A 142267-nucleotide genomic window follows, 5' to 3' on the forward strand; every position below is an offset into this window, starting at 1 on the left:
AATGTGACACACACACACACACACAGCCTCGCTTACTCTCTCTTATGTGCAGTATTACTGAGTGCCTTTGATCTGTGTATATTTTCACAATACAGATGTCCATATTTATATTCCTAGATTTTGTACTGTACATTCTTTAGAGTGTACATTTGAACATTTTATTTTTACATTGTCTGTGATATCATATTTTTATTCTATTTTTTTGTTCTGACTTTGTACTGTCCACTTTCTGCCGTGACCAAGCAAATTTCCCTTATCTTATCTTATCTTTGTGAAAGACAGATGAACATCGAGACTCACTTTAAATGTCTCTTTAGGATTTTCAGAAAAACATTTGTAAATTATTTTTTTCACTGTTTTCTAGTCACTTAAGTTTTGCTCTATGGTGTTTCAAATATTATGATATATTGATATATATGTGCATTTTTTTGCTAGTGTGATTTAATGGAGTCAACATTTCAGATCTTGATTTGCTTAAATAACTTGCTCATGTGTGCCATCTGTTTATCTATTTCTAGGGATTTTAATAATGTGCATTTATCTGTTAAAAACATTTTATTGATGGATATTTTTATATTATTTTAAATACACTAAAGCTTAACTTCAGTAGACTCAAGGCTGGTAAAAAGTACATTGTTCACTATAATTTCTCAAACTGCACACTTACAGTTCAGAGTAATCGCCATGACTTTTTTGGCAGTTGTTTTTTATTGTTCACAATTGTTTTATTGGTTACAATTATTTTAATACATTTTAGTTTTTATTTTATATTTTTACTAAAAACTTTTTGAATGGAAGCTTTGCATCTTTGAGCCACTAGCTTTGTAAAACTATCTCTGTGTTCTCTGCTCAGATTATTTTACAGTTTTTTATGAGAGAGAGCGACTGAGATCAGATTTGGGGAATTTGGAGGCCAAGTCAACACCTCAAAGTCAATATTGTGCTCCTCAAGCCATTACTGAAGTATTTTTGCTTTGTGGCAGGGCCCATTATCCTGCAGAAAGAGGCCACAGCTATCAGAGAATATGGTGTTGCACAGGTACCTGATGCACATGCACCTGGCCATCCATTTAACAGCAAATGACAGACCACCTTCTTCTAATACTTCTAATGCACAAACCATTTGTTTGTGCTTTTGGCAATGTGAGGGGTCCGCTTAGGGACCCTGACTAGTTGTTGCTATGCAGCCCCATACACAGCAAACTACAATGCACTGTTCCTCCTTTATGGAAAATCAGATAGCTAAATAGCTAAATTAAGCAAACAGGAAACAACAACAAAGTTCACAAGAGAAACCACACGTTGAAGTGTTAGCGCCTCCTTTTCTTGTTTGTTTCTTCTTTGTTGAACCAAATATAACCAAATACACTGATATGTTAAAGGACTGAATGTGTACGATAGTTTGGTCTTAATTTATGTGCAGATAATATTGTTTTATCCTTACATACTTGTTTTAACCTATAAATATCAGTTTTGTTTTTCAGAAATGGCTCTTTATCACCACATGAATGTTCTTACCTTTTACCTCTGTGAACAGCTTGTCACACCCAAGCATCAACATTCTGACTTCAGTTAGTCCTTCTGTTTCTGCAACAGAAAAAAAAGTTCTTTATTATTTATTTACATTTAATGCTTCGACACCCAGTAGAAAAACATCTCTTTGTGCTCCCTGCAGGTATCGCCTCGAGTCTGAACACTCACTATAAAATCTTGCTCTTAATTATTTTCAGAAAGAAATGAAAGCTGCTTATTAAGCTCAGCAAATAAGCTCAGCATATTTTATAGTTTGAACTGACTTTCATATACAGATGATGTCCAATCACTGCTGGTTTCTCACAAATAATTTTATGAGCTACTTTGCAGGATCTATCGAACTAACACATTGTGGCTGGAGCATATCAAACTTTTTGTCAGTCCTGTCTTTACATTAAAATGAATTTATGTATCTATAAGTCTGTTCCTTTTTGTAATTATCTGAAGATACAAAAAATTAAACGTAAAATTTAATTTGTCAAAAAATGCAGGACAATTAGATCCAGATGCAGTTTGCAGTGACAGATTGGAGGTTAACCCTTTAAGACCTACCACAGAACCAAGTCCGCCAGAGCTTATATTATATTTTTACATGCTGCAGTGCCATTTTTGGGAGCATTCAAGTTGCTATATATCAATACAACCATTATAGCCCAAATTTTAATAATATGTATGCATTAAGTGCATAGTAATTCCATACATTGCAAAAAAGTGCAATAAACTACAAAAAAAATTTAAAATCGTTTTTGTTTTTTTAACATATATTTCTAGTTAGAGAAATTTAAGAGGCTTATCCCTCAAAACTGTAAATACAAAAAAGTTACACAAAATAGTTTCCCACCACAGGAAATTTATTTTAAGTGTCTTCATAGTTTTATTTTTGAAATACACCAATTTTTATATACTGCAGGAAAACGAAAATAAATATTATAATGCAAATTTGCAAAAAACCAGCATATGCATCAAAATAAACTATTTCCAGCAGTGCAATATAAATCCTAAGCATCCCAGAAACGACACAGAAAGTCATAAAGTCAAACATAACTTTTAAAAACACCAGTATAGGCTCATAAGTTAAAAATTATTGCGCTAGCTTACGTGGTTGCAGAGCTACCGGGATTTAAAAATACTTACGCAAAACAGAGCGTGCCCGCTCCTACCGGCTTTAAAGGGTTAACCAAAAACGTGCTTTTATTGTGGATGACAATGTTCAGAACACAAACTTAACAAAATTCAAAAAAGCACTGGATAAAAAAAGACACCAACACAGTAACATGCAACAAACAAATGCAAAATTACACAAGGTAATGAGGGAAGTGGAAACAGGAGGGAAACAACACCGCTGAACACAATAAAGGTGAACAGACAGGAAATCAGACCTCAATCAGGATTTTGTTCTTAAGTATTTTTATTCATCTTTAGGCATGAAAAAAAAGAAAAGATTTTTGAACTTTATTTTTTAAAAAACTTTTCAAAAGTGTATTTTTTACATGTCCACTTAAATGGATAACAGCACCTTTGGAGTGGGTGGCAGGGTATGGAGTGACACATCAGTGTCCAATGTAGTGGTGTGTGCAAGTATAACATCAATACTGACACAAATACAAGAAAACAGCTTTTGAATAGCTGTTCACTGTAGTAACCACTATGCGTGAAAGGGGTTAAAGTAATAAGTAATAATCAATCATTCAGCAAGTTCAATTCAGACCTTGGAAGAGTGTCACACAAAAACGTTTGAGTTTGGAGTTTAACTAGAGACAAAATGTTTGATACTGTATTATATTAACCAAAAACATTTGAGCAGGCTGTGGCTGCATGCAGGAAAACAGCGTGAAGTCCGATATTTGAGAAAACAAACATTTGTCTTGTAGGTTTTCTCCATTTTTTCCCAGTTAAACTTAATCAGAACACTGAAACTATAAGTTGGCCATGATGTTTGCACAGTACTAAGTTATTTTACTGTAAACATTCTCTTCCTCTTATTTACGGTAAATCAGATAGTTGTGTCAAATGCTGCTGCATTAACAAAACAGGAAACATGACACACTGTGTATCAGAAAACAACATGGTTGACTGAGGTAACCACACGTTAAGTTATCACATAATCTTAAATAAGCACAGAAAGAGGTAGCCCCTCCCTTTCTTTTGTGTTTCATCTTTGTTGGACTAAATTTGATCAGATAGAGAGAAAATTTACTCATATGCCAAAACACTGATTGCAAAATAACTTCCTGTTAACTTTGAAAGGTTGGGAGTTCAGCTTGAATAACAACTTTGATTTCCTTTGTTTTCAGCATCACTGAGGTCATTTAAGACCTTGATGATGCTGACTTGCTGCACCCATCTGTTCCATCTCTGTCTGTCTGTTTGCTTTTTAAAAAATTCACTGATGTACATTTGTTTTTTAAAACAAATTTAATCGTATTATATAATATTTGTTTTATTAAATATCATAATATTTGAAACACCATAGAGAAGTAAACACACATAAATGCACAATTTTAGAGCTAGAGTTTAGAGTTTTTGTAGTAGTTTTTAGACACACACAAACACACACACTCACACACACAAACGTTACTTTTAACTGTTAGCTTTAATGTTGTGTTTATACTACGGTGCAAAGTCACCGACAGTTATTGTTTTATAGAAAGAATGCAGTACCATAAGTGAGTTCTGTTGTGCTGTTATTGACCCTTGAAGGACATTGAAGCACAAGCAAGTGTTATAATAAAGAGCTTCCCCTACCAGCTTGGAGTTGAACAGCAAGCTCCAACTCTGTAGAGCTTCTTTGCTAACATTCCTCTGCATGCCACTATATCTATCTATCTAAACAGATGAACTAGTAACTGTAAAAGTTGTTAACTTCAACTCTGGAAATGAATACACTATGAGACATTAAAAACACAACAATATTTTTGTATATATTTGATAAGATTTAATGGAGTATGGAAGACACACACATTGCAGGCATCAGAAGTTTTGAGTCTCACAGTTTGACTTCCTTTAACATCAGTAGTGTGCGTGTCTATTATTGACTGCTAGGAGTGCCTGGACCCTGTGTGGCCTTGAGGTCACCACTTTGTTGATCCTCTAAGGAATCTGATCCCACATGGCCGATACTGTATGTTGTTGCACATGGTGAATACTGGGTGGGTGATCATACTGGCCTATGTGCAAAACCAGAATGTCCTGAAGGTGCACAATAGTATTCATTTTAGGCGAGTAAGGAGGCTGGTCTAATGGCCCATTATTGTTTAGACAGTTGTAGGGCCATGGGAAGTTAACTAAAATACTGTTCCTGTGTATTTTCATATGTCTTATTTAATATTTGTTAGGTAAATTCTCACAGTATTTAAACCTTGTGTTCAGTGGTGAGCCATAAATCTACAACTACCTTCTCTTTTCTGCAGATTCTGTCAGTTCTTCTCAAATGTCACAAAGGAGGCACAATATTATATCTATATCATATCTGTACAACTATCTGAAAGATTTTTCAAACATTCTTGAACATTTGATTAAAATGTCTTCTTGGAAAAAAAAGTGCCAGTACTATGGGGAAGTTTGCTACTTGCAGAGAGTGCAAGGGAACATTCGGGAAATGTTCTGTGACTGTTTGCTGAGGGTTGACTGAATGTTCACTCAACCCCCATCAAAAAATAATAATAATAAATAAATAAATAAATAATAAAAATAATAAAATAAAATAAATAGTGGCATAGCTTATGTATCTATTAATTTCTCTTAGTAGTACACCCTTTTTTGTTTCAGCCTAACACAACAAAAGGAGGATGGCACCACCTAGTGGCGCTATTCTGCAACTGTAATTGACAAGGAGGCATACAACTACGTCTTCTGTGATGTTATGTCAAAAACTGCATGTTCAACTGTTTAATACGACTTTTTAAGGCAGAATGAGATGGTGGGTCACTGTGGTGTCCAGTCTGGCCTCAGTCCAACACAAGAGACAAGAAGAGAGCAATCTTTTCTTTTATATATTCTGTGATCATGACCTCCTGCCTTTCATATTGAAAGATTGGAAGTCAGTAGAAAAAATGGAAGTCAAATTGGAAAGATTGAAAGTCAGTCACCTCCTCTTCCTGTGTCTCCATTGCTCTTTCAGTGTCCTCTCCTTATTTGAGAAGGAAACGGCGCTTCCTCACCTCTACCAGAATCTGTGGCTCCATCTGTGGCCCATTCCGGAGCATCAGAATACTGCTCTGGGGTAAGTGACAACAACTTTTCTCCTTATTATCTCCCCAAGCTGGAGAAAATGAAAAGAAAGACTGTTGATGTTTCCCAGCCTGCTAACCCAGAAACTCAACTCTTAAGGTCATTACATTTGCCTTGCTTGAATCACTTACAAACACTGTTTATTATGTTCCCAAGCTCTCCACTTCTGAGGCTGTTGGAAGTGCTGCTAACCTGGTTCTGCCAGAGACTGAAACTATGTAATGGCCTACACAGAGACTTAGTTTGAGGTTCCAGCCAATCCCGGGCACTCTGAGGGCCGTGGACCAGTGCTGCCTCCTGCATCAACTGGGGGCTCAGCCGTGCCACCCCAGCCTCCTGTGTCAGCTTGTTTCCTGATGTCTGCTGAGTTCTCAACGCTGCCACCTGCTGTGGGCTCCACACTGCCAGCGTCTTTGTTCGAGCCTATGCCTGCTCTCTTGTGCTGAGAATCAGCCACCACCAGAGCCTGCTGTGTGCCCTGCGCAGCCCCACCCTGAGCCAGATTTTAGTGGGACCATATTTTTGGTCTTTTAGTAACAAACAGAATTGAAATCAATTAATCAGTGCACACTCTTGTACATGTGCATTCGAATGTGCACGTGAAAATGGTCGCATGTCACCCAATGCACACAATCACCATTCTGGTTCTTATCATCACTGCAGGTGTAACCTGAACTTTCCTTGACTAGGGAGGATGGGGTAAAAAACCTCTCAGTGGTAGCACGGTGCATTTAAACATGCCTAAATCATTTTCAGCACTTTCAAAATTTTTGTACATACATAAATCTGTATATCTGCTGTGTATATACACACATGAAAAAAATGGGCCCTTTAAATGGGCCCTTTAAAACTTGACTTTTTAATTCCTACAGTAAAACCCATCACCAATGCTGAGAAACTTTTTCATGTGTTAACTTCTAGGCTGGAAATTGTAATCCACTATTATCATGTTCTTCTAAAAGCTCACTGAAAAGCCTTCATTTGATCCAAAATGCTGCAGTGAGAGTACTGATGAAGTAGAAAAATGTGCTTTATTTTCCATATTAGCTTCATTTCTCTACAGACAGAGCACTCTGCCAGTAGTCCTTGGTTAAATCCAGAGTTGTGAAAAAAATAGCAGTGCGTAACTGGTCAATGAGCTTATTGGCCTGGGGAATGGGATAAGCATCAAATCTCATTTACCTTGCGGTAGTAGACATAGAAATGTATAGACCCATTTTTCTTGTCCTGCAGCTTTTAGAAGCATCCCTACTCCAACCAAGCTGAATCAAATTGTTGAATTAGCTCTTCGGAATGCCATCAAGTTTGGCAAAGGCCTGGTAACAAGCCATTCATTTGATTCAGGTGTATTGCAACAAGGATGCATCCAAAAGCTGCAGGACAGTAGCTCTCTTGAACTGGAGTTGGAGACCCCTGGTCTAGACCCTCTGTTGTATAGCCGCTGCTGACATTCTTGGGCCTGCAGCAAATTTTATTGTGACAACATCCCCAAAGTGTGTAGCTTTGCTCTCAGGTCCACAAGGTATTGAGTCTCATTTTTTGCTGAGCTTAGACCTTCCTCCCACGTTTCTTTAATTAGGTCCTACAACCCTTGTGGCTTCTGGCCAAACATTAACTCAAAGGGAGAAAATCCCATGGAGGCCTGGGGAACCTCCCGCATTGCAAACAACAGAGGGTCTAACCAGCCATCCCAATTGCGTTTGTCCTCGTGAATGAATTTATGAATCATGGACTTTAAATTCTGATTCAGCTGCTCCAACAGCCCATCCTCTGTGGTCTTCTGCCCGCTTTACCATGATATTCAGGCCAGATGGTGGCAGTGGACCCATTCCGGTGTCTGCCAGGAGCCCTTCCACTAGCACTGCCATATCCAGCAGACAAGCTTCTCACTCTGTGGGACCGGGCTGCAGCCACCTGGCCACTGTGTTGTGCAGCTGCCTGGTGTAGGCAAAGGGCAGATCCTCTGACCCCATCCAATCTCCCTGGAAATTGCAGCAGTGGTCCGCTGGGGAGAGCCCCAGCCGTCTTAAACACCGGCCCTTGCTGTTGCCGAGAGGTTGAAGGCCACCACCATGAAACCAACCAATTTACATTAACTCAACCAATTCTGCATAAAAGAGTGGTCAAATATCGAACCACAATTATGACAGAAGGCTGGTGATGTTGCTCTTTTAGCACATAATACATGAATAAGAAAATCAGACACAGAATAATTATTAAAATGTATTTCATTATAAACAGTGTATATAGTATTTTTTTCATTAAACATTTCTGGATGTCTTTAAATGTTTGCAGCATATCGTCTGCTCATACTGTTGTTCCTGATCTGAAATTTAACCACACAGAATCAAAGCCGGTTTCTCACAAATACTTCTTTGTGGTACTTTGCAGGAATTATCAAACCAATACATTGGGCCCATCCCCACACAGTCATCTCCATCGGGATCTTCTCCACTCAAATCATCTGCCTCTTGATCCTTCCAAAATGTCAACCTAAGGGATGAAGAACAAAAAGAGCAGTCACAGTAAAACGGGGTAACTTTGATTCTGATTGGATTTTTTATGACACTACTGCAGGTCACCAAAATTTGTCTCCTCTTTCCTGCTGTTTGTGTTTCTTTTATCTCTTCTGTTTCTGATTACCTCCTCACTGTCACCCAAATGTCGCTAATAGATTGTCTGATTGTTGGATATCTTAGTGTCTTTTCCTTACACTATAAAGCACCTTTAAGGTGACTGTTATTGTGAATATATACATATCTATCTATCTATCTATCTATCTGAAATGTAATGTATAATATAATGTAATTGGATTGAATCAAACCTTTCGTTCAGTGGTGAGCCGTCCACCCACAACCATTTGCCCTCTTCTGCTGAGCCTGTCAGGCCGATCCAGAAAAGGTCGTCGTATCCCGCCGTTTTTTGTTGAACATTTTTCCCCAAGAAACTCTAAATGGAAAAAAATGATTCAATTATTTTGTAAAACTTTCTGTTCTGGGATGACGAAACATGAGGGTGAGAACATGAACCTGCAGCAGTGTTTTATACCTGCTCCTCACTGCTGTCTATCTTAACCAGGCCTCCTCCTTTAGTGCTACATTCAGTTTTGCTCTGATCCCAGGATGATTTTCTTGTGGAGAAATAATAGCACTTTCCTCCGTGTTGCTCCCAGCCATCTTCACATTTGTAATATGGTTCAACTTTGAAGAAATTACATCAAAGACAGGCAGGTGGAAGAAATCATGTTTATGGTTGTAAGTATGAAAATATTTCCTGCTTAGGATGTTGTGAAAAAAAAAAACAATGAGCAAAGTTTAATAATACTAATATTTTGTGTTAGTGATTAAATTCCAGAGGTCACAAACAAACAAAGGTTTAGTACAATAAGCAGGAGTCTCATATTCTTACCCGTGACATCAGTTTTTACAGTTACCTGCTTCAGTTCAAGGTTTCTGAGCATTTCCCTGGTTTTCAAAAGCTCAAACACTTATAAAAAATACAAAAAAGAAAAAATGCAAATCAGTCAGTAACATTTTTGGTTTCATTTGCATTAAGTTTGCAGAGTCTATAGCCAAGGAGAAGATCTTTGTTACTAGAACTTCTCTTATGTCAGTAAATTTGTCCCAATTTTGATCACATTTGAGGAGGTTTTGGTAGCATGCAGGTAAAAAATATATCTATATAAACAGAGAGTAGAGTAACTTGGCTACTGAACTGAACGCACAGCACAACCATTTAAAAACTGTTTCATGAACTGTATAGTAAAATGATGATTTTAAATGCTTTATTTCTAATTAAATATAGTTGTTATATATATGGTATACTGAAAAGTCATATATTTAATTTGTTTAAAAATAAATGTCAGATATTCTTCTTCCACTGACGGCGACAGCACACTAAGACTCATAAAGAAGAATATCTGAGCTGCAATTTAATTATGATTTTTAATTTATAGGTTACAAATAAAAATAATCAATTACATATATTTAACATATGAATTTAAAAAAAAACCATTGTGTTAAAATGCATAGTTCCACCTCAGAGTAAAACACATTTATGAATCACTTTCCCATACATCCAATTTATTAATGATGTTATAACTCAAAATTATGTAATGTTATGGTTTTATTAACCTTAAATAAATAAATAATTAACTGTAATAAAGTGCACGTGTTGGTTAAGATAGAGTGCTAGAAGCAAGGACTTGATGCTAATTGTTATAGAAAAGCAGGTGATTGTATAGCTCACTGGACTTTAACAGCTAAATTACTGTTAAAATTTTTTTTCTTTTCAATTAAAATTCTGCAAAATTTGTCCTGAAGCCTGGATTTTAAAATAAAAGGATTTCATATGATGCAGATTAATTAAAAAGTCATAAGTCACAATTTTATTGTAAACATTCTCATTGTCAATCAATTTAGAGTAGATCAGACACTTATTTTAAGTAACGCTACATGAATAAAACTACAAACTCACAGAGATAAGTTACCACGAGAGCCGATACCAGGAGAACACAGACAACCAGCACGGCCACTCTGAGCTTTAACGCATTTTTTGATTTTGCATGTTGGGAGTGAAGAGCTTCACCTGATTCAGAGGAGACAGAAAGTGAACACACAAGTACATAAACATTTAATAAATAGTTCTAACTGTAGTGCAGTTGAGGAATGATGTAAAGATATGTGTTTGTGTTTGTCTTGTTTAAAATGATTTTTTTTTAAACAGGTGAGAATCAGAGCTGGATTAGACCAATGAGAAACATGACACAGTTTATATTACATAACAATATGGTTGACTTTCTTATTCTTTTTCTTCATAAATGAGGTTTTTATATTTTTCTATGATAAAACCCAGAATACAGGCTTAAGATATTTCACCTAAAAGAGTATTGTTTAATTTCAGAACACGTTGTTCTATGAAAACAGCATTGCTCATAAAAAGTGTAGATTTTCTCCTCCCTGTTGATTTCCCACCACATTAATGTTCTTACCTTCTATGTATTTCTGTGGACGGCTCATCATGCTGAAGCTCCAAGCTCCCGACTTCAGAGTTAGTCCAACTGTGTTTGAATCACAATAACAAAACAGCAAACTGGTGCTAATCATTTAATCAATTCCTTCAATATCTATAGAAAATTTAGCATCAAGATTCACCTCTGCAACCCTCACCTCAGGCTTTTCAAAAAGAAGTGAAGCACAACACCTTTCACACCTCTCTGTTAAAAAAAACTTCCTGGTGACTTTAAAGGATGGGGAGGAGAGCCTATCTACAGCGCAGCTCATCTATTATTAGATTCAAAGAGATACTAGAGCAGGAAGAAATATTAGTGCCAATGAAGCTTCTCAAACAGCAGTTAAAAAACCTGCTCAACAGTAATGAGCTGTACGAAAACTCATTTCAAACATGACAAATATGATCATTAACACATCAATAGTTGTGATTATTTACCTTAAACATTAAAATGTAACAAAGTGTTTCATCTGATCAATCTAGTTACATTGTATCAGTGTTATTCGTGCATCTTTATGGGAAATGTTTCTATAAAGACAGAAAAAAAACAAAGCAAAGCTGTTGGTCAGTCTTGACTAACTCTGTAAAATCACTGTTTGTTCCCATCAACTTTGAAACCTGTGATCTCATCATTAACCCCTGATGGTTTCATTTAATTTCACTTGAAAATATATATAAAGTGGAACAGGAGTTACTGTATGTTTAACAATAAGAGTACATTTTATGGCTGTTTTTGAAAACATGTTTCTGTCTTGCTTGCTAAACATTTAATTTATTTCTAACACAGTGCAGCTTTGTGCAGCTACAAGAATGTCAAATGTTTTTGTCAATTACAGTTTCTCTCACTGTTTTCTCACAGCAGTGTCTCACAACGCCGAATGCGAGAAACAGAGCCACAGGAAACAAGACATTTTGTAATAAGTGACCATAAAACCTGCTCAACAGTAATGAGCTGTACGAAAACTCATTTCAAGCATGACAAATATGATCATTAACACATCAGTAATTATGCTTTATGTTAATTATGTTTATTTACCTTAAACACTGAAATGTTTCATTTGATAAATCTGGTTAAATTGTATCAGTGGTATTCACCCATCTTTTATTTTTCTATAAAGAAATAAAAAAACTGAAAGACAAAGCAAAGCTGTTGGTCAGTCTTGACTAACTCTGTAAAATCACTGTTGGTTCTCATCAACTTTGTTACCTGTGATCTCATCATTAACCCCTGATGGTTTCATTTATTTTCACGTGAAAATATCACCTAATCTAACAGGTGGTTCCTCCTTTTTTTTCTTTCTTCTTTTTTGGATTAAATATTATCACATTCACTGCTATGTCGAAAAATTGAATGTGGCTTTAAGTTTTAGGTTCAGGTGTTGTTTTATTCCTGCATTAATTTAACACCACACTGATATTCATACCTTATGCGTAGCTCTGCGGACGGCTCATCATGCAGATGTGATATCATGAGAGTATTTATTCTGCAAATATTCATGTTTTAAGCTTTAAAAAATGGCAGAAAAACATCTTTTTGTGGTAGTTTTTGGATATTTCATGAAAGTCTAGTAGACAGTCTCTTTAAAAAAACATTTATTTAGTAAATAATTTAATAAATAAATGTTTTTACTGTTTTCTAATAAATTAACTTCCTGTTAAATGTAATAGGATGAGGATTTTTCAGTAACAGTTTTATTTTCTTTCATTTAAAACGATGAAACGAATTATTTTCAGTATCACTGAGCTCACCTAAGCTATGCTAGTCCCATATTTAGTTAGTCTGATTTCATACAGACGAGATCTCAAATGCTGGTTTGCTTAAATAACTTGCTCATCTGTGCTATCTGTGTATCTTTTTGGGGGAGTTTTGAATGTTTTATTAATATGTGTTTGTCCCTTATTTTTTTTTTTAAATAGATGTATGTTTTTCATTATTATTATTTTAGACACGCCACATCTTTAATTTCAATAGAGTCAGGGCAGGAAAAAATTATCACAGTGTTCACCATAATTTCTCAAACTGCACATCTACAGCTCACAGTTGTATCCATGACCTTTCTGGAAGTTTGCATACACAATTTACAAATATTGTTCACAATTATTTTATTTATTTTTATTAAACAATTTTGGAAGGAAGGTTTAAATGCACTACTCAGCTTATTTTACAATTTGAACTGACTTTTAGACACATACAGATTTATGATGTCCAATTACTGCTGGTTTACCACAAATACTTCCTTTTTGAGACTTTATAATTTTGCAAAAAGCATTTTTTTCAGACTGGGGGGGTTGAAGTGACTGCTCACATCTGAATGAAGCTCCCTCTTCTCCAGGTTCCTGTTGATTTATCACCACATTAATGTTCGTACCTTGTATGAAGCTCTGTGGATGGCTCATATTGCAGAAGCTTCAATATCCTGACTTCGAAGGTAATCCAGATGTTTCTGCACCACAAAACATTTATTCTGTAAACATTCATGTTTAAATTACACTTTGACAAACAGCAGAAAAAAATGTCTTTGCATTATTTAAGAGATTCCTCAAAAGTCTTCATCATCACTTCATTTTAAATAGCAGTCTTATTTTTTATTTTATTTAACATTTGCTGCCAAACTGCTATGACAGCTCAAGGCATGAGCTCCACTAGACCCCTGAAAATTTGCTGTGGTCACTGTCACCAAGATGGTAACAACAGCTAAATTGGGAGGCAGAGCCTCCATGCATTGGACTTAATGGTCCAGCACATCCAACAAATGGTTGATTAAATTGAGATCTGGGAATTCAGAGGCCACGTCCACCTCAAATTCATTTTTGTGCTTTTAAAATCTTTGCTGAACTATTTTGGCTTTATATCAGGGCACATTATCCTGTAGAAAGAAGTCATAGAAGTTTCATTAAAGAGTGTACATGGTCTGCAGCTGTACTTAGGTAGGTGGTATGTGTCACAGTAACACCCACATGGATGGTGGGAGCCACTGTGTCCCAGTAGATCAAAGCATCACACTGCCTCTGCTGGTTTGCATTCTTCCCATAGTGAATCCTGGTGCCACATGTTCCCCAGGTAAGTGATACACTTGATGTAAAAGGTTCATCATTCACCTTTTTCCAGTGCTCTGTGGTCCAGTTTTGAAGCTCACATACCCATTGTTGGTGCTTTAAGTCAGCGGTCCCCAACCCCCGGGCCTCGGACCGGTACCGGTCCGTGAGTCGTTTGGTACCGGGCCGCGAGAGTAGAGGCTCAGGTGTGAAATGTATGGTTTTCAGGGTTTTTATCGGTTTTCAGCGTTATTTTGTTATCGTTTTTATCGTTAACTCAGTTTTCCTTGGTCTTTTCACGTGTGTTATGAATAAATCTTCTTTTTTTTGGTACCGGTACTAGTTTTATTTTGTTGTATTTATCCGCGACACCTTAAAGGCCGGTCCGTGAAAATATTGTCGGGCATAAACTGGTCCCTGGCGCAAAAAAGGTTGGGGACCGCTGCTTTAAGTGGATAGCGATCAGCATGGGTACCCTGACTGGTCTGTGACTATCCAGATCCAAACAAAACAAACTGCAATGCACTCTGTATTCTGACACCTTACTATCGGAACCATCATGCAACCTACAAGAGCTGCAGTTTGGAGATGTAGTCATCTAGCCATCTTGCCCATTTTTCCTGCTTCTAAATGCATGTTGTCATGTGTCAGTTGACCACCTGTCTGGTCATAATATTATGCCTGATCAGTGCACATTCCCTTTAAACATGGACACAACATCCTTCAACATACCGCCCTTTGACGTATTTATCCTCGTGAGCCAAATGGTCGACTTACTCACACGAAACAAAAACTGAGTATCTTCCTTCCTCCTGGGCACACTGGTCTCTGCATAAAGGTCTCAACAGGAAAAACACAAACAACAAAAACCCTGATCCTCCCACACAGAACCTTAAGTTTTAAAACATGCATGACAGAATAGTTTCCCTGATTGCAAAAAACAAGAGAATATACCCTCATCCCATTCCGTACCAGTTCTAAAGCAGTAGGTATGCCACATTGTCTTAAGAGTTTGGTGGAAGTACTCTAGTGCCTCCTGGCTTTCTGGATGATATGCACTAAAGACTTGATGCTTCACAGCCAGGAGCTTCAGTATCTAATCAAATACTTCAGACATAAAGTCAGTACCTTGGTCTGTTTGAGTAATCTTGGGCAAACCAAAAGTGGGACCAAATGTTTACTATTATATATAGAAAGATTGTTACTGTAATCTATTGTTTTTTTTCTAGGAAACATGGAATGTGGGATGAATCTTCGTACAAGGAGACCACTTAAATGAACAGCTGCAGGATTGTCAATTATCCCAATGTCATTTGGGCCAATGAATCTTTGACCTAGTTTCATAGAAAGAAATTTCCAAACTTTCTGACCCAAACTATTCTGTGAGGCCGGAGACTTCAGCTGATCAGCCAAACTCCAATTCTTCTCAGATGTTTGGAGGCGCTCTGCTTTGGTTTGTCTACAAAAATGGCAGCAACGTCAGACATGATGCTGGATGGAGATACAGCCACTTCTCTTTCTATTGCAGGGGATAATGCTGGTTGATAACCCAGAAAGGCCTCAAAGGATGGTAGTCTGGTTGCGGATGAAGTGAATGTTTTGTGTGCATACTTTATCCATGGGAGCGGTGAACTTCAGGAAGCAGGATTAGTGGAAATAACGCAGCAGAAGTTTTTGATTGACCTTCTCAGTTTGACCCTTAGACTGTGAGTGAAATGCAAAAGCCAGACTGACTTTTCCTTCCAAAGCCCCAAGAAAAACCTTACTTGCAATATAAACTGGGGTCGAAGACTGGAGTCTATGTCTAAAGGAATATCATGGAGCTAGAAAACACGTTTATTCATTAGTAGCGCTGTAAGGACTAGTCGAGTAATTTGAATAATTCGATTATAAATATCTTTGCTTCGATGCTTCCTTTAAAGCACGGCAAATGTGTTAAACGATGTAAACACGAGTGCTTCATCCACATTTGCGACTAAAAACAGACGTGCAATGCAAACGTGTGAATAAAAAGTCTGACAACAACAAGCCCACACAGCCTGCACATTTAAACAAAAACACTGATAACACAACGATGATAAGTTATGGCAGTGACGATGACACTGGCACAGCTGAACGTGGAGCCGGAGTCTGTTTACACACCGTGAAGAGCAAAGAGGCGGACCCTTACCGAGACGCTGAGCTCAGGCTGAGTGAAAGAAAACGTGTTTTTAGCGTCCAAAACAGCAGCGCTGTTCCTGTAATCATCATTTAAATCTTTACTGAGAAAACCCGAGCGTGAGTCCTTCATCAAAGCGCCTGATCAACACACTCCGACGCGAAGAAAAGCGAACTTTGCAGCTGCTCCATCCACCGCCGTTTGTTTTATATAGAGAAAAATCTGCAGTAAGTCTCCCGAAGTTGTATTAAAATATGCAGGTGAACTGTTAACTGATACCAGACTGGTTAAATTATACAGCACGCTAAAGGCTGAGGCAGCCGTCCTATTTTACATGGAAGTGATACCTGCAGCAAACAGGGGTGAGTCTAAAGGGGGGCATGGGGTGTACTAAGCCATATTAACTTCAAGGGTTTTGTAACATGTTTTGAATTGAATGTGAAATAATAAATTAATATAAAATATTTTATTAATTAAATTGCATTAATATTTTAAAGTATAAAAATAAAAGCTTTTTTCACAAGCCAGTAAAAATGTAAATGGGCCATTAAAACTCTGAGCCGCTGACCTGAAGGCTGTTAAGTTGGACACTGAATTATTATTAATATTAATTAATGTCTGCACCATTATAACATCTTTTTTTTTTTTTTTTTTAGCAGCATAAAAACCTCCTATCAATATCAGAAAGCCTTCCAAGAAGACAGAGTTAGTTTAGGTTGCTTATGCATTTTATTTAATTTGACTTTGACTTTTGACTGTACTTTAGATTATTTATATATTTTTGCATTTCAGAAAATGTTTTCTCTAAAAAAAATTAATTTCAGTATGGCATGTACATACAATCGAAGGGTTTAGTTTTTGGGTTTTTTTGACAGATGTTGTATGCAGTTAAACTTTAAACACTGCAATTTCTAAAATGGAAACCAATGAGCAGTTAATTTTGAAAGACTTGTGTTTTTACCCTTTTGAATATTTATTATTGGCTCATTGGTATGACCATGGGCAGCTAGATATACAGTAGCTGTAACAGGCCTGCGACTGGTTTAGATTTGCTCTTACTTCTTGTGCAAACTAAGCATTCTGGATTGTGTTCCTTTATAACCTTGCCAATAGAGGATGAAAGAATGTGGCTTACCCCTGGATGGCAGGTAAAGTTGATGGTGTGGACCTAGTGGATAACTTGTGAGTGGACTGACGACAGGACATACAGTTGGTTTGTGAAGCTGATTCTGGAATCATGTTCATTCTGCTGAGCCTGTTGAATGACATCTTCATTTTCCCAGGTCAGCTCTACAGAAATACAGGAACCAGAGCGGTAAGTCATTGAATTTGCCAAAGAACAATTACAGTCTAGGTTGCCTGGAATTGAGATGTTGTAGGTGACTGAAGATATGACAAATTTGGATGATTCTTCGAAAGCTAGTTGAACTGCTAGCAGATCACTATGAGTAGAATGTTCACGAGTGTAGTTTACCTTCTTCTTACAATACAGTACTGTAAGAAGATTGCCCCCACCCCAGAGTCTGAAGCATTGACCTTTACAACAAACTATTAATGGGGGTGAAGGCTTGGGGTGAAGGTTTTCTCCTGAAAACCTTCTTGAAACAGAAGTGAAGGTGATATAGATCCTTGAAAAACAATCATAGTATTGTCAAGGAAAAACAAAAAACAACCACATTCAGGAAATTTCTGAAGACATCATTAAATAAGGCTTAGAATACTGCAGGCACATTTGTTAGACCAAAAGATATTACCAAGTACTCAAAGTCTCCTCGTGTTTATCAAAAACTTCTTTTCACTTCTTGTTCCTCTAGTGATCTGATTTAGTCAAATACACGGTCTAAGAGTTTTATCTTTCTACTCAACAAAAAAACAGCTATTGGTCATGGTCCTACTCAGGATCAGAGAAAGATTAGGTGACTCACATTCAGCAGGCCCAGAGACTGAGTTAGCAGGGCTGATTGTAAGCGGTTTGACTGGAAAAACAAACTTCAACTTATATGTGGGTTGTGTCCTTCTAGCCAGGGATTCTATAGATAATGAAATGAATGGGATTATTCTGATGTGTAATGGTAGCCAACTGTTGTCTGTTTAGGGCAAAGATTGAAAGATGAGTGGTTAATAGTTTGGTGGAGATTCCCAGTTGATGAGCTAGCTTTGTTCTACACCAGAGTCAGCAAAGACTTCAGAGAGAGTGCTCTGCTTAAAATAGATAGTTGCAGGCAGTGATCAGCGAAGAAATAACTTAGTTGGAACACCAACAAGTATCCCAACCTCTACTGCAGGCTGTTCTATTTTGGCTGCACTGGAAAGGTGTCCACAGTAAAGCAACACCTTAGCCTCAATCCATCTGTCTCTCTGCCAGGGATAGTTTTGCTCAGTTGAGCTACATCAACACATCTGGATCTTCTCCCAGGAAGACAGAAAGGAACAAGCAGGGTGACTGAAAAAGCAGTGGTCGTTGTTCAGGATTTACTTTTTGTTTTCTTTTCTCAGGCGCCTACCCTAAGATGACTGACAGCTTTAAATGCTAGGGAAAATAATGCAACTATAAAAGATGGTTCATCACAAGTAGCTGAGCCTGAGATCTCTGGATTGGGTGAGTTCTTTTAAAAAGAAAGTAAAAACTCATCTTTTTAAACTTTTGGCTGACTTTTTGTTTTGATGTTTTAGCATTTTTATTGTGAAGCATTTTGTAATATTTATTCTGAAAGCTCTATATGTAATTTACCTTTACTTTAATCAATGTTTCTTTAATCATAATAAGAGAAAACAAATGTTGTATAATTCTCAATCATGGTTACTTCAGGAAGCTGTGAACATGTGGGCTATACCATGTTGCATAGTTAATTTAACTCTCTATTAAAATAAAGTAAAAAAAAAGAGTAAATAACAAAGTTCTTTAAATCAGTCATTCAGCAAGGTCAATACAGAACGTAAAAATGTGTAACAAATTTTTTTGACAAGATACAGCAAGCATGGCATGGTAACAACAACTGTGTGTCATCAGAGTATGTACTGATAATCCAAGTTTAATTCAACTTTGCAGTATATGAGTCTCCTATCCTTACCTGTGACATTGCCTTATGTGATTTTCCACCATAATTCAAATTATTTGAGTGTTTCCTAAAACTACAACAACAAAAACAACAATAAGGCAGTCTGTTTATTTGTAAATGTTATCTTAATTAATAATAAAACAAAGCACACTAAAAGTGAGGGCTTGACATTAATTGACATTAATTGACATTGTTATAGTTATGTAATTTAAAAAAAAAACTTTATCTTTAGATGCCACAGTCACAGTTGAAACAGTCGCCCATAGTTTTTGTGTAAGCAGTATTCACAGTCATACTGAAAACATTCTCCTCCTCTAATTTATGGTAAATTAGATAGCTGTGAGAACTGTAGCTGCATTAACCAAACAGGAAACACAGCAAACTGTGTATCAGACAACAACGTGGTTGACGGAAAAAACCACACATGAAATTATCACAAAATCTAAGCGTCAACCCCCCACTGTTCTTGTTTGTTTCTTCTTTGTTGGACTAAGTATTACCAAATACACTCATATGTTAAAGCATTTAGTCTGGTCTAAAGTTTTGTTTTAACTTAGGTGTAGATAATATTGTTTTATCCTTGCATACCTGTTTCAATCTGCAAAAAGCAGTTTTGTTTTTCAGATTTGACTGCATCTCCCTCTTTATCACCACATGAATATTCTTACAGTCTATGTACCTCTGTGAACGCAGAGGCTTCAACATCCTGACCTCAGCTAGTCCTGCTGTTTTGCATCACAAACACACACATTTTATTCTTTATTATTTATTAGCATTTAATACTTTGGCAAACAGCAGAATTTTTTGGTATTATCTGCAAATATTTCTTCGGCTGTTGGTAGGCAGATAAGCCTTAAAACTGTCTCATTGCTTTTCTTAGAAGAAACACTTGTGACAGCTTCCTTTTTTACAGGTTTACATTAAAATAACTTTCTGTTAAATTTTAATGGATGGGGTTACACTCTATCATAACTTTATGTTTATGGTTTAAAAAAACCCCACATGTATATATCTGACCCCTCACCCCTGCAGGCAGTCTATCTGTCAAGCTCGGGTCCTCTACTAGAGGTCTGGGAGCTTGAGGGTCCTGCGCAGTATCTTAGCTGTTCCTAGGACTGCACCTCTGACAGAGATCTCGGATGTTGTTCCTGGGATCTGCTGGAGTCACTCGCCTAGCTTGGGAGACTTTTGAAAGGGAGCTTTAATTGTTTGTGACATTAGCTTTATAAAAGTAGCCTTACTGTATTCCCTACTCAACTTATTTTATATTTGACTTTCAGAAACATACAGATTTATGGGGTACTTTGCAGGATATATCAAGCTAACACTTTCTGACTGGAGGATATATTTCTAACATCTCCTCCACCCAATCATCTGGTTTATCGCCTCTCAAAAATGTAAAACTAAGAGATGAAAGATATCGTCACAACAAATCACTGTTCATGTTTGTACGACTTTACATTACATCCAAATGCAGTCTGCTGAAAAAGACTAGAGGTTAAAATTTTTTTGACTTTGTTGTGGCAGACAATGTTCAGAACTACAAAAAAAAAAATCAAAATCAAAAAAGAACTGGAGAAAAAAGAGAGGAACACAGTATGATGCAACACGACAGACAAATTGAGAATATAAAGTCACATGACGTAATGAAGGAATTAGAAACAGGAGGGAAGCTAAACACAGTTGAACACAACAAAGGTAAACAACAGTCAGGAAATAAAACTAAACACAATGCATGGGAGACCAATAAAAAAAGGAACTAAACAAAAACAATGAAGATCAGTGAACTTAACACAGGATAAAGAGATCAAATAAACTCTAATGCAAGTAGAAGCTGGAACTAAGACCTAAAGACTAAAAATACTAAAGAAAACACTTCAATATAAAGTAGTAGGTTCACTCTGTTAAAATACAGGATAAGCTCAATCATGGTGATGTCATCCTGAGGAAGAATAGGTTGTTTTTTGTTTTTGCATGACTTTTTCAATCTTTGACAGTAGAGTCATTTATCTTTTACAGTGTGCTTTTAATTTTTTATAGCTATGAGTGTTATTGCATGCTTTTATTGTGAATTTTGCTTTTAGTTTATGTTCCCCAGGACCCCCCCCCCCCCCCCACTACTAATTTTCACAATCAGGGTGAGCCTTTCAGCCACCAAAGACCAATAAGAGGGTCTGGCGGTAGGGATGGTCAGTCCTGGTAGCAGTCATGAAAACAGCAGTAATGGACAGAAAGAATCAACCATGATGATGATGATGATGACGACGACGACGACGATGTGGACACGGAGGAGACACAGGCAGATGTTATTGAGGGAGGTGAAGCAGAGGGACACCTTTGAGTGGAGCGTCTGGACGTGCCAGGAGATCGTTTTGGTTTCGGCTAGTGTTGCGAAAAGCTAACGGCTGCTGACAAGTGGCGAACAGTGGCAGGCAGAGTTCTGAGCTCTGTACCAACTACTGACTAAATCTCAATTGTCCGACCGACCCAGCCAGACAATTTTTATATTTTGTTCCTGTATATTAATTTTTATGCCCCCTGGCCATGGCTGTTTTTACTTGTTTTTATTGTAAATAAATTATTTTTTTTTAGCTTTCTTAAAAAGCGCCTCTATTGCTTCTTGGTTAAACACTGCTCTCCACTCAGTCACAAGGATCTTCCTTCTTATTGGGACTTTTCCTTCTACATGAAATTGAAATCAAGACAAATACAAAGGAATCGGTAACATTTTGGTGTCACTTCATCTTTTTAAAAAGACATTTCTATAAATTTGGAGTTTACCTGGGGATTTTTAGTACCGTTCTAGTTTCTGTTTTCATTCTGCCTGTAGTGCTAATTTTATTCACCAGTAACATTTGAAAAGGTTGTGGTTGCATTCAGGGAAACTGTATAGTATGTGTAGTATGATATTTGAAAAAATGCAATCAAAAAACTGTAATTTTCTGACAACATTTTGTGAATTCAGTCAGCTTTGACTGAATTTACTATATTTAACAAACGATTTGCTTCATTTAAAAAAAGTAAATCACTTTACCTTCAACATTTGTATCTTGAACTCCAGTAAGTTTAAGATACAAATGTCTAAACCTTTCACAAAAAACTATAACAAAAAAAGGCAATCTTTTAATTATAAATTAGGTCTTAAGTCCTCATAAAACAGAATCTACAAGGAGGGGTTGGGATTCATTCCCATGTAAACTCAGTTAATAGTAGATATATATTTATCTTTATGTAGATGCTGGACCATTTGTGCTATAGGTTGTCTTTTTTTAGTTAAAGTGTTGTTTTGCTCAACTGAATTAAAACAATGAAGCTGGCCTTGATGTTCATGCACACTGTATTTTACAATTTTATTGTAAACATTCACTTCCTCTTATTTACGGTAAACCAGATAGCTGTGGCAAATACAGCTGCATTAACCAAACAGGAAATGGCACACTGTGTATCAGACAATAACATGGCTGACTGAGGCAACCACAAGTTAAATTAGCCCCTCCTTTTCTTCTTTGTTCTTTGTTGGACTAAATGTTCAGACACTGAATTGGTTTTCAAGTTTTGTTTTAATTTATGCACAGATAATATTTTACCCCTGCATACCTGTTTTAATCTTCGAAAAGCACTTTTGTCCAGATTAGTGGTTGTTTGATGATCACTCGGATCTGACTGAAGCTCCTTCCTGTTGTTTTTTCACTGCATGAATGTTATTATCTTCTATGTAGTTCTGCAGACGGCTCCTCATACTGAAGCTTTGGCATCCTGACATCAGAATTGGTCGAAAGAAAGGCATTTGTCCTGTAAAATTTATTTTTTACTTGAGCTTTGTCAAACGGCAGAAAAAATCTCTTTGTCTTATTGCAGATAATTCCTTTGGTAGACAGCTGAGACTTAAGACTCTAAATATTTGTTCTGTTTCTGTAAATTAAACATGGAGTTATTTATACAAAACAACTTTCTGTTAAATTTAAAAGTTTTGTAATTTAAAGGATTGTGATTTGACTTGAACACTTTTAGCTTCCTTTCATTTAAAACTATAAAACCAATTACTTTCAGCATCATCAAGGTCACTAAAGAGCCACCCACCCCATTTGTGTCTGTGGAGTTTTTTCTTTTTTAAATAGATGTGGTTTCCATAGATTGACAATTTGATCATACTTTTTCCCACTGCACAAACTACATAATACATTTTGGCATTGAAATATTTCAAACACCAGAGAGAAAGTAACAGACTGAAACTGTTTTTCCAAATAAACATATAAAGAGACACCCATGATTTTTCAGGTAATACGTTTTGTAAATTCAAGATCAGAAAAACAAGAGATTTCACTGGTTATGTTGCTGTTTTAGCACAATTATATTTTATTTGTCAGATTCAGATTTCTGTAAGGGAGTTTCAAATGTAAATTTAGAAACACTACCTTTTAAAAATAGCATCATTTAAGCCCATGTGTCTCCTTGTAATTGTGTTCTAGGCTAAGGCTCAGCTGAAAGTGTACAGTCACTTCTGATTTGTCAAACTAAAGAAAAAAATTGTCAAGGACAACAGCAACATAGCTTGCTAACCTATTAATATCTTAGTAGTACACTCTTAGGCTCTCCAGCTTAACACAACAAAAAGGAAGAGGCCGCCACCTTGTGGCGCTTTTCTGCAATTACGCTTCAATTCACAAAGGAAGGAGGTGCTGAAAGGGGAGAACCTAGCTGGGGATAGAGAACCTAATGGGGCTTTTGAAAAAATTCTGAGATCTGTTCATTAAAGTTGGAAGTAAGTTAATGTTGCAGAAAGATTTATAAGGAAATCGGTGAAGGAAATGGGTGACTTCTGTTTAGGATCAGCTAATGCCTGATATGACCACAGGTTCCTTCATCACTATGTTTTTTTCCCCTTTTTTTCTTTCCTATGCATGGATATTCTATATGTAGCTTCTTTTGCATCATCTACTTGACTGTACAGGAGGGAAGTCAGTGATGAGTGGACCTGGAAAGCAGGATGGCAGCTTTCTGCCTTAAAGCAGTGCAGAGATTTTTATATGGTGCTGGTGTGAGCTGGAGGTAACCAGCCTGTGCCCTGTTGAGGATGGCTGGAAGATGGGGCTAGATGTTGAACTGACAAAATCTCAAGAGCTGAATACTGTCGGGACTTCTACAAAAAGCATGGAGTTTTTAAGTACATGAATGGATGGGGGGGCCTGGAAGTGGGGCTTTGGGCATGGGAAGAACCTGTTTTCTTAAATCCAGTTTTCGGTTCATCGTGATTTGTTTCTGTGAGCTGGAAACAGAATTATGAGGACAGGCGTTGGCAAAGCATCTGTCACCTGCCTGAAGGGACAAGGTAGTGAGACACCAAAGGAGTTCAGTAAGCTGACTGGGCTTACAGACTGGGCTTAGAGTAGTCCAGAAGGCTCTGTCGGAGTTGGTGAGGAGCTGTACAGTAGTGTCGCAGGAGGAGGCTGCTGATTTTCTTTAGTTGATTGTTTTGAGGAGCTGCAAGCGGAGGTGAAGTTGCTCTCCATGTGAACTGCATGCCTGGGATAATTTAGTCAGCTGCAGGATAAAGCCTTGTACATGGCCTGTGTGAAGGTGAGTATGGCGGGGTGTGGTTTGTAGCTCAGCTGCTGAGGAGGGGTGGAGCAGCGGGTTGTGGTTTTCAGAGTGTTGTGGAAATGCGCTGAGGGAATGGAGCCTGTTTGGAGATAGGCACCGAAAGGAGAAGGATGGGTGTAGTACCTTTCTTTAATATTTATACACAAAACATATTTAGTTTCAAAAGAGTGTGCAGCAGACTGAAGCTTTATTTTTTTCCACAACACATTTACCAGGAAACCAAGGAATTTCACTGGTGACATTGTGGTTTTAGCACATAATAATAAAATCTGGCACAAAATAATAATTCACATTCATTTCATTTTAAACAATCTATATATTTTTTTCTTTAAACATTTCTGAATGGAAGCTTCCATGATTTACTTTGCAGGAATTATCAAACCAATACATTGGCCCCATCTTCACACAGTCCTCTCCATTCCAATCATCTGGCTCAAGAAAGGACCAAGATGCCAACATATGGGATGAAAAACAGAAAGGACATTAATTGTAAAAGCTGAACTTTGATTCTGAGAAAGAACAAAAATATTTTCATAAATTGTTACATTTTTTTAAACACATATGCCACTACTGCATGTCATAAAATGTGTATCCTCTTTTCCATCGTTTGTGTTTTGTTATATCCAATATGAATATCCAAATGTCTTTTCCTTACATTATAATTCACATTTAAGGTGACATTTATGAGAAATGTAATATAATCTAATTGTACTGAATCAAACCTTTCATTCAGTGGTGAGCCGTCCACCCACAGCCATCTGCCCTCTTCTGCTGAGTCTGTCAGTCCGATCCAGAAATAGCTCCCATATTCAATTTTTGTCTTCAAGAAACTCTAAAAAGGAAAATTTGATCAAATTAGTTTGTAAAACTTTCAGTCCAGGGATGACGAAACATGAGGGTGAGAACATGAACCTGCAGCAGTGTTTTATACCTGCTCCTCTTTGCTGTCTATCTTAACCAGGTCTCCTCCTTTAGTCCTACATTCAGTTCTGCTCACATCCCAGGATGATTTTCTTGTGGAGAAGTAATAGCACTTTCCTCCATGTTGCTTCCAGCCATCTTCACATTTATAACATGAAACATCTTTGAAGAGATTGCATCAAAAACTTCGTTCAGGTGGAAGAAATCCCTGTTCATGCTTGTGTGATTTTGGAGTCTGTCCTACAGTTACATTCTAACGTTTAACGTATGTCTGTTTAATCACAGGATTTAAAACAAACCAAAACAGCAAGAAAAGCAACCACAACAAAAAAAAACATGACAAAGACAAAATATAAAACTTACTCTTAATTATCTCAGAAGTTTGTGGGGATGTAAGCTGTATCCGTTAGGGTTCTTAGCCCATTGACCCAGTGTTTTGTGTTTACTGTGTTTTGGTGTCTTGTTTATTCATTATGTTCTCTGTCCATTTTATATTTCCTAGTTTACACCCTTGAGTTTATTCAGTATTTCTTGTTTAGGTTGTCCTGGTTGTTATTTCAGTTGTTATTTATGTCTTTGTCTCGTCTATGTGTCCTTCCTTCAGCTTTCCCCCAGTTAGGTCAGTCTTCATGTTCGTCTAATTGCTCGTTTCCTGTCTCTGTGTGTCTGTCTGGTTTCTCTCGCCCTCTCTATCCTCCCTCTTTTTTTCAGTCTGCGTCTCAGTGTGTGTGTCGTACCTCCTGTTTTAGTTTGAAAGTCTCTTGTTCTGTGTGTACCATGTTCAGCTGTGCTTTCCTTGTCTCGTCAGTTGATTGTTTTCAGCCGTGTTCCCGGGTGTTTCCTCTCTGCCCTAAATCCCTCTAATGCATTTTTAGTAAACCCCTCCGTCTAGCATTGCATTATCCTTCATGTGCCGCTGTGTGTTCTGTCTGCTTGTCTAGTGTCAGTTCCTAACAGATTGGTTTCTGTATTGTTTTAGTTCAGCAATAAAGCTGCGTTTGACCTTAGCTTGCCTCCCCGAGTCTGCATTTTGTGTCTTCCATTCCTGCCTGTCTCACACAGCTTATGACAGAATCATGCTGTAAGATTGTGTTACGTTTTTCTTCATTTTTGCAAAATTTTCAGCATGATCATCTACTTTTGATTTGACAGCAACAGGATGCTCCTTTGATCCTGTTTCCTTAATCAGAGAATAAAAAACATGTCAAAGACAAAATATAAAACTTACTCATGTTTATTTCAGGAGGTTGTGGGCTTGTAGTTTGTATTGGGCTGCACGTTTGTGTTACTGTTATAAAAAAAGAGATAAAAAAATGTTTTTCATAGATTTTTCAGGCAGGAGGATGGTCCTTGTGTCATGCAGCTGTATATTTGTTTATGCAATTGTTTTCTGCAGATACAAATGTGTTCAAAATTCATAACGTGCTAATTTTTACTTCAGGCTCCGGGCATGTGGGCTGCACTGTACTACATGGTTTGATTTCAGGAGGTCTCTCTAAAAAACAAAAAACAAATTAAAAAACAGGCTTAAAAAGAATAATTATTCATCAGGATCAGTTATGAGAATGAACATAAATTAAATATTAAAATGTTGGAAAAAATGCTAAGCAACATTTAATAATATAAATGATAATGTGTGTTATGTGATTAAATTCCAGAAGTCAGAAACAAAAGTTTAGTACAAAATTACAGTGTAGTCTCATGTTCTTACCTGTGACATCAGCTTTTACAGTTTCCCGCTTCGTCTCAAGGTTTCTGAGCATGTCCCTGGTTTTCAAAAGCTCCAACACTTATTAAAGCAATAAAGATAAAATAAGAAAAAAATCAATCAGTAATATATTTGGTTTCACTTTATCTCTGTATCTGAATTAGATTTTCCAGAGTCTAAAGCCAATGAGAAGATTTTTGTTACCAGAACCTCTTGTTTCAGTTCATCTGTAGTGTTGATTTATTCACATTTGAGCAGGTTTTGGTAGGATGCAGGTAAAGAATATGTGCATATAACCAGAGAGCAAAGTAACTTCTTTAATCATAAAATCATTGGCTATTGACCTGAATGGGTAGTGCTACCACTTCTAAAGTTTTTATAATAAAACTGTATAGGTAAATGAAGCTTTTAAATATTAGATTTTTTAAATTGAATATAATTTGTATATATGCTAATATTAAAATTTAATAAAGTTAATGTTAAAAATACGACGCAAGCCAGGCATTCTTCTTCCACTGACGGCTAACTTAGCTTACAAATAAAATAACATAATAAATAACAATAAAATAATATTAATTACGGCAAAAATCATGTGCTAAAAACACATTCATAAGTGGTTGTGCTATCCATCCAATTAATGAATTTGGTCACAGCTTTTATTAACCTTAATAAATAAAATTTTTGATTTGATGCTGATTGTCATAGCAAAGCAGGTGATAGTACAGCTCACTGGCCTTTGTTAACAGCTGATTTTCTGTTACTAATTATTTCTCTTTTAATTAAAATGCTGGATAAATTTGTCCTGAAGCCTGAATTTTAAAATTTCATATGATGCAGATGAATTAAAAAGTCATAAGTTAAGTTTTTCCTTCACAATTTTATAATAAACATTTTGATTGCTAATTAATTTACGGTAGATCAGACACTTATTTAATTAAAGCTACATGAATAAAACTACAAACTCACAGAGATAAGTTACCACAAGAGCCGATACCAGGAGAACAAAGACAACCAGCACGGCCACTCTGAGCTTTAACGCAGTGTTTGATTTTGCATGTTGAGAGTGAAGAGCTTCACCTGATTTAGAGGAGACAGAAAGTGAACACACAAGTACATAAACATTTAATAAACAGTTCTAACTCTAGTGCATCTGAGGACAGATGTAAAGATATGTGTTTGTCTTGTTTAAAATGAAAGAAAAAAGTTAAAACAGGTAAGAATCACAGCTGGATTAGACCAACGAGAAACATGACAAAGTGTATATTACATAACAATAAGGCTGAATTCTTCAAATGACCTTTTTGATATATTTATATTTTAAAATTCTAAGTAAAAGATTAAGATATTTCAATTTCAGTACACGTTACGTTCTATTACAGTGTTGTTCACAAAAATGTATAAAAAGTTTTTCTCCTCCCTGTTGATTTACCACCACATTAATGTTCTTACCTTCTATGTATTTCTGTGGACGGCTCATCATGCTGAGGCTTCAGCTGACTTCAAAGTTAGTCCAACTGTGTCTTATTATTTTAATCAATTCCTTCAATATTTACTGAAAATTCTGCATCAAGATTCACCTCTGCGACCCTCACCTCAGGCTTTTCAAAGAAAAATGAAGCACAACACCTTTCACAGCTCTCTGTTAAAAACAAACAAACTTCCTGATGACTTTAAAGTATGGGGGGGGAGGGTCTATCTACAGTGCAGCTCATCTATTTCAAGACAAAATCAAAGAGATACTAGAGCAGAAAAAATATTACCGCCAGAGAAGCTTCTCAAACTGCAGTTTAAAAAAACCCCAAACCTGTTCAACACAAATGTTTGAAAACTCATTTCAAACATTTGCTTAGCTTACATGCATGACAAATTCTATTATTAACACATCAATAATTACCATCTTTTATGGAAAATGGGAAATGTTCCTATAAAAACAGAAAAAAAGACAAAACAAAGCTGTTGGTCAGTCCTAACTAACTCTCTACAATCAGTGTTGAGCACCTGTTGGCGCTTTTGCCTTCACTCTGCGGTCCATCTCATCCCAAATCATCTCAATTGGGTTTAGGTCAGGTGACTGTGGAGGCCAGACCATCGGGTGCAGCACTCCATCACCCTCCATTTTGGTCAAATAGCCCTTACATAGCTTGGACGTGTGTTTGGGGTCATTGTCCTGTTGAAAAACTAAATGATGGCCCAACTAAATGCAAACCAGGTGGGATTGCATGTTGCTGCAGGATGGTGTGGTACCCATGCTGGTTCAGTGTGCCTTCAGTTTTGAATTAATACCCAAAAGTGTCACCAGCAATGTACCCCCACACCATCACACCATGCATGTAAAGACCATCCGTTCATCCTTTCTGCGCTGCACAAAGACTTGGCGGGTGGAACCAAAGATCTCAAATTCTTACTCAGACCAAAGGACAGATTCCACTGGTCTAATGTCCATTCCTTGTGTTTCTTGACCCATACAAATCTATTTTATTTGTTGCTTTTCCTTAGTCATGGTTTCTTAGCAGCCTTTGACGGTAAAGGCCTGATTCATACCGTCTCCTCTAAACAGTTGAAGTAGAGCTATGTCTGCTACTGGAACTCTGTGTGGCATTTATCTGGGCTCTAATCTAAGGTGCTGTTAACTTGTGATTTATGAAGCTGGTGAATTGGACAAATTTATCCTCAGCAGCAGAGATGACTCTTGGTCTTCGTTTCCTGGGGCCGTCTTCATGTGAGATGGTTTCATTGTAGCACTTGATGGTTTTTGTGACTGCCCTTGGGGACACATTCAAAGTTTTAGCAATTTTCTGAACTAACTGACCTTCAGTTCATAAAGTAATGATGGACTGTTGTTTCTCTTTACATAGCTGATTGGTTCTTGCCATAATATAAATTCTAACAGTTGTCAAATAGGGCTGTCAGCTGACTTCTGCACAACACAACTGATAGTCCCAACCCCATTAAGAAGACAAGAAATTGCACAAATGAACCCTGACAAGGCACACCTGTGAAGTGAAACCATTTCAGGTGACAACATCATGAAGCTCATTGAGAGAAGGGCAAGGGTTTGCAGCGCAGTCAACAAAGCAAAGTCAACAAAGCACATTCACGAATCTGAAATTTGAAGCATATTTAGAGTTCTGTAGCAAAGAGAAAAGTTGATAATTTTGTATATCTTGCTTCATATATTTGATGTTTTTAGTATGTATCTACAATATAGAAAGTAGTAAAAATAAAGGAAAAAACATTAAATGAGAAGGCATGCCCAAACTTTTGACTGCTGGTGTAGTTTCAGTATCATCAAGGTCACTTAAGTTCTGCTGGTCCAGCAGTAGTTGGTCTGATTTAATGCAGGAATCATTTCAGATCTTGATTGGCTTAAGTAACTTGCTCATCTATGCGGTTTATCTATTTATAGGGTTTTTATTATTGTGCATTTGTGTCTTAAAAACATTTTATAGATTCAAACTTTTCATCATTTTAAACATACTACAGAATTAATTTCAAGAGGCTCAGAGCAGGTAAAAAAGTAACACATTGTTTATTATAATTTCTCAAACTGCACATCTACAGCTCAAAGCAATATCCATTCATTTTCTGCAGTTGTTTTTTTTTCTTGTTATTTTATTAAATTTTTAAATTAAACAGTTTTTGGATGGAAGCTTGATAGTTTGAGGTGTTAGCTGTCAGGGTGAGCTGTGTGGTAAGACCCAAAACACAGGACTCAGAGACGGAATAATTAGGGCAGCTTCATTGGCTGTGGAAAAAAAAAAACAAAAAAAAAAACAAAAAAACAAAAAAACCAAACCCCAAACAAAAAAACAACAAAAAAAAAAACAAAAAAAAAAAAACAAACAAACATTTTTTTTAAATTTATTTTATTTATTTTTTAAGTGACAGGTAATTTCAAATGGAATATTTCTATCAGCCCACACACACAAAATGTTTGTCACGCAGTGTGTTGCTAGCTAAAGGTCGAGTTGCTGTATTTCACAATGAGAAAACAAAGAGCCAACTTCACTCAGATATCAAGAAAGATAAGAAAGACAGGACAGGAGAGGAAGAAGAGAGGTTGGATTTAAAGTTAAGGATTGCTCAGTTGGGTTTGATAAAGTGCAGATTTAAAGCTTGTAAGTTCTCATGTGTTGAAATACATACACAGGTTAGTTTGCTGTACTGTGACGGATTTAAAGTAACGAACAGTGTGCGAGTTGTACAGTAGCTTGGGTTTCGTTTTCAGAGTTAATCTCTAGTATGCTTGAAGTAACCTAACATGGATTTTAGCTGTTGATGCTGAGATTTATTGACTGAATTTCATCTTCCCCAACTTTATACAGCCTAGAAAATAAGACAGCATAAATAGTGTACTGTCAGTGTAGAGGATTGAAATCAGCCAGGACAACTCATGACACATCTGCTTCCAATTTGTCGAATTCTGTTGTGTACATCCACAAAGCAGCAGCTAATCACAGCCTGTACACCAAGAAAATCTACTGGAGCTCTCAATAGAAATTGTGAATTGTGATTATTTTACTCACACTGAGCCATTACAACTAATTTTAGGGTTCCCCCACCTGCTGAGACTGTACACATTTTCCTGTTTAGAGGCAAACTCACCGTCTACAATGTAGGCAATAGAAAATAAATAGTGTTTATTTTCCTTCTTTTTCTTTAGATTCAAGCTGAGTATAATTAGAATAAATGAAGGTTAGACTAAAGTTTGCATTCCTATCTACTGATATTATTTTATCATTATGTTAATATAGCACCAGGTTCAGTTAGTTTGGACAAAATAGAAAAGTCCTCCAAAGAGCTAATTTTTACTTTGAGTACATTTTAGAGCTTGACTAAAGAAATTGTATCACTACTTCAACTTTTACTGGAGTATTTAACAGCAGTATTTGTACTTTTACTTAATTACAGAATGTCTATACTTTTGCCAACTTTGCTTTTGTTATACAAAAACTGTCACGGTTTGCCAGGGCAAGCCGTGGGGAATGTTGGAGAAAGGACCCAAACGCTGGACTTAGTGGAATAAGCAGTGGGTTTATTTACAGTGAGGTAAATGTACACCGCACACCAAACCCAGGGCGGGCGGCGGGGGGGTCCAGGACGGAGGGCCCCAAAACCTCTCTGCTAAACAGCCACCACAAAGCAACAAAAGAAAAACACAGTTCAACAGTCCAATCCCCCGGTCCAGTGGCAGCAAACACAGTTCCGGCGGCCGACCCGCAGGACGGCAAAACAAGCGGGACCTGCTGTGGGTCAGGCAGTGGCGGCAAAACAGTTCAGGTGGCCTACCTCTAACCCCTTGATGGAAACGCAGCAGCTCCGGCGGGCGGCCACGGGTCCGGTGGCGGCGCTGCTTCTCCGGCGGCCTGCCCCGGGTCCGACGGCGACGGCGCTGCCCCTCCGGCGGCCTGCCCCGGGTCCGACGGCGACGGCGCTGCTCCGGTGAGCAACAGCGAAGTGTGGCACATGGCCTATGACGTGCTGGTCGCTGACGTGGGCGTCCCTCCGGCTCGCTTACCTTCGGCTGAGCGGGTCCCTCCGGCTCACTGAGGTCTTCTGCTGGCAGCACGGGCTCCTCCCGGTCCCTCCGGTTCGTTGAACTCCTCAACCGGTGGCTCGTTGAACTCCTCAACCGGTGGCTCGTTGAACTCCTCAACCGGTGGCTCGTTGAACTCCTCAACCGGTGGCTCGTTGAACTCCTCAACCGGTGGCTCGTTGAACTCCTCAACCGGTGGCTCGTTGAACTCCTCAACCGGTGGCTCGTTGAACTCCTCAACCGGTGGCTCGCTGAGCTCCGGCCCCGGCTCGCTGAGCTCCGGCCCCGGCTCGCTGAGCTCCGGCCCCGGCTCGCTGAGCTCCGGCCCATGCTCGCTGAGCTCCGGCCCATGCTCGCTGAGCCGCTCCTCGGCGCGAGCTCCTCCGGCCCCTGCTCGCTGAGCCGCTCCTCGGCGCGAGCTCCTCCGGCCCCTGCTCGCTGAGCCGCTCCTCGGCCGGTGGCGCGAGCTCCTCCGGCCCCTGCTCGCTGAGCCGCTCCTCGGCCGGTGGCGCGAGCTCCTCCGGCCCCTGCTCGCTGAGCCGCTCCTCGGCCGGTGGCGCGAGCTCCTCCGGCCCCTGCTCGCTGAGCCGCTCCTCGGCCGGTGGCGCGAGCTCCTCCGGCCCCTGCTCGCTGAGCCGCTCCTCGGCCGGCGGCGCGAGCTCCTCCGGCCCCCGCTCGCCGAGCTGGGCAGGTCCGGGTGGCGACATAGCAGCCGGTGAAAAAGTTGGCAGAATGGTGGCTGCAGGCAGATGAGACGACGGCGGTGCTACAGCTGCAGATGGTGAAGCAGCGAGTGGTGTGGAGACCTCTGACCGAGGTGATGTTACCTGCGCTGTCGGCTCGTCCACTGCAGACACAAACACAGATGGTGAGGGAAATGGAAAATTGTCCGTACTACTCACCACAGCCGGCTCTTGAGATGTCCGTGGATCAGGCTGCGGTGAGGAACGCCGGCGGCGCGAACGTCGTTTCGTGTAGATGTCGGGGCCGGCGTCTCAGGCTGTGAAACCACCAGCTGTCCGGGCCGGTGAGCAGCCTGAGGAGGAGAGTGGAGGTGGAGGGTGGAAAGCAGGAAGTCCATGACGATTGGATTGAGATCGTCAACCAGCCAGGGAAATTTAAAAAGAGTCTCCTGCAGCCGCCTCTCCACGGCACGACGCAAACCTTCCGCGGGCTTCTCCCACCATAACTCACAGAGTCTGTAAACCCTGTCCATAATCTCCCTCCTGAGCCTCTCCTCAGAGACCGCTGGGTCCATGTCTGGCAGGATCGTTCTGTCACGGTTTGCCAGGGCAAGCCGTGGGGAATGTTGGAGAAAGGACCCAAACGCTGGACTTAGTGGAATAAGCAGTGGGTTTATTTACAGTGAGGTAAATGTACACCACACAATAAATCTCCAAAGTGCTCCCTCGACTCCCGTGACGTGTCTTCTCCTAAGTGCTGGTATTTCGTGCTCTCTGCCCCTGTGCCTTCGCACACCCCGTGTGTCTTGCAGTCCTGTGTTCCGCTGTCCTCCTGAGGAAAAACACAGACACAGCCGTTATGGCACCAACTCCAGCAGGCATACACTGAACAGCACTTTAAACACTGACATGGAGTCTAACTCAACGATCCTGCGCCGGAGGAAGCTCCATCGCTCTGTTAAGTAGCTCCCCCGACGAGCCTGATCAGAAGCAGGTGTGTGGGAACCTAGGCGTGACCAGCAGCTGGCAGGGCCACACCCCTCAGGCCTGCAGGTGGCTGTCCTTCATCCTCCAGCCACACACACGTACACACACCAGCATGGAACACGAGAGCACAGTGCAGCAGACATACATCCAATAATAATAATAATAATAATAATAATAATAAAGGTCCACACTGTTCACGGACCCCGAGTCCCCGGAACCGGATCCGTGACAAAAACAACAAAAACTTTATTTCTGGTTGCTGTATGTAGTCTTGTAGATTGTCTTCACATTTTGAAAGATTTTTCATTTGTTACAGTTCAAACAGTCAGCCATAGTTGTTGTGTATAGTATTTTTAGTCTTACTGTAAACATTCCCCTCCTCCTTTAAATTGTGGTAAGTCAGATAGCTGTGGAAACCATAGCTGCATTAACCAAACAGGAAACAACAACAAAGTTCACGGAAGAAACCACACGTTGAAGTGTTACACAGCCCCTTTTGCTTGTTTGTTTCTTCTTTGTTGAACTAAATATCAAATATATCAAATACACTGATATGTTAAAGGACTGAATGTGTAATATAGTTTGGTCTTAATTTATGTGCAGATTAGGGATGGTATTGATAAGATTTTCACGATTCCGATTCCATTTTCGATTCTGTTTAACGATTCGATTCTTTATCGATTCTCTTATCGATTCTTTTTAAAAAAGGAGAACACTAAGTTCGATTAGCTTAGAACTTTGTTTTATATCTTCTCTTTGAACAAGATAGAAATTTAGGAGTAACATGGCCTTACAAACCCAACAGTGAGATCTTAAGAGATCCACAGCCTACGGCTCTTCAATGGGGTGTCACAGGGTCCCCAGGAAAAAAAAAATGTAAATGTAAAATAATAAAATAAATATTCTTCTGTAGCAATAACAAAGTATAACATAAATTATTCAGTAGCAATTACACAAGAATATTCAGTAATGTCCCTGCCTACAATTAAACACATTCACTTACCGAAAATCATCTGCTGTGGCAAATGGGTTCAAGCCTTTGAACACAAACTTAGTCACTGCTCGGTGACATTCGTCTATCCTGGCCTGAAAGGAGACGCTACCGGTAGACTGCAGCGAGAACTGCCAGCATCTGAGCCAGACTCTGTCTGTCTCATCACGGTCACCTAAATGCACAGTAATGGCAGGTTTTGTAAAAAGGCAGATCGCGCTAACATAATATGCACTGTTAGTTGATTATTTACCTGCCGCATTAATGGGAGAGGACGTGCAAACGTTACCGCTGCTGCTGGGTTGAGATTCACGAGTCCAGAGCGGAATTAAAAACACGACATTCATTTAAGGTCATCACGTGTTTTGTGAGCAAATGCTTTTGCATATTCGTAGTGTTTCCTCCGTTAAATGAAATATCTACTTTGCAAGTATTGCAAGTTGCCCTGTTGTCATCCATTCTCGTAAAGTATGACCAAACTTTTGAGCGTTTAAGCCGCTTAGGCGCCGTATTTCCTGCCAGGTAAATGACGTTCCACAACGTGGTGACGTCATTCGGGGCGACTGGAATCGATAAGGGAATCGTTTGCAAAAATGGCAAACAATTCCAAGGAATTGAAACAGTGGGAACCGGTTCTCAACAAGAACCGGTTTTCGATACCCATCCCTAGTGCAGATAGTATTGTTTTATCTTTGCATACTTGTTTTAACCTATAAAAATCAGTTTTGTTTTTCAGATTTGACCTTTATCAGCACATGAAATGTTCTTACCCTCTGTATAGCTCTGTGAACAGCTTTTCACACCTTGGCATCAACATCCTGACCTCAGATATTCCGGTGAACAGAAATGTGAACAGAAACAAGGGGCTTGTCCGGAATGGCTTCACCTATGACACATGAAAAACATTGTGAATCTTCATGTTTTTAGGAAGGTTCAGACGAACAGTCACTGGATTAATGACAGACCGTACGTCAAACGGCCTAATGAACGGAGGGGCTAGTTTCTTTGATTCAATTCGTAGAGGTACGTACTTGTATAAGAGCCGGACTTTCTGGCCAACTTGATAGGTGTCAGCTGGAACAAGCTGACGATTTGCTAGAAGTTTATTCTGTCCAGCTGACCTGAATAGAGTGCTCCGTGTGGTTCTACAAAAACTGTGACAGTGGCGCATGTTATGCTGCATGAAAGATACTGCTAGTATCCCTTCAGTGATGGACAGTGCAGGGGTAGGTTCCCCTAGGAAAGCCTCAAATGAAGAGACTCCAGTGGCTGCAGATGTCATTAAATTGTGAGTGTACTCCACCCATGCCAACTGGGAAACCCACGTGGACTGGTTTGACGAGGCCACACACCAAAGAACCGCCTACAGCTCCTGGTTGGCCCTCTCTGCTTGGCTGTTGGTCTGCAGATGAAACCCAGAAGACAAGTTGACTTGGCTCACTATTTCCATACAGAACTCCTTCCACACACACGAGATGTTAACTGGGACCCTGATTTGACATAATATCTTGAGGAATGCTGTGTAATCGAAAAACAAGGTCTCTTAACAGTGTAGCAGTCTCAAGAGTGGTGGGCAACCTGGGTAAGGCAACAAAGTGGTTGTTTTAGAAAAACAATGATGGTTAGAATAGTGGTGTTACCTGATGGAGGTAAGCCAGTAACGAAATCCAAAGCTGTGAGACCTTGGCCTCTTGGGCGTAGGAAGAGGTAGAAGGCCAGCGGGACGGCGTCTTGTACTAGAGATGGCAACCAAAATAGATGTTTCGAAAATAGACGTTTCCCGGGTGACAGACGAATCTGTCTGTGTGCACCCAGCGGATGACTAAAAACACGAGGAAGCAGGGGTTGTTGGGTATTGTGGTGTGTTTCATGTGTGGCTGGCAGCTTGTGAGCTGCAACCGCAGTAAATAAAGTGGCTCAAAACAACACTCTCTGGACTCGCCGTGTGTCTATCACACCACAGTGGTGCCGAAACCCAGGAGGTGGCACGGCGGGTCCTTACCAGAGTCAGGGAAGGGAGGAGCTGCCCCAGATGCTGGCTGAAATGGCGGCCACCCAGCGGAAGCAGGTGGCGGGGGCGCCGCCGGCGGAAAGAGCTGCGGGACAGGACTAGGCTGAGCGCCACCTGGGGCGAAATGCGGAGCTGGCGATGCAGCTCCAGGCTTGGTCGACACCGCTGTCGCCAACCCCAGGTTGTTGGGGATTGTGGTGTGTTGCATGTGCGGCTGGCAGCTTGTGAGCTACAGTTGTGGTAAATAAAATGGTTCAAAACAACACTCTCTGGACCCGCTGTGTCTCTGTCACACCACATTGGGCTTCTCCTTTTCTGAAGCCTCATGATGTGGGTGGAACTGGTGTGAAAGAGCTTCTGGCTTTGTGATCCAAGATCCAGATCTGTTGGTGATAGTTAAGTTGAATCTGGTGAAACAGGGCCCACCTGACTTGATGGGCATTCGGGCGCTTGGCAGCTTGTGGGCAAGTCAGGTTCTCATGATCCATCCAGATGAGCATGGGGTGTTCATTTCCCTCCAACCAATGCCTCCACTCTTCTAGAACCAACTTGACATGATCGCCCACATCATAGTTTTGCTCTGACCAAGAGAGATGTCGAGAGATAAAAGCACATGGATACAATTTGCCTTTGGTGCATTCTGAGAGGACAGCCTTCACGCCAGAATCAGAGGTGTCCACTTCCACCACAAATGGTTTGCTGAGGTCTTGCTGGACCAGGATGGTGGAGGAGAAAAGCTGCTTGAGTTGATTAAAAGTGTCTGGGGCTCAGGCCACTCCACCACGGCCCTAATCTTGGCCGGGTCTGCCCGGAGCTGACCCTGCTCCACAATGAAGCCCAGGAAAGAAAGTGTTTGCATGTGGAAATCACACTTCTCACCTTTGACAAATAGGCAATTTTCCAGAAGGTGCTGTAAGACGAGACGGATGTGGTTCACATGGTGGGAGTGAGTCTTGGAAAAGATGAGAATGTCATCCAGATAGACAAAAACAAAATGGTTAAAGTCCCTCAGAACATCATTCACCAGAGCTTGGAAAACAGCTGGTGCATTGGTCAAACCAAATGGCATGACAAGATACTCGAAGTGACCTAGGTGAGTGTTGAAGGCAGTCTTCCATTCATCACCTTTTAGGATTCTGACCAAGTGGTGGAGGTCCAGTTTAGTGAAACTGGGGGCTCTAACATCCCGATGTTGTTATTGTTTAAACAGTTGTAGGGCCATGGGAAGTTAACTAAAATACTGTTCTTGTATATTTTTAATATGTCTTATTTAATATTTATTAGGTAAATTTTCACAGTATTTGAACCTTGTGCTTAGTGGTGAGCCATCAATCTACAACTATCTGCCCCTTTCTGCGGATTCTGTCAGTTCTTCTCAAAGGAGTCAAAATGTTATTTCTCACAGGAACATTATCTGAAAAAGATTTTTCAAACATTGTTGAACATTTGATTAAAATCCCAAAAGGTTGATTCTGTTCATCTGGATGTAATTTTCATTGCAAGAATTTGATTAATATGTTTTCTTGGAAAATGAAATGCCAGTGTTATGGGTATGTTTGCTAGGAGAGTGCTAGGTGACATTCAGGGAATGTTCTGTGACTGTTTGCTGAATGTTCAATCCAACCCCTACCTGCAAAAAAAAGTAGTGGCATAGCTTGTTTGTCTATTAATCTCTCTTAGTAGTACACCCATATGTGCTCCAGCGTAACACAACAAAAAGGAGGACAGCACCACCTTGTGGCACTATTTGGCAACTGTAATTCACAAGCAGGCACTACGTCTTCTGTGATGCTATGTCAAAAACTGTATGTTCAACTGTTTAATACCACTTTTTAGGGCAGAATGAGATGGTGGGTCCAGTGGTGTCCAGTCTGGCCTCAGTCCAACACAAGAGAGAAGGAGAAAGCACATTATTTTAATATCAGGGATCTCAAACTCCATTTCTTGAGGGCCGGTGTCCTGCAACTTTTCTTTGTGTCCCTGTTGACACTCCCAGCAGGACACGCACCACTGGCAGACATCTGTTCAAATGCCCGGGCAATAAAATCAAAGCATTATTTGCTCCTGTCACAGTACTAGGTCTGTGACCCAGTATTTCTGTTTCATTCTTTGTGATTATATTATTTGATGATTGTTGATTCATGGTTTTGGTTCTCTTGTTTTCTGTGTGTGTTATATTCTTGGTACCTTGGATTTAGGTTTCTGTTACTTTGCCTTCCCCATATCCCATGTCTAGTTACTCTTGTCTCCATGTTCCTTCTGCCTCCCAACTCACTCGTGTCTTTTGTCACTCCTGTCACTGTGCCACCGTGTTCTCTTTGTTCAGTGTCAAGTCTGTGTCTCTGTCTTATACTTCCTGTTTTACTTTGATGATCCATTGTCTCATGTCAGTGTTGCTAGTTTTTCTTCCCCTTGGTGTTGTCATGTTTGATTACTCCCGGCTGTCCTCTCCTCCTGTGTCTCATTCCCTTGTTATCCCTCAGTGTATTTAAGCCCTGTGTTTTCCTTGCTCTTTGTCGTGTTGTACCCTCATTTTGCTGTGTGTTTTTCTTCCGTGTTTCTTAGTTTCTGGTTCTTGAGTCCAGTTTTGTTCCTAGTTTCATTTTCAGATTTTGGTTTGTTTTTGTTAAGTGTATTTTGTAAAAAGTTTGTTCAGCATTACAGCTGCTGTTTTTAGTTTTCATTCTGTGTCTGTGACTCCTGCAATTGGGTCCTATCCTGCCTGCCATGCAGCACACCATGACAGCTCCAGTCTTTATTTTTGTGAAATATTTGGACTGAACCCTTCAGACCACTCTCTTTTTTGTCCCTTCAGTCTATTACAGTTTGTAAAGCTTTTTAAAAAACAGACTATTTTTCAATATTTTTAATCATCTTATTGTAATCAGTAAATTAAAGCCCCATTTTTAATATTTATTGCTGTAACAGACCTGGAGCTTTGAGCATTTCTCTCAGTGGCCTGTTGTTGACAGCAATGTGCTGTCCAACGTGTACCACACTATTGTAGTTTTGTTTAAATCAGGTGATTTTAGAGACCATGTGATGAGTTTTATGTTTCAGCTCTTCATCACTAGGTTTCTTTTTTTGCTTGTTGATGGCTACCAAAATTATCTGGTTGAGGTGCAACTTGCTAAGGAACATTTAACCGAATATTAGTGGAGATGTGTGTGTATATTTGAGTCTGAATGCATGCTTTGATGTAGATTAGAGAAAATCCACCCAGTTCTTCGTTTTAAAGTCATTAAAGATGGATGCTGTACAATCGTTCCATGTTGGAAATAGAACAGTTTGAAGAAATAATTAAAAGCACCCAAATTAACACGATATTCATGCCAGTCATGAGTGTATGTAAACATGACCACAAATTCTAAAAACAAGTCTTGGCACGGTGAGCTGTTGTCTATCTTCAGTCTTTTCAAAAATAAATAATTGTGAGAACTTCATGTTTCAAAGTTTTGGAAAAATGCTGAAGGATGAATAGGAGATTTTTTTTTTCTGCTGCATGCTTTAACATTTGTTTTATTGTAACTGGATTCACATAAAACTACTTATTCTGAGTAACACTGAAGTCTCTTTATGTAGTTTAATTTAATTTTCTTACAGGCAGAATTTTCAGATATTGACCTGCAGCACCATCTGCCTCATCAGTGTTTGTTTTGACTTCAGGCTCATTTGTCTTTAGATGTAGTACTTTTCTTTAATATAGATACACAAAACATATTTAATTTCAAAAGACTGTGCAGCAGACAGTTCAATAACACATTATCCAGGAAATTATTTCTGTAAAAAAACAATTTCCCTGGTCGCATTACACTTTTAGCACATAATACATGAATAAGAAAATCAAGCACAAAATAATCATTCACATTTATTTCATTATAAACAGTGTCTATATTTTTTTCCTTTAAACATTTCTGAATGGAAGCTTTAAATGTTTGCAGCATTAGCTTTGGAAAAATTGTCCCTAATGTGTCCTTTACTTCCACTGTTTTTCTTTTTTATGCTGAACTGAATTTTAGACACACACAGCCACAGCTGCTTTCTCACAAATACTTCTAATAGTTAATTTGCAGGAAATATCATACCAAAGCATTATCCCCACTTGCACCATTGTCACACAGTCCTCTCCATCAGGATCTTCATTGGGCATATTATTTGGCTCAGTAAAGTACCAAAATGTCAACCTATGGAATGAAGAACAGAAAGGACATTAACTGTAAAAGTTAAAGTTGAACTTTGATTTTGAAAATGGACAATTTTTTTTTTTGCCACGGCTGCATGTCATAAAATCAGTTTCCTTTTTTCCATATGTATGTATATATATATATATATATATATATATATATATATATATATATATATGTATATATATATATGTATGTATGTGTATATATATATATATATATATATATATATATATATATATATATATATATATATATATATGTATGTATGTGTATATATATATATATATATATATATGTATGTATGTGTATATATATATAAATAAACACACATATATGTGTATGTGTGTGTGTGTGTGTGTGTGTACTGAATCAAACCTTTCATTTAGTGGGGAGCCATCCACCCACAACCATCTGCCCTCTTCTGCTAAGTCTGTCAGTCCGATCCAGAAAGGGATTTTTTGTTGAACATTTTTCCCCAAGAAATTCTAAACAGGAACATTTGATTAAATTATTTTGGGAATCTTTCACTTCTGTGATGATGAAACATCAGGGTGAGAACATGAACCTGCAGAAATGTCTTATACCTGCTCTTCTTTGCTGTCTATCTTAACCAGGTCTCCTCCTTTAGTTTTACATACAGTTCTGCTCTCATTCCAGGAGGATGAATTGGTGGAGAAGTAATAGCAATTTCCTCCATGTTCCTTCCAGTCATCCTCACATTTATAACATGGTTCATCTTTGAAGAGATTACGTCAAACACTTTAGTCAGGTGGAAGAAATCACTGTTGACGACTGACCTGCAGTTACAATCTAACGTACTGTTTGTGTCAGTCCATCAATGTTTCTTTAATCAGAGGATAAAAAATATATCAAAGAAAAAATATAAAACTTACTCATAGTTATATCAGGAAGTTGTGGGGTTGTAGTCGGTATTGTGCTGTAAGATTGTTTTACTGTTATAGAGAAGAGATGAAGTTTTTTTTTAAATATTTGCAAAATTTTCAGCACGATCATCTATTTTTTGATTTGGCAGCAACAGGATGCTCCTTTGATCCTGTTTCCTTAATCAGAGGATAAAAAACACATCAAAGACAAAATATAAAACTTACTCATGTTTATTTCAGGAGGTTGTGGGCTTGTAGTTTGTATTGGGCTGCACGGTTGTGTTACTGTTATAAAAAAAGAGATAAAAAAATGATTTTCATCGATTTTTCAGGCAGGAGGATGGTCCTTGTGTCATACAGCTGTATATTTGTTTATTCAATTGTTTTCTGCAGATACAAATGTGTTCAAAATTCATAACGTACTAATTTTTACTCCAGGCTCCGGGCATGTGGGCTGCACTGTACTACATGGTTTGATTTCAGGTATCTCTACAAAAAACCAAAAAACAAATTAAAAAACAGGCTTAAAAAGAATAATTATTCATCAGGATCAGTTATGAGAATCACCATAACTTAAATATTAAAATGTTGGAAAAAAATGCTAAGCAACATTTAATAATATTAATAATAATGTGTGTTATGTGATTAAATTCCAGAGGTCAGAAACAGAAGTTTAGTACAAAATTACAGTGTAGTCTCATGTTCTTACCTGTGACAGCTTTTACAGTTTCCTGCTTCATTTCAAGGTTTCTGAGCATGTCCCTGGTTTTCAAAAGCTCCAACACTTATTAAAACAAGAAAAATAAGAAAAGACAAAAATCTATCAGTAATATTTTCGGTTTCACTTTATCTCTTTATCTACATTTGATTTTGCAGATTTCACAGCCAATGAGACAGTTGTTGTTACCAGAACCTCTTATTTCAGTTCACCTGTAGTGCTGATTTATTCACATTTGAGCAGGCTTTGGTAGCATGCAGGTAAAGAATATGTGCATATAACCAGAGAGCAAAGTAACTTTTTTAATCTTAAAATCTTTGGCTACTTTAATATTTAATTTTTAATTGAATATAATTTTTTATATATATGCTAGCCTTAACATTTAATAAAGTTAATGTGTTAAAAATAAGAAGCTAGCTAGGTATTCTTCTTTCATCGATGGCTACAAGATTCATGAAGAAGAATGTCTGAGTCACAGTTTAATTATGATTTTTAACTTAGCGTACAAATAAAAATAATAACATATTAATTACGACAAAAATCATGAGCTAAAAAGCATAGTTCCCCCACAGAGTAAAACACATTCATAAGTGGTTGTGTTATCCATCCAATTTATGGTTTAGGTCACAACTCAAAAGTTTTTCCTTCACAATTTTATAGTAAACATTCTGATTGTTAATAAATTTATGGTAAATCAGACACTTATTTAATTAAAGCTACATGAATTAAATTACAAACTCACAGAGATAAGTTACCACAAGAGCCGATACCAGGAGAACACAGACAACCAGCACGGCCACTCTGAGCTTTAACGCATTGTTTGGTTTTGCATGTTGGGAGTCAAGAGCTTCACCTGATTTAGAGGAGACAGAAAGTGAACACACAAGTACATAAACATTTAATAAACAGTTCTAACTCTAGTGCATCTGAGGACAGATGCAAAGATATTACACTGCTTAATGTCATTTCAGTGTTTGTCTAGTACAAAAGTTTAAAATAGGTGAGAACCACAGCTGGATTAGACCAACGGGAAACATGAAACACTGCATATTACAGAACAACATGGTTGCCTTTGTTATTTTTTCTTCATAAATGAGGTTTTTCATATTTTTGTATGATAAAACCCAGAAAACAGGCTTAAGATATTTTACCCAAAAGAGTATTGTTTAATTTCAGAACACGTTACGTTGTATGAAAACAGCGTTGTTCACAAAAAGTGTGTATTTTCTCCTCCCTGTTGATTTACCACCACACTAGGTCCCACTAGGAGCTCAGTCTGAGTGGAGTTTTTTTCTCCTCCTCTTACCTCATGTTATGTACTTTCGTTGTTGTTTTTTTTTCCTATCAGCCTACTTTTCTGACATGTCTCCCCAATGTGATGTTTGTGTAAAGTTGGTCAGAAAGTTCCTTTGTAAGTGCGCACGTGCCATTAGCGTGCTGCCTGCTGTAACCCTAATTTCCTTCGGGATTAATAAAGTATTCTGATTCTGATTCTGATTAATGTTCTTACCTTCTATGTATTTCTGTGGACGGCTGATCATGCTGAGGCTTCAAGCTCCTGACTTCAGAGTTAGTCCAACTGTGTCTGAATCACAATAAAAAAACAACAAACCAATTATTTTAATCAATTCCTTCAATATTTACTGAAAATTTAGCATCAAGCTTCACCTCTGCGACCCTCACCTCAGGCTTTTCAAAGAGAAGTGAAGCACAACACCTTTCACAGCTGTCTGTTAAAAAAAACAAACTTCCTGATGACTTTAAAGGATGGGGAGGAGGGTCTATCTACAGCACAGCTCATCTATTTCAAGACAAATTCAAAGAGATACTAGAGCACAACAAATTATTTCAGCGACAAAGCTTTTCAAACATCAGTTAAAAAACCTGCTCAACACTAATGAGCTGTACGAAAACTCGTTTCAGTTCGTTAAGCTACAAGTATGACAAATATTATCATTAAAACTTCAATATTTGTGTTTATTTAACTTAAACACAACAATAAAATATAACAAGTGGAACAGAAGACCAGTTACTGTATATTTAACAATAAGAATAAATGTTATGTTAGGAACTTTTATGCCTTTCTGGCTTAGATTGTTGGATATTAGTGTAATATAACATGCTAAACATTTTCTTGTGCATGAATCAAGTTGTGTTTTGATTTTTGTCAGAAACTTTGAATTTTAGTTTTTCACAATAAACTTTCAAATGTTGATGAAAAGACATTTCTGTCCTGCTTGTTTACTATTTACTACTTTACTACTTCACAGTGTAGCTTTATGCAGCTACAATGACATTAAATGTGTTTGTCAATTATTAAGATTTCTCTCACTGCACTTTATCTACACTCCACATTTCAATAACAATTTAATTTGTCTTTCATTTAAAATTATAAAATTAATTATTTTCAGTATCATCATGGTCAGCTAAGCTCTGGTGGTCCATTTTTAGTTAATATGATTTAAAACAACAAAAATATGATTTAGTAATAATGGCAGTTTATTCTAAGTTTTGTTCCCAACTTTCTTTGAAAAAGTAATAAATGTTTTGAGAGAAAAAAAAAAAACGTAATAAGAAAAGCTGGGTAATAATGGATGTGTGCCATCATATCAAATTGCACTGATGGTCCAAGTTTAATCCAGTTTTATAGTATAGTATAGGAGTATCCCATTCTTACCCGTGATATTGCAGTTTTACAAACTTCAAGGTTTGTGACTTTTTCTGTGGTTTTTTTGAGCTCAAACAACTGTTTAAGAAATTTAATGCAAATCTATAGCATTTTAGATTCACTAAACTTGATAAAAATACATCAGATTAAAAATTAGCAATTCAGCCTAATTCTTTAGTACCTTTCTAGCATCTGTTTTAATTCTGCTTCTACAACTCACTAGTTGTATAGAGGAAATTTAATCATAAAACCATCCATTCTCTTCTGACAACAATTTAGCTTTGGGGGCTGCATAGGCACAAAACATTTTGTGAATTAAATTTAGTAACATATAATCAACAAACAAAAGTGTTTGTTGTATTAAGAAAATCCCTTCTTCAAATCTCTGGAGTATCATTTAAATCATTTATAAATCATTTAAAGAGGTGGGGAAAACATTTAAACATTACAGAAGATGCGTTTCTGAAAGTCCTGCAACTAAGTTTAAGGTTATATATATCCTCCACGGGAGGACTTCTTCAGTGCCATGTTGCTACACAGAACAGAACAGCTACCTGAAGTCTGCTCCTACAGATTTGATTATCTTGTTAATAGTGTTACATCCTCACTATGCACATCTTTGGATACTGTGGCTCCTCTGAAAATGAGAGCCTGAAATCCAGAAGTACTTGACTTCCTGATATAACTCTCAAACATGCAACTTAAAGCAGATAACTTGTAAACTAGAAAGGAAATGGCATCTCACTAATGTAAAAGATCTTCATTTAGCCTGGAAATTTTGTTTGCTGCCCTATTAAAAAACCACAGCACTGTAGTCAGACTGACAAAGAGTCAGAGCTTTGTTTTGCCAAGCATTCTTTTAACCTTCATTAGTAATGACTTCATAAATTTCTTCATAAATAAAAATAAAAATTTCATTACAGCCATCTCACAGACATATCATTATATACAACTACTTTAGACTCCTTCTCTCTGATTGATCTTTCTGAGTTAATTTCAGTAATCCCTTTAGATTTTGTCTTTTAGGGCCCATTCATACAAGACTGCTCAAAAATGTACTTCCATTAATTAAAGCTTCAAACAGAGATATGATCTATCTATCTCTGTTAATGACCTATGTACCACAGTTGCAGTAATTAAACCTTTCATTTAAAAGCAGTTACTAAACCCAGCTATCTTAGCTAATTATAGACCAAGCCCCACCCTTCCTTTTATTTCAGAAGTTCTTGAAAGAGTATTTGTAAAAAAAAAAAAAAAGGTAACCGATCTTCTACAGAAGAATGCTTTGTTTGAAGAGACCATAGTGCAGTGTTTGAGACGATAATATTTTATTACAGCGATTATAAAATGCCATAGGTACCAACGGTACGGCACTGTAGTAGTTTCAATCAAATCTATCTAATATCCTCTAAGTTAGTCATGTACATGGGAAGTCTTCTTTACACACAAAGGTTAATAATGGAGCTCCACAGGGTTCTGTGCTACGACCACTTCTGTTTACATTATACTTGCTTCCCTCAGGCAGTATCATTCAAATGAATAGCATACATTTTTATTGTTATGCAGATGATTCCCAACTTTATCTATCCATGAAGCCAGATAACACACACCAATTACTTAAACTGCAGGAATGTCTTAACAACATAGAGGCCTAGATGATTTCTAATTTCCTGCTTCTAAATTCATATAAAAATGAGGTTAATCTGGAATGTATTACCTTGGCCTCCAGTAACACTGTGATGACTCCTTCAATGTGCATATTAAACAAATATTTAGGATTGCTTTCTGGCACTTGCACAATATTTTTTTTTTTTTTAAATTTGTAGCATCCTGTCTCAGAGTGAAACTGAAAAACTACTTCATGCATTTATTACTCATAAGATTGACTATTGTAATTCAGTATTATCAGGCTGTCCTAAAACCTCCCTGAAAAGCCTTCAGTTGATCCAAAATGCTGCAGCAAGAATACAGGCAAGGGCTAGAAATAGAGAGCATATTTCTCCTATACTGGCTTCTCTTCATTGGCTCCCCGTTAAATCCAGATTCAAATTTAAAGATTTTCTCCTAACATACAATGTCTCCAATGGTCAGGCCACTCCTATTTTTTTTTTTTAAAGTACATTGTACCATACCAACCCAATAGAAAACTTCACTCTCAGACTGCTGGCTTACTTGTGGTTCCTAGGGTTTTTAAAAGTAGAATGGAAGGCAGATCCCTCAGCGTTCAAGCCTCTTATATGTAGAACCAGCTCCCAGTTTGGGAGACAGACACCCTCTCAGGGGTTAGGCTTAGACAGATTAGACTAAAATCTTTTCTTTTTGATAAAGCTTGCAGATAAGGCTGGATCAGGTGACCTTGAACCCTCCCATAGTTTTGCTGCTATAACCCTAGACTGCTGGGGGCTTTCAATGATTCACAGTGTTTCTTCTTCACTCACCTCTTTTCAGTCTTTGTTTATACACCACTCTGCACTAAATTATTAGTTATTATTAATTCATGGCCCTCTTCCACAGTGTGTCTTTGCATTATTGTAGGCTCCTTACCCTATTATATAAAGTTCCTTCAGGTATATAGATAAACAATTAATAAATAAGATTTATAACATATTATAAACATTAAAAAATACAAATGAATTGACTTGAATAGAACAATAGGACAATATCGTAACTACTGATAAACAAAGAACCCTAGAAGCAGGGGCTTGACATAGGTTGCCATGCCAATTCATGTGGCCTGTGTCTTAGATCTTTTTAAAAACCTTTATCTTAATTTAGATTCTGGATGCATTGTTCTTGTAGGTTATCTTCACTTTTGGAGCTGAAGTTTTTTTTATTTGTCACAGCTGAATTAAAACACATTGAAGTCATTTTTCCTCCTTCAATTGATCGTAAATTAGATAGCTCTGAGCTGCATTAACCAAACAGGAAACATGGCACAATGTGTATCAGACAACATGGTTCATTGTGGTAACCTCACAGTTATCACATCATCTAAGGGTAAGCCCCTCCTTTTCTTGTTTGTTTCTTCTTTATGGGTTTAATGTTACCAAATACACTGTTATAGTAAAACTCTAAATGTGGTCTCAAGTTTTGTTTTAATTTATGTGTTGAAAATATTGGTTTGTTCCTACATACATTTTTAATCTCCAAAAAGCAGTTTTCACCAGACTGGAGGTTTGGGTGATCACTCAGATCTGACTGAAGCAGATATTAAGAATATTGTGTCGGTCGGCTGCCAAAACAACTGTGACACATCAAGGCATGAACTCCACTAAAAACCTAAAGGTGTGCTGTGGTATCTGTCACCATGATGTTAGCAACAGCTTGTAAATTGGGAGGAAGAGCCTCCATGAATTGGAATTAATGGTCCAGGACATTCCACAAATGCTCGATTGGATTGAGATTTGGAGAATTTGGAGGGCAAGTCCGCCTCAAACCCATTTTTGTGCTTTTAAAACCACTGCTGAACTATTTTTGCTTTGTATCAAGGAGCATTATCCTGTGGAAAGGAGTCACAGCCATCAGGGAATACAACTTTCATTAAAGGGTGTACATGATCTGCAGCAGTGCTTAGGTAGGTGGTTTGTGTCACAGTAACATCCACATGGATGGCGGGAGCCACGGTGTCCCAGTAGAGCATTGCCCAAAGCATCATGGTGCCTCTGCTGGCTTGCATTATCCCCATTGTGAATCCTGGTGTCAGGTGTTCCCCTAGGTAAGCGATGCACATGGACCTGGTCATCCACTTGATGTTTCCCAGTGCTCTGTGGTCCAGTTTTGATGCTCACTGTCATGGTCTGGGTGAGTGGCTGTGTTTTTCCACAGAGCATGTTTCAAGCTGTCTTTGTGATTTACCCTACTAATCTTGTTTTCTTTTGCCACAGTTCCTGGACTCACTTTGACTTAAGCTTGAAGCTTAAGCTTATCTCTTGGACTCAGGATACCTTACCCCCATCTTGGATATCACTCTGTGCCCTCCTACCACCTCACACCATCAGGAACCTCCAAATCTCAGGTAAGCCATTCCACACCGTTCAGCTCACTCTGGATTCACGTCAACCATCCCTCATCGCTTACTGCATCCACCTGCAAGTAAGAAAAGTTATACAATATGCTCACCATCTAAGTTAACAGAACTCACTTACGTGACAAACCACTAACACTTCCCCAACATCTCTCTCCCCCTCTTTTGCAGTGACTTTGAGCACCACCCGAACCACAACCTGCACCCCAGATTCCCCTTTAGCTCCCGGTTCATGTCCACCACTCAGTCTGATATCCACCATAGCTCACAGCTCATGTTTGGTATTCTTAGCATTAAATCATTGTATGTAAATAAAGCATTGTTGTCATATTTAAATCAGTGCCTCCAACTGTATCTACGCTTGGGTTCACTCCCTCAGCCTGGCCACCCCGCTCTACCATTCACATGCCCATTGGTGGCACTTTAAGCAGTGGATAGGGATTAACACGGGTACCCTGACTGGTCTGCAGCTATGCAGACCCATATACAACAAACCTTGCAATCAGAACCAGCATGCATTTTTGGCAGCTTGTTTATTGGATCACCCACATGGGCCAGCTTTCCCTCCCCATGTACATTGGTGAACCCATTGGTGAACATTGACTACCCATGACACAGTTCCTGGTTCACCTTGGACCACTTATTATAAATAATAACCACTACAGACTGGGGACACTCCTCAAGAGGTGGAGATGGTCTGACCCAGTTGTCTAGCCAAAACTTAGACTTTGTCAAACTTACTCAAATGCTTATGGTTGCCTATTTGTCTTGCTTCCTGCTTCTGTTGTTCAATTTCTGTCTAATATATCCCACCCTGTCTTTCTAGCAAGGGATATGCTCAGATAAGTGGTTAATGGTTTGGTGGAGAGTCACAGTTGCTGATCTAGCTTTGTACTACACCAGAGTCAACAAGAAGCTCTTTTTGAAGGAGATAGTTGTAGGCAACAATAAGCAGGGCTTGACACTGATTGACATTATTAGTTATATTTGTCTTGTAGGCTGTCTTAACCGTTTGAGTTAAAGTTTTGCATTTGTCACAGTTGTGAGCCATACCTTTGGGTACACAATAATTTTACAGCCTTACTGTAAACATTCTCCTCCTCCTTTAATTTATGGTAAATTAGATAGCTGTGGGAACCGTAGCTACATCAACCAAACAGGAAACGGAGCACACTGTGTATCAGACAACAACATGGTCATTTAACCGCACGTTAAATGATCGCATAGTCTAAGAGTTAACCCCTCCCTTTTCTTGTTTGTTTCTTCTTTGTATTTGGTATTATTTGGTAAATATTACCAAATACACTAAAAGGTTAAAAGATTCAATGTGGTCTAAGTTGTGTTTTAACTTGGCTGCAGATAATATTGGTTCTGCAAAACTTTTGTTATTCAGATTTGACAGCATCTCCCTCTTTTTCACCACACAAATGTTTGTAATGTCTGTGTAGCTCTGTGAACCGCTCATCATGCATAAGCTTCAACATCCTGACCTCAGTTAGTCCCGCTATTGCTGCATCACAAAAACACTTTCTTCAAAAATTCTTTATTATTTATTAACATCTAATGCTTTGACAATCAGCAGAAAAACATCTCCTCTTACTATCTTACTATATATATATATATATATATATATATATATATATATATATATATATATATATATATATATATATATATATTCACCAAAAAATCATCTGTCAGTCCGTATGTTTTTGTAATTATCACAGGATATAAACATTTTAGGTGGAAGCTGGAACTAAGAACTAAAGTCTGAAAATACTAAATAAACACTTTAATATAAATTGAACTAATAGGCTCACTCTCTGTTCAAATAAAGGATAAACAAAATATGTATTTTGTTAATCCTTTATTCAGTAAGATGAATTCAGAACTTGGAAATGTGACACACAAAACAGAATAAACAAGTGCGAATAATAATAATTGTTATGTGTCACCAGATTCAATTACGCCGATGGTCCAAGTTTAATCCAATTGTGCAACATAACATTTCCCAGTCTTACTGGTGAGAATGCTATTTACAATTTTGCATCTCACTTCAATCTTTTTATCTGTTTCTGTGATTTTCATAAGCTCAACCATGTGAAATTGAAATCCAGACAAATTAGTAACTTTTAGTAACTGTTTATAAATTTGGAGTTTACCCAGGGACAATTTTTTTGTACTTTTTTAGTTTCTATTTTCATTCTGCCTGTAGTGCTAATGTTATTCACCAATAACATTTGCGCAGGTTGTGTTTGCATTCAGGAAAATGGTACAACGTATAATATTTGAAAAAACGGCATCTTAAAACCTCTGACATTTTGTGAATTCAGTCAGTTTTGATTGAATTCACTATATCCAACAAACGATTTGCTTTATAAAAAAAAAAAGTACATAATTTTATCTTCAGCATTTTCAGACATGTGTACCATCAACTCCAGTAAATTGAAAATATAAAACTATAATAATAACAACAGGGCAAACCTTTAATTATAAATTAGGTCTTAACTAATGAGACTAACAACACTACAAGGAGGGGCTTGGCAAATATTGCCATGTAAACTCAGATAATAGTAGATATATATTTTTTATCTTAATTTAGATGCTGGATACATCTGTCTTGTAGCTTGTTTTTTTTCTCTCTTTGAAATTAAAGTTGTGCCAACTGAATTAAAACAACGAAGTCATAAGCTGGCCATGATGATAGTGCACACAGTATTTCACAACTTTTCCGTGAACATTCACTTCCTGTTATTCATGGTAAATCAGATAGCTGTGACAAACACAGCTGCATGAACCAAACAGGAAACAGAGCACACTGTGTACCAGACAACAACATGGGTGACTGAGGAAACCACAAGTTAAATTATCACATAATCTAAGAATTAGCCCCTCCTTTCCTTGTTTGTTTTTTCTTTGCTGTACTAAATGTTCAGATACACTGAACGCGATCTCAAGTTTTGTTTTAATTTGTGTGCGGATAATATTTTATCCCTGCATACCAGCAAAAAGCAATAACCTGCAGCATTGTCCAGATTAGTGGTTGTTTGATGATCAGTCCATTTTGACAAAAGTGCCGTCTTCTTCAGCTGTCAGTTGATTTTTCACCACATGAATTTTATTACCTCCTGTGTAGCTCATCTTGGATGGCTCATCATGCCAGGCTTTGGCATCCTGATATCAGAACTGGACAAAAACCTTTATTCTGTAGAATTCATGTTTAACTCAAGCTTTGACAAATCATAGAAACAAAACACTTTGTATTATTGCAGATAATTCTTTTGGTAGACAGATGAGACTGACTTTAAATATTTGTCAGTTATAATATAAGGTTCTTTATTTAAAATAGCTTCTGTTAAATGTTAAACATGAAGATTTGACTTGAAGAACACTTTTAGTTTCCTTTCATTTGAAACTGTGAAACTATAACTATAACTATAACATCATCAAGGTCATTGAAGATATGCTGGTCGACTTTTAGTCCAGAGCCAAATTTGGAAAAATCAACTTTCTGCACTTCTCTGTTCCATTTCTGTGTTTTTTGTCATTTTGAAATGTTAAGTGAACACTTGCACCTTAAAACACATATTTTATAGATGTATTTTCCATGGATTGTGCAGTAGGAAAAAAAGTATAAGATTCAAGATCCTTTATTTGTCACATGCGTAGTTATACAAGTACAACATGCAGTGAAATGTGTCCAATAAAAGGCCACGGGTTGGACTCGAACCAGCCACTCTCAGCTATGCGCCATACGATTGCATGCTCATTCATCTGAGCAAAACTTGCTCTCAGTTTGAGAAATTTCTCAAACTATATAATAAAATATTTGAACTGCCAACTGTGGTAGAATCAAATATAAATAGTAGACAGCAGAAATAAATAGCAATAATAAGAGACACACACATTAGAGAATGAGTTGCAAAGGGCTCATGAGTAAAGACTTGGTCTGAATAGAGTCCGCGTGTGAGTGGTCTGGGTTATGAGGGTCACAGACTTGCTCCTGTAACCCTTATCTCATCCTTTACTCAAACCATGGCTCAGATTAGTGAGGGTGGTGGGCAGGGTGGTGTATGGGAAAACAGTGTTTATTGACAGTCTGAATGGCACAGGGGAAGAAGCTGTTTGTGAGTCTGGAGGTGTAGGACCTGATTGACCTGAGGCACTGACCACAGGGCAGCGGGTCAAACAGGGGGTGGGCAGATTGCAAGGAGTCACCTGTGATGGGCCTGGTTTTCCTGTGACAGAAGGATCTGGTGATGGCGGTGCTAATTACCCTCAGCGCAGCCTTCCTGTTCTCAGTAGTGGCCCCTGAGTACCAAACACCCAGGCAGTAGGAGAGCATGCGCTCCACTGAGGAGCAGTTGAAGGCTAGCAGCTTCTGGTCCTGGTTATTCTTCTTCAGGACATGAAGGAATCCAGCCGCTGCTGAGCCTTCTTTAAGCAACTGGCTATATGGCCTTTAACAAGAGGTGAAATTGCTCAATTTTGAATGGAATTTTTCAAATAAACTATTGATCTACAGTTGATCAGTTACACGTTTTTACGTTTTTACAACTTCTCCATCCACCCATCTGCCTGTTCGTCCATCTGTCCGTCCGTCTGCCCGTCCAGTGGAACACGGAAGCTTTCTCAGGCTAGCCAACAGATATAATCTCCCCAGTGTGTCCTGGGTCTAACCACTGGCCTCCTCCAGGTAGGACATGCCCAGAATACCTCACCCAAGGGGTGTCCTGATCAGATGCCTGAAACACCTCAACTGTCTCCTTTTAACGAGAAGGAGTAGCGGCTCTATTCTGAGCCCACCTCGAATGGCTGATCTCCTCACCCTGTCTGTGAGGGAGAGGCCAGCCACCCTTCAGAGAAAGCTAATTTCTGCTGCTTATATCCACAATCTCATTCTTTCAGTCACTATCCAGAACTCGTGACTGTAGGTCAGCAGTGTCAGTGTCAGCATCACAGCAGCTGTGACCACTCCCACTCCAAACTTCCCTCATTTGTGAAGAAGATCCCAAGAAACTCCTCCACATGGGGCAGTAACTTCTTCATGACCCAGAGTGGGTGCTCCACCCTTTTTTAGCTGAGGGCCACTCCTTCAGACCTACATGGCCAGACAACCCAGAATCCTGGAGCACCCTCGACAGGATACCTTGAGGCATGCGGTTGAATGTCTTTTTCAATCCCACAAACTGTATTTTGTGGACTTGAACAAGGCATTGAACCCTGTTTGGCAAACTCTCACCCATGCTTTGCGACCTGGAAGAAAACCCCATTGTTCCTCTTAGATTTGAGGTTCAACTAATGAACAAACTCTTTCCAGTACCTGTGAGTAGACATCCTCGGGAGGCTCAGGAGTGTGATCCCCTAAAGATGGAGCACACCTCTTCTTAAAGATGGGAACTAATACCCCAATTTGCCAGTCCAGTGGCACCACCCCAGATCTTTATGCGATATTGCAGAAGCATGTCAACCAAGACTGCTCTACAACATCTAGATCACAGGTGTCGAACTTCAGGCCTCGAGGGCCGGTGTCCTGCAGGTTATTTGGATGTGTCATTGAGCCAATGCAGCTGATTTAAATGGCTAAATTACCTCCTCATCATGTCTTAAAGTTCTCCAGAATCCTGGCAATGAACTAATCATTTGATTCAGGTGTATTGAAACAGGGTGATATCTAAAACCTGCAGGACACCGGACCTCAAGGCCTGGAGTTGGACACCCCTGATCTAGATCATTTCAGGAACTCAGGGACTGTAGCTCATCCCCTCCATGGGGCCTTCCACAAAGGAGTTAGGTGGGGAAGTCAAAACTTCCCCACCTGCAGTATACACTGTGTGAGTAGAGCACTACTTTCCCCTCCTGAGTTGACTGAGTAATATTGAAGTCTGTTTATGTAGTTTAAGTTTCTTACAGGTGAAAGTTTCAGATGTCGACATGCAGCACATAATATTTATTCACATTTATTTTATTATACACAATACAGAATTTATTTTTTTTTCATTGAGCATTTCTGAAAGGCAGCTTTAAATGTTTGTGGTATTAGCTTTACATACTCTTCTCAAGTTGTTTAAAAAAAATACATGCTGACCTGAATTTTAGACACACACAAATACAGGGAGTGCAGAATTATTAGGCAAATGAGTATTTTGTCCACATCATCCTCTTCATGCATGTTGTCTTACTCCAAGCTGTATAGGCTCGAAAGCCTACTACCAATTAAGCATATTAGGTGATGTGCATCTCTGTAATGAGAAGGGGTGTGGTCTAATGACATCAACACCCTATATCAGGTGTGCATAATTATTAGGCAACGTCCTTTCCTTTGGCAAAATGGGTCAAAAGAAGGACTTGACAGGCTCAGAAAAGTCAAAAATAGTGAGATATCTTGCAGAGGGATGCAGCAGTCTCAAAATTGCAAAGCTTCTGAAGCGTGATCATCGAACAATCAAGCGTTTCATTCAAAATAGTCAACAGGGTCGCAAGAAGCGTGTGGAAAAACCAATTTGCCACCAGTTTGGCCATATTTCAGAGCTGCAACATCACTGGAGTGCCCAAAAGCACAAGGTATGCAATACTCAGAGACATGGCCAAGGTAAGAAAGGCTGAAAGACAACCACCACTGAACAAGACACACAAGCTGAAACGTCAAGACTGGGCCAAGAAATATCTCAAGACTGGTTTTTCTAAGGTTTTATGGACTGATGAAATGAGAGTGAGTCTTGATGGGCCAGATGGATGGGCCCGTGGCTGGATTGGTAAAGGGCAGAGAGCTCCAGTCCGACTCAGACGCCAGCAAGGTGGAGGTGGAGTACTGGTTTGGGCTGGTATCATCAAAGATGAGCTTGTGGGGCCTTTTCGGGTTGAGGATGGAGTCAAGCTCAACTCCCAGTCCTACTGCCAGTTTCTGGAAGACACCTTCTTCAAGCAGTGGTACAGGAAGAAGTCTGCATCCTTCAAGAAAAACGTGATTTTCATGCAGGACAATGCTCCATCACACGCGTCCAAGTACTCCACAGCGTGGCTGGCAAGAAAGGGTATAAAAGAAGAAAAACTAATGACATGGCCACCTTGTTCACCTGATCTGAACCCCATTGAGAACCTGTGGTCCATCATCAAATGTGAGATTTACAAGGAGGGAAAACAGTACACCTCTCTGAACAGTGTCTGGGAGGCTGTGGTTGCTGCTGCACGCAATGTTGATGGTGAACAGATCAAAACACTGACAGAATCCATGGATGGCAGGCTTTTGAGTGTCCTTGCAAAGAAAGGTGGCTATATTGGTCGCTGATTTGTTTTTGTTTTGTTTTTGAATGTCAGAAATGTATATTTGTGAATGTGGAGATGTTATATTGGTTTTACTGGTAAAAATAAATAATTGAAATGGGTATATATTTGTTTTTTGTTAAGTTGCCTAATAATTATGCACAGTAATAGTCACCTGCACACACAGATATCCCCCTAAAATAGCTAAAACTAAAAACAAACTAAAAACTACTTCCAAAAACATTCAGCTTTGATATTAATGAGTTTTTTGGGTTCATTGAGAACATGGTTGTTGTTCAATAATAAAATTATTCCTCAAAAATACAACTTGCCTAATAATTCTGCACTCCCTGTATATGGTGTCCAACCACTGCTGATTTCTCACAAATACTTCTACGAGATCTTTTGCAGGAATTATCATACCAATACACTGGCCCCATCCTACCACAGTCCTCTCCATCAGGATCGTTCCCTTTCCAATCATCTGGCTTAAAAACCCTCCAAAATGTCAAACTAAAGGATGAAAAACAGTCCGATCCAGAAAGGGATGTCATGTATCTCCATTTTTTGTTGAACATTTTTCCTCAAGAAATTCTAAACAGGAACATTTGATTAAATTATTTTGGGAATCTTTCAGTCCTGTGATATTGAAACATCAGGATGAGAACATGAACCTGCAGAAATGTTTTATACCTGCTCTTCTTCGCTGTCTATTTTAACCAGGTCTCCTCCTTTAGTTTTACATACAGTTCTGCTCTCATTCCAGGAGGATGAATTGGTGGAGAAGTAATAGCAATTTCCTCCATGTTCCTTCCAGTCATCCTCGCATTTATAACATGGTTCATCTTTGAAGAGATTACAGGAAGATATTTCTTCAGGTGGAACAAATCATGTTTATGTTTGTGTGATTTGGAGGCAGAAGGAGGTGCCTCTGTCCTGCAGTTACAGTTTATCTTATCATTTCTTTCAGTCCATCAACTTTATTTCAATCACAGGATAAAAAACATGTCAAAGACAAAATCTAAAACTTACTCATGTTTACTTCAGGAGGTTGTGAGGTTGTGGTTGTAGGCTTTATTGTGCTGCAAGGTTGTGTTACTGTTATGAAAAAGAAATTTAAAAAAGTTTACTCAATAAATTTTTCATCATAATCGTCTCTTTTTTTATTCTGGGGTAGCAGGATGCTCTTTTGATCCTGTATATGTTTTTATTCCATCTCTTTCTGCAGGTACAAGTCATGGCGAAAAGTTAATAACTTACTTATTTTAATTTCAGGCTGCAATGGACATGTGGGCATCACTGTATTGCATGGTTTGATTTCAGGCAATCTCTCTGAAAAAAATAAAACAAAAACAAAACAAACAAAAAAACAGAATAGAAAATGAATGTTGGGAAAGTAAAGTAAAAGTTTAGGAGAAATATCGTGTTATGTGATTGAATTCCTGAGGTCATAAACAAAATTGAAAGTCCACAATTACAGTGTAGGAGTCTCATTTTCTTACCTGTGACATGAATTTTAACAGTTTCCCGCTCCAATTCAATTTTTCTGAGCATTTCCTTGGTTTTCAAAAGCTCAAACACTTAAATAAGAAAAAAAAATGTAACTCAGTCAGTACTGTTTTTGGCTTCACTTAATCTCTGTAAAGAATATCTGCCTTTGATTTTCCAGAGTCAATAGCCAAGGAGAAGGTCTTGTTACTAGAACTGCTATTATTTCAGCAAACTTGTAGTCACGATTTTGTTCACATATGAGCAGGCTTTGGTAGCATGCAGGTAAACAATATACCCATATAAACAGAGAGTAGAGTAACTTGGCTGATTTTGGTTCAGCTTAAAACCTTCTGTTTTTATTGATGTGTTTATTTTTTTCTTGGACATCACTGATATGTGACAAAGAAGTTGTGAATTCCTTCAGATTTGGTGCGAGTGTGATAAAGAATTACATTCATGAGGTACTAAAACCGGTAATAAATTTCTGACATATTTTGATTATGTCATAACCTATTATAGATATGTTATAACACAATTTTCATTTTTTTTAAGTTATGAATTAATATTTCATTAACTGAATGCAGTATGAATCAAGTATTTTATTATATAACTGTATGGTAAAATGTTTTAAATGTTATATAATTAGTATGTTTATGCTAATATTAAAAATTAATATATTTAATATGTTAAAAATAAATGGCAAGTCAGACATTTAGTCAGACAACTTTCACTGATGGCTAGTGTGTTACCTGAGACTCATGAAGAAGAATGTCTGAGTTGAAGTCAATTACAAATAAAAATAACAACTTAAATATATTAACATAAATTACTATAAAAATAATTTAATGTAAAGTAAAACATTATGACTGACTATTTCTGACAGGTTTTAATAACTTTAATAAATACAAATTTGACTGTATATGTTGCTCCTGTAGCGCTACAGAAGCAACGACTTGATGCTTATTGTCAGAGGAAATTAGGTGATAGTATAGCTCACTGGACATTATTAACAGCTAAATTACTGTTAAAAATGTTTTTATTTTAATTAAAATACAGGACAAATGTGTCCTGAAGCCTTTTAGAATTTTAAAATAAAAGTATTATGTAGATTAATTAAAAAGTCATAAATCACAATTTTATTGTAAAGATCCTGATTCTCATGTAAATTTATGATAAACCAGACACATGAAAAGCTACATAATGCTACATGAATAGAACTACAAACTCACAGAGATAAGTTACCACGAGAGCCGATACCAGGAGAACACAGACAACCAGCACGGCCACTCTGAGCTTTAACGCATTGCTTGATTTTGCATGTTGAGAGTCAGGAGCTTGACCTGATTTAGAGGAGACAGAAAGTGAACACACGAGTACATAAACATTTAATAAATAGTTCTAACTCAATGCAACGGGAATCTTGACACACTGTATATTAGACATCAACACACTTTCTTATTTTTTTCATAAATTGATAAAACCCTGAACACAGGCTTAAGATATTTTAGCTACATTGGGATCATTTTCCACTACATATCACATTGTATGAAAACAGCATTGTTCATAAAAAGTGTAGATTTTTCTTCTCCCTGTTGATTTACCACCACATTAATGTTCTTACCTTCTTTGTATTTCTGTGAACGGCTCATCATGCTGAGGCTTCAAACTCCTGACTTCAGAGTTAGTCCAACTGTGTCTGAATCACAAAAACAAAACAGCAAACTGGAGCTAATATGGAATCAGTTCCTTCTATATTTAAAAGAAAGATTAGTATCAAGATTCACCTCCGCGACCCTCACTTCAGGTTTTTCAAGTGAACCACAGCACCTTTCAAAGCGTTGGGTTACTTAACGTAATCCCTGGTTCTTTGATAACAGAGTGAGGTGTTTCACTATGGGAATCGCCTCGGCGTGACCAACTACGGAAGCTCCAATGACACCACGTCTGTCTATGACAGACCTGTCGAGCCGTGCTCAGGGCTCCGCCCCCTCATACTAACACGGCCGACCAGCTCCTCCTAACTCATTCCAAGCAGATTTCTTTCTGTGCCTAAGCAAGGAGGGAAGTGTTGGTGAAACACCTCACTCTGTTATCAAAGAACCAGGGATTACGTTAAGTAACCCAACGTTCTTTTTCTAACTTCGCTCGGTGTTTCACTATGGGAGATATGGCCCACTCCCGGATTGCGCCAGCTCCCGAAGCTACTCTCCAGTGCTACTCCAGGATCTCAGGTCAAACCTGAGGCACCAGAATCCAGCACCGTCTGAGCCAGGGATGACTGTGCAACATCCAGCCGATAAAACCGGACAAACGTGTGCGGCGTAGCCCAGCTTGCTGCCGCACAAATATCCTGGACTGATACACCTCTGAACAAAGCCCAGGATGTGGCCACACCCCTAGTGGAGTGTGCTCGGAGTCCCGGGGGGGCCTGCAAGCCCTTACAGCTATAAGCCAGAGCTAAGGCCTCTACAATCCAATGAGCTAGCCTCTGGCGTGATACGGGCCTGCCCTTGTGAGGGGAGGCCCAGGAAACTAACAGCTGATCTGACTTCCTGAATCCAGCTGTTCTGTCAACATAAGTCCCCAAGGCCTGGACAGGGCACAAAGTGTTCAGCCTCTGCTCCCTCTCTGAAGAGAATGGAGGGGGGTGAAAAGCTAGGAGCTCTACTGTAGAGCACCTGTATGATGTTTCCAACACTTTAGGGACAAAGGCTGGGTTAGGCCTCAGGAGTGCTTTAGTGAGTCCCGGGGCCAGCTGTAGACAAGAGGGGTGAATAGACAGAGCCTGTAATTCACTAACTCGCTTGGCTGTGGTTAGAGCCAACAGCAGAGTGGTTTTAAGAGAGAGAAACTTCAACCCCACTGCCCCAATAGGCTCAAAGGGGTGGTGGGAGAGGGTGTCTAAAACGACTGACAGATCCTATAAAGGGACCAGTGGTCTAGAAACTGGGAGCATTCGACGCGCCCCTCTCATGAAGCGACCTACAAGGGGGTGCTGCCCGGCAGGTTTATCACCAAACCCCACGTGGCAGGCTGAAATAGCTGCTAAATAGACCTTTATAGTGGAAAAAGCTTTCCTTTTGTCCAGCAAGTCTTGAAGAAAACACAACAGCTCCACCACTGAACACTGAAAAGGGATAATCTGCTTTTCATGGCACCACTCTTCAAAAACACGCCATTTACTGCTGTAAATGGAACGAGTGGAGGAGGCTCTGGCATTCTGAATGGTTTCAATAACCTTCGGAGGCATGCCTGCTGCCTTCAAATTCCACCTTTCACGGGCCAGGCCCAGAGAGCAACCTGGTCTGGATGGGGATGGTATATCTCCCCCCGCGCCTGAGACAGAAGGTCCCTGCGGATGGGGAGTGGCCATGGCTCGTCCACCAGAAGCTGGATGATTTCTGCTATCCAGTGTTTGGATGGCCACCGTGGAGCTATTAAAATCAGAGACAGCCCCTGATCCCTCACTCTGATCAGTGTTGGGGAAATCAGGCTGAGGGGAGGGAAAGCATACAGCAGAGTTTTTGGCCATGGATGGGCCAGCGCATCCACGCCCAGTGCCGCGTGTGCGTCTGACAGGGAGAAAAACAGGGGGCACTGTGTGTTTTCTCGCGAGGCGAAGAGATCTACGGCAGCCCGGCCGTATCTCTGCCAAATCTGCTCCACCACCTGTGGGTGAAGCCTCCATTCTCCGAACAGTGGATTTCCTCTGGACAGGAGGTCCGCCCCCCTGTTCAGAATTCCTGGCACGTGAGTTGCCCGAAGGGAGAGGAGCCGAGTGCTGCTCCACATAATTATTTCCCTGGCTAACCTGTGTAGCTGCTGGGAACGGGTGCCGCCCTGGCGGTTGATATAAGCAACTACAGTGGAGTTGTCTGTTTTCACTAAAACATGTTGACCCCAGAGATATGGCAGAAAATGCCGTAAGGCTAGGAGCACCGCGCGGAGCTCCAGCACATTTATGTGATTCAGAGCGAGTCTCTGTGACCAAACGCCATTCACTGCTCTGCCCATCATAGTTGCACCCCAACCTGACAGGGATGCATCTGTGGTCAGCGTCACCCTGGATGATACTGCCCCGAGCGGTACCCCCGCCGCGAGAGCTGTCAGGCTCCTCCAAGGCCGGAGAGCCGCGATACACGGCTGCGTTATTTTTACACCCCGACTGAGATGTCGCCGAGGGCACAGCTGCAGAGAAGCGACCCACCGCTGAAAATCTCTCATCATAAGCAGCCCCAAGTGTACCACCGATATCACCGAGGCCATGAGGCCGAGGAGGCGGAGACAGAGTCGGAACCGCACGACTTTCCCCAGCTGAAAACGGGAAAGACAGTGAGTGAAGGATGCGATCCTCCGCTCTGAAAGTGCGATACGATAAGAGATGGAGTCTATTCTGAGCCCCAGATACTCTGTAAACTGTGCGGGTTCCAAGTGGCTCTTTTCCAGGTTGATTGTGAACCCAAGCTCCGTGAGGTGATTCACTACCACCTCGGAGTCTTTGATCGCCTGCTCGCACGATCGTGAGCATATTAGATAATCGTCTATGTAAGAGAATATTCTGATGCCGCTGTTCCTTAACGGAGACAGCGCTGCCTCCACACATTTGCTGAACACCCTTGGAGCCAAGGATAGCCCGAATGGGATAGTTTGAAACTCGTACGCTACGCTCTGATAAGCGAACCTGAGATATTTCCTGTGTGGAGGATAAATGGCGATGTGAAAATATGCGTCTGATAGGTCGATTGTAACAAACCAATCGCCTGTGTGAATTGAGTGACAAAGCGTCTTGTGTGTGAGCATTCTGAACGTGTATTTTCTCAAATGCTTGTTTAACACACGCAGATCCAGAATAGGACGGAGCGACGTTCCGTCCTTTTTCGGGATGAGGAAATAACGGGAGTAAAAGCCCTGCTGAGCTTCTTCGCTCGGAACCGCTCCGATTGCCTGTTTGTGTAACAGGGAGGATATTTCCTCCTCCAGCACATTCGCTGAATCGCGACTGGCCACAGAAGCTAACACCCCGCCGAATCTCGGTGGTTTTGCAGCAAACTGTAGTCTGTAACCATGGGAAATGGTTGACAAGACCCAGGGATGAACTGCGCATGCGCGCCACCGCTCCAGCCGCACTGCGAGCGGGCCTCTGAAGAAGCGGTAGCGTGACGTCACCCCTTTCTCCCGGAAGGAGTTGGGGCTCTCCCCCTCGGGAAGAGCGTGAGCTCCCCCCGCTGGGAACAAAGACAAATTGCAGTGATTTTCTTTTGTTTTTATTTTGAAACTGGGGGGACATTCCGCCCTTGGCAAACTGCCTGCCTGCAGAAATGCACGTTTTATTTCTTTTGTTACCCCCAAACCACAGTGAAGTGTCTGATGACTCTGGGCAGTGCTTGGTGACACAGACAGAGTGCTTAGAAGTGTTTGGTGACACTGCGCCATTTGTCCACAAGTCTGTCCTCCCTGAACTGGAGGAGGAGACTGAGAGGGTGCTCCTGGTGAACTGGAAACTTCCGGAGACCCTGAACTTTGGAGTGATTTGGTTACCCCTTCTAACACCTTCCTTCTCTTTGGGGAAGAAAAGAGGGGTGACACAGAATGCTGCAGGTGTGCTAGGCTGACCGCTTCTTTTTCCCCTCTCCGGGGTGTGACGGCTTGTTCTTTGCAGCAACTGCTGCAAAGGAATGCTTGCCCCAAGGTCTTCGGTTCTCTACCTTGGCCTGGTGGGCACCCTGCTGGCCTTCTGCTCCTCTCTGCATTCTGACCCCACTCTGTCTCCCTCTCACAGCTGCTGCTGTTGCTGCAAAGCCAGCTCTTGGCACCTGCTGGGGCTGAGAGTTAGGTTTTCTGGGTAAGCAGAGGTTGAATGCTTCACCCTCCTGCTTTCTGCGGGTGCTTGTTTCTCTCATTCTCTCCAGGGCTGGGCCAAAGAGACCCTTGGTTGGGTCATAGGCTGCATCCATGACCTCAGCCTTCTGAGCATCACCTAGGCCTGACAGGTTTAGCCACAAGGCTCTCTCACCCGAGACTGCAAGGCCCATAACGCGACCACACCCTTGGACTGCTCCCCTGGAGGAGCGAAGAATGAGATCATTAACCACGCAGATTTCATCCCAGAGGGCTGGGTTCGGGGAACCCGAGTCAAGCTGACGGCCCATGTCTTCCAGAATTTCTGCCTGATATGCTGATAGCAGTGTGACTGCATTAAGCGAGCATACTGACTGTGCAGCATATTTGTACGTCCTTTGATAAATAGATGCCGTGAGGCGATCTATCTTGTTGGGCAAAGAAATGCTAGAAGAAGCTGAGATTGCCCTGCGGTTAGGGTGAAGGTGATACGCCACTGAAGGCTCCACTGCTGGGGGTTCGGTCAGCCCCAGTTCACCCATCCCCTGGATCTCAAGCTTAGAGCAGCCCTTGGTCGGAAGCTTGCTTTTAAAAGGGCTTGACCAATAGCGACTCATTTCTTTCATGCAGGCTGGGACTGCTGGCAGAAGCTGCTTTGATGCGGCAAGGCTGGTGGGAGCCTCTTGCCGTCATACAGGTCGCGTTCTGCCCCTTCGGCATCCTGGGCGGCTGGCCATGGGATGCCTAGCTTGGCAGCAGCCCGTTTGCAGACCTCGTACAAATTGCTGTCCACCAGGGGTGCAACTTCAGCCCCACTCGGTGGCCTGGACTGCTGGGGAGGAAAGGTAGAGTCATCCTCCTGTTCCTCATCCATGTCCTCCAGGTCGAGGAGGTCGGAGTCGGCATTGCCCTCCGCGTCCTCGCCACCCGGCTCGCCCACGTTTTGATCGAGGAGGTCCTCGAACGATGGGGGCATGAGCGGGGACTCTTCTTCCATCATGTCCGCCCAGCTTGTGGAGGCTCGCGGATGACAGATATCGCTCGTAGCAGTAGCAGCCGACAGGCAGGGGTCCTGACTGTTCGTTACTGCTACTCTCAGCCTCCTTTCCAGGACTTTCTCTGGCATCCAAGCACAGTGTGGGCATCCCTGAGGGTCCGCCAGTGAAGCCTGAGCATGCTTGGCACCCATACAGACGATGCACATTGGAAGAGGGTCCCTGCCCGAGATGGTGGCACCGCATGATGCGGGGCACGGGCGGGATGCAGCCTCTTTAGCCTTCGGCTCCGACCTTTTGGCGGGAGTAGGAGCCGTAGACATGGTTAGCGGAAAGGGGTGAGACTAGGCTACACCAGGCTCGTCTCGACACGTTAGCCCGTAAGTAGCTAGGACTAGCAGCGGGTGTTAAATCCGATCTAGTCGCGGCGGGAGTCAGCTCGTCATGACACGTTAGCTGCACTCCGCTAGCCAATATCGTTAGCAACTTAATGCTAACCGAACCCTAGGTCGACCAACAAGCTAATGCTAGTGAGACGCTAATGTGGTTCGTGGCCTGCTAACAAGTTAATGCTAGCCGGACACTGAACGAACAGCTCGCCGTAACGCGTTAGCCCGAGTCACACAACGTCGGCTACCTCGCTAACTAAAACCAGGAACCGCTGGGACAGCTCGCCTGACGCGGTTGTTGTTCCACAGTGCAACTCTAAGTACACTTCTTTCGAAGGACTTACTCAGCACGATCCAAACTGGAACCGGAAAAACTGCGTTCGGCGACGTACTCCTACACGGGACGCCTGAGAACTGTTAAGCAGCTAATCAAGTTAGCCTGGATGCGCTGAGGGAGCTCAAAGTAGTTTCTCACGGGAAGAAAGCGAGAATGAGTTAGGAGGAGCTGGTCGGCCGTGTTAGTATGAGGGGGCGGAGCCCTGAGCACGGCTCGACAGGTCTGTCATAGACAGACGTGGTGTCATTGGAGCTTCCGTAGTTGGTCACGCCGAGGCGATTCCCATAGTGAAACACAGAGCGAAGTTAGAAAAAGAACTCTCTGTAAAAAAAGCAACTTCCTGATAGGTAGGGAGGAGGGTCTTTCTACTGCTTACTTCAACTATTTTGAAACAAATAAATAATACGTCTTTGTACATTTATTAATACAGCAAGTTTGATAATAATACAGTAATTATTTTTAGTTTCTATGCCTGACGTTACATTAGTGTATTATGACATGCTAAAGGTTTTCTCTTGCGTGAGTCAAGTTTTATTTTGCTGCACAGACTTGTAATTTTAGTTTTTTACAATAAACTACCAAATATTTTTTAAAACATGTTTCACTCTTGCTTGTTTAACACTATACAAACATTTCAGTAAGGACAGATCATTCAAAGGAATAAACATGATTCATTGATGAACAAAATATAGATAAATGTTTGGCGGTTTGCCCATCTCAGCCGAATGGAACCCCAGCTGTGAAAGGGATTAGAGCAGGACCCGAGCCTATACGCTGATGGTGATGATGAAGGTGGCTTGAGAGATGAGAGGTGGAGATGGGGAGGAGGTGGGTCGCACAAAAGCATCTGCAAAGGAGAAAGACAGATGCGCATTGAGATATAAAGTACGTGGCATGAGTGCTGATTGGCCTGGAAAAGGCCGGGAGAAGGTGATTGGACTAGACCAGTGATGACACAAACAGCTTGACAGTGTGGCAAAGTGGAAGTGATAAAGCTTATATTTAGCTGGCATAATCAAACTTTATCAAAATTTATTTTATTGCATTCGTGTTGACTTGGTAAAGTAAAACTGTGAATACATTTGCTTTAAAGGGTATTTTACAAGCTGCAGAATAAACTTTTGTTTGTATCTTTTCACATTGGATTTTGATTTCTTTAACTGATTTGATTCTGATTCAGTTTTGACTCAGACAGTCAGAAAATATTATAATTTTGATCATTTATGAGTACATATCCATATTTTTATATAAAAACAAAGCTGACACTTGTGAGACTTCATCAGAGGTGTGAGCATCACAGCAGACACCTTTGTGTCAACGTAACTGAGGAGAAAACAGAAAAACATGAAGGAGATTTTCCTGGCCTGTTTTTTTTATAGCAGATAAAATGTTACTTAAAAATATTCTGCAGTTGTTAAAAAATGGAAGAAAACCATGAAACAACACATGAACATTACCTGATGCTTCTGAGAGCAAATTTACAGAGGTTTTGTTGGAGACCCAGCTAAGTGTTTTGCAATTTGGTATAGTTTGTAAAAGTTTTCTTCATACTGAACAGCAGAAATTAGGCTTTCTTGTCAGAGGTCATTTTTGAAAAAAAACAACAACCCCAAAACAGTGGCCTACAGCGCTGTAAACAATGGTAGACTGGTGCGCAATAAGCAAGCAAATAATTCAGAAAACAGAGATTTGAGATGGGAAACTGTTCTTGAAGTACACTGAGAGAGAGAGGGAGAGAGAGGGAGAGAGAGAGAGAGAGAGAGAGAGAGGGAGAGAGAGAGCTGTGCAGGAAGTGGCATTTTATTGTGGTGAAAACAATAAAATCACAAAACAGCCAAAGTAGGAAGTGTAGTTTTCATCCTCTTTTGCTGCTGGTTCAGTGAATTATGGTTGGAGAGTGACGAAACCTACAGCTTCAGAATCTGTGAGATGTCGGATTCCAACACCCAACAGCATGTATATGTACATGTCGTCGGGTGAACGGAGGGATGTGTTTGTGTCTGTGTTCACATCTTTGTGGAGAATCTGTTTACTTGCTCTCATTTGCTGTTTTAGCTGTTTGGTGGTTGTTGAAATGGATTTGTGAGCTTTAACCTGAGATTCTAGGGTTTGTGGCAAAATACATTTATATTTAAAAATCGATTCAGGATTTAATGAATCAATATCACGTTATTTAAGCTAAAATTGATTTTAATCGGAAAATTAATTTTTAAAACCCACCCTTAGGCACAACCCCTAGGGTTGTTGAGAATGACTTCCAGACAGATGGAAAAACCGATGGTGACTAACCAACCGGACAAAGAACACGACCACAGTGATAGATGTAGCTATACCAAGTGATAGCAACATCAGGTAAAAGGAGCACAAGAGCTCAAGAAGTACCAAGGGCTGAGAGAAGAGCTTGAACTGTGTTTCTCTGTCCAGAAGAGCACAGTCCTAGGAGTTTCTCCCAGGCCTCTGGTAGAGGACCTGAGCTTGAAGGATAAAAGACCGCCTGCAGGGTGAGAGGGGATTTAAAAAAAATTAAAGCTGTAAACAGCGATGGGAGGGCCCCTGCACTACCAGACGCGCTTAGGTTGTTCTGTGCTGTGGTCGACTTGACTTGCAGCTTGGGTGTGCTGTGGGTCAGCAGAGTGAACACCTCTTATGCCCACTAGGTGGCGATGGAGAACACCCACTAACTGTGTGCCCTGATTTATATCATGCCTCAAACCACCAACTGAGCCAATTTTACACAGGTATCTGTACTGCTACCTAAGTAAAGAATGCCTGGTCTTTTGCCACCTCTGCATTTGCCAATGTTATGGGAATGTTCCCGACTAGCGGAGAGTGCAAAGGAACATTAGCAACATAGCTTGCTAACCCATTAATCTCTTTTAGTAGTACAGCCTTATGCTCCAGCTTAACACAACAAAAAGGAAGGGGGCACCATCTTGTGGCACTATTATGCAATTGTGCTTTAATTCACAAAGAGGCAGACAATTTCTTCTTCTATGGCATTATGTCGAAAACAGCACGTTAAACAGTTTAATCCCACTTTTTGGAGAAAGTAATAGTGGGTCAATGTAGTGTCCAGTCTGGCCTCAGTCTAACATAAAAAGAAGAAGAGAGCAAACTTTTCTTTTATGCAGACTGTGATCATGACCTCTTGTCAATTATATTGAAAGAGTTGAAGCCAGTGAAATAATAAACACAAATATGTTGCTAAACTAATGTATTTTAGTAAACATGTCATTAAATGTCCCTTCTCTGAACAGCAGCGTATACACCCACAGTAAATGAACAATGATGAGCCTGATTCCCTGAATGTGTACTTGATTTTGTTAGATGTTATGAGAGTGTTTTTCTTACTTACTAAATTATTCTGTCATCGTCCACTTTAGTTATCTTCTGTGGGCTTTCAGGTCCTTTGGTGTTGCTGAAATGACAAGTTCATTCAACTTATCAGGCATGCTTTAGCTGCTCCTTGTGTACCTTGCTTCCCCCGAGTACTAATATCATCTCTCCTTGTTTTCCCAGTGTGGATCCCTCCTTTGGCCACAAGAAGTGGATCCCTGTTCATCATTACCTCACCTGCTGCTGCAAGAGCTAGTTGCTTTTCTTGAGGTGGCAGTGGCTCAGGAGGTAGAGTAGCTCATCTACTAATCAGAAGGCTGGTGGGTTGATCCCTGTCTACAAGGCAATTATATTTGAGCAAGATACTAATTCCAGTGCATCCATCAGAGTGTGAATGTTAGAAAGTACTTACATAGAAACAGTATGAAAAAGCCTGTGCCTCCCCTAGTCCTGAAAATCACAATTTGTTCTCATTGCTGTTACCTTTAATCATTTTGTTAAATTACAACAACTTTAGAAACTAATCATGGTCAACATATAATGCATAGACATCTAATGTGAATAGCAGAAGCATCAAGTGAAGACTTATTTCTTTTTTGTGGATTATTTTTTAAGTATATATGTTTTTCCCCTTATTTTTAACAGGCTTTAGGTGCATAAATGTAAACAGTCATTGTGCAGCATAAAAGAGGAACTTAGTGGCCAAAATACAATTGTTCACTATCTATGGAGCATGACTTAGCTTTTTCTTAACTTTTCAAAATGTATCAGTGTTTGTGAACAATGACCTGTATCTACCTTTAGCATTGTTGGTGCCTTTCCAGATGTACACACAAACGCCCAAAGGATGTGGGGTTCATGTTTTCCAAAAATAACTTTAGATTTCAGTTTGTCTGATTATAGAACAGTTTTCCACTTTGCCTCAGTCAACTTTAAATGGGCTTTAACCCAAAGAAGATGGTGGTGTTTCTGGTTTCTGGGTTATGGTGCCATCATCATGGCATCATCTCTACATGACAGAGCTTTGACCTGCATTTGTGGATAGCACAGTTAGCTGTTTTTGCATACAGTGATTTCTGGAATTGTTCCGGAGCTTATGCATGGATTTCATTGCAGAGTCATGCCTGTTTTAAAATTGGTGTCGCATGAGGGTCGGAAGATCACAGGCATTCAATATTGACTTTCAGGTTTCTCCCTTGTGGAAAGAGTTTGCTCAAGATTGTCTGAATCTTTTGATTTATGTACTGTAGATATGATATTAAAAATCTTCTCAATTTTTCACTGAGGAACTCTGAAATTGTTCAATTTGTAGACGGGTCATTAATGTGACATGGCAATTTCACTGTCTTACCAGATAAAATGAAGCTAAATGGTAAATGGCCTGTATTTATATAGCGCTTTACTAGTCCCTAAGGACCCCAAAGCGCTTTACACATCCAGTCATCCACCCATTGGTGATGGAAAGCTACATTGTAGCTACAGCCACCCTGGGGTGCCACCGGGCCCTCTGACCGCCACCAGTAGGCAACGGGTGAAGTGTCTTGCCCAAGGACACAACGACCGAGACTGTCCAAGCCGGGGCTCGAACCGGCAACCTTACAAATTATAAGGCGAACTCCCAACTCTTGAGCCACGATCACCCACTTTCACTTTCCCACACTGTCAAGCTCATTGCTCACATCACAGGTCTAGTCCAATCATCTTTCTGCCTGCCTTCTTCAGGCCAATCAGCCTCCACTTGGCATGCTTTAAATCTCACTGCTCATCTGTCACTCTCCTTTGCAGTCGCCTCCATGCAACCCACCTCCTACTCTCTCATGTTACTCAGGCTCCATCCAAACCTCCATCTTCATCGCCATCACTAGCGTCTAGACTGTGGAAAGTACTTTCCTAATTCTTATCACCACTGGGATTCAATTTTGCTGTCATGGCCCATCTGAATCTAATCACCAAATAGCTTAATTAATTTCTGTATATCAATAAATCACGTTCAGTTGCTTCCAATGATCTCTGCTTATTGAAATGTTAGTTAATATTGTCCTCATTTAAAATGCCGCAAATGGTTCAAAATTTATGTTTTACATGGACGTGTTAAAAAAATACTTTATTTTTTAAAAACTGTGTGCCAAATACTTGGCCCTGTGTGAAAAATTCAGCCTTTGTCTCGTCAGTTCATTTTGTCCAGTCTCTTATTGTCAACTTGTGAACTCTGACTTTAACTGAGACCAGACAGGCCAGGATTTCTTTAGATGTTGTTCTGGCTTCTTTTGTGAGCTCCTGCATGAGTCGTTAATGTCTTCTTGGAGTAATTTTGGTAAGTTGGCCCCTAATAGAAAGATTCCCCACTGCTTTCTTCATTTGTGTATGATGACTCTCACTTTGGTTCACTGGAGTCCCAAAGCCTAAGAAATGGCTTTGTAACCATTTCCAGACTGATAGATGTCAATGACTGATTCAACAGGTCTGAGAGCAATCAGTAACCACATTATTTTCAAATATTGAAAACACATTGACAAGAAGTCAACAGACTGGAGGTGTTTATTTCCATCAAGCACAATCGTTTTTTCTGGATCAGTGTCATTCAAACTTTTCCAGGAAATAGTTTTTGCAAAAGCTTAAAAAAATAGAAAAAACAAAATAAATGGTTGGAAACTGTTTCACAGAAAGCACGAGAACAGCGGGTCATAATAATAATGTAAATGAAGACAAAAGATATAAGACACAAAATATTATTCAAGTATATATCTGGCATGTAACTGGTGACCTGTTGAGGGCCCTCCCCCTCCGTCTACCCCCACCAAAATTTAATTGATTAAGCAGGTAAAGCAATTAGAAGGATAGGTTTTCCATGTTATATTATTCAACACTTCTCTTTAAGTTTGTCCTTGTAGTTTCTTTTAAGAGTTTGTGACATCAGAGTTGAAAAGTGTCATTTCACTATCTTTACCCTGTACTTAGATTGTTTTGTACGCTGAACTTGATGTAAACCGAATACAAACTGTCCAGTTAAGTTATTTCTTTGAGGTATAGTGCACCATTTATCAAACCAACACTTCAGGCCAGGAGCGCCACCTTTTACCTCCGTCCTGTCACAGACTTCTCCATCAGGATTTTCCTCATACCAGTTGCTGGTATGAGGAACCAGTTGTCTGGTTCTTTGTTGTTCCAGTAAATCACCCTAAGAAATAAAAACAAACAAACAATAATTGCTTCAGTAAAAACTGGTATTTTTAATTCTGGGAATAAAAAACTATTTTAATAACAGTGAAACTTATTTATCAGTGATGAGCTGTTCACCCATAACCATGCACCCTCTTTTGTAGTTAAGTGTTCTTTTCTAAACACTAATATAGACTTAAATCTCACCTCAGCTGGTACAATCAAACTTTTATTATGCACAAGTATTGGTTAGCATTGCTGCCTCACAGCAATTTCAATTCCACCATTAGTACTTTACAGCACTAATGTACAGTACTTTACAATTTCACAGATAGTGACAGAAGTTCATGTTGCAGATAGAGACCATTGTGCATTAATGCATTCATCAGAACAAATGAAAAACCCATAGTGGTAGTATATCACTTTTATCCAGATCAGTAGATGTTTAAAGTGTGGAGACTGATTCATGCTGTTTTTATAATATACTGCAGGGGTGCAGGGGAAGGTAGGACTGAGTCCCCAGGAGGGGCAATTACAAGCCTTGAATGAAAAGGTGTTTTTGTTTTTTTGCATTTTTGTTTTAAATTTCTTGTAATATGTGTCATAATTGAGACAAATGATGCAAAATGGTTATGCCCACCCTGCACTTGGACTCACAGTCACCTACACATAATAACTGCATTAGCAACTTTCTGTCAAAAGAAATGTGCGCAGACACAATGAACAGGTTAAGAATGATTTAGCTATAAGCAGAATCAGTGACACAATCAAAATAACTCAGCACAGCTTAACACCATCAAATCCTTTAATTTCAAAAAGAGCCAGAGAGAGTGAAGCAGCAGCAGGTCTGTCTCCAAATGATGTGACTCAAACTGAGATCATGTAGCAGCAACCAAACGTTCTTCCAAGCGATCCCTCATTCAACTGTAAGCTTATCAACACTAACACCAAATGACATTAAGCTTTATTGTATGTTGGTCCAGTGGTTCTTAACGGGTGTGCCATGAGGTAAGCAAGACATTTTGAGGAAGTAGGTGTTCTTCAGGGAGATGAAACAGCATTTTAAAATGCCACAATGACAGTGGCTGTTAAATAAAAAAAGAAAAATGTAGGGAGTCACATATATTGTCTATAACAATTTGTGTTGCTAGTTTTAATTAAATGTGAGCTGCAAGCCAATACTCTTGCCATGTTTTCATGTCTTGTGTGTGTGTGAATTGTCTTGTGTATTGACTTTCATGTATCTTTCATGTCAGATGTGATTTTGTATTTCATGAGCGTGAAATCGTCTCTTCACAGACTTCCTGTGGCTGCAATAAAGTGCTGAAGTCAGAAGATGGCCAGTGCATTTGTGAGCTGACAGCACATATAAATTCTGTTTCTTTGGTAATTTAAAGCAGATCAGAAATGTTATTGATTTTAAATAAAGTTTATGAATCAAAGTGTTTAAACTCACAGAAGTAGAACGTCAAAAAGACAGCAGTTGCCAGGAGAACACAGACAACCACCACCGCCCCTATTTTTGTGGTGACCATTGACCCTCTGTTTACTTGTTCATGTTGAGGTTCAAAAACTTCGTCTGTTGAATATTTAGAGGAGACAAAAGGTGGAATAATTAAATAACACAAAATGTGTATCTGTGTACAGGTAAAAGGACACTGTAATATTTATTAGTAATGATCCAGTATTTATGAGTTATAGCAGTTACAGGTTGCAGGACCACAGCTGCAAAGACCAGCAGGAAACACTGACATGCTAAATAAGGGATAACCACATGTTGAATACATCACAAGCCCCAATTGTTCCTCTTTTTATCATTTTCTAAGCTACTTTAAACTTATAATTAAATGTCTGTCTTGGCATTTTCCCCTATCAATAAAGCTTAACAAAGTCTGAATGCTTATATTTTGCAAATGTGCAGAGTAAATATCATCATCTAGACTTGCAGCATCATCTATAGACTTGCAGCATGATGATAGATTTTAAGATATGTGCAGATGATCCTGTTTTTATTCCAGAATAAACATATTATGTTCAAATAGCTTTTATACAGAACAAAAGAAAAGTCGTCTTTACCTTCCCCCACATTGCCACTGTCTGAATGGCTCATCGTTTCAGGCTTAAAGATCCTGAGTTCAGCGTTTGTCCAGCTGTCTCTGAATAATAAAAGTACTTTAATAAAGATTTATGTTTTACTGAAGCTTTTGACAAAAACAGAAAAACACAAGTACTTGGCGATATTTCTCCTGAAGCTATGTTTGCTCTTCTCTTTAGGCTGTTCAAAAGAAACACTGTACCTCATTTTCATGTTTCACAACTTTTTCATGAATCATGATAACAGGGAGGAGACTTTCACCATAGTCTACTTCCTCATATTTGAATAACACTTTTCACAAAATCCATTTTTATACATTTCATGGAAACTACCACAAGGACCACAGCCCTGCAGGCGCTGCAATCTTCTCCAGAGTTTGACTGCAGGACTCACAACCTTCATCTCTTTTCCCCTTCCTCACACAGTCTTTCCAGTTGTTCAGCACCAAGAGCTCAGACAAAAAACTGACATCACCAGGAATTAGGCATAGAGAGCTACTAAATGCAAAATATAACCTCACAGTGGATAAGGAACAAAAAGAAAAAGTAACCTTCAAAATAAAACAGGAAAAACTCAGAAGACAAAAACCATATAATCATTTTCCAGAGAGGACTCTCTTTTAACTTGTGGATTTTACATTTTAATTAACTATACATGCATGCATGGTTGATAACCCACTATCTTCTTCAGGTCATCTTCTACCTTTACTGGTCTTGTGGTCTCAGCGAAAGCTCAAGAGAGACAGAGTATTCTGAACTCTTGTCTTTCCTCTTTCACTACCAGCTGTCAATCTCACTCACACTGCATCCTGTAGTCATGAAGTCATGTTACGTCCCTCTGCAGCCTCTAATCTGCTCAGTGTGTTCAGCTGGTGCTAATTGGCCACACCTAGTCAGGTGTGGATAAAAGCATACCTGAGGCAAGCTTCCCAGGGAGCTCACTTGTCTTTGCGCCAACCTGCTATTCCATTTTAAGATAAAACCGCTTCTCACCCATACTCTGGTATTCATCTCCTTTTTTATGTTGCGGCTTTTGAGCCGGGTCGTAACATAAGTGGAGGCTCGTCCGGGATATTTGGACATTTTAGTGGAGATTGAATATCAGTTTTTTGTATTGCTTTTAAGTGGGTGAGTGAAGGTGTTCACTGTGATTGAGTAACGTCCCTTTAGTCAGTGTGTTTCAGCTGGGTGGCTGTGCTGCCCTTCCAGCGAAGCACTCGTTTGTTGTTTTGCTTTGTTGTTTTAATTTGTTGTGTTTGGTGGCTATCCTGGGTGGGGGTACGCTTCAGAGTTTGGTAGGAGACTATATCTCTGGTCTGCTGCCTGCTCTCGAGTTCGCGTTTAAAGTTGCCTCGAGCCTGGTACACCACTGAAGACTAGGGTAGGTAAAGTTAGGGTTTTGTTGTTTTTAGTGTTTTAGGCTGGGAGTTGCACATAGTAAATCAGTGGCACCAAAATTGGTAGGAGGTTTGAGACCATTCATGATTATGGTCTTGTGGCTGAGATATCCACACCAAACTCACTTATAAATGTCTATATTGACCTTGCTTTGTGCACTGGCAGCAGTCATGTTGGAACAGGAAGGGCCAGCCACAAACTCTTCCCACAAAGAGCATTAAATTGTACAAAATATCTTGGTATGCTGAAGCGTTAAGAGTTCCTTTCACTAGAACTAAGGGCCCTGGCCCAGCTCCTGAAAAAACAATCCCATTAATGTACAAACTGTAGCTGCTGCCTCTGTCCTCTAGATGGAGCTTTAATAACTGAATCAAGACCATCTGCTGGATTAAAATAGGAGGCTTGAGGCAGAGATAAGGTGCAGACTAACCAGGCTTTTATTCACTAAGATTAACAGAAAGCAAAACATAAGAAAAACAAAAACAATACAGCACAGAGATGTAGCAGGACAGTTATCCAAAGTGTAAGTCAACATCTGAGTGTCTCAAAAATAAAATACCATGTAAGTTGCTTTGGCACTTTGCTAATGTGGCTGAATTAAAAGAACTCTGCAGAGAAGAATAGATCAAAGTTCCTCCAGTGATGATAAAATATAATTTGAATACACGATAAGGGGTAATCTGATTACTTGTGTAATCTGATTTGCCTACTTCCCGCCACTGTTAGGCTCTACTCTGCTATGCAGCTCCATTTGAATAGTTTATTGCTCAAACTCAGTACTTCAATAAATCATGTTCAATTCCTTAAAATGGTCTCTCTTTATTGGAATGTCTCCTGTTCTCATTTTGTCATTTTTTTGTGTTATTATAAATGTGGATTGGGTAATGGTAACTGTGTAGGAAATTGCACTGTTGCATGATGCATGCAACCAGAATAAAGTAGTTTGTAAAAATGACCCCGGAGTGTGCAATGGCAAGTTTGGTGTAAACCGCAGAAATGGTCAGGTCCATCTATAAGGGCACGGAGTGTTTCATGTATGTAAATAAGTCATCCTCTTTATTTCATTACCGTGTTCAGATTGTTAAAATATTATTTTCTGTAACTGTCACAAAATAATGGGTGCCCCAGTCTCCAGTTAAATGTAGTACTGGAAGAATGGTTATTCCTCCGTTCTACCACAAGAGGGAGTATGCCCTGAAATAAGCAGTCTACAAGGGCTAGACAAAGTGGGCCACTCATTGTAAAGTAGTGGGCCTAGCAAAAGTTAAGAGACTGGTTACAAAACGTGTAATACAGTATTATGTATGGTAATCCTCATTATGTTTGTAATCATTTTTTAATCTTGATTTCATTTATTCCACTGTAAGATGTATTTGTTAAGTTTGAAACATTTCAGTCCTGTGACGATGGACTGTGTCCGTATATTTGCAGATTGTACACCAAAGGCTGACGCATTAAGCCACAAAGGTTTTATTTAAGTGTGCAACACTTCTCCTCCCCTTCTATGGTAGACAGCTGAGGGGTGCAGACTAATAACTGGCTGTTAGTGGTGGAAAACTTAGATAAGGCAGATATTTGGCAGATATTTGACCATAATACACAGTGGCCAGTTTTGTGAAAAACCAACACAGCATATCAGCACAAAGACCTCATACCAGCTGTCATTCCAGTAGTGGATGGTTAGTGATTTGAACTTGTTTTCCAGCCATAGGACCTCGGCACCTTGCAGTCATTGTTTAAACCATGAACTTCTCTGTACACCAAAGTATTCAAGAGTCAAATGTAACGCAGAGAGAACAATGATCCCAGGCACAGCAGCAAATCTGCAAAACAATTCTGAAAAGGAAAATAGTCAACATGTTGCAATGGCCCAGCCAAACTCCACACTTCAGCTTGTGGTACTGTGGTGTGAGATTAGTGAGCGGAGTGAGACTGATCGTCATACTGCTGCTTCTACTACTGCTAATATACTACTAATAATGAGGTTATTGCTTCTAAAGGTGATAATCTTTGCTGCTAATCTGCTAATCTGGAACAGTATAGTTTGACATATTCAAGTCATCAGGACTTTTTTACTTCCAGTGTTGTTTTGTTATTTTCTGAATGAGTGTGAATCCCAGGCCCACATCACAGGTGTAGGTGTAAACAAAGGGAAGGTCTAATTGTAGGTGTCCTAGAATGGGTGAAAAGAGCAGATCAGTCTGGAGATCTTCAAAAGTAATCTTACACTCTGATGTTAGCTTAAATTTGGCCGCATGTTTATGTTTTAGTGGATTCAGCAGTTTGGAAAGTTGGGAGAAATTTGTGACAAGCTAGTGGCACAGGCAGTGTGGTAAATTTTGCCAAAATAAAGTAATTGAAATTTACTCAGTAGATATTCATCATGATAAAAGAGGATCTTTGTAAACCAGTTCGACCAGGAACTCGGACATTACATACAAATGGAAGATACTTCCAGGGATGAACAGCTGGGCTGATGTTTGGTGAAGATGTTTGGGATCGAACCGAAAAAAAGACAGAATTAATAAATGTCAATTGCTGAGAAGCTGCCACGACCACTTGGGACAGCTTGACCTAATAGCACGGCGTTTCTTTTTGTTAATGTTAATTATGATAATGTAAGAATACAAACCTGTAAGTAATGTTTTATATTGCAGTCATTTCTCTCATCTTAGAAATAATAGCACTTTCCTCCATGTTGCTTCCACCTTTTTTTTAAAGTTGATAACATTTTTGAGACACAAATTTAATTTAGTTTATTTTGAACTCAAAGATGAAATTCATGTCAATGTCGGTTTCCCTAATACTTAATCAATGAAAGTTAATTTGAGGCTTTACAGAGAAAAGATAAGTGAAGCTTTGCATCCCTCATCTAAAAGATACAACTGCAGTTAGCTATAAGTTATCAGGAATTTGACTTTCAAAATTTTAAATGCTGACATTTTTTGCTACTTGATACATGAATAGTATAAGTGCCAAGTTTTACATTGATAGTAAACATTTATCTGCTCTGGGTTTCATGGTCTGGAAACATTTACCACAAATGTGTAATGGAAACATTTTGTTATCTGATCATGTGACGTGAGAAAAAGTCAGTCCCTTCACTGCTGCTTTTAGTTTAGATAAAACTTTATTAATCTCTCGGGTGGGTTACTCCAGGAAATTCAGTTCAGTTCACTTTTCGCCTCATTATTAACACTTGACTGATTCTATTCTTTCTTTAAATTTCACCAAGTATTCTTAAAACACTGAAGGTGGCCTCAAGTTTGCTGGTACTTAAATAAAACTTCCTAGTCTCACTGACAAAAAAATAAAATAAAATAGTACAGAAAGCAAATTCATAGAATCAGTGGCTAATCCTCGTACATGTCTTAGGATTGTGGAGGAAGAGAAAATGCAAATTTCACAGTGAAAGGCCCAGGAAGGTTTGAGCCCAGAATGTTGTTGATGTGAGGCAACAGTGCTAAACACTGCACCACCATGCCAACTAAGTTTCATGCAGGTAAAATATTTTACTCCAGGATACATGTTTTTCTTCTATTCTGGGAAGTTTTGTTCAGACTGGTGGTTGTTTGATGATCAACCCTCACGTCTCACTGAAGCTCTGTTTTTCTTCACCTTCGTATTGATGAATTTAAAGGACTGAGAGTTCCTCGTGCTTAAATAGTTAAATTTTCCTTAAATTCAGATCAATGAAACATTTGTATTCTGTCATTTTAGGATATAGATAAGTTGTTGGTCAATAAGCTGATATCTTTTAGACATCTGGTATATTTAGCTTAGATTTAGAGCAGGGATCGTTTACTGAGAAAAGTATGACAGTGTTCACTGAAACCACACAGTAAATCATCTTCATATGCACTGTTCTTGTGTGGAAACGTGTGAGAGTAACATCAACAAGATGAAAGTATTTATTACTCAAAAATACAGTACAACTAATATATCTTATATGAGTTAGTTATATTATATTTATAAAACATAAAGCTTGGATAAATGGTAACCAAACTCTTCCATTAAACTGAAGTTTTTGTATTTTTTTATAAATTTCTTAACAAAAAAATGAGGCAAATTTTTCATTTCCACAGCAGCAACGCCACCGTACACCACAACAATACTGTTAATAAAAACAAATCACCAAAATATGTTTTTCAGATTTATTCAAGTATATTTTATTTTTTACTAAAAGCAAATCTAGAAGGGATATACAGTTTAGATATTAACTTTGTAAACAAATCGCAACTCCAACGTCTGTATTTTTACTGACACTCTTTTATAGACTGACTGAACTTTAGACAGTTGCACATTTACAATGTTCAGTTACTGTTTGTTTCTCACAAATACTTCTTTGACGCATTTTGCAGGACAAAAGCTTAGTTCCACCTTTTGCCTCCAGCCTTAAACAGCTTTGCTCATCAGGATTTGCCCCTTTTGTCCCATTCTTTAAGTCTTGATCTTTGTTTTTCCAAAAGGTCAAACTAAGAAACAAAACAAAACAGAAGATGTTCAGTAAAAAATGGTGACTTTCATTCTGGAAATGAATACAAATATTTTCACAATAATTGAACCTTGTGTTCAGCGGTGATCCGTCCCTCCAAACCCATGTGTTGTTTTTAGCTAAGTGTATCAGTTCGATCCAGAACTTATCATCAGAGTTATTGGTTCCTTTTAGTTTACTCTCCAGGAAATCCTGAAAGAATTTGTATTCAAATTATTCTGAGATGTTTCTGTTATGAGATGATGAAACAGCAGGATGTGATAAAATACATGAGAACATGAATCTGCAGCAGTGTTTTATACCTGCTCCTCCTTGCTGTTTATCTTAACCAGATCTCCTTTTTTAGCTCCACATTCATCTCTGCTCTCGTTCCGGGAGGTTTTAGCGATGGAGAAATAATAGCACTTTCCTTTATGTTGCTTCCAGCCATCTTCACATTTACAACCCGTCTGATCTTTGAAGAGATTACAACAACAACTTCAGACAGGTGGAGAAAGTCATTGTTCATGTTTTCTCCTCTTTCTGTCACTCCAACAGTCAATGTTTCTTTAAGCATCATCAGAGGATAAAAGTAATAAAACAAATATAAAAATATAAATATAAAAAATATAAAAAATACTTGAAAATTTAGTTTTTGCATCAGGACATTGTGAACATGTAGGCTGCACCGTGCTCCGTGGTTTTGGTTCTATTTTGGGAAAAAAAGGGATTGGACTGTCATCCGTCTGATTTAAACTCGTCTTCGTGTGGTTTGGGAGCAGCAGGAGGCTTCTTCTGTCCTCCGTTTATATTCTAACTTCCTCTTTCTGTCAGTCCATCAATGTTTATTTAATCATCATCAGAGAGTACAAATATGTCAAAGACAAAATTCAAAACTTACTTTTCATTTCAGGAGACTGTGGACATGTACACTATACTGTATTGTATAGCATCTTAGCACAATTTTTTTTAAATGAATCTCTTGTTCATCAAGAATGTCTCTGTTTTTCAAATACTGAACAGAAATAAACAAGTCTTATACTACAGCTAAAACAGGGTTTGAATATTCATGTAATATCAGCTGTTGTGAACGTTGTAAATGAGAGTTTAGATGTCTGAAAAAATCCACCTTCGATCCAGCATTGCAGCTTTGGAGTTTCACATGCTTACCTTTCTGCTTGTTTCTTCCCTCTCTGTGATGTCCTTGCTTGAATGCTGATTTAAAAAAGTGTAAGACAAAAAACAAAGAAATCAGTCAACAGCAAACTAAAAGACATGTAGATTTTTGAATTCCTTAAATTAAAAAAAGTATTTTATGACATGAGCCCTAAAAAGTTAAAACAAGTAAACACATCCACTTGAGAAATGTTAAACAGAAAGATTATTACTTTGCCCTCATTTTATTTTTTTTTAGAACACTATCCTTGTAAATATTATGAAAGAAAATTAAAATTGTAGCGCTCACAGGTAATACACAGAGCAATGACAGCAGCAGCCAGGAGAGCGATGATAACCAGCAGGACCGCTCTCTCTGAGAGCAGCTTCGAATTTCTGCTCAGCTCTGCTTGTTGAGGAAGCTCTGAAGAGTTAGCAAAGACAGAGGTGTCACAGATGTGAGAGATAAACGTATACAGACTGCTGTCACAACAACGTGAGTTTAGAATATACAAGGTGTGATCAAGAATTTCTGACTCAGAAGAGTCACAAATAAGATGCTTCTTACAGCTGGCAGGTACCAGCTCATGGGGCAGTTTAGAAAATAGAACACAATAACCCAAGTAATTTTATGTAGCTGATATTAGATATAAAGACTGTAGTCCTTCATGGGGACTTTCATTAGAGCTGCAGTTTAGTGGTTCTCTAAGTACCACCCAGGAAGACATGAAATAACTTTAGCTGAGAACTCCTCAACCAAACAAACTCAAACACAACGCTTCACTTCCTGTGGTTTCCAGCATTACTTCTACTTAAACATCAGATTAAGAGTTATCGAGAAATGTTAAGAACATGTTTTTATTTTTAAGTAAAAAATACAAATAGATTTATCTGATGGCTGTTTGCTTCCTGATCGATACTGAGTGCTGTTCAAAGTTCATCCTCCTGTTAAATAAAACCTCGTCTCTACCTACCAGGCACATCTGTCGTGGAAGGCTGAGTCCTTGAAATATTGACTTGAGAGAAAGTGGGATTAGCCTCTGGAGAAGCTCTTTCTACAACACAAAACATGAAACCAGACTCTTAGTTAGTTAGAAATTCTTGTCTGTTGATAAATTTTAAAAATTCCCTACAATGTTGTACTTAAAAAACAAAATAAAACAAGAAAACCACAAGAAACTGCTATTTTGAGTTTTTTTTTCTGAGAAATCTTATTACTTATTAGAAAGATGAATATACAGACTCACCATTGGTCTCCCTCTTCGCTTTTATAAACCTCACATTAGAGTAAAGCACTTCTTCTTCAGGCATTTTAATGCTTTGTGCTACCATCAGTGAGACTGAAAGAGAAGTTACACAACACGCAGACAACATGAAAAACAACTTCCTGTAAAACGGAAGAAAGGGGAGGGCTTTATAAACAACAACTCCACAATATCTGACTTTTTTAATCTCATGTCATTTTCAAAAGAAATGTTTCACATCCATTTTTGGTGTGGATAAAATAAATAAATAATAAATATATAAAAAAGAAGAGGTCACTGAGATGACCAGACAGAATAACTGTTCGTAAGCACAAAGAAGTTGTAAAATATCTTATATAGATAGTTGCAAATATCTATTTTTTTTTTAGCAGCATAGTGCTTTTTTCCAATTACTTTTTTAAAAGTCAGGTCAAGGCTCCAAAAGCCCAAAGGCGATATAAGGGTGGCGGCTCACAACAGTTTTTGTTTGCTACATGGATCATTTTAGTTCAGCTGGGTGTCTTTCCTTTTGTTATATTTATTTAAGAGTTCAAAATGTGTTCATTACATAAATAAAATGTAATTTTCTCTGTAGCACTTCATGGATTTCATAAGCAACACACCTTAGTTGCTCTGTGGATTCTTTTAAAAAGCAGTTAAAAACTTTTCTGTTCAAACAAATCTTTTGTTGATCTACGTATTTTATATTCTTTACATTATGCACATTTGATCTTTTACGTTGTGTATAATGTCTATTGATTGTATTGTTTATTTTAATATTTGTGTACAGCGCTTTGTGACTGCCTGTCTGTGAAAAGCGCTTAATAAATAAACTTTACTTACTTACTTTAGTTGTTCACACAAAGCATAAAGATAAAAAAAAACCAATATATACAGTGTTATCTTCATTCTAGATTTCAAAAAGTATTTGCGGCTCCCAGTGTTTTCTTTTGCGTGGAAACCGGGTCCAAGTGGCTCTTTGGGTACTGTGTTGTCTTCAGCTGAGTATATCAGTCCGATCCAGAACATATCATCATTCATGATTTCTTTCAGCTTACTCTCCAGGAATTTCTGAAGGAATTTGTATTAAAATTATTCTGAGGTGTTTCTGTTATGTGATAATGAAACAGAAAAATGTTATCAAATATGTGAGAACATGAACATGCAGCAGTGTTTTATACCTGCTCCTTCATGCTGTCTATCTTAACCAGATACCCTTTTTTTTAGCTCTACATTCATCTCTACTCTCGTTCCAGGAGGTTTTACTGATGGAAGCATAATAGCACTTTCTTCCATGTTTCTTCCAGCCATCTTCACATTTATAGGATTGCTTATCTTTGAGGAGATTACAACAAAGACTTCAGTCAGGTGGAAGAAATCACTGTAAATATGTGTGTGCTTTGAAGGCAGCAGGGGGCTCCCTCTGTCCAGCAGTTACATTCCAACTTAACGTTTCAGCGTTTCTTTAATCATCATCATCATCATCATAGGGTTTAAAAGTGTCAAACACAATCACACCTTTCTTAATTTTACTTCAAGAGGATCCCAGAACACATTTTAAAAAAATTTTTATAAAATCATTTGTCAAGGGTTGGTTATTACCGTAGCATCGGTTTTGTGTGCTCAGTTTGAATTATAAAGGTCATAAATATTTGAAGCTTTAAAAAGTGTACTGGCCTTAGATACTCACCTCTGAACCTTTTGTTTTGACTTCCAGGTTTTTGATAGTCTGGACTGATGTTAAAAAAAAGAAAAAGTAGAAAACAATGAAAACTATTTCTTTATTTCATTTTTATCACCTACTTATTTATTTTGAAAAATACAAACACATACTCACTGGTAACACCAAGACCAATAACAGCAGCTGCCAGGAGAACACAGAGAACCAGCAGGGCTACTCTCTCTGAGGTGATCTTTGACCCTTTAGAAGACACTGCTTGTTGAGAATTCTCTAAAGAGGTGAAAGAAGCCGAGATGAAAGATATCTGTAAAAATGTGGGGAGTTTTTGAATGCAACATCCTGTTTACAGATTTTAGTTGTGTTTGGTTTAATTAAATTGCTGTGTTTAAACTAAACATGTTCACCTAAAAACAAATCTGATGAAATCAAGATAAAAAATCAGTTTATCAGTTATGGAAGTTACTTAGATATAAGGGTTTACAGCAATGGTCCGAGTGCCTCAAGACAGCAGTCTTGGACCATTCCTGTACACCGTTTTTAGAACTGTTGAGCTACTGATTTACTTGGAATCCCTGGATGTGTTGCTGGATGGTGTCTCATCTGGGTTCCACATTGCTGATCTGATCTATCAGATTTATGGTCATTCATAGATCATATGGAGCTTCATGGTTTAGTGGTTTACATATTTGCCTAGCATGCGAAAGATCTATTGTTCAGGGCAGAGAAGATAAGATAAGATAACCTTTATTAGTCCCACACGTGGGAAATTTGTTTTGTCACAGCAGAAAGTGGACAGTGCAAAGTTATATAGCAAAAATTTGAATACAATAAGAAGAATATACTGTACACAACTGTACAGAATAGAATAGAATAAAATAAAATACTATATACAGTAGAATAAAATATACAATAGGATAAAAATAGAGTATAAATGCTATATACAACTGAGTAAAAATACTCCGTGGGTGCCGCAGCCTGCCACTGAAGAAGCTGCTCAGCTCAAACATACAGTGTGCTGGGAGCATCTATCACCTCTGGCAGAACCTTAACAGCACTCTCAGGGAGGCTGAAGTTACCAGAGATGGGCAGTAAAATGCTAAAAGTAACGCATTACTGTAATCCATTTAAATTTTCAAGTAAAGTAAGGGATTACTATTGCAAAAAAAGTAATTAGATTGGTGTTACTTTACCGTAAGCATGCTGAATCTTTGATTTTATTTATTTTTTGCTGTGTTTTACTTGCATCTATTTGAAAGTGCGAGCGTAAACACAAAAGATTATTTTATTTTTGTGGTGGGGCGGGGTCTGCGGTGCCGTGCAGGGAGGGCGGACGCACCTGCACGGCATCCTTAATTACGCCCGCCTAGTTAAAACACGGGGACTCAGGGGTTGGGGGTGTTGTGGTGTGACAAATACTGAATAAAATGGCTCAAACGTATGATCCCTGGACCCGCCGTGTCTCATTCACATCACAATTTTATATGCTGGAATATGCAGAAATTTGGTTTAAATGTTAAACAAATTTCTTCAAGTCAAAGACTGTTGTACATAATTTAATGTTTGCTTGATGTAATGTATATAAAGTTAAAAGATTAAAACTAATAAACTTTTCATTTTATTCAATTTTAAATGATTGCTTATGCATAAAAAATAGATCCGGGCTGAAAGGTTTATTTCTTTATTACGTATTCAGGTTGTTTATCATGTTTTCATAACTAAGTAACTGAACAGCTCCTTCAGTGGCAGGCTGCAGCACCCATCAGAGATTCCCCAGGTCTTTCCTTCCTACTGCTGTCAGACTCCACAACAAAGACTTCACAGCTGAGCAAACACACACATCCACACATGTGCAATAACACTCAGTGTAATTTTTTTTCTGTCAACGTAGTATTTTATTCTGTTGTACATAGTTTTTTATTCTATTGCATATGGTATCTTATTCTTATTATCTTATCCCACTCCACTGGTTTTGCTCTGTCACGTGTTCTCACCAGCCCATCATGTTCTCTGTATTTTTTTCTTAGTTATGTCCATGTTAGTTATGTCCCATCTCCTGTTTCTATTTCCCTGATGTTATGTCAAGCCAGTGTGTCTTAGGTCTGTGCCTCTCTGCTTCCTGTTTTATTTTGATAGTCTTGTGTTCCATGTTTAATGTGTTTAGTTTGAAGTAGTTAGTTTTCCCAGTTTAGTTCTAGTTAATTTCCGCTTAAGTTTCTTTTCTGCTTTTGATGTGTCACGCAACTATAAAGGTGACCTAAGAACTGCTCACAAATATGATTTCAGCATAACACTGTACTTCCTTTCATTGCCAACACTTCCCACACATACTTCTGTGACTCCTGAATTAACATGAAGTGACAACCCTTCAGAGGTACATCTTAAAAAAAACATAATTTTCAGTAAAAAAATGCCACTGCCTACAAAATGCTTCTTGATACATTGTTTTTTTCCCCCAACACCACAGAAAAGTGTGGAAAAAAAGGATGTGTATAAAAAGCACTACAAATAGTTTCCAAATCCAGACCAATCTTGTGATTTGCCTCATGACTGACACTGACTGGTGGAGTTTTTGCCTGCTTTTCCTTTTACCTACCAGGCTCTGTTGTGGATGGCTGAGTCTTTGAAATCTTGACTTCTGAGTAAGTGTCAGCTGAAACATGTAAGACAAAACATTAAACATTAAATGTCTCCTCACTGCTAATAATCCATTCAAATCACACTCAAACATCATTAAACAGAAATTACTCTGTTGAGATTTTTCTTCAAAATCATTTATACCACTCATAGATAAATAGACTGACCGATGGACTCCCTCCTCACTTTAAACTTTACAGCAGAGTACAGTACTTCAGCTTCAGGCATGGTTACCGTCAGTGAGTCTGAAAGAGATGTTTCACAAGATGCAGAAAACATGAAAACAAACTTTTGTTAAACAGAAGAATGGGAAGGACTTTATAGGCCACTGTGTCATGGCTGTGGTGGCCTCTAGAGCTGCTGGCCCTCTTGTTTTCTCTTTTCTACTTGCACTATAACATAGCTGTAAGAAAAACCGAGCAATGATTATTTGTGGCAAAGAAGTTAATTACATTCACATCACCCTTTTAAACTGTAAATACAATTTTTTTTTATGGATTAAATACACTTACTGGTAGGGCTGCCAGCTGTCCTGTTTTAGCCGGGACATCCCATGTAATGAGCAAAACTGGTTCGTCCTTTATTCTACCTTAAATGTCATGTATATTAACCTTTACCTGCAATGTCACATACAGTGCATATTTACACTATGCCCAGCTGGTTGTGCATTGCACTTCTGACACGCCAGAGAGCCCTTTATTTATCCGTTAAAAATTTTGCAACCCTACTTATTGACCACTTCAATAGGTACACCAGCTGAACTGCTCGTTAATCCAGATATCTAATCAATGAAGCAAATGGCAGCAACTCAATACATTCAGCCTTGAAGACTTGGTCAAGAAGACCTGCTAAAGTTCAAACCAAGACTGTGAATGTAAAAGAAAGGTGATTAAAGTGACTTTGAACCTGGCATGGTTGTTGGTGCCATACAGACTGGTCTTTTCAAAGGTTTACAGAGAATGATCCCAATAAGTGAAAATGTCCAGTGAGCCCTCTGGGTAAAAATACCTTTTTTTAAAGCTACAGGCAAGACGTTAATGGCTAGAATGCAAGTAACTAGTCTTTGCAACCAAGGTAAATGGTAAATGGCCTGTATTTATACAGCGCTTTACTAGTCCCTAAGGACACCAAAGCGCTTTACATATCCAGTCATCCACCCATTCACACACACATTCACACACTGGTGATGGCAAGCTACATTGCCACATAGCCACAGCCACCCTGGGGCGCACTGACAGAGGCGAGGCTGCCGGACACTGGCGCCACCGGGCCCTCTGACCACCACCAGTAGGCAACGGGTGAAGTGTCTTGCCCAAGGACACAACAACCGAGACTGTCCAAGCCGGGGCTCGAACCGGCAACCTTCCAATTACAAGGCGAACTCCCAACTCTTGAGCCACGGCGATCGTGGCTCAAGATATGCAGAAGAGCATCTGTGAATGTCAAAACGTAAACCAGATGGGCTACAACAGGTAACAACGTGAAAGCATAGCTCAGTCCTCTGTTTTTTGTCAGGTATGGCTATGTGGCAGGCAAAGCAGGACCCAAATGCAGGACTCTGAGTCAATGGGGAATAGACTGAGGAAGGCACTTTATTGCTGCAGCTTGAAAGCTAAAAAAACAAAAACTCACACGAGGCGGAAACTTGAACTGAGAGACTAGGAAACAAGAAACTAATGGATAACTCAAGAAAACATCACATGAGAGGACTGCAAGCAGAGGAAGACAGAAGACTTAAATACACACAAGACAACAAAGGTGGTAAACAGGAGGGAACATAGCTGTTTCTTGTTCAATAGCTTCTCTCATTCTCCTGCTCAAATTCATGTTCATGTGCCTCGTGTCATAGTTATCATAGTTGTCATAGTTGAGTCATAGTTCCTCAGTCTCGTCTCAGTTGTCATAGTTATTTAGTTTTCCCAGTTTAAGTTTTCAGTTAGTTCTCGCCCCTGTTTGTCTTTGTTTGAGTTTTGTGTTCATGTTTACCAGCCAAAATAAACAGCTCACTTTTGTTTAAACCCTGTTTCGCCTCCCTTCGTGACTGCAATTGGGTCCACTTTTTCACATCCTCGCACAGTCACCTCCCGCTGACTGTGACAGAACGATGACACTTTTATCAAGGCTAAAAGTGTTGTACTTGTGTGTGGGGGATATTTGAGTTTACTTTACTTGAGTTTTATTGCCCTGTCCATCCCTTTATGACCACAGTGTAACCATCTTTTGATACACAGCTGCTCAAATGATCTCAAACTAGTTTGTTGAACATGACAGTGAGCATCTAAAGGCTCACAATCATCACATCTTTAATCAGAGCTACAGAAACATGTAAGAAAGAAAGCACACCCTCTTTCCATCCTAAGGTTTTACATACCAGGACATAATAATAATAATTAAAAAAAATCTGGTCCTTACCAGGTTGTAAAATTATTTAAATACAAACAACCTAAAGTATGAAAGCTGTGTGTAAAAAAAAAAATCCCCTTAACAAACAAATACATTTGGTGAGGTATCCCTTTAAGTATGGTGATAACACGCTGTGGTTTACTTGAGCACATAAACCCAGAGAACAACAGCAACAGGAAACATAACACTTTGCACTTTGGTTAACATGTCAGACCTTGGTTAGTCATAACTTTAAAAAGCACAGCTCAAGAGCACAAACCAGAAAAAAATAAGACATCTGATCTCACATGGACAAGAGCTGCACTGTATTTGAGCTCCAAGGTGTTTTGCTGCTGTTTGCCACAAGTATCTGCATGACAACCACCATAAGAGCTGGTCACGTTCTCTTAATACTCAGGAAAGGTCCTTCAGTGCTTCATTTATTACCTCCTAACCATCCTTGATGAGAGGAAATGTCCTCTCAAACCACTGATGACAGAAAGATCAACACAACTGATGATTGACTCAGATCACATAAATGTTAATTGATGTGTTTTCCATATAATGCCAGAACCTGCTGATTGTTTTGAATTTACAACAACAGAAAAATCCACAAATGAACTCATGGCCAAAATGCTTCTCTGGTGAAATTTGTTTCATTTGAAATGGTTATCTTGTGTGAAGAACATAGATTTAAAAATGTAAAAAAATAAAATAAAAAGCTCCATAAAGTAAGATTTGGATTTGTGTTAAAATTATCGGAGTGAGTATAAGGTTCATGAAAATTCAGTTTACAAAGTTTTGTCCTTATTTTAAAGTTGCTTTATTGCATTTATTAATCTGTTTTAGCTCAATCCTAATCGAAGGCTCCTTCCTGCCCATAAAGACTAAAACTCACAATGACCTTTTTTATGTACAGATTCAAATTGGGCTTTAATTTCTGTCTACTTTCTGTTTTGTTGCATCTACAACCAAGACCAACTGAGTGTCACCAGTTGACCTAAAAAGTGTGTTTTTGGACTGAAAGGAGAAGCTGGAGTACCCAGAGGAAACACAAAATGTTGTTCTGTGGACAGCACAATGTGTCAACTTAGTCCAACCGAAGCATAAAAACATTTGTTTTGTGACTATTCAAATTTTACTCAAGGTTTGACAACAGTGTAAGAACTGTTTGTAGTGCTTAGATTTGGTACAAAGATACTAGCACTAAATATAATATTTTCCTCTTCCCATCTTCTCAAAATAAATACTCTATGTCATCTTCATGTTTCACACCATCATGTTAGAAAAAAACTTTTCCTGTTAGATTTAAAAATGGAGAAGAGACTTTATCTACAGCCCACTTTATGTTTAATGAAATGTTTTTCTTTCCTTGTATTTTTCTTAATAACAGATAAACCAAATCATTACTTTCTTCAGTTTTAACCTGGAGTTACAGATAATATTTTGATGCATTTTATTTATTTTATCCTTCATTTCCTTTTGATGGAGGCATTAATTTCTGTAAAGGCGGATGTGAATAAGTTGCTAAATGAGCTGTGGTTTTCTTAAATGCAAATGTCCACTGAAACTTGTCAAACCACACAACGACTAAACCTCTCCTACATATCCTGCCTGTATAAAAAGCACACACATGTAAGTTAACTACCAGATGTCTTATAATGAGTACTCAGCTATAACTGAAGCTCCCCTTTTCTTTACCTTTCTGTTGATTTACCTCCACATTAATGCTTTTACTGTCTACGTAGCTCAGTGTTCTTATGTAGTGGATCTCAAAGTGTCTCAGTGTAGAAGAGTGTTGAAAAAGGTGGTAGGTAAGCGGACTCGGCAGACATTTCAGGTTCCCAGAAATGAGCAATTTATTTACAGTTACCTCCATTATACATAAAACTTAACCAAAACTCCCCAAAATGAACAAAAATCACCACACCCATAGACTCAGTAAAACAGCTCACCTGTCCTTCATTATCTGAATCAAGCTTAGACTGATTATATATGGGCCTGTCAATTTACCTTCAGTTAGTCTAGCCAGTACTACTAGCTTGAGCTGAGAGAGCTAAAACTCAACAAATAGCTGAGAATCACATAAAGCTCACTACTCTCCTGATTAACACAAGTTTTCCCCTTCTGTGTGTTTACAGAAGATATAATGCAGATGCAACTGCTGCAATGGTCCCTTAGAATTGGAAAGGATGCATTAAATTTGACAAATTAAAAGTATCTATTTCTCAAATAGATACAAATTTACAATAGTTAAAGGATCATACTTACCAGTTGTCCGTTTAGAGAATATTGAAACAATTTCTCTCAGTTATCTCAAGAACTGTTTTTTTCACAATTCGCCAGTTTTGGGGATTGAATTGCAACAATTTTTCTTGACACGCAAACAAAGAAGCTCTGGAGAAGTTTTTTTTTTTTTAGGTTTGATTTCATTGCTACATAGTCCAAAAATAGAAATCAAGAGTCAAAACTCTGTTTTTTTTTTTCATCTGTTGATTCATTTTAGATGAAAAGAATCAGCTTTCTGGGATTTCCTTTTCTGAATGATTGAGTATGCATCAAGACATCTTAAATTGATTCAGTGGCTGAAATTCTGTAGTACAATAGCGGTTTCCTGTGAGGTAAATGGTGACCAATTTGAAAATTAAAATGGCTAATGGGATTTTTAAAATTAATGCCTCCAGAGGGACAAACATACAATGTTTGGTGCTTTTACTCAGAGCATTCAAAATGTTTTCAGTTATCAATAATACTGCTCAGTACTGCTCAGGAAAGAGCATCACTCCAGAGGGTCATCAACACAGCACGGATCCTCCGTGCTGTGTTGATGACCCTCTGGCTGTACTGCTCTTCTCTCCCTAGAGGAGCTGTACAGGTCCTGCTGCCACAGAAAAGCCTGCAGCATCCTGAAAGACACATCCCACCCCACATATCAACTGTTCCAGCTGTTACCCTCAGGAAGGCAGTACAGGATCATTAAAGCCAAAACAAAAAGACTAAGAAACAGCACATACGCCAGGGCTGTTGCATTAATAAGTACACTTGGGGGATAAATCACTGCAAAAACACAACCTTCAACTGTGCAATATTCTTCTTCTTCTTCTTTTAACTGTGTGATATTTCTAAAGAACTGTGCAATATTCTAAGGACTAAATCACTGTGCAAAACCGTATTCTTACCTGTTTGTATTCTCACTTGTTCATTCTTATATACAGTCCTGTAAATACTATATTTATTTTATTTATGTATTTATTTAATTTATTGTACATACATACATCTTTCGCTTAAAAGTGCCCTCTTTTTCACTTGTACTGAACGGGTTTGCATACAATTTTCATTGTTCGAAAGCACAATGACAATAAAGATTCTGATGTATATTTTGCAACATGAGCAGTCCCATTCTGCTGCTGTCTGCCTTTATGGAGTCATTATTTCAAGTAAACACCGCATGCCTTTTTTTATTTTATTTTTTTTTTACATCCAGTAAGCAAACATTCTTCTACATTATTAAACTGTATCATTAGAACATTGTTTGTTTTTTTTAAATGAAACATTTTATAAATGCTACAAAGTTACAAAGGGAAACATAACTGTAACTAATGATTTTATCTTTATTTATTAAATACCAGTCTAATAAATGTAAAATGTGGTGACATTTTTGCAGCAGCTATAACATATAACAATAAGATACATTTATAAAAAATCACAAAATTTTGTCTTCAATTTTATTTTTAAAAATCCAACCACTTTGAAGGTTATCCAGTTATTTCTGGTTTCTCACAAATACTTCTGTGAGTCACGTTGCAGGAAGCATCAAACCAACTGTTCAGATCAGAGATTTCATCTTTTACCCCCATTCTTCCACAGTCCTCTCCATCAGGATAATTCCCTTTCCAATCGTCTGGCTCGTCGTAGCCCCAATAAGTCAAACTAAAAAAAGAACAGAAAGAGGTGTTCAAGTGAAAACTGTTGATGCTGTAAATGAACAAAAATATTCCCAATAATCAAACCTTTTGTCCAGTGTTGATCCATCCACCCACAACCATCTACCCTCTTCTGCTGAGTCTGTCAGTCCAAACCAGAACTTATCCTGAGGATAATTCATTATGTCTTTCAGTCTTTGATCCAGGAATTTCTGAATAGGAAATTTTGATAAAAATTACCTTACAAGACTTCTAAAGATGTGATAAAATAGACAAAAGAACATAAACCTGCAACAGCTTCTTATACCTGCTCCTCCCTGCTGTCTATCTTAACCAGGTCTCCTCCTTTAGCTCTACATCCACCTCTGCTCACAGTCCAGGATGATTTATTGACAGAGAAATAATAGCACTTTCCTCCATGGTGCTCCCAGCCTTCTTCACACTTAGAACATGGCTCATCTTTGAAGATGTTAGAGCACAAAATTTCAGTCTCGTGGAAGAAAGAACTGTGCATGTTTGTGTGATTTAGATGTGACAGGAAATGCTGTCTGTTCTTTGATTACAATCGAACTACTTCAGTCATCAGTCCAAGGCTGCTTACAGGTATGAACAGGGGTTGGCCTAGCGAACCCACTCAGGTCATTTTACCCACCCAGTCAAATATATTTAGAAAAATCTGTAATTAAAAAAAAATGAAAACAAAATGTGATCAGCAGAAAAAAGAATCAGACAGAAAAAATAAATACTGTTTCTAAGATGTAGTTTGGTGTGCCTGCTTTCAAAGTTTTCCACCACCCACTCTCTTTACATGAACAGATGAAAGCTAAGGTGAGATCGGAAAAAAGAGACCACCAATCTGAAATGTGCAGAGGTACTAAACTCAGAACACACAGGAACAAGTGAATGCGACACACACACACACACACACACACACACACACACACACACACACACACACACACACACACACACACACACACACACACACACACACACAGCCCTACTGCTTGTGAAACACTGAAAAAAAACCTGCTTGACTGAAACTGTTACCACATTCATTCCAGCAGTATTTGAACTTCTTTTCAAAGAAGTAACAGACTGTGCAGAGAGCCTTCATCTTTGTGTCTTAACTGTGCTTCTGATAAAAAAAAAAGAAGCTTAGAGCACTTCATACACCATGCCTCATTCACCCATTCATATCAGCACATTTTTCTACACCTAAGTGCATTCTATCTAACATCCACATACTGGGGTTCAGCATCTTGAGTGATACCTTTGGTGTGTAGAATTGAGAAGCCAGTGATCAAACCACCAACGTTAGCATTAGCAGATAACCTGCGTTACTTTCTGAGCGACAGACACCCCAATCATACAACTGCTATATATGGATCCCAATAACTCAGTAAATGATTGTAGAAAATAAATATTATATTTTTATAATATTATAAATATTAGTTGGTGAAGTTTTTATTTACTATATGTTTACTATATGTTTTTTGTTGGGGATTGTGTTAAAACAATCATCTCAGAAATGTAAGCATCAAAACAGGGACTCAGACCAACAACCTACTTGTCAGGATAACACATCTATAACCTATTCAGCCTAAAGCAGGGTAAATCCAGGACTGCATCAGAGGATACACACACGTCAAAACAAAATCCATAGCTTACTTATCTTTACTTCAGGTTGGGAACATGGCTTTGATTCTGTTAGGAAAAAGAAATGCTTTTATCAATTTTTCAACAGGGTCATCTGTTTTTTATTTGTTTTTGTTTTTTTCAAAACCACAGAAGTTATAAACATCTTCATGATGGTTAAAAATGTTCTGTAAGCAAAGCTGGATTAACATCCAGCTGAGCTGTTATCAGAGTACCCGTCTCTCTGCTTACCTGTTAGATTTTTCACACGTTCACACTCCTTTTTGAGACCTTGCAGATTTTTTAGCATTTCCTTTGTTCTCATGTATTCAAAAGCTGATTAAAGGAAATCAAAAGTTCATGTTAGTTGACTTTTCTGCTAAGAAAAAGCAAAACACATCAGCTGGAGTAAAACAGCTCAACCAGACACTAAACACTGACACTTAAAAAAAGAAATCACAGAAGTTCCTGATTTTGTCCCTCGCTGCAGGTATAAAATGTAACTGATTTTTATCTGAACAGATAAAGCTATGCACTGAGAGTTTATGTGCAAATTGCTGTATTCACACCATTACTATAAGTATTCTCCTCGTCATTAACTCTACGGTCATTCTGTTGAAGTAAAACAAAACTCACAGAGACAATAAATCACAATGAAAGCAACTGCCAGGAGGGAACCGAGAACCAGCAGGGCAACTTTCTCTGTTATGACCTTTGACCCTCTTTTTGATTTTGCATGTTGAGAGTCGGGATCTTCACCTGATGAAGATTTACAGGAAACACAGACGTGCAGAACAAAATAATAACCAAATGCTATGCCAGCTTTTTGTAAATCACTTTAAAACAACCACAATGGATCAAAGTGCTGTACAAAAGAATAATTATATAAAAACACAACTGTGAAACATGATGCCACCAGACTCCAAACAGCTCCTCTGACATCACATCAACAGTTTTACACAAAGTTTCTGCAAAGTTTCTAATGTGGTTTAAAAGTTGCTTAAACAATCTTTCTTACAAGGAAAGGAAAACCACAGTTCCGTAAACAACAATGTGCTCATCACTGACACATCACACATCCTGTCCCCCTCCTTAAGCGCCTTGTAATCATTTGATGTCTTTAACTGTGTGTTTATCTTCTATTTCTGGCAATACTTCACTTTAAAGTGTCAGTTTACCCTGAAAATAAGTACAGGCTACATATTTTTCCTTCAGCCTGTAGTAATATGTATACAAGGTATGAATTTATATTTTGTAAATTTATTATTTGTATGAATGACCAGATCCTAGTATTTATAGAAACGTAATTAATGGTTGTCATACATTGTAATACAGTTAGGTGCATATACCAAACCTCTAGTGCAGAGAACCACAGCTACATTAGACCAACAGGAAATATGACTCTCTTTCTTTCTTTCATAAACCTTCATGAAGCTTTATTTCTGTCTGTTTCTCAGTTGCATGTTAATGTATTAAAACATACGTAGCCTCCAGTTTGGCTTCAATATGAAAGGACCACTCAGATCTGATTAGCCGATTTACCACCACATTTAATGTTCTTACCTTCTATGTAGCTCTGTGGACGGCTCGTCATGCTGAGATCCTGACTTCAGACTTAGTCACTATCTCTGAATCACAACAGCCTGGTTTTATTTCTCCTGTATCTTTATTCCTGATTCAGTTTGCAGAGTCCGAACGTCAAATAACCTTGTGAACATCAAGACACACACTAAAGCTCCTCTGCCCCTCACTGGTTTGGCCTTTCAGGAAAAAAAGAAAAAGAAAAGAACTGCAACTCTTACATCACTTCCTGCTGAAATGTGGAGATGATTTCTCATTTTATTCTGATTAACAATTAATTTCTTTTGACTTGAAATGAGGTCATAGATGATGTTTTCCTCTGTTTTCATTTAGTTAAAGATTGGTTTTATTTTCATAGATGTGGACATGTAGGGAGTTATTTTTGTACCTCTATTCTGAGCACATTTTTTTTTTTAAAAAAAGGAAAAAGAATTTTTGCATACAAGTCTATGATTGGTTGGTCTTGCGGTACACTCATAATGGCGCACAGAGAGTTGAGCGTACAGGGTGCAGAGATGTTGAGAGCAGGAGCGACGCACTGAGAGCAGGTCCGCAAATGGCTGTCAGCACACAGAGCAGAGATCTGAGCAAGAGCAAATGCCAACAACTGAGTGAGAGGGCTGTTATTGTCTGTGTATAATAGCAAACACTGAAATACATTTCTTGCATGCTTCAATGAATTTTCTTCGCTCAAAACAATTTTCTCCTCAAAATTTATGTGTGCTTAGAATAGAGGCACAAAAATAACACCATAGTATGGGACTTGGAGTCCCAGACAGGGAAACTGGCCAAGCTACAAGACACAGTTCTGTGCTGATTTGTTAATCAGTAAAGGCTGGATGCAAACATTGCAAAGTCCTGGACTGCATCAATATTAATTAAATTTTGTAAGTAAACCACAAGTATGCTGACGTTTTCACACACACATAAAGCAATACTATCATTAGCATCATTCCAGCTTTTGATCAGCACCATGGACAGCAACCACAGTCAAACATTGGAGGAAGAGAGCTTATATTTATTTCAGTTCATGCTTTAATCACCATCTTTAGATTTAAGATTGCTATAGTGACATAAAGACAACTGTAATGTCTATAAGCATGCAACAAAATAGAGAAGTCCGTTAAACACAGGCTTTCACAGACTAGATGGTAGTGATGTGTGATACCACTGATTTCCTTTCCGATCCGATACCAAGTAAAATTCAGGGTGGTATTGACAATACTGATCCGATACAGATACTCTGTACGAAAACTTAATGTTTCATTGTATTTCATAATACAATATGTAATAATTATATAATAATATAGCTTCATAATGGTTACAGGACATCAGACTACTTGTTCTTATTGCTTAATAATGCAGAATAATCATATAGAAATAAAAAAGCTGAAGTTGTGCGCTATTTGAACACGTTGCCTGCCTGCAGCACTAAAGGACTCCGCGAGAGACGTCTGTCTCGCCCCAGCAGCACCTGTTCCTCTCCTCTCCTCCTCTTCAGTTCACCTCAACATAAGCTCATCATATTCTGTGATATGATTTACTCTGAGGTGTTTGACGAAGTTAGTGGTGTTGCCACCACACCTCACTGTCTTGCCACATGTATCACAAAACGCGTCTTGGCTGTTTGTGGAGGTAAAATACGTCCACACATGACTCAGTTTACGCTCAGCCATTGTTGTGAGTGCGCACGCCAAGGGGCTGCGACACATTTATACAGCCGCATTTCGCATATGACTATGAAAGGCGTAAGAGGAAGTAGTTCCTTCCAATTTAGACAATCCGAATGATATCGTTTCTTTCCACTGTGTTCCTGTTAATGATAAACTACAAATTTACCCCAAAGTACTGAAATATCGATATTTTAATATGAGAATTGATTCTAGAACATAAATTACTGGAATCGGAAGAATCGATATTTCAGTTTCGATCCGCACACCACTACTGGATGGGTCACTGTAGCAAACAAGTACAGTCATTTATAGAATTCCTAATTGAGCAATCATTTCCAAAGGAGCAGCTGCTGGATGAACTGCACCTACATATTACAATAGGAGTGCAAATTTTCAAAATATAACAATATTTCATTGCTACATAAAAACATAAACTACTGTCCTGGTGGTTTCCTCACTCTGCTTTGTCATATTTTCTTTGGTTGTGAAACATAACTTATGATGTAAAAGACATAAATGGAAAACAAATCATTGCACAATGGACATTTTGCACAAATGACGGGGAGGATAATCAGGAAGTACAAGTTATATATTTCCCAGCATGCCTGTCCACCATCAAAACTTTCCAGAAAAAGGATTCATTCAGTGCCCAAGTGTGTGTGATATTTTAACATGTGGATGTCACATTTTCTGTTGGTCTGACAGTTTTCCCGGTTTGCAGTGTGAGTAATAAAAAAGTTCACATGCTGTAAACTATGAGAAATTAAAACTTTGTTACAGCTGCGGGAGGAATCCCATACAGGCACAAAGAGAAGATGCAATCCCCCAAGACACCAAACACGGTTGAAAACAGAACCATCATTCTGTGAGATGACAGTGCTAACCACAACCATGATGTTTAATGAGTCATATCCAGATCAGTTTGTTTTATATCACAAGCTATGTTCTGTAAGTAGCATGCTTGTTCAGTAAGTAATGGGTGGTGGTTTGTCTGATGACCACTCAGATCTGAGTGAATCTCTCTCCTCTTCTTCACTTTCCTGCTGATTTATTGCCACATTCATTTTTACCTCATATGCTTGCCTTCTATCTGTGGAAGACTCATCATACTGAGACGTCAACACCCGACTTCAAAGTTTGTCCAATTGGCTCTGTAAACATTTATATTTTACTGATGAATGCAACATTTTCAGGAAACACAGATGTGGACATGCTGCCCTCCTCTGGTTGAGTTTATGTTTGGCCTGTGTGCACAGTTCATATTTATGTGATCTGAAGGCAGCAGGAGGCGCATTCTGTGCAACAATCAACAATATTATTTCTGTCATCAGCTGATCCATATTATGTAATTATGTTTTTCAGAGACAGACTATAGAATATATTTTAACATTAGCTGTGTGCCACCAGTTTGAATAAGACTGAAGGTTATAAACAAAAATATTTTTTGTTATACAGTCTCTTTACAAATTATCTGTATTTTTTGTAAGAGATTCTGAAACATCAAAAGCATAAAGTGCATAATCATCCTCTACACCTGACCTCAGAGCTCTGAGGTGACCTTTGAACCCATGTTTGATTTTGCATGTTGAGAGTCAGGAGCTTCAACTGATTGACATTTAAATTGGTTCACAAAATTGTAAAGTTGTAACTACTCAATTACCAAATTAATAACCAGTTAATACCCAGGTAATATGATGTTAGCAACAGTGGTTATAGTTGAGTAATATTACACTGAAATTTATGTAACTGCATAATAAGAGCCCCCAAACTGGGAATAATAATGTGAAAATACACCTCGGTAATAAAGTGGTAATAGTCGGTTAACAAGAAAGTAATAATGTGGTAGTTATTACCACTAAATTACCTGTGGTAGAAACCAAACAGCAAAATGTAAAACTGCCTGTTTCTATTTAATAATATATTAATAACCTATTAAAGCAAACTTGTGAAAATGTATGTGATTATTACCTGGAAACACCTGTGGTAGTTATTGTGTAATGAGCATAAATAGAACGTTGCAGACTACTGCCCACTGGGAGTCTGCACTTTCTATTTTATCCCTGGAAAAAGACAAAGAAAAAGTAGGGTGCCAACTGCTAACTTTGGCCACCATTTGCGTCCTTTTTGGCTTTGCTTGTAGATCAATGCTTGCAAAAAACAATGGATCATAACAATACATTTGGACTCAAACTCATATTCTAGCTACTACTGTAGGACTACATGTTATATATTGTCATCCACATAGAAATTATAAACTTTTTCCAGTTCATTTCTTTTCAGACATTTCTGGAGAGAAGAATGAGAAACATCATGAATGAAAATGAGAAGTTCTGGATCAGACTGACAGTAGAGGGCAGATATTTGTGGGTGGATGGTTCACCACTGTGTAAAAGGCTTGATTGTTGAGAAAAATTTATATTGTGCAAAACTGGTGAAACAACTATTTTAAACAAATATTTTCTCTGACTAGAGAAAAATCAACCGAGAGCTTGGGTGACCAGGTTACCGAAGAGAACACAGATGACGGTTCCAATGCCGGAGAGATTGTCGAAAGGAAGGGCAGGAGAAGTTCCGTAGTGTGAAGGTATTTCAGCTATTTGAAGTCTGACAAAACACAGAGTAGCGCGCACTGTAAATTGTGCCGAAAGCATGTTCCAAAGCAAAGGCAAAGCGCTACCTGTGCATCCCGCAACCAGCAGCCCTTCTGAGAGGGTATTTAGTACAGGGAGTAATATTGTGACTTGCCACAGGGCCGCTTTAAAGCCTGAAGCAGTGGATAAACTTGTCTTCCTGTCCCGCAACCTGTAGGCTTTTGTCAGACTAAAGTTTTTTATGTAAGTTAGAGATGTACCGATCCGATATTACGTATCGGCATCGGTCCGATACTGACCTAAATTACTGGATCGGATATTGGAGAGAAATAAAAAATCTAATCCGATCCGAAGTATCACAAAATCACCTCACAAAACGCGCTACTTGGCGTAACCCAGCTCAGCGCATCGGATAGAGCGGCTGTTGTCTGTGAGACCTGTCGGTGGTCTGTTGGAGCATTTGGAGCCTCGCTACATGCTTCCTAACCGCGGCATTTCATCTCGGCGAAAACTATCCCAGAGAAGTAAAGCAAGTGTGTAAGTTCATCCCTGAATGTTTGCATAGTATTTCCACGTTAAGCTTAACCACTGATATATTGAGCAACAGCTGGACTGGCCATCGGAGTTCCATATTGAGGTGAAAAGGAAGCGATTTGTCCTGTACTTCAGCTAGAATTAAAAAAAATAGACAGCTGCAGGAGGGCTGCAGCTGTTGAATGTAGGCTACTGTTACAGCAACCGGATGATCACTGTAAAGGTGGACAGCGCGCGGCTCGGGGTGAGCCGGAGTCTGGCGCGCCAGCGGGACCTGCCAAGCTGGAGATGGAGGTCGAGGTGCGCGGCGGTCCTGCCTGAGGGTGGCATGCTGTCCGCTTCGGCACGCAGGCTGCATGGTCCTGCATGCTGGCCGTCTGCCCAGCTGCCTCTGAGCCCTGGCTCACTTCCATTCCTGCTGCACTGCCGCTGCTTGCCATATGGGTGGCCATCAGGCCAGCTCCCGGGCTTCCGCTGGAGGCGCGGGCGACCGCCAGAGTGGACACTTCCCCGTCGCCGATGGTCCGGGCCGATTCCCTCGCCTGCTCGCGGGGTGGGGTGAAGCAGGCGATGGGGGTATGTGGCAGGGCGTGTTCTGCGATGCCGCTGCAGGTTTGGTGGTGGTTATGTGTACGGCTGCCAGCGGGAGAGCTGCAGCCGTTGAATGTACTGTTACAGCAACCGTGTGATTACTGTAAGAATAAATGATGCTGCGAAGCATGAAAATGCCATCGGGTCTGCCGTGGTGGTGATCTTTTCTTTTCTTTTTTTTTGTTAATCTTAAGTGCACGCAAACCAGTAAACAAATTAAAACAAATACTGTTGATAAACTATAATACAAAAATTACAATTAAAATTCTCAACAACAAAAACAATTGGTAAAAATATAATTAATATGTAAACAACTCAAAAAACCCCAAAGTGTCTGAGTCACGTGACGTGTCAGCGCAACACCGAAACATAAGAGGGGGGGGGGGGGAGCAAAGTGTGCCTGCTCTCCGCTGACACAGGAGCGGCGAGTCCAGCAACCTGGCTGTTTCGTTTGTGCCGAAAGCACAGCATAGCAAACAAGCAGAACTCAAAGTAAAGAACCGATCTAACCAGGCTATTATCGATCCAATACCGATCCCGACTTGGGATCGATACTATCGATATTTGGATCGATCCGCCCACAAAGATATACTTTTCTTTCTTACTCTCATATAAAATATTTAGCTTTTATTAAATAGTTATCTTACAACCAAATTTGTATAATAATACACAAGATTGGCTGTAGACCGTTGTTAATCATTCAGAACACTGTGTAAAAATAACAAAAAGTGAATGCAAAAGTGCATAAATATTTATTTTACGTGTTTGATGTGTGTGGCGGGGCGTGGTCTGCAGTGCCGTTGCAGGGGAGGTGGTCCACCTGAGCGGCATCTGCAATCACGCCTCTCAGGCGTAGGGTCTGTGCTCTCTCGGCTGTTGTTTTGGTGTGTGTCGGGCTGTGAGATGAAAAGCTACAGCCGGCTGTGTGGGTACAGCAACCATGTGTGAAAAGTGGTCAATAAAGTAATGCTTCAAAGCGTGTTCATGCAAACATTGTCGGGTCTGCCGTGGTACAATGGGACTTCTGCTCATGAACCTCTTTGCACAGCGTCTGCAAATCGGGGCTGTACGAAGTCACCTCATCTTTACACAAAACTGTAAGCTGTCATCTGTGAGGCGCGAGCGGTGTTTGTTTTTGCCATAGTTCATGGTGGAGAATGGCTGCTCTGCTGAGTTTTGCTCTCTGTAGCCGTATGAATGGCAAACTACACTGATTAGCAGCGGCATAGGCACACTTAAAATTTCTTCTGAAATTTTCGCTTTCTAGTTTTAATATTACCCTTTCTGGGTCACTAAATAAATTTTTAAGATATTTTCAGGCGAGAATGTAGCTTTGTAAACTTCAAATATCTGCTCAACTTATCAAGACATCACATATTTGCAAAAGTCCTCCGACGTTTTCGGAGACGTCTGGGTAACAAACGTTTCGATAACACTTATAGATAATTTCATATCAGACTACTCCATTAACTAGAGTAAATCAACAGTTTTGCCTTTGAAATGTAATTTCAAAGGAATGTAATGTATTCTTTGAATGTCTTTGAAATGTAATTTCAAAGGCAAAAGCACTGCCCTGCACACTGAAAACTAACAAATAAGGGGTATCAGGCGACAGCAAGGGATCCTGACAGTGCCCTATGCAACAAGTCTTTGGATGTGACAAGATTTTACAGCACTCTGAGAGTTTGGAGGAGGTGGCCAACCAAGACAGCATAAACAGATGTTCCAATTTGGACATATTATATCATGGTGAGAGTGGAGCAGGTTGTGTGGCCATTGTATTGTTGACATAAAGCTGATAAGTCAGCTTCTAAAACATCCTGAACAGCAGGTAATGCGGGCGATCGTGGCTCAAAGAGTTGGCAGTTTGTCTTGTAACCGGAAGGTTGCCGGTTCGAGCCCCGGCTCGGACAGTCTCGGTCGTTGAATCCTTGAGCAAGACACTTCACCTACCGTCTACTGGTGAGGGGCCGATGGCGCAATATGGCAGCCTCGCTTCTCTCAGTCTGCCCCAGGGCAGCTGTGGCTACAACTGTAGCTTGCCTCCACCAGTGAATGAATAGTGGAATTGTAAAGCACTTTGAGGGCCCCAAAAAGCGCTATATAAATGCAATCCATTATTATTATTATTAGAGACAAGACCAAGCTACAGGTAAGAGTTTAGAACTGCCTTCTTGCTTTCTGCTCAAATTAAAAGTGTTCAATGAGTACAATGAGAACAAGTTTTCCTTGTTCTAATCCAGTCAGAATAGCCTGTGCTGTAAAAGCCATTTGTGTCCCTCTGATTTACTAAGATGGATCCAAACTCATAACAATCACATGAGTTAGATCATGTTGTTACTGTTGTTGGTTATGCTAGATATATGAAGACATGTTGCACACAGCAGAAAACATTTGCTTTGAAAAACTTGAAAATTAATTAATGAAGAATGTTACAAAATTTAAATCTTTTTGTCTTCAATTTATCATTTATATCTATTTAAACAGTTACATTTGTTTCCCGTATTTTTGCTCCTGCTCCCTATGTTTTAATAATAATCTGATCACACAACTGATTTATGTGTGGTGAGTAAACCCACGTTCACGTTCACCCATCTCACATGTCTGAGTTCATTTTATTACAACACTTTCTTTTATATTTTAAAATTAATTAAATTAATCTGCTGCCTTTTTTGAGCCCCTCACATCCCTGAACTGGTTAAGTGGTGGAAAATTTGATGTATAGATGCTTGAGCTTTTCATCCTTTCATCAGTGTTGGTAACATTTATGGAAAAGACCCCATTAATAAAGCATGTGATAACACCAAAGTGAACAGAAACACAGTCCAAACAACACCAGCTGTTAGCAGACTAATCTTTTCACACACATTACCTTGAAACCTGAGGGCTCAGCGAATCATACTGTGAGCTTTTTAGCACCAACAGTGACAACATGTATGTGCACAAAGTATTCCAGCTTTTGTCCTGTGAAGACATGTTACACACAGCATTAAAAACCCTAACCCACGAACCTTCCTGAAACCCAAAGAATACCTGAACTATAAAATCTTAGCTTATTTTTTAAAAATTAAAGAAGGCCTAATTCAGAACATGCACATGGAAAATTCAGTCAATATTCAAAATATAATTGTAATATTAATTAAAAGAACAAAATACCTTTCTTTCTGGGATCAGGAGGCTAATATGTAGCATTTCTACAAGTCTCCTATTTGTAAAACCGGTTTACTAAGTTTCCTGTTCTACATTTTAGATATTTATGATTTTACATACTTCTTTGCTATGTTTACTGTAAAGGTTCATGTTATAATGGCCTACTGCTCAGTTTCCAAACTACTGAATAGTGGAAGTGGATCACTCAGTTTTAAAAAAGAAAATTAAAAGAAATGAAATATTCTCATTTTGATGAGCTCAAGATCTTAAACTTGCAGGTTATTGCAACCCACGGATGCATTTAATTTTGAGAGGGGAGTCTATTGTGGAGTAGTTATGAGAAAAGTAAAGGAGAAGAGAGTTGACATGGTTATAAAGTTTGTGCAGGGAGGAGGTTTTGAGTAAACAGGTAGGATAAAAATACAACTGATAAGCCACTCAATGACCCTGGAGCACTGCATTAAAAACAGACAGTTGTGTAGTGAAAAAGCCTGAACAGACTCAGGAACACAGTCCATTGCTATATACACAGAGGATATATAGACATCACAGAGGATTGCATAAATGTGTTTCATCCAATATAATATATAATAATAACATAATATTAAGACCCTCACTAGGGCTGAATCCAGGTATCCTGGCTAAAATGTAAAGCTCTATTGTTCCTTCTCCACAGCCTCCAGCAAAGCCATGGACTCTAGTGTGCCCCTCGTCCTTTTGCTGCTCATGTGCAGTTCAATCATGGTCGAAGCCCAACTCAAGGTGTATGATCTGCGAGCCAGCAATCTTCCCACCGTTGTCCTGTTAACCACAGATGCCTATGTCACGGTGTCCTCTGGTTCTACTTCTCTGGGTAAAACATCTGTTTGGTACAATGACCCGAACCCCTGGTGGGAAGAGGAATTCTCCTATTTCTACACTGAGGAAAATGACACGCTGACTCTCGAGGTTTATGACTTGGACTTGCTCTTTGATGATCAGCTGGGAGTCTGTCAAAGGCAGCTCAAGGTGGGAACCTATCAGCATGACTGCTTCCTGGCCAAAGGCGGGACTCTCCATTACACTTATACCCTTGGTTGAAACAATCAGTAGGCATGCAGAGATTTGTATGACATCTGATGTCCATAGGCAGCCTTCATTTACCACAGCTTAACAATGTAGACCAGGGGTGGGCAATTCCAGGCCCCGAGGGCCGGTGTCCCTGCAGGTTTTAGACGTGTCCTTGAACCAACACAGCTGATTTAAATGGCTAAATTAGATCCTCAACATGTCCTGAAGTTCTCCAGAGGCCTGGTAACGAACTAATCATGTGATTCAGGTGTGTTGACCCAAGGTGAGATCTAAAACCTGCAGGACACCGGCCCTCGGGGCCTGGAATTGCCCACCCCTGATGTAGACTGTTATAGTAGATCTGAAATCCATTTTCAGGGTTTTCATCATGCTCACATTAACCAAAAAAAATCTAACATCTTAAAGCCTGTAAACAATTTCTACTACACTTCAGTACTGCTGCTCTGTTTCATCAAAATAAAGTTTCTTGCAACAAAAAAACAATGACTAAGTACATATTCAGACAATGTTTGACATGTATGATTTAATAAAATAAATTATATTGAGATTACAGTGATTGACAAACACAGAGTTTTGAAGAGTAAAAGTGAGGTATGATAAAGTGTGGCTGGACATCAGGTTATTGTGTGTCAACAATGGTGATTGGATGTCCAGAGAGAAGGAGACGAGGAGGAAAGAGGGGTGCTTAGGAATATTTGGGTTGTCAATTCCTCTAGTGCTTGTAATGTGCAGAAGAAATCATCTGAAGATTGAGCTTTGAAATTATAGCAACCAATGCTTTCTCTGCTCACATCTTAATATTTCAGTGTGGCGGTGTATGGAGCCAAAATACATAAACTTTGTTTTCCAAACAATTATGGCCTGAACTGTATATTTACTGTAAAAAAGGATTCCAAGAAACAAACAGAATGTAACAATAATTATTTCAGTTCATGCAAATCCAAAATGGCACCAAACAGCAAAGATTAGCAAATCTGTAGACTTCAAGGGAGCAACAAGTAGCACACAAGAGAAGGTGAAAAGACGCTGTGACAGTTACTGAGAGCATGGACAGGACTATTTATAAACAAAAGGAGATCGTGGAAGACAAGAAGGAAGTAAAAATAGAAAAAGGAAAAGACAATGGAAGATGAGACAGAAAACACTTACCGGACTATAAATACCAACTTGCACTAAAATACAACAAGAGTTAATGAAGCAAACAAAACCAAAACCTAAATATCAAACACCGATGAAAACACAAACAAGAATTCAAACGTCCATAAAATCAAAGTCCTAGTGTCAGTCAGTGAGAAAGACTGATGTACACTGCTAAAAAAAAAAAAAAAAAAAAAAAAAATCCCCATGAAAACACATCAGATCCCAACTGGAAAAAAAAATCATGCAGGGAATCTAAAGTCATATGGTTTGGGCAATGTGTTAAGAATGAAACGATGCCACATTGGTAATGGTAAATGGCCTGTATTTGTATAGAGCTTTACTTAGTCCCTATGGACCCCAAATCGCTTTACACTACATTCAGTCATCCACCCATTCACACACTGGTGATGGCAGCTACACATACAGCTACACAGCTGCCCTGGGGCGCACTGACAGAGGCGAGGCTGCCGGACACTGGCGCCACCACCAGTAGGCAACGGGTGAAGTGTCTTGCCCAAGGACACAACGACTGAGACTGTCGGAGATGGGGCTCGAACCGGCAACCTTCCAACTCTTGAGCCACGATCGCCCTCGTTGGTTGACATTGTTAAATGGAAATGAAAATGATCAACCCACAGAGGCCTGAATTCAATGACAACATGAAAATCATAGTGAAAAAATGGCAGGCTAGCCCATTTGCCAAAATTTAATTCCAGTAACTCAAATTGGTACTTAGTAGTTTATGTCCTCACAGCCGTGTATGCATGCCTGGCTATGTTGGGGCATGCGCCTAATGAGATAAAGGATTATGTCCTGGGAAATGACCCAAATCTGGAACAGTTTAATTAAATTAAATACAATTTATTTATGCAATGCCAAATCACAACAATAGTTACTTCAAAACACTTTATATTGTAAAATATTGTAAAATAAAGACCTGAACAACAATAGAGAGAAAGAATCCCAGGTATCACTGAGCTGCAGTGATACCTGAGGTCCAACTATGTGTCATTCAACCAGTTTCAGAATTCGCCATAGCAGTGGTTCCCAAACTTTTTTTGCTAGGCCCCCCTTTGTTTTACAAGAAAAATGTACGGGAGCTGGAAGCATGTAAATATTAGGGCTGCACGGTTAATCGTTAGAAAATCGCGATCTCAATTCATACTCATGTGCGATCTCATTTCCAAATGACAACAATTTAAAAAAAAAAAAAAAAAAAAAAGACGACGACGACTGTACCGCATTTTGATCCGGGACGTAATCTGCATGAAAACAAGCGCTCACTCTTCCTGCTCAACAAATGACAAGGGCGGAGCCTTATACCACGTGATACAGAAGCTGGCTGCTAAAATTGGCAGGGAAAAAACAATGGAGAACACGTCAGGGATGATGAGAAAGAGACTGGAGAAAATCCGTCCCGGTCAACCACCCAAACATCTGTTGCATCTTCAAAAAATAAAAATAAAATAACTGAGACTTACAATGAAGTATCGTTGCACTGGTTTACTGAACCTTTCTTTCATGGCATGTACAGAACATCAGTATCCATTTTCTACTGCCTCCTACAGGACACACTCTTCTTCCACTTCCTTACAACATTAATGTAACACAGAACCACTACTGCCTCTCCTGGCATTACCATTGTAACAACACACTCATTCTGTTTCTTTCAGAAGAATAACAGGAACATAGGATGTAGGTATCTATGAATAATAACTATTATGCATACTCATATATTTATATAACCACTAATTTCTTGTGATACCACATCTCCTCCCCCCTTAAGTCAACAACTCCCTTGACTTACAAAATAACTGTTTATCTAAAGAATGCTTAACAAGCAATCAACACGTAATTAAGGTAACCATACAACCATACATATATTTCCATGTTTCTCTTTTTTTTTTCTAACTAGGAAGGTACGTCCTTCCTGTGAGATCAGAGCGCATTGTTGCTCTATTTCTGGAAGATCTCACTCTATCTAACAAAGTCCTTTAAAGTCTCTGGTGGACGTCTCTCTCTCTGGGAACGTCGCAACACGGGTGTCACTGAGGAGTCTCCGGGAGCTGGAGTCTCCGGAGCATAAGACAACTCCGTTGCCGGAGGTTGTGGCGATGTGTTCAACTCTGATGGCAAGCAGCACTCAGGCACTGCTTCTTTGTCAAGCAATAGCTCCACCTCCCTGTCTGGTGTACTGGGAACAGTGTCAGCCTCTCTTGCTCTTACCTGATCCACGTGCCGCTTCACAGTTTGACCTGATCCAATGGTAACAATGTAAGACACTGGACCCGATGCTCTCACAATGACTGCGGGAATCCACTTCGGGCCATAGGAGTAGTTTCTGATGAAGACCTTGTCTCCTCGTGTGAAACTTCTCAGTCTTTTCTTGGTGTCATGATTTTCTTTTTGTTTCAATTTTTTGTGCTGCACTTTTGTTTTCACATCAGGCATGAGCAAGTCCAAAACTGATCTGAGTCTCCGTTACATCATCAACTCTGCAGGTGATAAACCAGTAGTGGCATGCGGTGTGATGCGATAACTGAACAGAAATCGGGACAGTCTGGTTTGCAAGGTATCACCTTTGACTTTCTTCATCCCCTCCTTAAAGGTCTGGACCGCCCTCTCAGCCAGCCCATTTGAAGAAGGGTGGAAAGGTGCTGATCTCACATGGTCAATTCCATTCTGCTTCATGAATGACTCAAATTCAGCACTTGTGAAACATGTTCCGTTGTCTGAAACTAACATTTTAGGTAGTCCAAACACACTGAAACTCTGGCGCAGTTTCTCTATAGTTACCTGTGATGTAGAGGATTTCACAGGGTAAATGTCCATCCACTTGGAATGAGCATCCACAATGATTAGAAACATCTCCCCGAGGAAAGGCCCTGCATAGTCCACATGGATTCTGGGCCATGGTGACTCCGGCCACTCCCAAGGGTGTAATGGTGCAGTAGGTGGTGACTTGTAGTGTTTCTGACACTCCTCACATGCCTGCACTTCTCTTTCAATGTTCTCATCCATCCCTGGCCACCATACATACGACCTTGCCAAGCCTTTCATCTTCGACATGCCTGTATGAGTCTGGTGCAGGAGTTTCAATATTTTGTCTCGGCCTTTGGTGGGAATAATTACTCGGGCTCCCCAGAGCACGCAACCATCCCTCACACTCAGTTCCAGCTTTCTCTGTCGATACGGCTTTAAACAGGCATCGGTCTGAGTTGGCCAGCCTTTTAAGGTGTACTCGTGGACTTGCGACAACAAGACATCCTTAGCTGTCCAACGTTTGATCTGTGCAGTGTCCACTAATGTGTCATCCAGTACATCCATCATTAAAACCTGCTCAACCAACTCTTGCTCTGGTGCCGAGTCTGGCCAGATATCACAGCTAGCCCTTCTTTGTCAAGCTGAGAATACTTTTTCTCAGCAGGAGAGAGTGTGCGTGACATGAACCCCAAAGGTCTCTCGCTCCCATCCTCCATCTTATGTGACAATATGGCGCCTACGCCGTATGGGGATGCATCACATGAGAGAACCAACTCACGGTCAGCAGAATAATGAACTAACACCTCTGCTGAGTTCAACAGGTTCTTGGATTTCTGGAATGCTTCCTCTTGTCTCTTTTGCCATGTCCACCGTACCTCGTGTCTCAAAAGTTCATGTAAGGGTGCTAACAGGGTTGCCAGGTTTGGAAGGAACCTGTAGCCCCTGGGCGTCCACTATGTGCCCCAAGTACTCCACTTTCTCTTGCATGAAGGCACACTTGCACCTCTTTAACCTCAACCCAGCTTCCTCCAACCGGGTCAACACCTCATCCAGGTTCTGTAGATGGCTTACCTCATCCACTCCAGTCACTAAGATGTCATCTAAATACACTGCTATGTGAGGTATCCCCTTCAAAAGACTTTCCATGGTCCTCTGGAATATTGCTGGAGCAGAGGCCACTCCAAAAGGCAATCTGTTATACGTGAACAGCCCCCGAGATGTGTTTACTGTCACGTACTTTTTCGATTCGTCATCCAAGAGGATTTGCTGGTAAGCGTGGCTCATGTCTAATTTTGAGAACTGCTTACCCCCGGACAGTGTGGCAAACAAGTCCTCCATTCTGGGTATGGGGTACTGCTCCAGTGAAGCCACGGTATTTACAGTAAGCTTGTAATCCCCACACAGTCTTATTGTCCCTGTGGGCTTCAGGAGTGGCACTACTGGTGTCGCCCATTCAGCATATTTCACTGGCGAGATGATGCCTTCTTTCAACAGTCGGTCTATTTCCTCGTTGACTTTTGCTCGCATAGCAAAGGGGACAGAACGTGGACGGAAGAAGCGTGGGGTGGCATCACTTTTCACATGAATAGCAGCTTTCATTCCTTTCAGGGTGCCCAACTCCTCTTTGAATACATTCTCATGTTTACTTAACACTTGCTGAAGTGTTTTTTCTGTTGTTTTGACTTGGTGCAGCTTTCTGTTGTTAGGACTGTTTTTCACTTCACCCCAGTCCAATTTAATTTCCTCGAGCCAAGCTCAACCTAGCAAGCTGGGGCCGTTGCCTTCGACCACCACCAGGGGCAGATGTTTTTTCTGCTGCTTGTATTTGACGCTGACTCGTGTTGCACCAATCACCTTAACAGGATCCCCTGTATAAGTTTCGAGCTTGATTTTGATGGGCTGCAGGCTGGGGGGCTTGCTGTCTTTCCCTGTTTCTCTGAATGTTGCTTCGTTCATAACTGTTAGGCAACATCCAGTGTCTATTTCAAAGTTCACCTTTTTTCCATCAATTTGCATATCCACAGTGTAGGGGTCTACTCTTCTCAAGTGTACCACACTGCCACGCCCTAACTTGAACAGTTTTCTTTTGTGCCCTTGACTGCACTTGACACAGTTCAACATGAAAGAGTCATCTTCAGAGCTATCAGTTTTGTTGTTATCTGCTTTCTCGCCCACATTGTGAGTACTGTAGTGTGAACTCTGCTTTTTTTCTTTCTTTACATATGTCGATCCATACTTTTTCTGGTTCAGTTTAGTCTTGCTTCTACAAGCTCTAGCTATGTGTCCCACTTTACCACAAGCATGACATTTTTCTTGTTTGTACTTACAGTCTGCTGCTGTGTGCTTGGTTCCTTTGCAACGATAACACTCTTTACTTTCTGCTTTAAAGGTACGACTCTCCTGTTGTCCTCTAGTGAGACTGAAACATTTTGCTGACGCCCCTGAGGTCTGCAGATCCTGTGCATTTTTATTTGCAGTCTCCATGGCTACTGCAATTGACAGAGCCTTGTCAAAAGTGAGATCTATTTCTGACAAGAGACGTCTCTGAATTCGGTCATCCTTAATTCCGCAGACGATCCTATCTCTCAACATCTGTTGTAACGTGTTGCCATAGTTACAATCCTGTGCCAGGCGACGCAGCTCCGCTACATATTCCACGACGCTTTCATTCGGCTTGCGGGAGCGAGAGTCGAACTTATACCTTTGCACAATTTCACTGGGCTTCGGATCGAAGTAATTTTTCATCAGAAGCACCAGCTCTTGGAAGGTTTTGTCTTTGGGCTTGGCCGGGCTGAGAAGGTTTCGCATCAAGCTTTACGTCGCTGCTCCGACGACACTTATTAATGTCGCTCTTTGTTTCTCTGCATCATCGATCCCGTTAGCTGCGAAAAACTGCTCGAGTATTTCCGTATACTCATCCCAAGTCTGATTCTTTGGCTCGAACGCTACTAGCGTGCCAATTGTAGCCATTTCCGCTTCGAGGTCACTGCCTTCTATTTCCAGCCGAAAACTTTTGCATTCTTTGAAAAGCTAGCCAAACCTGCAGCCGACTCCATCACTTTTTCTCTTCTCTTTTCTTTCAGTCCGATCGCCCAAACTCCTTCCCCCTAAACGTCCTCGTCGCCAAAAAGATGTTGCATCTTCAAAAAATAAAAATAAAATAACTGAGACTTACAATGAAGTATCGTTGCACTGGTTTACTGAACCTTTCTTTCATGGCATGTACAGAACATCAGTATCCATTTTCTACTGCCTCCTACAGGACACACTCTTCTTCCACTTCCTTACAACATTAATGTAACACAGAACCACTACTGCCTCTCCTGGCATTACCATTGTAACAACACACTCATTCTGTTTCTTTCAGAAGAATAACAGGAACTTAGGATGTAGGTATCTATGAATAATAACTATTATGCATACTCATATATTTATATAACCACTAATTTCTTGCGATACCACAACATCAATAACGGGAACCTTATACAGCGCTTCCCTATACACAAAGAAATTACGGAGGCTATTACTTATTACCTGACCAAAGATATGGCTCCCATCAACACTGTGCAAAACGAGGGATTTGGGAAAATGATCAACACCCTAGACAAACGCTACGCAGTGCCGTGCCGCAACTATTTTTCTATTGTTGCACTACCTGCTCTATACACGCAGTGTCGAGCAACGGTGGAGACGGAATTTCAAGCAGTACAACATTTTGCAGCAACGACAAAATGTGAGACATTTGTTGTTTTTATGTTCAGTCTCAACTGTTACGAAGTTGATGTGCAGTTAATAAGTGCAATAAATATTTATATTGGAAAAGAAAATCGTGAGAGAATCGTGATCTCAATTCTAAGCAAAAAAATCGTGATTCTCATTTTATGCAAAAACGTGCAGCCCTACTATCAAATCATCACATTCTCTGTAAGATTAAGGTCGACTATATATATATATATATATATATATATATATATTTAGAAGTAGAGGCTTTAAAACCAAGTTAACGCTGAAAGTACAAACATCACTAATGTCACACAACTTTGCCGACATGTGGCCAACAGTAATGTTTTAATGTTCTTCATTATTAAACATTCGCACATAAATAAGTGACATAGTATTCAGTACCTACTTTTGACAGTTTACTCTTCGGCCGCTCCCTTCTGCCTTCTGCCGTATTTTGCGGGATATATGGGACCACGAAGTGTGTACCGGACCACGCTTGATATTTGGGGAAATCGACGGCGCATTTGGAGTATGCATTTGAAGTACACTTCGAATTGGGACAGTCGTCACGTGGCGGTGACGTAATTGCACTCAAAATGCGTACTTCAAGCGTGCGGTCTCTGAATTGGGACACAGCCCCAGTCTCCATTTCAACTTGTGTTGAAAGTGTGGACTTCAAATGATATTTTCTTAATTGTGTTAATAGGCCACGTAAAACCAGAGTTATGATTCAAAACAAAAGAAACAGTACAAACGGTGTTTTCTGAGGACAGCGCTACCAAACATTCTCTGTTGGCGACCAAAAGTTAAAAAAAAAAAAAAAAAAAAAAAAAAGAAAAAAAAAAAAAAAAGAAAAAAGGGATGCATGTTTGCCATTGCCTGCCAAAACCGGAAGTAACGTAATATTTCGTGGGAAACGTAGTTTTTCCCCTCAGGGCCTTTATAAACCTATACTGGTGGTTTTAAGTTATGTCTGACATATGTCTATGCAGTTTCTGGGATGCTTAGACCTCAAAATGCACTGTTGGAAATTATTTTATTTTTTATGTTTTGTTTTGTTACTTTTCTAAAAACAGATGGTGATCTTTTCTAAAAACGATAGGACAGGTGTGGAGGAGAATGAAGCAAGAGAATGGGTTCCTAAGGTGGGCAAGAAAAATCCAGCTAAGTTTCTTCTCCTGTAGTTAACGATGTAAATATGTTGTTTTCACACATCCATGGAAAATGAGCAAAATATATATTTTTCTGCTCTAAAAGCAGTCTGTGAGCTCATCTGAAGATGATGGGACAGATGACTGGAAACCCACACAGGATGAATCTGAAGGCTATTCAGAAGAGGAGGAAGAACAAGAACGTAAAAGGATTCCTAAGGTAGCCATGAAAAACAAATCTGGGGGTCCTGTGCCACAAAGAGAGGTGAAATTCATCCTCAGTTTCAGTGCTTCCACAATCTATCTATCAAAAATTGATAGACATATTGTTGTCTTCCCTTAAAACAGATGGCGGCAGCATCTGGAGAGGATGGGACACATGATAGCAGACCCACACAGGATGAATCTAAAGATGATTCAAAAGATGAAGCAGAACATTTGGTTGATTCACAAAGTGGCCATGGAAAAGGTAAAAATTGTCCTCAGTTTCAACGCATTCAACAAAATATGTCTTTGTATTCTTTTACGTCAGATGGTCAGCTCATATGTATGGAATGCCAGGACTGCCATAATGAATTAATTAAATACACCATTAAATAATTAATTAAATGTGGCAATAATTAAAATCGGAAATAATTACATAAATATTTATGACACATGTAATTAATTAATTATTGACACATTTAATTAATTATTTCTTTCATGTTTTAATTCATTATTGACACATTTAAATAATTATTTAATTAATTCATTTTGGCACAGTTGACTCCTTCAGGTCTGACCATGAAATAATTTTATCTGTCAACCTCACCCATCAAACTCAGGGGGCGGGGTTAACGCTGATCGAGTCAAAACCATTGCTTTGGCCTGGTGGCCATTGTTTTTAAGCACACAACAATCGGCATGTGGAAACTAACAGAACTGAACTTTGAAAAACCCTGTTTGTGTGTCACCAATAGGGCTGCACGATTAATCGTTAGAAAATCGCGATCTCAATTCATACTTATGTGCGATCTCATTTCCAAATGACAACGATTTAAAAAAAAAAAAAAAAAAGACGACGACGACTGTACCGCATTTTGATCCGGGACGTAATCTGCATGAAAACAAGCGCTCACTCTTCCTGCTCAACAAATGACAAGGGCGGAGCCTTATACCACGTGATACAGAAGCTGGCTGCTAAAATTGGCAGGGAAAAAACAACGGAGAGCACGTCAGGGATGATGAGAAAGTGACAGGAGAAAATCCGTCCCGGTCAACCACCCAAACATCAATAACGGGAACCTTATACAGCGCTTCCCTATGCCCGTCGAACTCCCGCAGGCACAAAGAAATTACGGAAGCTATTACTTATCACCTGACCAAAGATATGGCTCCCATCAACACTGTGCAAAACGAGGGATTTGGGAAAATGATCAACACCCTAGACAAACGCTACACAGTGCCGTCCTGCAACTATTTTTCTATTGTTGCACTACCTGCTCTATACACGCAGTGTCGAGCAACGGTGGAGACGGAATTTCAAGCAGTACAACATTTTGCGGCAACCACAAAACGTGAGACATTTGTTGTTTTTATGTTTATTTATTGTTTTTATGTTCAGTCTCAACTGTTACGAAGTTGATGTGCAGTTAATAAGTGCAATAAATATTTATACTGGAAAAGAAAATCGTGAGAGAATCGTGATCTCAATTCTAAGCCAAAAAATCGTGTTGCTCATTTTATGCAAAATCGTGCAGCCCTATGCTTGTGTATAAGTACACAAACAATACACATATGCTTTCAATTGTGTAATTTAAGTGATCTAGGTAGCTCTGTTTTGGAAGTTCAGTTAACTCTAGAAATATGTTTTGGAGTTTGTACGTGCTTTGTCTCTAGGTGCCACCGTAAATATTTATATATAAACATATATAAATATAACTCCTTTTTTTACATTAGTAATTCCTGTTGTGCATAATTTTATATTGTTATTAATAATAAATTAATTAAAGCAACAAAACAACCCGAAGAGCTGGTTGGGAGCCGACAATCTCTATTTTCAAAAATACCCGTGTACGTGTGGACGTAGCCTTAAATAACAGAAAAACAAACCATCTTTATGGCGTAATTATTTTACATGGGTTTTTTTTCCCCTGTGTAATAATATTCAACATTGCTATCAATACATTTTTCAAAAAATGCCTCTCTGTGCAAAATGGGTTTAAAAACATAACTGTGGGATACTGTTTGTCCGTGATTTGGACAGCCCACGGACTAATGCCAAGAGTGTGTTCAGCAGTAATCAGAGCAAAAGGTATCTATTTTGAAGAATCTAAAATATTAAACGTGTTTTGAGTCATTTCAGACTTTTTTGTTTACTACAAAATTCCATATTTCATTCGTTCATCTACAATGAACATAGGCATGAAAATAAAGAAAAACAATTAAATGTGAAGGTGTGTCCAAACCTTTGACTGGTAGTCAGATTCCTGATACATCAGAGATAAGAATGAACTGTTTTAGTGTGCTTTTAAAAACACAAATAGCAAATATTAATTTTAAACTCATCTGAAAACTTGGTTTACAGGTGAATCTCTGGATTACAGAAGAAATGCACCAATGTTGGAGAGCACAAAGACCCACATCCAGTTGATGGTAATCTGTTAAATTAGGGGAGGTTTTAGATCTCACCCTGGGTCAACACACCTGAATCAAATGATTAGTTCATTACCAGGCCTCTGGAGAACTTCAAGACATGTTGAGGAGGTAATTTAGTCATTTAAATCAGCTGTGTTGGATCAAGGACACATCTAAAACCTGCAGGTCACGGGCCCTTCAGGCCGGGAGTTCGACGCCTGTGACATAAATGATGGTGAAAAATTATGTTTTTTTGTTTGTTTTTTATGAGATTTTTTATTTTTTTTTAATTTGTTGTCTAATAGTCTGATGAATACCATTGATCCCCTAAAGCGGGTCTCCAACTCCAGTCCGAGCTACTGTCCTGCAGCTTTTAGGTTAGGGGTGTCAAACTCCAGTCCTCGAGGGCTGGTGTCCTGAAACATTTCCATGTGTCCCTGTTGTAGCACACCTGAATGCAATTAGGTCTTTAGCAAGACTATAGAAGTTGAATTCATGCTGAGGTGGCAATTCGGCCATTTGAGTCATGTTACAACAGTCATGACTGAATGAACGGGGTGCAATAAAAGTACTTTTAGAACTACATCTTTACATCTCTCAAACTTTACTCAATTCATTCTTCTTGCTTCCTCCACGTCCGTACCGTTGATTAATTAATGTTAAATTCTCTCGCAGCTGCTTTATTCCCATGTTGTTGCAGTATATTAATAACTAACCTCGTATTGTGGAGGGATTATCGCAGTTCCAAAGTCGTAATAAAAGATTTGACAGATTTGAGCGCCATATACCTCATAAAATCGGTTCGAGGTCAGTAAGCACAACTGTAATTCATACATAAAGCACACTGGAGTATAAGGCACACTGTAGATTTTTTTAGAAAATTAAAGGATTTTAAGTGCGCCTTATAATGGGAAAAATACGGTACTTAAATTTACAACACAGCAGAATCAAATGGTTGAATCACCTCTTAAGCATGCCATCAAGTTTGGCAAAGGCCCAGCAACAGGCCATTTATTTGATCAGGTGTGTCAGAACAAGGATGCATCTAAAAGCTGTAGGACATTAGAGCAGGGTTTTCCAGCTCCAGTCCTCTAGAGGTTGTGGTCTTCCAAACAAAAGGATTCTCATTCAAACATCAAGGTTGCGGTGTGTCTTGACAGGTCTAAGTGCTTGCTAGTGATGTGTGGATCGATACTGAAATATCGATTCCTCCGATACCAGTCATTTATGTTCTAGAATCAATTCTCACATTAAAATATCAATATTTTAATAATTTAGGGTAAAATTGTAGTTTATCATTAACAGGAACACAGTGGAAAGAAGGGTTAGGGTCAACCCTAAGTAAAGTCTCTGTGGTCTCAAATTGTAAAAATTGCAAAAAATTATTTAGAATTCTTAAAGACTGCAAAGCTTTTCTTCATTCAGTGATGGAGTTTTGTGCTGTTAGGGTTGAAGTTTGAGTTGGCTACACAAGTGAAAAAGTCTCACTCAGGTACATGGTTATAATAAAAATAATAATAAAAAGTAGGCCTTTCAACATATCAGTTTTTTTCTGTTTTCCCCATTAGGTATGCTGGATAAAAAGACACCACTGATGGCAGATGGTGAGGTGAATCACAGAGACTCACAGGTAAACTCCTCAATGATTTTTACATGTTTCCTATAAATCATAAAACAGTCTCTCTGAGATGAACTACACTGCCAAAAGTATTCAGTCACCCATCCAAATAATTAAATTCAGGTGTTTCAGTGACTTCCATGGCCAAAGGTTTTATAAAATCAAGCACAGGTATGCAAACTGCTTCTACAAACAGTGGTGAAAGAATGGATTGCTCTCAGGAGCTCGGTGAATTCCAGTTTGGTTCTGTGATAACTCCTTACGCTTTCCATACGCCCCTGTCACGTGGTGTGTGCTAACCATTTCACAAAGCAAGATCCATAAAAAGCATGTAGCAAATTTGTTGTGGAAGAACTTGGGAAGCCTGTACAGGGTTGTAATATGATCTGATAAAACACTTTTCAGGTGAATTGGGGGACAGACTGCAAGCCAGGTCTTTTTGTCCAACGTCAGTGTGTGATCTCACAAATGTGAGAAAAGTGAATGCGTTTGGCATATAGTGTACGTAGTCCTAGCAGAACATGAAATGAAATGCTTTTAATTTGTTCTCTAAGAACAAATAGACCCCAAGGTGAATTTTGAAAATAACCATCTATTTATTCACTGCTATCTGGCATTTAAGTGACATGAACACCAGGGCCTTGTTTAAGAAAAGCTTCAAAATCAAAGTAACTATGCGAACATGTAAATAAAAACCAGCACCTACATTTTGGCGCTGGTCCATTCGTCCTGGGCTAAAGAATATGAATGTGTATATATGTTAGTACTGACCAAGACGGTCATTTTAAGGAAGAGCAAATAAAGAGCGATTTTAATGTCATTGGTCCACATGTGCATCTGCTAAAACCCTAAAAGTTCAAATCTGTGAATTTGTCCTTTGACTTTAATCTTGAGATCAACTTTCTGTTTGTTTTTTTAAATTGATTTGCACCTCAATTTGTGCTTTGATGGCAACATGAAGCTAAACAGGAAACTCACGGAAACATACAACCAGACACACAGACGACCCAATACGACGACGACAAAGGACTTAAATAAACAAAAGGATAATGAGAGGATGAGGAACAGGTGGGAACACAGCTGGGACAAATCAGACCTAACGAGACAAGGGGAAGCAAAATTAGACACACTGCACACAGGACAGGGACTTTCACAAAAAAACAGGAAACAATGTGAAACATAGACATGACAACACAAGCTTGACAATTAGAACATGGAACACGCAGACATGAAATACCTGAGGAGACAAAGAACACAGGAAGAGACTAAAGCATGGGCATAATAGAAAGTAAAATACAGAGGAAAAGACAGACTATATAGGGGACAGGAAAAGACTCATAAATCGTGGAGACATGGATGAAACAAAATCCTAATTAAATAATACAAGAACTATATATTATGTTAAACTAACATAAGAAAAATAAAAAAAACTAAATAATCTCAAAACACTGGGTCACAGACCCAGGATCATGACAATTCCAGCATTAGATGACTACAATGACTCTATCTACTGTTTTAAGCTAAACATAATGGTTTAAATTGACTCACATTTTCTTTCCTCATCTCTGAATTAACAGGTAGGCATAATTTGTTAGGCCCTGAAAGTGCCAGGTTCAAATTGTCCTACTTGTAATTCACTACCCCTACAGTCAGGGAATATTATCAGCAGGGAAATTGTTTTACTATTTATTTATATTTTTTGTTTCTTTATTTCCACCAGTGTCACAAACCCAACAGTCAGTGCAGTACAGACGAAATCCAGGCAGTGGCGAAAACGTGTAATACCTACATTAGATCTGTAAAGGTTCCTGGGAAGGCTCGGTGTGTTGAGTGCATTGTGGCTTGACCTGTGGAGCTTAATGGAAAGGAGTGAAATTTTATGTGAAGAATCACACTGGTGCTTTAAAACGAACCTCTCAAAAACTAAAGTAAGCTTTGATAAAATATTGAGCAGGTAAATGTTTTTGAAATTCTTAGTTCCTATCTTGATTGTGATACAGCAAAGTTTTATGCTTCACATTTCTATTTCTAACAGTTTTGGTTCTTTTGACTTGAACCACTGTTGGAAGCTAGTTGAAATTTGGAAATAAATTTTAAGTGTGAAGAGCCATCTATTTACAGGAGTTGACACAAGTGCAATAAAAATAAAGGCAAAACCCAAACGTCACTGTGTTTTTAAAACATTTATTCTGTGAATCCTTATCTCCATCAAACACAAGTGGGTATTTTTCTTTAAACTGCTGTAATGTTCAATCATTTCAGTGTGCATGCAAATATAAAAATCAAATATAAACGCTCTCAAGAAAAATAATCATACAAATATTACTGTTTTTGATTCGAAAGATACAACCTTAAATACTGGCCTTCTTCAAATATGTGCAAGTCCTTGGACTTTATTATCTGCAATCAGTGTTGGGAAGGTTACTTTTAAAATGTATTCCACTACAGATTACAGAATACATGCCCCAAAATGTATTTTGTAACGTATTCCATTACGTTACTCAATGACAGTAACGTATTCTGAATACTTACTTAATATATTATCATGTTTTTTACAACTACTTGAATGTACTATTGCTGTGTGATTTATTACTATTACTGAAGGTCTGCAGCTCTGGGGTCCGTTCTTCGTGCCTCGCTAAGTAAGTTAGCTGGATTTGATTGTTGACGATTTCGCGTGATCTTGGATCGTTCGGTTCTCCGAAGCTCATCCGGGACTTGCTGTCATAGCAACAGATCCGTAAGCGTAAACCTGCTTGGGAGCAGGCTTACTTTATGTAAACAGGATTAGATCGCGGCCACTCAGGTATGTCCGCTTCATTTATACGAAAGCAACAGCGACATTTTTCCACTGTTTTTCCATAAATAAATATTATCAATGTAACTAAAGATAATGCAGTATTTGATTCTTTTATTGATTTCATACAGATACATACAGGTCATTTCCTAAAAAAAGGGAAATGTACCATTAATCATTCTATTTCATGTATTTGATTATTTCAGATGTAATTCATATTTTAGAGTAGTAATAGTAAATTACTTCGTGTAATCAAGATGAGAGACCACGGCTATAAAAGCGAAGGTGGATTTGGGAAGTCTGTCGCAGCCATGTCCTGTCCGCTTGTACGCGAGCAACCCATTGCGGAAGGTGCAAGATTGATAAGGAGAGTTTTCAGAATTCATCGTATATTGCGGGATAGACAGGATCCTTTAGCTCAGCGTGACAGTGTGCTCATAGAGAGATATCGATTTTCCCGTGAGGGTATTATTTACTTAACCAACTTGTTGGATCCCTATGTTAAGAGTTCCACTCACCGTAGTCGGGCATTAACAACTGCACAAACTGTGTGCATTGCCTTGCGTTTCTTTGCGAGTGGCACGTTTCTGTACGCTGTTGGAGACGCAGAGAACATTGGCAAAAGTGCTGTCTGCCGTTCCATTCGCAAAGTATACCTGGCACTCAAGCATTTCCTGGGTGTGTTTGTGGTTTTTCCAAGCCACTTAAGACCACAGGTTGTCAAACAGGGCTTTTTTTCTATTGCAGGTACATTAAATTCGATAATGAATGTGATGCAATCATGACCTATGTCTGTAACTATAGCTCGATTGTCCACAGGCTTCCCTAATGTGATTGGTACCATAGACTGCACACACATTGCGATCAAGGCCCCCCCAGGCCCCAATGAAGGGGATTTTGTCAATCGAAAGGGGGTTCACAGTATAAATGTGCAGGTGAGTAATACTAATATTTTAGATGGTAATATATAATGAAAAGGAGTGTGTTCACATATAATGAAATCTCTTAGATGGTGTGTGACTCTATGTGCCATATCACAAATGTGGAAGCTAAATGGCCCGGATCAGTGCATGACTCAAGAATTTTCAGAGAGTCAGGGTTATGCACATTATTTGAGCGTGGTAAGAAAAAGAGACTTATTTTGATATTTCATACTTATTTTGGGCCTAACATAACAGCATTTCTCCATTACACAGGGGCCTACGATGGGATTCTCCTTGGAGACAGGGGTTATGCATGCAGGCAGTACTTCATGACACCGTTCCCTGACCCCAACCCTGGGCCACAAACCCGCTACAATGCAGCTCTAGCCAGGACAAGGGCACGCATTGAAATGACCTTTGGGCAAATAAAGGGAAGATTTCAGTGTCTGAAAAGTCTGAGGGTTGCACCTGACAGGGCATGTGACATTATTGTTGCATGTGCCGTACTGCACAACATTGCCACCATCAGAAAGGAGAGGACTCCTGTGGTGGAGGTGCAGCCTGATGATGACCTCCAGCCAGTGCACTTGGACCAACCTAGTGGCAGAGCTGCACGGGACAGAATTGTGCAACACAATTTCGAATATTAAAAACATGACAAAACATATTTTTCATTGAAATTTATTTGAGCATCTTTTTCTGTCTCATCAAAAAAAAGCCAGTCATCATTTGCCAGGAAAAAAATCATATATACTGTATCACGCAAGGTCATCAATAGTGCTCTGTATGAAAGTGTATTTTTACTTACTCTGAAGTTCCTTTTGAAGCAACTCGATTTCTAGTTGAACTTTTTGCCTCATTAGAGCTTGAAGTTCGATTTCACCTAGAAGCTTTTGTTTCTTTAGCTCAGTATACTCCATTTTTTGCTGGAGATTTCTCTTATAGAGCAAACGAATGTCACCCTGTTTCAATTGTAGAGACAACATTTAACGGTCAATACATGTCATATAGGAAGTAAAATTAATTACAAGACTGCCCACCTCTGTATCAGGCCTCTCTGCCGGCCTCTTTGCCTGCAAATCATACTGCAGTCAGAAACACATAGAAGTACACAAGTAGATACAAATTCAGGCCAAATTATGCATGCACTTACAGGGACTTCCTCCAAACCACAGTCATCTGACAGGGTTGCTTCACTGTCCTGTGCAATGGAAACAAAATGGTGTTACAAAGGGATGTGGTACAGCCTATTGGTCTAAATAATTTAAAAAAAGATTTTATATATATATATATATATATATATATATATATATATATACCTCCTGTGGACAAGAGATATTTTATTTTGTATTCTTATGGTGACAATTTATAATCAGAACTATCATTGATCAATCATTCATCATTGTCGAATCTGTTGACAGAATAATCTCTGAATTATATCTATGGTAATCTGAGCAAAATATTAATGTATGCATATTATCATCACTTTAATTAGTCTATTGTTGTTCTCTATCATTCTTTCTATCTGCTTAAGCTGTTGCAAATGGTATCCATATCATTGTATTCACACCTCTCGAAGCTGTGGGTCCAGTAGGGCCTTCTACATTCACTTACACACATATTCAGGCCTACACCAACATGCACATAGAGAGTCATGTAAAACACGCACGTTCACACACACACGTATTAAGAACAGGGAGGTCGTCTCAGGACAGTCTCTCGGTTGGACACACAGTCTCACAAAATTGCACAACATATCACACACTTGTTTGTCTCTAAAGTAGTATCGGCTGTCTATATAAGGAGAACTTTTTGAGTGTGGGGAACTGTTATCATTTCCAGTAAGCTCTAACTGTGATGTCATCAGGGTAATATAAGGATGGGGAGCGGTCTGCTCGAGGAAGATTGTTGTTGCAAGTTTCTTCCCACACTCTGCGCAAGTGTGTAAATAAAGATCACTATTTTTGGCCACCTACCTGGATTCAGTCTGCTTACTTCTCTTACCCAAATCGAACAAGTTTTAACACTCCAAAGGGATTTTCTCTTCAGGTAATTCTCACAGTTCACACAATTTAGGTAGTCACTGTCCTTCACTAATGCACAACATTGTTGAGGAGGTATCACTAGACCTTTTCCTTCTTCAAGCACACGATTATTATGGGCCCGGTTACCTTTGTTAGTCAGTAAAGTAAACTGCAATCTTGGCTCTTTGGATTCCTTGGGGAATTTGATTGCCCTCAACGCTTCGGGTTTATCTTTGTTTGGATCCCAAATGGCGTGCCATTTTGATCTATGGTTTAAAGCAAAAACAACAATAAAATGTTTTTCTTGTACAGTGTACCACCATGTTTTTTTGTTGTTGAAGTGACCATAACAGATCTACAGCTGAAATGAGTTCTCCAGGTTTATTTAACCCAGACAAGGGCTCTTCAAAATCACGTGATTCAAAACTATCTCTAGTAGTAGATGCTGTTATGGAACTTGTGTCCGTTCTCTGAGAGTGCCTTTTAAGACAGCTTCTCTTTGTATGTTCCTGAGAGATGGGTTTATATTTTTAGTTGTGTAATTTCCTCGTACTTTCTGCTGAACTGTCGCTGTCTGTTTCATCAGAATGCGGAACATATACTTCTTGGCTGTATTCAGAACTTGATAAAAAAATCTTTTGAGTATTCAAACATTCCTCTGTTAAGCTAAAAAGCAGAACAAAAGAAAACCGCAATTACAATTAAATCTACTCCAGGAAGAAGTTAACTACCTTCACACAGAAAACATAGGGTTAAACCTGAAGTTACCACATGATCTGATATCCCCATGTTGGTGTTGTTCCCACATTGTCATAATTAATGTTGTTCCAGATTCAACATTGCAAGTGACGGATCTCATTGTTATGACGTCATACTTTTGCAACTTTGGGAAAAACCGCCTTAAAAGAAAATAAAAAAACTAAAAAACTACTGCACTTGTGAGAAACCGCCTCTATCCGCTGATCCAGCAATTTGAATTCTTTGGATTTCAAGATACTTTTCTTTAATAGCCGGTAAGCATTATACATATTTTCATGTAACATTGGAATTTCATATATGAATTAATCGTTTGGCTTGCTGTTTGTTTGCTAGTGATAGGCTACTTGACAACAGCATTAGCTAACCAGTGTTCTCTAGACAGAGAATTGAGTGTCAATGTATTATGATATATATGAAAGTACAGGCAAATATAGCTGTCATAAAAATGTTGTCAGGCAAAATTGCAGTAGCTTCAATGATCATTTTACCAACATAAGTAAAGAGAAAAGGATCTACATAGCCTAGCCTAGTTGTGTGCTAAATCAATGAATAAAAATATCAACAGTATCAACTCATAATTGGCCTATAGCTGGGAAAATTGACTTCTTGAGTCTGTGGAGATTAACAGTAATCAGTGCCCTGCTTCCCATGACAGTTCGGATAAACATAAAAAATATATCTTTGTAGTATTGAGAGCTATTTATTTAATGTCTACACTCATCATAAGTATTTCCTTTTCCACTTTTTTCAGCTTTAAAAGTACATACTGTGTCGTTGCTTAAACCTTTGTGGTGGCAATTTCTTTTTTTCTTTTTTTTAATAAAGGGAAACGTTTCACAAAAGAGAAGCAAATTTGCCACACTTCAACCTTAGAGAGCTGTTGTCATTTTTTTTTTTCTATCTGTGGTTTCCTTCGTCAGCACTTCCGCTGAAACCACAAAGTGACTAAACCTCCTCCACACTGTGTGTGTGTAAAAACACATGCAGGTTCATTTTGCAGTCTTGTTATTGTTTGATAATGACCACTCAGATCTATTTAAAGCTCTCTTCTCTTCACCTTGCAGTTGAATTACCACCACATCAATGTTCATATCTTCAACTGCCCCTCGTATGTATGAGAGGAAGCAACAACAAAAAAATGGAAGTGTCATTTACTGAAAAGATGTTTGCTGTTTTGTACATTGTGCAGTTTTGAGGTTGACCAAATCCTTAAATTTGAAAATATTAATTTTACTAAAAAAGCGGATTTGATGGTTCTCCTGAAGTGGTTTTGTTCATAATCCTCATTGCTCTTTTTTTCAGACTGTACCTTGGATGGACGTGTGTTGCTTCTACACTTCCACACAATATATTATGTCTCTTAGTCTTCTCTCCAGGAATATCAAAACTAGACTGGGAAATTATAAGAACACAGCTGAAGCAAATTAACATGACGCCACAGGGGAAGCACAACTGGAAACAGGAGAACATGATAATAATAAAACCTAATAATCCAAGAACTGAACAGGGACTAAAAGAAATGCAAAAATAGAATAAGACTATAAATAAACCTGAACATAAACCAAAACCAAAACATCACTAGAATATAAGAAACTCAAAATGCTGGGTCATAAGGAAGCAGAATTATGACACTTCTGTACTGAAAAAAATACAAAAGAAGTGCTCAAAAATATGAGAATATAATTTTTTTTTATTCCTGTTAGATTCATATTATATAATGGTGAGAGTGGAGCAGGTTGTGTGGCCATTGTATTGTTGACATAAAGCTGATAAGTCAGCCTCTAAAACGTCCCTAACAGCAGGTAATGTGGTGAGAGACAAGATCGAGCTACAGGTAAGAGTTTAAAACTGCCTTATTGCTTTTTTTCTCAAATTAAAAGTGTACATTACAAGGTTTTCATTGTTCTAATCCAATCAGAGTAGCCTGCGCTCTAAAAGACATTTGTGCATCAAAGATAAGATGGATCCAAACTAATAATAATCAGATGAGTTAGATCATGCTGTTACTGTTGTTGCCTATGCTAGATGTTTTATAATGTGAAGACAACAACAAACGTCGCTTTGAAAAACGTTTTTTAATTTTATTAAATTGTAATGATAGTCAGTGTAATCAGTGCAGGTAAAGACCCCAAATTGGTTAATCTGTAGAATATTATAAAATGAAGATCTTTTTGTCTTCAATTTATCATTTAGATCTATTTAAACCTTTAAATTTGTTTCCCATAATTTTGCTCACTCTTCCTGTGTTTTAATAATAATCTGATCACATTGTGTGGTGAATCAACTCTTTTCATTTGTACTATTTCATATGCCTGAGTTCATTTTGTTACCTCATTAATTTAAGGAAAATATAAAAGATAATCTGCTGCCTTGTTCCTTTCAAAGTCAACATTTTAATAGAAAATATTATGTTTGAGACCCTTGCAACCCTGAACTGGTTAACTGTTTTTTTGTTTGTTTTAGAGCATAGAGATGCTTGTCATCAGTGTTGGTCACATTTATGGAAAAGACCCCATTAATAAAGCATGTGATAACACCAAGGTGAACAGAAACAGTCCAAACAACACCAGCTGTTTGCAGACTAATCTTTTCACACACATTTCCTTGAAACCTGAGCGCTCAGCAAATGATACTGTGAGCTTTCTGGCACTAACAATGATGACATGTAGATGCACAAAGTATTCCAGCTTTTGTCTTGGAATACTTTGTCCAATACTGTTGTTGTTGTTGTTTTTTCCGTATAGCACGCAAAGCTGATGACATGTTACACATATGCACATGGAAAATTCAGTCAATTTTGACAATGAGTTTTACAGCTGGGGTGGACAAGGCTAAGCATCAGGCTTTCAAATGAATTAAAAGTCTGTCTGGGTCTTTGGTTGATTAATAGGCTGGTGTGAAAAATTGCTGCCACACCGCCCCCTCAGCCTGTGCTTCAAGGTTTCTGGTAGTTAGAATGACTCGGGGGTGTTGATTCATTTAAACTAACATAATCATTCAGCTGCAATCAGGTGTTTGTAAGGCAGAGTAAATCGATTTGTTGATCAATTATTAAGTCATGTACTAACAGACACTTGGAGGAGAGAGACCTAATATTTAATAATCCACATTTCACTGTTTTACTCTTTGGTTCAGATGTGGATACTGTATTGTTCTTTCTTTGTGATTGTTGTTTATTGCTGGTTTTTAGTTTGTTTTTTGTCTGTTTGGGAGCTGACACAGTCTCTATGGAGATGGCTTTTTGGGGGGGTAGCAGGAGAAGAGAAGCTGCAGAGAGGCGTGTAAGACTGCAACTCTGCTTCCTGGTCCCAACTCTGGATAGTCATATTTTGGGGGGTTTAATAAATTTGTCCATATTTCTAGAAATGAGAGCTGCGCCATCCAAAGTAGGATGGATGCCGTCTCTCCTAACAAGACCAGGTTTCCTCCAATTATCTATGAAGCCCACATCGTTTCTGGGACACCACTCAGACAGCCAGCAACTTAAGGAGAACATGCGGCTAAACATGTCACTCCTGGTCTGATTGGGGAGGGGACCAGAGAAAACTACAAAGTCCGACATTGTTTTGGAAAAGTTACACACCGATTCAATGTTGATTTTAGTGACCTCCGATTGGCGTAACCGGGTGTCATTACTGCCGACGTGAATTATGATTTTACTGAATTTACGTTTACCCTTAGCCAGCAGTTTTAAATTTCCTTCAGTGTCGCCTGCTCTGGCCCCTGGAAGACAATTGACTATGGTTGCCGGTGTCTCTAGCTTCACATGTCTGAGAACAGAATCCCCAATTACCAGAGTTTGACCCCCGGCGGGTGTGTCGCCGAGTGGGGAAAAACAGTTAGACACATGAACAGGTTGGTGGTGTACCTGGGGCTTCTGTTTAAGACTATGCTTCCTCCTCGCCGTCACCCAGCCGCCCTCTTTCCCCAGCTGCTTCAGGTCTGCCAGGGAACAGCTAGCGGGGCCTATACGCTATCTAGGGCCTGGCTAGCTACGGGTGAATGAAGGGTGCAAAGCTGTCTCCAATTCAGTAATCCTGGCCTCCAGGGCTGCAAATATGCTACATTTGTTACAAGTATCATTACTGTTAAAGGAGGTCGAGGAGTAACTAAACATCTGACACAATGTGCAGGAGGGACAGGTGAAGTAGCCATGGTGTTAACGAGTCGGCTACGAGCTAAGCTAAACTAGACACAGTGAGCGAATACTTTTCTATAAATTAGGTAGTGAGTACACAGAAAGTGTGCTTCGGATGAAGCACGTGAAGATTATACTATGAAAAAATAATGTATTTAAAAGTTTTTAATTAAATTGCTAAGCAGATGAGCTTAGCAATTTAAGTTGTGTAGTGAAAAAATCTGTACAGACTCAGGAACACCGTTCACTGCAATGTCCACAGAGGATATATATGTAGACAATGCTGAGGATTGCATAAATGTGTTCCATCTAATATAAAATAGACCCTCACAAGGGCTGATTGTGTTGATCCACGTATCCTGGCTAAAATGTAAAGCTCTATTGTTCCTTCTCCACAGCCTCCAGTCAAGCCATGGACTCTAGTGTGCCCCTCGTCCTTTTGCTGCTCATGTGCAGTTCAATCATGGTCGAAGCCCAACTCAAGGTGTATGATCTGCGAGCCAGCAATCTTCCCACCGTTATCCTGTTAACTACAGATGCCTATGTCACGGTGTCCTGTGGTTCTACTTCTCTGGGTAAAACATCTGTTCGCTACAATGACGCGAACCCCTGGTGGAACGAGGAATTCTCCTACTTCTATGCTGAGGAAAATGACACGCTGACTCTCGAGGTTTATGACTTGGACTTGCTCTTTGATGATCAGCTGGGAGTCTGCCAAAGGCAGCTCAAGGTGGGAACCTATCAGCATGACTGCTTCCTGACCAAAGGCGGGACTCTCCATTACACTTATACTCTTGGTTGAAACAATCAGTAGGCATGCAGAGATTTGTATGACATCTGATGTCCATAGGCAGCCTTCATTTACCACAGCTTAACAATGTAGACTGTTATAGTAGATCTGAAATCCATTTTCAGGGTTTTGATCATGCTCACATTAACCAAAAAATCAAACATCTTAAAGTCTGTAAAGTTTTTCTACTACACTTCAGTCCTTGCTGCCTGTTTCACCAATTGAAATAAAGTTTCTTTCAACAAGAAAGCATGACTTAACAAATGTGTGACTTAATAAGAGAAATTACATTGAGTATACAGTGACTGACAAACACAGAGTTTTGACGAGAAAAAGTGAGGTATGATAAGATGTGGCTGGACATCAGGTCAGCAATGGTTATTGGATGTCCAGAGAGGAGGAGAGACGGGTGCATAGGAATATTCAGTTTATTTCTTCCTCTGGTTTTTTCAATGTGCAGAAGAAATCATCTGAAGATTCAGTTCTGGCAACCAAGAAAGTAATGTTGTGGCAGATTTCTTTTCTCATGTATTAATCACATATTTCAACCATATCACTTTAGTATAGTAAGAGCACTCCTGTCACCACTTTGTATCCATGTGGAATGTGATCATAAGTGGGGCCCAAGTTTAATTGCACCTCCACAGCAGACTCATTTTCCTCTTGAGGGCTCTGGACATCCTGTTGCAGATGTGGTGATGGTTGATCGGAGCTTTTCTTAGACTGAACAGTTAAGGATCTGCTAATAATTGATCTGCTGTGGAATGTTCTTTGTTTAAGAGTGTCTGTGTCTGCGTATATAAGATGTAAGGGCGGTGGCCACAATTCAGAGATGGTCCTGGTGTTTCACTGGGATGTTCTCTCCACATTGCAATGTGTTCATTAAACCCACTTCAAATCAAGCTCACTGGATGTGTTGCAGGTTATTGTTAAATTTTCCACAACAATTACCAGGAAAACAATCACATTGTGGACCCACTAATTGGATTTATGACTTTTGACTTTTTCTTTGCTCACATCTTAATAAATTCAAATTCGAATTCAAATTTTTATTTGTCACACACACAACCATACATAGTATGACACGAGGTGAAATGCTTGTAGCTGTGTAATGCAATGCCCGACCATTAAGTGACAGTGGTTTTACAGTATTTACAATTTACAGGTTATACAAAATTTACAGATTTAACTTACAGTAAAAAAAATGTGCAAATAGAAAGCGATTATAAATTATAGGAAGTGTGCATGAAGAAAAACCAGAGTGCGTGTGGTGATGTGATGTATGTGAGAGTCCAGTCTTATAGTGATGTGATGTGATGTGTGTGGGAGTGTCCAGTCCTACACCTGGTTCAGGGCCCGACTAGCCTGGGGGAAGAAGCTCCTCCTCATTCTCTCTGTTTTGGCCTTAAGGGAGCAGAAGCGCTTCCCAGACCTCAACAGTGAGAAGAGTCCATTGTTGGGATGGGAGAGGTCCATCATAGGCTGTATCCCAATTCAGGGTCTGCAGCCTTAAAGTACGCAGCCTCAACGATCCTCAAGGGCCGCGTACTTAAAGACCGCTAAGGCCGGAAGTGCGAGGCTTGTGAAATGGGACGGTCTAGCCTCCGTTGCGCTGCCCAGGTTGCCTAGCAACCATGATACTAAATCATACAGCCTTGTTTGACAGAAATGAAGGAGAAAATCTTTTGTTCATTTGTTTGTTTGTTTCTACATGAGCTTTGATCATTCTCTGTAAGATTAAGGTCAGCTATTGAACGGCGTATATTTTAAAGTAAAGGCTGTAAAACCAAGTTAGTACAAACGTCACTTATGTCACATAACTTTGCCGACATGTGGCCAACAGTAATGTTTTAATGTTGTTCGTTATTAAACATTTGCACATAAATAAGTGACATGATATTCAGTATTTACTTAAAGTTTACTCTTCGGGCGCCCCTCATCCGCCGTTTTTTTCGGCAAAATTATCCACACCCACCGCCGCGCTATGCATTCTGGGATATATTGGGCCACGAAGTCTACACCGCCACGTCCTTAAAATTCAGGGAAATTAAGGACTCATTTGAGGGCCGCATTTCGAGCAGCCTTCGAATTGGGACAGCCTTCGTCGCGTCGCGGTGACGTAATTGGCCTTAAAATGCGGCCTTTAAGGCTGCAGACCCTGAATTGGGATACAGCCCATAATCTTCCTAGCTTTGGTCTTGCACCGCTTGGTGTAGATGGACAGCAGGTCAGGGAGCCCTGATTGAATGATGCGTTTGGCTGAGCGCACCACTCTTTGCAGATCTCGTCTGTCCTGCTTGGTGCTGTTCCCAAACCAGGTGCAGATGTTTCCTGTCAGTTCATTGTGGCGGTGTATGGAGGCAAAAAACAAACAAACAAACAAACAGAAAAACAGTGTTGTTGTCCAAAATTATAGCCCTAACTATAGATTAATTGTAAAAAGGACTCCAAGAAAGAAAGTAACAAAAATAAAAATACGTATATAGTTAATATCTAAATATTATTTCCTTACAACATACATGAAACATTTAACCATTTAAGAGCCCTTCTAAACTGCAGTTTATTCACTCTGAGCTTCTTGAAGTAAGAAAATGTGAAATGTTTGCATTTCATGCACCATTTTGCGTTTTCCATAATTCCACAACAATGTGGAATTACAATGTGGAAACCACACATCCTAATGCTTGCATCAATCCCAGCACAACACAGTCCAGCATTCTGTTCATGGTGTGTACATTTAACTTTATTCATAATCAGAAATACTTAATTCAGAAATAGTTAATTCGTGGCATTTTAGTACACATGTGAATTCACACTTACATTACTGTTTTACACATTTACCCAGAGCAAGACTACCCCAGAGGAGAAACGTGTAGAAAACTGTGTTAACAGTCATATATTACTCAGTTACAGCCTATAAGCAGTTTTTAAGCAGCTGTAGCCTCTTAAGATCAAACTGTGTCACACTGTTTATCTGATATAATGATGCTAAAATAACACATTGTAATTTCAGTTCCTCATTCAGCTCTGCCTTGATGAGAGTCAAATGAGATGTCAAACTAATCAGTTGTTAAAATATCAAACACTGTAATGTTCAGTTACTCTTTATTCACACTGACATCTATTACTTGCTCCATTTTAACACAACATTCCTTATTTCAGGGGTATCTAAAAAGTTTTGGGATGTTATAATTCCTTCAAGTTTCGCAGGTGCTCCCACATTTCTTGTATATATTAAACAATTTAAAAAGGAAAAATATCAGATGCAAAATATTACTCAAATTTTATTTTAATATGTTGATTTTATTCTGTTTGTGAGACAACTTAAAAATAAACTGCATCACTCCACTCTGGTGTTTAATAGACTGAACTGAATTTCAGTCACATACCTTTTTAAACTTTCCCCTTACTCCTGCTTTCTTACAAATACTTCTGTGAGGATTTGAGCAAAATGCATCAAACCACCACTCCAGACTACCAGCTTCACCTTTATCTCCCATCCTCACACAGTCCTCTCCATCAGGATGTTCTCCACGTGTCCCGTTCCAATTGTCTGGCTCCTTCATCTTCCAAAACGTCAAACTAAGATATGAAGAACAGACAGAACTGGTTCAGTGAAAGTTTAATACAGGAAATTAACAAATATATTTTCACAACAATCAAACCTGTGATTCAGTTGTGACCCATCCACCCACATCCATCTGCCCTCTACTGCTGAGTCTGTCAGTCCGATCCAGAACTTGTCCTCAGCTTCAGTCATTACATCTCTCAGTCTTCTGTCCAGGAAAGTCTGATCAGTAAAAGAAGATTAAAATTACCTTGTTAGAATTTCTGTGATGAGAAGGTGAAATATAAAGATGTGCTAAAACATGTGAGAACATAAAAAGTGTTTCATACCTGCTCCTCTCTGCTGTCTATCTTAACCAGGTCTCCTCCTTTAGCTCTACACTCATCTCTGCTCTGTTCCCAGGATGATTTACTGATGGAGAAGTAATAGCACTTTCCTCCATGTTGCTCCCAGCCTTCTTCACATTTATAACATGCTTGATCTTTGAAGAGATTACAGCAACGACTTAAGTCAGGTGGACGAAATCACTATTCATGTTTGTGTGATTTGGAGGCAGCAGGAGGCTCCTTCTGTCCTGCAGTTTGAATCTAACTTACTGTTTCTGTGAGTCCACAGTGATATTTTCTAGCATAAATTTCATCTATGTTCTGACTTGTGTGATTTGAAGACAGCAAGAGACTTACTTTCTACTGTTGGACATACTGGACATGTAGGCTTTACTGTGCTGCATGGTTCTCTTTCTGTGTTTGAAAAACAGATTAAACGATCTGTCATTGCTTCATCGGATTTCATTCTAATTCAACATATTGATCAAAATGAATAAACAATGTGTACACTATAGAGGGCGAGTCAATCAGCAGTCCAAAAGTTTAATCCAGCGTTGCAACGTTGGAGTCTCTAATGCTTACATCCACGCTCCTTCGACTACAATGGCCTAGATCACTGAGAACGTTCACATACGTTTACCTGAGACATTTGTGTTTCCACTTTCATTTCTGTTTTGGAGATCATCTTGTTTTTTGAACATTTGCTTCAATCTTATGTTGTCAAACACTGATTAAAAAAGAAAAATACAAATCATTCTGTGTCATTTTTGTTTGTTTTTTTACTTAAGTAAGACAGATTTTCTTTTTGAATTCTTTCAAAATGTTCACAATTTTACAAAAACAGCTCTTAAAAAGTAAAAAGAAAAGTTGGAAAAAACCCACATTATAAAGGCTAGTTATAAATTATACACCATGTGTATTTACTAGTAATAAGAAAAAGCATCGCATCCACTCACCAGTAACACCAAGACCAATGACGGCAGCAGCCAGTAGACCACTGACAACCAGCAAGGCCAATCTCTCTGTGGTGACCTTTGATCTTTTGCTCAACACATCTTGTTGGTAACCCTCTGAAAAGTTAGCAGAGAAAGAAACGTTATAGAGATGTGGAAAAAGTTAATAAATGTATAGTTTATACAAACCACACATATAAAATAATCATACTGATTTAAGACAACGACCTTTCAACATGTTTAAAAAATTATAAGTAAACAACAGCTACTATAAGGAGAAAAAGAACAGTGACCACAGTGGTTTGGCACTTTAACAAGAAGTCACCCGCTGACACATTAGTGAACAGCAAAAATGTTCCTCAAATGACTGTTTGAGGCTTGTTTCAAAAGAAAAAGCCATTCCCCATGTTTACAGCCTTGTTCAAATATCAGTGCAAAATTGATTAAATTGTGAAATCTGATTATTAAAGACAGTCTCTAGTTCAGGTTCAGTAAAAAAAATGTAAGCAAGTGTGAAGCAGATATGATCAACATTTTTTAAAATGCAAAATAAATTGCAGACATGGGCACACAGAGACACCCACCCGCTAAGCGAGATCTCACTCCTCAGAGCAATTTCCTCTTCTTTTTTTTTTAAATGTCGACTTCTCTTTCACACTTGCTAATTAGAAACAAGTATGAACTATATGAATAGAAATTCACCACTACATGTTGTATGACCTTACTGTACTGTATTATCTTTGTTTGTATCAAATTTCAAATAAAGCCACATTTCATGATTGTGTCTGAACACAGTCCGTCCTCAAGGTTTTGATGAAAGTAGAAAAAATTTGATGTCTTAGTGTTAGTGGTGAAAAAGATTTTTATGTATTTTTCAAAGAGTGATTGACCAATATTTTCCTGAGATATTGTATTTTGACAGGTGAAAAACATTTTGACTGGGTTTCTTTTTTCAGTACAGTCACACTACTTCACTCTATTAAAGACTTTAACTCTGATTGAAAGCAATACTGCAAACACACACACACACACACACACAGTCTGCAATCTGCATATGTGTATTATATAACACAAGATATAACTATGCAATCAAGAAAATCTGTCATTACTGCTCCATACTTACCAAGTGACTCTGTTGTGGACCGCTGAGTCTTTGAGATTGTTACTTCAGAGTAAGTGGTGTCAGGCAACGAAGAAATGACAACTGTAACAAAAATATGAAACCAGATTTCTGCTCAAAGTGATGAAGCCTGGTGATAAAATGCAGGCAAAAAAAAAGAAAAAGAAAATTTTTTAGGAGATTTTCTCCAATGGTGAGATAAACTCACCATTAGCTTTCTTCTCTCTTGTAAACTTCACATCAGAGTATAGTACTCCAGCTTCAGACATTTTACTGTTGTGTGACTTTCAGTGAGTCTGAAAGAAACTTTTCACAAGATTCAAAATAAAAAGCATTTCCTGTCAAACAGAAAGAAGAGGAGGGCTTTAAAAACCTCCTGCCACAAAATGATTTTCGGTCTCTTGAATTCACAAACAGACATAATCCAAAATGAATTCCTATGACAGAGACATTTTCACATTGTCCAGTCTTGGTCTCATGTCACAGACGTTTCAGGCTGATTCTGTCTGTTTAATGGAAACAGGAACAAAAAGAGTCCTGTCCACCACCTTGATCTTGGGCTCAGCTTTCACTACTAACAAAATGGTCTGACACACACTGGTATCTTGACACAATCTCCCACTGATCCATTCAGCCACAAAAATCCAGCATATTCAAGTGCAGAAATGTGGACACAACAACATAAATAACTCTACAACATGAAGCTGCCAGACATAGAAATTAAAACCAACCAGACAGGAAGCACAAGACTTGTTGCATCAGATAACAAATAAAAAAAACACATAGTTAGCAACAGTTCCTCAATTTGTTCTGCTGTTGATCTTTGCCTTAAATGCTTGAAACTTTTAAAGCTTATTGAGTTCTCTCTTTTTTTCTGTAGTCAAATGATATCATTGGTTTTAGTTTTACGTTATTTTAAGTTACAACACTGGCATGTACACAGAGCTTTTCTAATCTTACAAACCACTCAGTCTACTTACACTACAAATAAGAATGCAGGCAGTTTAGAGTAATAGACTAACCTAAAATGCAGATTTATGGACCGTTCATGACGCCATGTTAAGTAAAACTGTCTCTCCATTGTAAAAACTGTAGTCCTGTAAACATTAAATTTTTATAAATCATTTGACAACCAGCAGAAAGTTTTTGTAGTATTTAGACCCATAGTGAGATATTTCTTTAAACAATTTATTTTTATTAATTGTTTTTCCTTCATACATATAAACAGAAAGAGAAGAAAAGGATTACATATGATCTGTACATTTGGGGTAGTTAGCCCAACACTTCCCACTTAGCAAAATTGGTATGGCCTGGATCTGGCCCACACAATGTGCTTACACAAGGCCCACATACCGCAAAAAATGACAGCCCTTTGGTGGCCCAGATCTGGTTTGCCAGATGTGGCCCACACATGGGCCAGCACAAGGCCAGTTGCAGACACACTGGTGGTTCTGTGTTGGCCCATGTGTGGATTACCTCTGGCAAACCTGATCTTGGCCACCAAAGGGCCGTCATTCTTTGCGGTATGTGGGCCATGTGTAAGTTGTGTGCAGCCACGGACCAGTTGTAGACACACTGTTCTGTGCTGCCCAGATGTCAGCCTAATGTGTACCTTAATCAAGCCATGTAATAACAATATGTGCCAGAACATGCAAAAGAAACATGACAAAACTCAGTGAATGGACTGACTCTTATATAGCACTTTTCTAGTCTCCCGGATTACTCAAAGTGCTCTGTACAACATGCCACATTCACACACTTTCTCTAAACTGAAAGAGACTGTGACAAGAGACAAGACCAGTCCATGTGAATCAGTGAGGCTTCAGCAGTTTTGCATCTGTCACAAACAATATGGAGAGAATTTAGGATAGATACAAGTTAATCTGGATTTTGAGAAATGGGTTCTTTGCACCACTGCAAACTGGATTAAACCATGGCAGGCACATAATGAGGTTGTGTTAACATGTTTGAATATGGAGGCGCATGTTTCGTCAGAGATTGTCATGTCTAAGTCTTCTACCCACAGTGTCTTGAGTTTTGATGAAGAGGTATGTGTCAAGTTTCATAGTAAGATATTTCTTTAAAACAGATGGGCATGCTGCCCTCTTCTGGTTTAAGTAAGTAAGTATAATTTTATTTATATAGCACATTTCTAGATAAAAGATCACAAACTGCATCCAATCGTGATGAAATGAATGCATCAATAACAATCTCCAGTTCAGTATGAGATACTATAGGGCTCAATTTAGAGATGTTTCTTAAACGATAGAAGCAGGACAGAACCAGAGATTTGACGTGAACATCCAGAGTAAGAGCAGAATCAAAGGTTACCCCGAGGTTCCTGATAGACGATTTCAGAAATGTTGAAAGAGGACCAAGAGCATTCATTATGTTAGGTACATGTCTGTCTGGAGCACATACAAGGACTTCAGTCTTTTCTTCATTAAGTTGGAGGAAGTTGTCAGCCATCCAACCTTTGATGGATTCTAAGCACACATTTAGAATCTGCAGCTTAGAAACATCTTCAGGTTTAAAAGAAATATATAACTGGATGTCATCTGCGTAGCCGTGGTAGCAAATGTCCTCAAAGGGCTCAAAACATGCTGTAGAGGAAGTAGATATATTAAAAACAATAAGGGCCACAGCACAAAACCTTTCAGTCAGAAACTCTTCTGACTGAGCTCATCACAGCACAGAAACAGCTTTAGTGAAGGTTACAAATGATCTTCTTATAGCCTCTGTGCTTGTCCTGCTAGACCTCAGTGCATCGTTCGATACTGTCGACCATAATATCCTATTAGAGCGTTTAGAACATGCTGTAGGTATTACAGGTACTGTGCTGCAGTGGTTTGTATCATATCTATCTAATAGACTCCAATTTGTACATGTAAATGGAGAGTCCTCTTCACACGCTGAGGTTAATTATGGAGTTCCACAGGGTTCGGTGCTAGGACCAATTCTGTTCACATTATACATGCTTCCCCTAGGCAGCATCATTACAAGTCATAGCATAAATTTTCACTGCTATGCAGATGACACCCAGCTCTATCTGTCCATGAAGCCAGATAACACACACCAATTAGTTAAACTGCAGGAATGTCTTAAAGACATAAAGACCTGGATGGCCGCTAACTTTCTGCTTCTTAATTCAGATAAAACTGAGGTTATTGTACTTGGCCCTGAAAATCTTAGAAATATGGTATCTAACCAGATTCTTACTCTGGATGGCATTACCTTGGCCTCCAGTAACGCTGTGAGGAACCTTGGAGTCATTTTTGACCAAGACATGTCCTTCAACGCACATATTAAAGAAATATGTAAGACTGCTTTCTTCCACTTGCGCAACATCTCTAAAATTAGAAATATCCTGTCTCAGAGTGATGCTGAAAAACCATTTCATGCATTCATTACTTCCAGGCTGGACTACTGTAATTCATTATTATCAGGATGTCCTAAAAACTCGCTGCAAAGCCTTCAGTTAATCCAAAATGCTGCAGCAAGAGTGCTGACAGGGACTAGAAAGAGAGAGCATATTTCTCCTGTTTTGGCTTCCTGCTAAATCCAGAATTGAATTCAAAATCCAGCTCCTCACATACAAGGTCTTAAATAATCAGGCCCCATCTTATCTTAATGACCTTGTAGTACCATATCACCCTATTAGAGCACTTCGCTCTCACACTGCAGGCCTGCTTGTTGTTCCTAGAGTATTTAAAAGTACACTGAAAAAAAATTGGAGTGACATTTACTTAAAAAAAGCTAGGCAACTTTTTCCACACAGAAAGTGCTTGTAATCTTTACTCGGGCTATTTCTAAGTAATATTTACTTACTAGAACCATCTATTTTTTATGTGAAATACACAAGTAAATTGCACTGGCAATACTCATCTATAGATTGTAACTTTTACTCAGAATACCATTGCATCCAATTACAAAACCCAAGTGAACATTGCTGATATTTCTTTGTGTTTCTTACTCATCTTTTCTTTGTTATATTCTATGTAATTATTAAGTAATATTTATTATGAATGTACTAGTTAATATTAATCGAATTGAATAAATATTATTATTCTATTAAATAATAAATCAATATTTTCCAAAACAAATATTTGCAGCTTAAGAGACACTTTTATTTCACAGTTGAAATGGCATAGATATATTTAAAATATCTACATAACATTATAACCACAAAAAACATGGCCATAGAACTTCTTGCTCGCAAATTTCAAAACAGAGCATATACACATATACAAAAAAAAAACATGCTATTCAAAAACTCAGTGTGCACTGTCCCCTTTCTTCTAATCAACTTTCAGAACACATACATCATCTCTGTCCATTAACAGTTGCAATCACTACCTTTGCAGACATTCTCAGAACGTTCATGACAGAAAGAACTTGTATAAAACTGAGCAACACTTGAAATTACTGTCAGAAAACAGACAAAATGCAAACAAATTAATTGTGCTGGACAAAAGCACAAATAACACTGGAACACTCACGCTAAAAGTTTCTTGTGGAGAGACTGGACCTTTGGTGACATTTTAAGGATGTCAAGCTCAAGAAACAGCTTCTGAAATACCTCAAATGTATATTTCAGTTTCAGTGGGTAACTTAAGTTGACAGCATAGATGACACCCATGAGCAGGAGGCAAGCGTTTGTCACATTTCCGCAGTCCTCCAGAATTTCTGTCCCCTCAATGATGACCGACACGTTCACAGGATCTTGGTTTTCCTGTGCCACATTGGGATGGATTACGATGATCTTCATCATGTGATTACTGCAGTCCTCTTTCAATGCTTCTTGGCTGACGTCCTGTGAAAACAAACAAACCACAATTAGAAATAACTAGAATAGATTCCAAGTAAAAGAAAAGGTTAAGAGAAAAAAATGTAAAAATAAAAAAGAGGTATACTCAATTTAGTATACTCAAATCAAACAATATTCATATGGCACTTTTCATACGTAAAGTTACAGAACGTGCTTCACAGAGGCTGACCCTGAGACAAAGAAAATCACTTTTGGGGGCCATCCAGCCTGGAGCTGTCCATGGGACGGCACGCGTGTTGGTAGACCAGAACCATTAAATCATTCAAATAGGTTATAAAGGTATAATCAAATTAAATACTCTTTTGCTCATGAAATAAAGTTAATAAGTGATCGTTAAATAGTCAGAAAAAAACCAGACAAAAGGCAAGTTAAAGTTTAAGGTAGATAAGATAAAGATTAAATATGATTTAAAAAATAAAGGGTAAGAGCATAAAGATTTAAGAAATTAGTTAAAAGCCTGATT

General features: G+C 39.1%; 11 protein-coding genes and 1 pseudogene across 18 annotated transcripts in view; 2 read left to right on the forward strand and 10 right to left on the reverse strand.

Annotated features, from left to right (window-relative positions):
• Positions 1 to 7924: 7924 nt before the first annotated feature.
• LOC146363361 (C-type lectin domain family 4 member E-like) lies at positions 7925 to 16362 on the reverse strand. Of its 2 annotated transcripts, XM_084919684.1 has the most exons (8): positions 15980 to 16362; positions 13143 to 13217; positions 10754 to 10822; positions 10240 to 10350; positions 9172 to 9249; positions 8812 to 8963; positions 8588 to 8712; positions 7925 to 8256 (listed from the first exon to the last, which is right to left on the reverse strand). In XM_084919684.1, the coding sequence occupies exons 2-8, from the start codon at positions 13168 to 13170 to the stop codon at positions 8097 to 8099; spliced, it is 723 nt and encodes a 240-aa protein (XP_084775810.1). In that variant the 5' UTR covers positions 13171 to 13217; positions 15980 to 16362; the 3' UTR covers positions 7925 to 8096. The 2 variants fall into 2 exon arrangements, with proteins under 2 accessions (XP_084775810.1, XP_084775809.1); XM_084919683.1 differs by lacking the exons at positions 13143 to 13217; positions 15980 to 16362 and having other exon boundaries at positions 10754 to 12527.
• Positions 16363 to 24873: 8511 nt separating this feature from the next.
• LOC146363362 (C-type lectin domain family 4 member E-like) lies at positions 24874 to 29004 on the reverse strand. The gene is made up of 8 exons (XM_084919685.1): positions 28706 to 29004; positions 28223 to 28333; positions 27260 to 27337; positions 26975 to 27043; positions 26777 to 26836; positions 25559 to 25710; positions 25350 to 25459; positions 24874 to 25084 (listed from the first exon to the last, which is right to left on the reverse strand). The coding sequence occupies exons 1-8, from the start codon at positions 28734 to 28736 to the stop codon at positions 24940 to 24942; spliced, it is 756 nt and encodes a 251-aa protein (XP_084775811.1). The 5' UTR covers positions 28737 to 29004; the 3' UTR covers positions 24874 to 24939.
• A 4521-nt stretch (positions 29005 to 33525) lies between these two features.
• On the reverse strand, positions 33526 to 44976 carry LOC146363363 (uncharacterized). 4 transcript variants are annotated; one of them, XR_014799288.1, is made up of 13 exons: positions 44937 to 44976; positions 44764 to 44838; positions 43996 to 44106; positions 43245 to 43319; positions 42959 to 43024; positions 42761 to 42820; positions 42545 to 42604; positions 42236 to 42387; positions 42027 to 42136; positions 41550 to 41648; positions 35707 to 36339; positions 34385 to 35628; positions 33526 to 34307 (listed from the first exon to the last, which is right to left on the reverse strand). XR_014799288.1 is itself a non-coding variant. In XM_084920082.1 (11 exons), exons 2-11 carry the CDS (start codon positions 44792 to 44794, stop codon positions 36336 to 36338), a joined length of 768 nt encoding a protein of 255 aa, XP_084776208.1. In that variant the 5' UTR covers positions 44795 to 44838; positions 44937 to 44976; the 3' UTR covers positions 33526 to 36335. The 4 variants fall into 4 exon arrangements, 2 of the variants coding, with proteins under 2 accessions (XP_084776208.1, XP_084776207.1); XR_014799287.1 differs by having other exon boundaries at positions 34385 to 36339; XM_084920082.1 differs by having other exon boundaries at positions 33526 to 36339.
• A 9014-nt stretch (positions 44977 to 53990) lies between these two features.
• LOC146363364 (uncharacterized) lies at positions 53991 to 60351 on the reverse strand. The gene is made up of 8 exons (XM_084918971.1): positions 60321 to 60351; positions 59929 to 60039; positions 58711 to 58788; positions 58469 to 58540; positions 58241 to 58306; positions 57902 to 58053; positions 55269 to 55309; positions 53991 to 54405 (listed from the first exon to the last, which is right to left on the reverse strand). Exons 1-8 carry the CDS (start codon positions 60349 to 60351, stop codon positions 53991 to 53993), a joined length of 966 nt encoding a protein of 321 aa, XP_084775097.1.
• A 575-nt stretch (positions 60352 to 60926) lies between these two features.
• On the reverse strand, positions 60927 to 63986 carry LOC146363365 (uncharacterized; annotated as a pseudogene).
• Positions 63987 to 64443: 457 nt separating this feature from the next.
• LOC146363366 (uncharacterized) lies at positions 64444 to 66163 on the reverse strand. Its single transcript, XM_084920318.1, has one exon. It carries the CDS (start codon positions 65853 to 65855, stop codon positions 65160 to 65162), a length of 696 nt encoding a protein of 231 aa, XP_084776444.1. The 5' UTR covers positions 65856 to 66163; the 3' UTR covers positions 64444 to 65159.
• Positions 66164 to 80435: 14272 nt separating this feature from the next.
• Positions 80436 to 83208, reverse strand: LOC146363367 (uncharacterized). Its single transcript, XM_084920013.1, has 7 exons — positions 83122 to 83208; positions 82849 to 82929; positions 82185 to 82298; positions 81890 to 81934; positions 81043 to 81194; positions 80811 to 80932; positions 80436 to 80720 (listed from the first exon to the last, which is right to left on the reverse strand). Exons 1-7 carry the CDS (start codon positions 83204 to 83206, stop codon positions 80534 to 80536), a joined length of 786 nt encoding a protein of 261 aa, XP_084776139.1. The 5' UTR covers positions 83207 to 83208; the 3' UTR covers positions 80436 to 80533.
• Positions 83209 to 93472: 10264 nt separating this feature from the next.
• On the reverse strand, positions 93473 to 95086 carry LOC146363368 (C-type lectin domain family 4 member E-like). The gene is made up of 3 exons (XM_084919998.1): positions 94046 to 95086; positions 93826 to 93950; positions 93473 to 93745 (listed from the first exon to the last, which is right to left on the reverse strand). The coding sequence occupies exons 1-3, from the start codon at positions 94250 to 94252 to the stop codon at positions 93571 to 93573; spliced, it is 507 nt and encodes a 168-aa protein (XP_084776124.1). The 5' UTR covers positions 94253 to 95086; the 3' UTR covers positions 93473 to 93570.
• Positions 95087 to 101518: 6432 nt separating this feature from the next.
• On the forward strand, positions 101519 to 106651 carry LOC146363369 (uncharacterized). 2 transcript variants are annotated; one of them, XM_084919757.1, is made up of 2 exons: positions 101519 to 101758; positions 106173 to 106651. In XM_084919757.1, the coding sequence occupies exon 2, from the start codon at positions 106187 to 106189 to the stop codon at positions 106574 to 106576; it is 390 nt and encodes a 129-aa protein (XP_084775883.1). In that variant the 5' UTR covers positions 101519 to 101758; positions 106173 to 106186; the 3' UTR covers positions 106577 to 106651. The 2 variants fall into 2 exon arrangements, with proteins under 2 accessions (XP_084775883.1, XP_084775882.1); XM_084919756.1 differs by lacking the exon at positions 101519 to 101758 and adding an exon at positions 104483 to 104498.
• An 18497-nt stretch (positions 106652 to 125148) lies between these two features.
• On the forward strand, positions 125149 to 131872 carry LOC146363370 (uncharacterized). Of its 3 annotated transcripts, none has more exons than XM_084920229.1 (2): positions 125149 to 125347; positions 130618 to 131872. In XM_084920229.1, exon 2 carries the CDS (start codon positions 130632 to 130634, stop codon positions 131019 to 131021), a length of 390 nt encoding a protein of 129 aa, XP_084776355.1. In that variant the 5' UTR covers positions 125149 to 125347; positions 130618 to 130631; the 3' UTR covers positions 131022 to 131872. The 3 variants fall into 3 exon arrangements, with proteins under 3 accessions (XP_084776355.1, XP_084776356.1, XP_084776354.1); XM_084920230.1 differs by lacking the exon at positions 125149 to 125347 and adding an exon at positions 126311 to 126335; XM_084920228.1 differs by lacking the exon at positions 125149 to 125347 and adding an exon at positions 127828 to 127915.
• Positions 131873 to 133734: 1862 nt separating this feature from the next.
• On the reverse strand, positions 133735 to 137696 carry LOC146363371 (C-type mannose receptor 2-like). The gene is made up of 8 exons (XM_084920083.1): positions 137185 to 137696; positions 136980 to 137060; positions 135860 to 135973; positions 135544 to 135630; positions 135261 to 135317; positions 134907 to 135058; positions 134675 to 134799; positions 133735 to 134591 (listed from the first exon to the last, which is right to left on the reverse strand). The coding sequence occupies exons 1-8, from the start codon at positions 137243 to 137245 to the stop codon at positions 134387 to 134389; spliced, it is 882 nt and encodes a 293-aa protein (XP_084776209.1). The 5' UTR covers positions 137246 to 137696; the 3' UTR covers positions 133735 to 134386.
• A 3394-nt stretch (positions 137697 to 141090) lies between these two features.
• The window catches only part of LOC146363372 (uncharacterized), a 7858-nt gene continuing 6681 nt past the window's right edge, over positions 141091 to 142267 (reverse strand). Inside the window, exon 5 of the mRNA XM_084918438.1 lies at positions 141091 to 141789. Within this exon, the coding sequence (XP_084774564.1) occupies positions 141472 to 141789 (318 nt within the window). The 3' untranslated portion in view covers positions 141091 to 141471. The remainder of the gene's footprint in view (positions 141790 to 142267) is intronic.

The sequence above is a fragment of the Perissodus microlepis genome, chromosome 22 (genome assembly GCF_051167445.1).
Source record: "Perissodus microlepis isolate ML-2025 ecotype Zambia chromosome 22, ASM5116744v1, whole genome shotgun sequence".
In the NCBI taxonomy this organism is placed as follows: domain Eukaryota; kingdom Metazoa; phylum Chordata; class Actinopteri; order Cichliformes; family Cichlidae; genus Perissodus; species Perissodus microlepis.

Bases quoted from the DNA above. Each gene is read 5' to 3' on its own strand.
- LOC146363371 (XM_084920083.1), bottom strand. From the start codon at position 137,245: ATGTCTGAAGCTGGAGTACTATACTCTGATGTGAAGTTTACAAGAGAG. The intron at 137,061-137,184 runs GTGAGTTTATCT...TTTTTGTTACAG, and splicing joins AAGAGAGAAGAAAGCTAATG to TTGTCATTTCTTCGTTGCCT. The intron at 135,974-136,979 runs GTAAGTATGGAG...CTAACTTTTCAG, and splicing joins GTCCACAACAGAGTCACTTG to AGGGTTACCAACAAGATGTG.
- LOC146363362 (XM_084919685.1), bottom strand. From the start codon at position 28,736: ATGATGAGCCGTCCACAGAAATACATAGAAG. The intron at 28,334-28,705 runs GTAAGAACATTA...CCTCTAAATCAG, and splicing joins TCCACAGAAATACATAGAAG to GTGAAGCTCTTCACTCTCAA. The intron at 25,460-25,558 runs GTATAAAACACT...TTTCCTTTTTAG, and splicing joins TAGACAGCAAAGAGGAGCAG to AGTTTCTTGAAGACAAAAAT.
- LOC146363367 (XM_084920013.1), bottom strand. From the start codon at position 83,206: ATGGTAGCACAAAGCATTAAAATGCCTGAAGAAGAAGTGCTTTACTCT. The intron at 81,195-81,889 runs GTAAGCATGTGA...ATCTCTTCAAAG, and splicing joins GGGAAGAAACAAGCAGAAAG to ATCAGACGGGTTGTAAATGT. The intron at 80,933-81,042 runs GTATAAAACACT...AAATTCTTTCAG, and splicing joins TAAACAGCAAGGAGGAGCAG to GATTTCCTGGAGAGTAAACT.
- LOC146363364 (XM_084918971.1), bottom strand. From the start codon at position 60,351: ATGATGAGCCGTTCACAGAAATACAAAGAAG. The intron at 58,541-58,710 runs GTAAGAAAATGA...TATTTTTTTCAG, and splicing joins TGTTAAAATTCATGTCACAG to AGAGATTGCCTGAAATCAAA. The intron at 54,406-55,268 runs GTACTGGAAAGA...CTCTTGTTAAAG, and splicing joins CCGAGGATGTCTACTCACAG to GCCATATAGCCAGTTGCTTA.
- LOC146363361 (XM_084919683.1), bottom strand. From the start codon at position 10,868: ATGATTAGCACCAGTTTGCTGTTTTGTTATTGTGATTCAAACACAGTT. The intron at 8,964-9,171 runs GTAAGAATATGA...ATTTCTTCAAAG, and splicing joins TGTAAAAACTGATGTCACGG to TTGAACCATATTACAAATGT. The intron at 8,257-8,587 runs GTTTGATTCAAT...TTCATCCCTTAG, and splicing joins GGCTCACCACTGAACGAAAG to GTTGACATTTTGGAAGGATC.
- LOC146363370 (XM_084920229.1), top strand. From the start codon at position 130,632: ATGGACTCTAGTGTGCCCCTCGTCCTTTTGCTGCTCATGTGCAGTTCA.
- LOC146363363 (XM_084920081.1), bottom strand. From the start codon at position 44,794: ATGATCAGCCGTCCACAGAAATACATAGAAG. The intron at 43,320-43,995 runs GTGAGTTTGTAA...TGTTTTAATAAG, and splicing joins TCTTGTGGTAACTTATCTCT to TGTTGGAGCTTTTGAAAACC. The intron at 42,821-42,958 runs GTACGTTATGAA...TTTTTATAACAG, and splicing joins GGAGCCTGGAGTAAAAATTA to TAACACAACCGTGCAGCCCA.
- LOC146363368 (XM_084919998.1), bottom strand. From the start codon at position 94,252: ATGCACAGTTCTTTCTTCCACGAGACTGAAATTTTGTGCTCTAACATC. The intron at 93,951-94,045 runs GTATAAGAAGCT...TTTCCTATTCAG, and splicing joins TAGACAGCAGGGAGGAGCAG to AAATTCCTGGATCAAAGACT. The intron at 93,746-93,825 runs GTTTGATTATTG...TTCTTTTTTTAG, and splicing joins GGATCAACACTGGACAAAAG to TTTGACTTATTGGGGCTACG.
- LOC146363369 (XM_084919757.1), top strand. From the start codon at position 106,187: ATGGACTCTAGTGTGCCCCTCGTCCTTTTGCTGCTCATGTGCAGTTCA.
- LOC146363366 (XM_084920318.1), bottom strand. From the start codon at position 65,855: ATGTCTACGGCTCCTACTCCCGCCAAAAGGTCGGAGCCGAAGGCTAAA.